General features: G+C 38.9%; 4 protein-coding genes across 8 annotated transcripts; 1 reads left to right on the plus strand and 3 right to left on the minus strand.

Annotated features, from left to right (window-relative positions):
* Positions 1-31509: 31509 nt before the first annotated feature.
* RNF168 (ring finger protein 168) lies at positions 31510-58920 on the minus strand. Its single transcript, XM_020986043.2, is given in 8 exon segments — positions 31510-34309; positions 34312-34999; positions 35706-35793; positions 38210-38331; positions 41567-41743; positions 49638-49714; positions 57671-58007; positions 58722-58920. Coding segments are annotated over 7 exon segments (1704 nt in total). The 5' UTR covers positions 57972-58007; positions 58722-58920; the 3' UTR covers positions 31510-34058.
* Positions 58921-61604: 2684 nt separating this feature from the next.
* SMCO1 (single-pass membrane protein with coiled-coil domains 1) lies at positions 61605-75290 on the minus strand. The gene is made up of 3 exons (XM_020986148.2): positions 75170-75290; positions 67442-67591; positions 61605-67101 (listed from the first exon to the last, which is right to left on the minus strand). The coding sequence occupies exons 1-3, from the start codon at positions 75223-75225 to the stop codon at positions 66708-66710; spliced, it is 600 nt and encodes a 199-aa protein (XP_020841807.1). The 5' UTR covers positions 75226-75290; the 3' UTR covers positions 61605-66707.
* A 16499-nt stretch (positions 75291-91789) lies between these two features.
* WDR53 (WD repeat domain 53) lies at positions 91790-112396 on the minus strand. 5 transcript variants are annotated; one of them, XM_078146757.1, is made up of 4 exons: positions 112163-112388; positions 100811-100865; positions 98562-99057; positions 91790-92901 (listed from the first exon to the last, which is right to left on the minus strand). In XM_078146757.1, exons 3-4 carry the CDS (start codon positions 99039-99041, stop codon positions 92281-92283), a joined length of 1101 nt encoding a protein of 366 aa, XP_078002883.1. In that variant the 5' UTR covers positions 99042-99057; positions 100811-100865; positions 112163-112388; the 3' UTR covers positions 91790-92280. The 5 variants fall into 5 exon arrangements, with proteins under 5 accessions (XP_078002883.1, XP_020841703.1, XP_020841705.1 ...); XM_020986044.2 differs by lacking the exon at positions 100811-100865 and having other exon boundaries at positions 112163-112387; XM_020986045.2 differs by lacking the exon at positions 100811-100865 and having other exon boundaries at positions 92681-92901; positions 98537-99057; positions 112163-112396.
* A 187-nt stretch (positions 112397-112583) lies between these two features.
* FBXO45 (F-box protein 45) lies at positions 112584-124312 on the plus strand. Its single transcript, XM_020986048.1, has 3 exons — positions 112584-112996; positions 118268-118624; positions 121716-124312. Exons 1-3 carry the CDS (start codon positions 112673-112675, stop codon positions 121899-121901), a joined length of 867 nt encoding a protein of 288 aa, XP_020841707.1. The 5' UTR covers positions 112584-112672; the 3' UTR covers positions 121902-124312.
* Positions 124313-133861: the final 9549 nt, after the last annotated feature.

Below are 133861 nucleotides of genomic sequence, written 5' to 3' on the forward strand. Positions count from 1 at the left end.
CTCTAATTTTAGTGGTGCACCCCAGTTCCATTTAACTGCTTACAGGCAGAGTAGCTTTTACGAAGGAATATTCATAACAAGAAAAAGTATTAAAACATTACTCCTCCCTTCCCCCTAATACATGTAGGATAATTCCCCTCCTACACCACCTCAGTCTTTCTCACTTAAATCCAGTTCCCTTGCAAGTCATGGCATCACATTTCTGATGTCATGGTCCTCTTCGAGAACGAAAGACAAATAACTACTCTGATGAGGAAAAGGAGATTGTGTTCATAGCTTACTTTAGTTCCTGTATAGCCCAGATAGGGCGGCTAGGGTAGTGCTGTAGATAGAGCTCTGGGCTTGGAATCAGGAAGACTCATCTTCCTCAGTTCAAATCTGTCCTCAGACACTTATGGCAAGTCACTTAATCTTGTTTACCTCAATTTCCTCATCTGGAAAATAAGCTGGAGAAGGAAATGGCAAACCACTTCACTATCTTTGGCAAGAAAACCCAAATAGGGTCATGAAGAGTCAGACACAACTGAACAACAACATAGCCCAGTCACACCAAATTCCAAGTCTGAAGTCCCCCTTGAGCTCAAGTCCCAGGCACTCTGGCTTGTTAGTCTGACAGCAACATCCAGCCTGGAATTCTACCTTCAAAATCACTGTGACTTGACTCTAGGTCTGGTGGGAATACCACTGCCTGCAACAGAAAAGGACAAATGAAACAGACCATACTAAAAGCCCATGTCCATTTTTCAGGACTACAGGACTTAAAAGTGTGGAAGGAAGGGGAAGTACTTCAGTTCATGATGCCCATACTGTGGATGAAGAAGATGAGACCTTTACCCTTCCTGGACATAGCTGGAAAGAGAGAAGACAGTCCTAGTGTCTTAGTGTCCTAGTTAGAAAGATGCCACCTGTGTGACCTCCAGCCACACAGAAAACGGAAAGGAGCTACTCCTACCCATGTGATAGGGAAATGCAGAATGTCTTTTCTCAGAAGCAGATCCTTGGTGTTTTCCATGTGGATGCCTCCATTTTGATGATCTGGGTATATACAAAGCAAAGCCCTATTTTAGAGTTAGGTATTAGGGCTTCAAACTCTGAAATTCCTTTATTTGATCATAATCTGTTGTCATTCCACCTCTCCTTTGCAGCTCCAAACCCTGTTCTTTGTCTTCACCAAGACCTCCTGCTATCTCAATTGTTTCCCAAGCCATCACCTCTGCACTGCCTATCATCTCTTCCCTTTCCCATCTTGACCCCTTGGTAAACCAGTTCAACTCTACACCATCCCCTTCTCTCAAGTCCCTTGCCCCTTCATCCTATCAAAGATCTTGCCTGGCCATTCTCCCAGCCTTGAATTACTCCCACTAGCCGCTGCCTTCACTCTTACTCATGTGTTACTGAATGAAGCTGAAGAAAATCATGAAACCATATCCCCTCCATCATTTCCCACCTGGATGATCTCCAGAAACTCATTATTCTGCAAAATGAAATTAGCTCTAGTCCTAATGTGTTCTTAGATCACTTTCCACCCCATTGCAGATCTTCATCATGTCCCTGGGTCATGTCACCTCCCCATCACTCTCAGCTTCTTTTTTATGTGTTGTCTTCCCCAATTAGATTGTGAGCTTTTTGAGGGCAGGGACTGCCTCATGCCTTTTCTCTGTATCTCCAATGCTTGGCACGTAGAAAGCACTTAATAAATGTTTATTGAGACTCTGACACTACAAGTTTATGTTACATAATTTCAACTAGTACCTCACTACAGCAAGGCAATCCTTTTACACCCCCTAATCAATTAATTAACTTTTCCAAATATTTTCATCACTCCTCAAGCCTCTTACATATCCCCCAACCTCTCAATTTTCCTCATATTTTACTGAAAAAATGGAAACTATTCATAGAGAGCTCCTCTTCTCTCCTGACCCTCATTTCACATTACCCAAATTTCATCTGCCATGATTCCTCCTTCATTCCTGTTTCACATGAAGAGGTGACCCTTCTTGTCAAGGCAAACCCCTCAACATGCACAAGTGATCCTGTTCCAGCCTATCTTCTCCAGCAGACTGCCTCTTCTGTTATCCCCACTGTCTCATTTATATTCAACCTTTGTCTAATGGCTCCTTCCCTGTGGCCTAAAAGCATGCCCATTTTTCCCCCATCCTCAAAACCCCCCAACTTGTTCCATCCATTCCCTCTAGCTATCGTCCTATATTTCTCCTCCCTTTTGTGGCTAAACTCCTTGAGAAAGCCATGTGCAATAAGTGCCTCCCCTTTCTTACTTCTCTCTTTCTTCTTAACTCTGTGCTGTCTTTCAACCTTTGAATTCTATTAAACCTACTCTCTCCAAAGTTACCAATGGGTTCTTAACTCACAGATCTAATGGCCTTTTCTCAATCCTTATCCTTCTTTACTTCTCTTCAGCCTTTAACAGTATCAAACACCCTCTACTCCTCAATATTGTCTTCTTCCTAGGTTTCCCTGACATCACTCTCTGCTAGTTCTCCCCCAACCTATCTGACTTCTCAGGCACCTTTGCTGAATCTACATCCACACATGCTAACTATGGGGCTCCCCCAAGGCTTTGTCCTGGACCCTATTCTTTTCTCCCTTTATACTATTTCACTTGGTGATCATCAGCTCCCATTGTTTCAGTTATCATCTCTATGCAGATAAATCTCAGATCTATTTGTCCATTCCTACCTAACCTCTTTGTTGAGACCTCCAGTCTCACATCTTCAGTGGCCTATTAGACATCTTGAACTGGATGTCTCATTGACATCTTAAACTCAAAATGTCCAAAATCGAACTCATTATCTTTACCCTCAAACCTTCCCCACTTTCTAAATTCCATATTACTGTGAGTCCCATCATTCTCCCAGTCACCAAGTTGATCTCCTTGACTCCTCCTCTCTCTCACCCAACCCTAATCAATTATCAAATCCTGTCATTTCTACTTTGTGCGTTCTATCATATGTGCACACTTTTTCATCTAATACTGCAACCTCTGTGTTGCAGGCCCTCATCACCTTAAGCCTAGACTGTTGCAATAATCTTCTGGTTGGACTCTCAGCCTCAAGTCTCTGCCCACTCCAGTCCATTCTCCACTCAGCTGTCAAATTGTTCTTCCTATAATACTGACTCCACCACACACCATAGACATCATTCTTCACTCCCAGTCTGCCACCTCTACCAAGAGGAGGCATACTTTATCTTTAGCGTTCTGAGGTCAAGAATAATCATTGTAAAACAAAGAATTTTGATGTATTTGTGGTTTTTTTCTTTCTAAGAATGTGATCATTGCCTATGTTCTCTTAGTTCTTATTGCACTCTCTATTAGGCAAACAAGACTTCCCAAATTTCTCTGAATTCCTTATATTCATTATTTCCTGTTGTGCAGTTGTTTCAGTTGTGTCTGACTCTTTGTGCCCCTATTTGGGGTTTTCTTTGCAGAGATATTGGAGTAATTTGCCATTTCCTTTTCCAGATAATTTTGCAGATGAGGAAACTAAGGCAAACAGAGTGAAGTGCCTTGCCCAAGGTTACATAGCTATCTGAGACCAGATTTGAACTCAGGAATATGAGTCTTCCTGACATCAAGCCTGGTATCCTATCTATTGTGCCACTTAGCTACCCACAGTTATTTTCTACTGTGCAATAATTTATTACACTCATATCATAATTCATTAAGTCTATATCTAATCCATGGGCAACTCACTTTGTTTCTGAGTGTTGGGTTTTTAAAAACATTTTGCTATTATAAAAAATTCTATTTTAAATATATTAGTATACGTGGGATCTTTTTTTTGTGTGTTTGACTTCCTTGAAGTATGTGCCTAACAGGAGTCAAAAGATATGAACAATTTAGATGCCTTTTTAGCCTAGTTTCAAATTGTCTTCCAGAATAGCGGGACCAAGTCAGTCCTACCAATCAATCAACAACTATTTATTAAGCACTAACCATATGCCAGGTACTGTGGTTGGCATTGGGGATACAAAGATAAAAATGAAACAATCTCTTCTCTCAAGGAACTTACACTGTTATCACCCATGTTGTATAAATATGTTGTTGTCCCTGCAACATTCATTCTTTCTCATAATTATCATTTTTCCAACTTTCTGGATATGAGGCAAAACATTAGAATTGTTTTGATTTGTGGTTTGTGTTCTTGGGTTTCTTTAACACTTGGCTCTGCATGCATGTATGTATGTATGTTTGTATATATGCAGGGCCACTAGGTGGTGCAATGGATAGAGCACTGGGCTTAGAGTCAAGAAGACTCATCTTCCTGAGTTCAAATCTGGCTTCAGACACTTCCTAGCTAAATGTGACCCTGGGCAAGTCACTTAACCCTGTTTGCCTCAGTTTTCTCATCTGTAAATTAGATGGAAAAGGCAATGGCAAACCATTTCAGTATCTTTGCCAAGAAAATCCCAAATGCGGTCACAAAGAGTCAGCCATGACTGAAACAACTGAACAGCAACAATAATATGTATGTATGTACACGAAGGATTAAATCTTCCTTCATCATCAACACATCTTAGCTATTGTCTTCTGTTACTTCTAGGTCTTCCTGGCCTACTCTGCTCCCCAGTGCCTTTTCCCTTACTCCACACTGATTAGGGTTCTTATAGGAATTGGAATATTTTTTCATGTGCTACTGATAGTTTGCATTTCTTCTTCTGTAAACTGTTTGATCATGTGCTTTGACCACTCATCCATTGGGGAATGTTTCTTGTTCTACAAAGATATGTAAATTCCCCATATATCATGGATATCAGACTATATTCAAAGATACTTGATACAATTATTTTTTTCTAATTAAATTTCTCTTTTTATTGTTTACATTGCTTTTGTTTATTAAATGTTTTAAAATTTTCATATAATCAATGTCTATTGGGCTATCCTTTATCCCTCATCTGATTACAAATTTTCCCTGGAATCATAGATCTAAAAAATTTAGGTTGTCTTAATAATGTGAATTTATTTTTGAAGGTCATTTACCTGTTTGAAACTTATTTTGGAACAAGATGTGAGATGTTTATCTAAACTTAAGTTCTGCTAAACTACTTTTCAGCATTCTCAGCATTTCTTGTCAACTGGAGAGCTATTGCCCAAGTTTGTTTGTATTGTTGGATGTATAAAATACTGGGCTACTAATGTTTCTATCTTCCAGGTCTCATTTAGCTAGTTTGTTCCCAATGCTTTTTCTCCTATATCACACTGATAGTATTTAAAATAGAATAGAGAAGAAGATTACAGTATTTTTCTCCCTTGGGGAGGTGACAGAGGCTTCAACTAAGATAGTGACAATATAAATAGAAAGAAAGGGGTGAAAGGATCATTGTCTCAGAATAAAGATGGTGCCATGAACAAAAGTATGGAAGCTAGGAGAAAGGGTAGTTTTTGAGAGGAGGTGAGGATTTTAATTCTGGTGAGGTTGAGTTTTTAGTTCTAAGGGCATCTAGGTAGAAATGTCCAAAAGGCAGTTGAAAATGTCGGATTTGGAGCTGAAGAGAGGGGTCAGTGTGTGGGATAGAGAATTGGGGGTCATCTGTACAGATGTGCTCATTAAAGCCAAAATAGCAGATGAATACACAGTAATAACATATTTGTATGGTGCTTTAAGGTGGACAAAACACTTTTCTTGCTACAGCACAGTGAGCTAGGTGTGCAAATATTATTTTCTCCTTTTTACAGTTGAAGAAATTAATCCTCTGAAAGGTTGACCCAAACAATTAATAAGTGACAGAGAACCAAGGTCTCTTGACTCTAGGTCCAATAGGCTTTCCACTACAACATATATAAATGCTTTTCATAGAAAATTTAAAGTATTAATGTGTGGTCATTATTACTTTTTGTATTCTGGCAGCAAACCTGGAGCAGCTGAGTGCCAGGTCCACATTAGGAGTGGAAATTCACAGCTCTACAAAGAATCCAGGAAATTAGGTTCCCAAAGTGAGTGATACTGTCCCCTGGGGGAGTACTGGAATGATCCAGGAGTGGGGGGGGTAGTAGTCTTGGGTGCAATTGTACGCATTAAATAAAAATAAAGGGGGTGAAAGCATAAGGAAAAAAGAGAAGAGAATTTTGAAAAACTGTTCATACATGCTTCATCTGTTGTATAACAGAGTTAAAAGTCATAGGGATTGCATTATTTTCCAAATAAACACACAAAATGTAAGTTATAACCCATCAGTGGTCAAGTCTGCCAAAAAGGTCTTAACAAGCAAGTGTTGGCAGGCAAGCATGTCATGCATTGTCAGGAATTCCAGCATGCATCAGCAGGAATATGTGCATCTGATGACTTGTTTACAATATGATACTATATGGTTATATGATGCAATATCACATCATCAAAATTTCAGTGCAGGAAAAATCCACAAATTTACAATAAATTATTACATTTAAGATGCATCATTTAAAAATTTTTTATGTTTTTTGAAATGACACAAATTTCTAAAAAAAAAAAATTAAACGGTTAAAGAAAGTAGATTTCGGGGGGGCCGAGAAATTTTTTTTTGAAAAGGGGGTGGTAGATCAGATCAGTTTGGGAATCTCTGAGCTATTATAACAACAACTAACATTTATGTAGCTTTAAGGTTTACAAAGCACTTTACAAATGTTAAATCATTTAATCCACAACTTCTTGAACACTCCACAATGAGGATAAAAAGAATTCTAGCAACTAAGATCTCTGTTACCCTTTGTCACATACACTGTCTAAGCTTGAGCCCACTTTCCCCCAGATTCAGTACGTACTTGTAGGAGAATTTGCTACAGACTTTTTGGGGAAAATGTTTTGTACCAATTTTTTTTACAACACCACCTGAATAAATATTCCTTTCTAAAAGCTACTTAATTACAGCTGATGAATAATTCTCAACTGAAATACATGGCAGAAATGGAAGCTTGAGCTAATGTAACTAGAAATTATATTTCTAAACCCCTTGGGGTTACCATAGAACCCTGAGGGAACCTAAGAAATGACTCTGAGTACTTGATTCGTCAGCCACAGAGATAAATGTCTCAGAGCATATGTTATATCTATAAAAACCTTTCCTTGAACTTTGCTCTTTGGGGAGAGGCACTGCAAATTCCAGCCTTGAATCTCTTTCTTTTGCAATATTGCACTAAATAATTTTCTTGGTACAAATTAAATATTATGGAATTATATCCTTAACAGTTTTCATATGGAAATTTATCTTTACCCATTTAAAAATCCTTTAGGTGGTTATAACTGCTATGAGTTATTGCCAGAAATATATAAATAGCTTTATTTATGTCAGTGATAATAATTTACATTTATATAATTCTTTACAATCTATAAAATACATTCTCATACATTATTTCATTTGATTCTCATTACAATCCTGTGAAGCAGATAGATTAGATATGATTATATTAATTTTACAAATGATGAAACTGAGGTTAAGTGACTTGTCAAAATTAAATTCAATTTAACAAATGTTAAGCACCTACCACGTGGAAACCAGTGCACGCTAGGTGCTAGGAATCCAGACAAATATAACCTCTAAGAGGTTACAAAGTAACCCATCTGGTAGATGGTGGAACTAAAACTCAAACCCAATGATACGTATTTCTTTTTTGTCAAGAAGTGTTATTTTGGCTTCCAAGTAAAACAAAAATCCTTCAGTTTAGTGTAGGAAAGTAGCCTATCAGAGTATCCCAAAAGTCTTGGTGCAGTCTGAAACTTTAATACCTTCTGAGACTATTGGGATGCTCTCTGTAGCAATCAGGAAAAACTCCATTTCTATTAATGCATTTTAATTGATTCTTTTTGTTTTTTATATCATATTTATTGGCAAATATAACCCTTTCTACTACCCAGTGAGCTTTCCCTTGTAAGAAGATTTTTTCAATAGTAAATTATTTTTTACAGTTACATGTAAAGACAAATGTTAACATTCACTTTAAAAATTTTTGAGTTCCAAATTTTCTCCCTCTCTCCCTCAGCTCCCCTTCCCTAAGACAGTAAGCAATTTGGTATAGATTATATACATGCAATCATGTAAAACATATTTGTATATTAGTTATGTTGTGAAAGAAGAAACAGACCAAAAGGAAAAAAAATACAAAATAATAAAGAAAGTGAAAATAACATGCTTCATTCTGCATTCAGATTCCATCAGTTCTGTCTCTGGACACGAATAGCATTTTTCCTCACGGGTTCTTTGGAATTGTCTTGGATCATTGTATTGCTGAGAAGAACTAAGTCATTCATAATTGACCATTGCACAGTGTTGCTGTTATTGTGTATAATGTTCTCCTGGTTTTAGTCACTTCACTTTGCATCAGTTCATGTAACTCTTTCCAGGTTTTTCTGAAATCAGCCTGCTCATCATCTCATACAGCACTATAGTATCCCATTTCATTTGTATTCCACAACTTGTTCAGCCATTCCCCCCCATTGATGGGCATCCCCTCAGTTTTCACCACCACAAAAGGAGCTGCTATGTAACAAGATTTTTAAATGAGAAAAAAATAAACAGTTCAATAATTTATCAACCACTTCTCACCATATGTTAAATATTCCATACCATAATCAATCACCCTATAGTGAACCAAGGGAGGTTTTTCTCCTTCTGCTTTGGATGTGTGCTTGGCCATCACAATCTCAGAGCATTCAGTTTAATTTTATTGTTCTTTCAGTTTACAGCATTATAGACATGCATATTATTTTCCTAGCTCTACTTACTTCATTCAACATTAGTTAATATTTTTCCTATGTTACTATAAATTCTTCTTTTGTCTATTCTTGTGGCGTGGGAATATTCCATTACGTTGATGTACCATAATTGTTTAGCTTTTCCCAATCAACAATGGGCACCTATTTTTCTTCTTTACCATTGCTATCACAAAAAGTACTGCAATTAATTTTTTAATTTTTATTTTCCATTCCAAATTCTCACCCTCTCTCCAACCCCTCCCACATTCATTGAGAAGGCAAGCAATATAATACTTATGTTATATATGAAGTTATGCAAAAAAATTTCCACACTGGCCATGTTAAAGCTTGTAGCCATGTTAAAAAGAAAAAGAAAGTGAAGAAAAAATTCCTTCAGTATGCACTCAGAATTCATCTATTCTCTCTCTGGAGGTTGATAGCATTTTTCACCATGAGTCCTTTAGAATTGTTATGGATCATTGAAATCATCAGACTAGTTAAGTCTTCCACAGTTGATTATCATTACAATACTACTGTTACTATGTACAATGTTCTTTTAATTCAGCTCACTTCCCTTTGCACCAGTTCATATAGGTCTTCCCAGGTTTTTCTAAAACCACTCCACTTGTCATTTCTTATAGCATAATTGTATTCCATCACAATCATATACCACAACTTGTTCACCCATTCCCCAATTGATGAGTGTCCTCTCAATTTCCAATTCTTTGCCATCACAAAAAGAGCTGCTATAAATATTTTTGTACAAATAGGTCCTTTTCCCCTTTTCTTTGGTCTCTTTAGAACTACTAGTGATATTCCTGAGTCAAAGGGTATGCACAGTTTTATAGTGTTTTGGGCATAGTTCTGATGAGGTCTAGAGATTAGGGGTCCTGGAATCCCAAAATCATGAAACACGGGTCCTGCCGAAAAGAATTCGACCCAAGCCTTCTTTCAACCAAAAACAAGGTTTATTGAAGATTTGCCATATTAGCCAGACTCTTAAGGAATCTGAGCATCTGTGGGCTATTGGCTAGATTGTGAAAATCTGAGCAGTGGCTAGATTATAAGAATCAGAGCCTCTTAATGGAGACAAGATGGATCTCATATACAGAAAGCTTATGGGAGGGATCTAGGAGTGGCCAAGTAGTTTGGGGTGATGGAAGGAGATCTGGATGGTAGTGGCCAGTAAACTGGGGTGAACAGAACTCCAGGGACTTGGACAATGGAGCCTAGCTAGGATTAAGTGTGGGAAATGGCCAGGGGCCATAGAGAGGTAAAACAATGGAGGGGAGATTGGGTGTAGCCACAATGAAAGGCCAGTTGATGGGATTATAGCCTCAGGTGAACGCCAGAGATTTGGCCTTGTGGGAAAGTCCAGGGTTTTTCCTTTCTGGGGTCTAGATCCCATCCTCATCAGTTTCAAAGTGTTCTCCAGAAAGGCTGAAACAGTTCACAGCTTCACTCAACAATGCATTAGTGTATTTATTTTTTTCACATCCCTTCCAACATTTACCATTTTCATTTTCTATCATCCTAACCAATCTGATAGGTATGAGGTAGTACCTCAAAGCTGTTTTAATTTGCATTTCTCTAATTCTTAGTGACTTAGAGCATTTTTTTGTATAACTGTTGATAACTTTTGTAAGAGATGGCCTAAAGTGCAGTTTCCTCAGGCCTAAACCCAGAGTTTCACCTTTCTCAAAAATCCACATTAGCACAGGCAGTTCCTGAAAAGAGAAGAATGAAGAGCAAAGTTGGGAATGAATCGAGTATGACCTGGGCATCTCATGAAACGGTGGTCCAGGGACTCACCAATTAGAAGGTTCTTTGTGAGTCCAGAGCAGTATCCCCTTTTAGGAAGGGGTTCCCTCAGCCACAAATAACAAATCTTTTGTTATCTTTGTCAATTTGCTGGGTATGAAGGAAAACTTCAGTTGTTTTTGTTTTGCATTTATCTTATTATTTCTTTAAGCTTAGGACAACTTTGCTGAGCTTCTGTTCTTTGCCTTTCACTGAATCAAGACTAGAACCTATGGAATCTAGTTCTGAATGTTCTGCTGACACATTTTACTAGCCTAGAGTCCTCTATTATCTCATGGCTCATCATGACGGGAAGGCACCAGTTTACTATATGGTAGGGGAGTACAAATGTTGGTCCCTTTCTTCATCTAGGTCCCCAGAGTCTTATGCCTTTAAGGGTTACAAATATCCAATGCAAAAGGCCATTTATTCTCTCATATTGCCCAGTTTTTCTATCTTCTGTATTTTTGTCATGTTTTGTCTTCTCCACTGTCAGGGACTGCTGCTTGCCACCCATCCCCCCAACTACTTGTTTCCTTTAATCATTGGCACCACTTCTGCTCACTCGCTTCCCTTTTTTTTTTTTTAACTTTTCCTCCTTTTTTATTTTTGCTCTCCTCTCTTTCAGGGCAATTTGGTGGTGAAGTGGATAGAATGCCAGTCCTGGAGGTTGCTGGGAGAAATATCAACAATTTCAGATATGCAGACTACACCACTCTGATGCCTGAAAGTGAAAAAGAATTAAGAAGCCTCTTAATGATGGTGAAAAAGGAAAGTGTAAAAACTGGCTTGAAGCTTAACATCAAAGAAACTAAGATCTTGGCAACTGATCCCATCACTTCCTGGCAAGTAGAGGGAGAAGAAATGGAAGCAGTGTCAGATTTTATATTCTTGGGCTCAAAGATTTTTGCAGATAGTGACTACAGCCATGAAATAAAAAGATGCTTGCTCCTTGGAAGGAAAGCTATGGCAAATCTGGATAGCATACTAAAAAGCAGAGACATCACCTTGCCAACAAAGTCTGTGCAGTCAAAACTATGGTTTTTCCAGTAGCAATGTATGGTTGTGAGAGTTGGGCTATAAGGAGAGCTGAGTGCCACAGAATTTAGGTTTTCAAATTGTGGTTCTGGAAAAGACTTTTGAGAGTCCCTTGGACAGCAAAGAAATCAAATTAGCCAATCCTTAAAGAAATTAATTCAGGTTATTCACTGGAAGGTCAAATACTAAAGCTGAAACTTAAATACCTTGGCCACATAATGAGGAGACAGGACTTGGAAAAGACTGATTTTGGGAAAGATAGAAGGCAAAAGGAAAAGGGGATGCCAGAGGATGAGATGGATAGATAGTATCATAGAAACAATGAATATGAACTTGGACAGACTTCAAGGGAGAGTGGGTCCTGGAGTGCTGATGCAAGGGTAATGAAGAGTTGGACACAACTGAACAACAGAACAACAAGCAACAAAAGCTTCTCCCGTATCTTCATACAAAACGGCAGACCTTGAGTTATAGATGTTACTACACAACTAGACTGTTACTTTCCTGTCATACAATAACTCAATCAATGATGTATGTTGAGTGTGTCATTGGTTATTTTACATTATTTGTTGTTGGGTACTTAGGGGCTGCATCTCTGGAGTGTCTTTCTGTTTCTGACTACATCCAGGGCCAGAAGACTGAGGGTTCTGGAAGCCTAGTTTCTAGATATCTAAGGTTTTAATGTATCATTATTTGTCTTTTAAAATTTTGTCTTGAGGTCCAACTAGACCATAATATCTTCAAGGGCAGAGTACTTATACCTTTGTATGGCAAGCAACTGTCAGTTTATTGATTATGTCAACATATATAATTATATTATATTGATTATAGCTACATATATAAATGAGCAGCTAGGTAGTGCAGTGGATAGAGCACTAGGCCTGGAGTCAGGAAGACCTGAGTTCAAATGTGACCTCAGACACTTACTAGCTATATAATCCTGGGCAAGTCACTTAATTCTGTTTGCCTCAGTTCCTCATCTGTAAACTGAGCGGGAGGAGGAAATGGCAAACCACTCCAGCATCTTTGCCAAGAAAACCCCAAATGGGGTCACGAAAAGTTGGACACTACTGAAGTGACTTAATAACAATAACAACAACAGTCTAGCACTCCCTCTGGTGCTCACTCCTCCAATTTGCACATGCCTACTTTTAGGTTAGGATCCCCAGAGAGTTGCTGAGTATTATACTCTCTTGAGGTTTTAGAGCTACCCTGAGGGGCTGGATTCTTTTTATAACTATCATTCACAAGCCCCTACTGCTGTGTTCCACATTAAGAGTTAGTCAGCTAGAAGTCATTATGTTTTAGAAAAGGAATTTACTGAGAAGGTATGTAGTAAGAACAGATGTTTTAAAACATTTCCTCAAATCTGGGCCATGCTCTCACCTTATATGCACAGGATACCTGGAGAGTTTAAATTCCCTTTAAACTTAAGTTTAAACTTAAAGTAGAATAATAGTGAGGCACATGTGCTAAGAATGCAAATGTGGCAAAGGATTACAGGTCTTTTGCTTCCTCCATGGAATCCTCATGAGCTTTCTCTTAGGTGTGGTCTCTGTCAGCCTCCAAGTCCTCATAGTTGGCCTTCTTCATTGGTGAAAGGAGTCATCCTTCTGGAAGTTGCCTCTACCCTTGAAATGCCTTTTTCCATCAAGCTGCAGATACTTCCACCACCTTCAGTCTCCACTATTCCAGTGGTCACTGCTACTGCATTCAACTCCAACCACCAATGTGATGTTTAATCAGACCTCTGGATCTCCCAAAGTCATAAAGTCTCCTAACATTTCTTTCTTGGAATATTCATTCACCTGAGATCAGGAATGAATAAACAGAGACAGGGCTGCATCCTCTCCCCAACTAGACCCTCAGTACTAGCTCAAAGTGGTCCTGCATCACTCAAAGACAGAAAGGAAACAATAAAGGGGCAGATCATCTTTTTGTATACCCACTCAGTTGCAGATCAGCAATCTCTAGCCCATCTGTTCTTCTGGTTCCACAGCAAATTAGAAGACTTTTTTCATTGCACAATGTTAGCCCCCTCATCTGTACATAGCTAGAAATAGACTACAGGTTTCCATTTGGTTGTTTAAACTTTGACTAGGAAGGAAATTTTTTTTTTTAAGGCAATTGGGGTTAAGTGACTTGCCCAGGGTCACACAACTAGTAAGTGTGTCAAGTGTTTGGTCTGAGGCCAGATGTGAACTCAGGTACTCCTGACTTCAGGGCCGGTGCTCTATCTACTGCGCCACCTAGCTGCCCCTAGGAAGGAAATTCTAATGATCGCTCCCTCCCCTAGGCCAGCCTATGCCATTACACAAGTTATCTTGATTACTTCTAGGATGTTTTTATTTTTTCTTAGACCCTGACAAATGATTGCTCTTTAGGAACTGTGGTCATGCTTTGTTAGAATTTGTCTCAGGGTAATGTCTTTGTTGTTTAGTCATTTCAGTAGTGTCTAACTTTTTGTGACCCCATTTTGGAGTTTTCTTGGCAAAGACGCTGGAGTGGTTTGCCCTTTACTTCTGCAGCTCATTTTACAGATGAGGATTAGGAAACTGAGACAAATAGGGTAAAGTGACTTGCCCAAGGTCACATAGCTAGCAAGTGTCTGAGGCCAGATTTGAACTCATGAATTCCTGATTCCAAGCCCAGCACTCTACCTAGCCACCTAGCTCTCCCCTTGGTGTAGTATCTAGGTACAAAAAAACCAGAACACTTGTATCCCTTCATAGTATTGGTATTTTAATTTCATATTGTTCACATAGACCTACAGACTCTCTCCTCTATTTTCAGACAAGTCAGAATTTTATTAGTGCTATCTTTAAACTTCCCTTTTTGCCCCCTTGCTCTTCTTTACTCCATGTCATCCATGAATTCCTCCAGATGCTCAACTCTAGAATTGTACCATAGTAATGAGCTCCCTAATAGGTCTATATTTCTATGAGTCTGTGTTAAGGGAGACGTAAGTGTAAGGAAAGGACAATCATAAATCACCATAGCAGGAGATAGTTTGGGTAAAGATGACATTGGTTTTTCTCTGAATAGCAAAGGGGGTGTCTAGGTAATAGTTTCAATGGAGGACTAAACTGTTGAGTCCTCCTTGGCTAGTCCATATTGACCTACTTCTCACTTTAAACAATGTATGTCTCTGAAAAGGAATGTGCATCAAATTTTTGTTATTCTAATAATTTCCCCTCAGAATTCAGAAATGTATCATTTTTGATTGATAGGCAATTAGCAGTATCTCCTAATATTTTCTCAAGGCTCCTCACCTGTAACTTAATGTTAGTGCAGTTCAGTACTCTTCATAAAATATAGTCTTTTGATAATGATACAATCATACCCAAGTTAAATTCATTTTCATACATTTGGTTGTTTCTCCATTAAGTTCTTCCCCTCCTCTACTTAATAGTATTTTATTTTTTTCCAATTACATGTAAAGATAGTTTTCAATATTTGAGTTCCAAATTTTTCTCTTCCCTTCTTCCCCTTTCCTCTCCTCAAGACAGCAAGCAATCTGATACAGGTTATACACGTACAATCATGTTAAACATATTTCCACGTTAGTCGTGTTGTGAAAGAAGAATCAGAATAAAAGGGAAAAACCACTAGAAAGAAAAAACAAAGAACAAAAAAAGTGAAAATACTATGCTTTGATCTGCGTTCAGACTCCATAGTTCTTTCTCTGGATGTGGATAATATTTTCTACCATGAGTCTTTTGGAATTGACTTGGATCATTTTATTGCTGAGAAGAGTTAATTCTATCAAAGTTGGTCATTGCACAATATTGCTGTTACTGTGTACAATGTTCTCCTAACTTCACTCAGCATCAGTTCATATAAGTCTTTCCAGGTTTTTCTGAAATCCACCTGTTCATCATTTCTTATAGCACAATAATATTCTACTACATTCATATTCCACAACGTGTTCAGCCATTCCCCAATGGATGGGTGTCTCCTCATTTTCTAATTCTTTGCCACCACAAAAAAGAACTGCTATAAATATTTTTGTCCATGTTGGTGTTTTTTCCATTTTTGTGATCTCTTTGGGATACAGACATAGTTGTGGGTCAAAGGGTGCATAGTTTTATAGCCCTTTCGGCATAGTTCCAAATTGCTTTTCAGAATAGTTGGATCAGCTCGCAACTCCACCAACAGTGCATTCGTGTCCCAATTTTCCCATGTCTTCTCCAACATTTATTGTTTTCCTTTTCTGTTATATTAGGCAGTCTGATAGGTATAAGGTGGTACCTCAGAGTTGTTTTAATTCACATTTCTCTAATGATTTAGAGCATTTTTTTATATGACTGTAGATGGCATTGATTTCTTCATCCGAAAACTGCCTGTTCATACCCTTTGACCATTTATCAGTTGGGAATCCATTAAGTTCTTAAAGTGAGTTACTTTCATGAATACAGCTATTGGGGCAGTGTGACACAGAAAGAACAGTGTCTTTTTCTAGCTTCAGAGAATCTAGGTTAAAATCCCATCTCTTATCTGTACTACTTGTATGACCTTGGCAAGTCACTGGATCTCCGTTTCCTCATCTCTAAAATCGGGGGTTAGACTAGATGGTGTCTGAGGTCCCTTTTAGCTCTTGGTCTATGATCCTAATTGTAAATAAATTATCTTCCTCCCCTTCTATTCTACACCACCATACATCATTTTAACACCTTTGTGTCCCGTAACTTGGGAAGCTTCACATTTGCTAATAAATGATCTGCTAATGAGGAAAGTTGAAAGAGTGGCTGGCAGCTGATACTATTACTTCCCTTAATTATCACGGAGGTACTAATTCATATAAATCCAGTACTGTGCTAGTTCCATGGAAAAGTAAAGTTCAATCATTCTAATTATTTAATTTAGACAGATGTTCAAAAGCTGTATTACAGGGATGGTAAACTCCATCCAGGCCACAAGGCAAAACCTATAAATCCAACTTGACCCTTTTGATGCTTCTTGCTCTCCTCTCTATATAATTTTAGTCTGTGTGTGTGTACATGTCTTCTAACTTAATCTGGCTGTTTGTCTCTTTCATCTTTCTTTCTGTCTTTTAAGTGGGTAAAGTTTTGGGGTTTTGTTTTTTTTTTTGGCTAGGCTATGGGGTTAAGTGACTTGCCTGAGGTCACACAGCTAGTGAGTGCTATGTGTCTGAGTTCACATTTGAACTCAGGTCCTCCTGATTCCAAGGCCAGAGCTCTACCCACTGTGCACCTAGCTGTCCCCAGGTAAAGTATTTTTTGAATAAGGATGGATATATGGATTTGAGAATCATCTGCATAGAGATAATCATTGAATTCATTGGAACAGATCAGATTACAAAGGGAGAGAAGGTATAGAGTGAGAAGGGAAAATGATTTGGTATATATCCATGCTTAGGAACTGGGTTATGGATGATGTTCTAACAAAGAAAATTGAGAACAAGTGGAAAGATAGTTAGGAGAAGAAGCCAGAGAAAGCAACATCGTAGAAACCAAGAGAGGTGAATTTATCCAAGAAGAGAGCATGATCAGCCATATCAAAACTTGCAAAAGGGTCAAAGGAAGAAAGGACTGAGAAAAGGTTATCTGATTTAGTAAAGAGATCTTTGGAAAAAACAAAGCTTAAAACAAATTGTGGTAAATTAATGTGATGGAATGTTATTATACTATAAGAAACGACAAATATAAAGAATTCAGAAAAAACTTGGGAAGAATTGTAGGAAATGATGCAGAATGAAATAAGCAGAAACAGTTTAATAATAATACTACTTTACATAGTACTTATTATGCTTTATGATTATTATCTCATTACAACAACCCTGGGAAGAAGGTAGTTTTATCCCCATGTTACAGATGAGGAAACTGAGGCATGCAGGAGTTAAGTGACTCACTCAGACTCACACAGCTAGTAAGTATCTGAGGCCAAATTTGAACTCAGGTTTTTCTGACTCTGGGCCTAGTACTCTAACCATAGTAGTCCCTAGGCCTGATGATTCTAATAATGTAAATGTAAGGAATAGAATTCCATCCCCACCTCAATTAAAAAGATGTTTAATGCCCTTATACCTTTATCAGAAGAGAATGGCTTTGAGTTACAGAATCAGTGAATCAATGGATATGATATGTAAACAAGATAGTCTACATTATGAGGTAAGAATTTCTTTGATTGGATCAAGAAGCGGGGGAAATCATGATTACTAAGCAAATAAGCAAAGTATTCCTCTGGGAGCTTTAGATAGCAGAGGAAGTTTCAGAAGTTGGCAGAGTCCAGAAGGGTCTAAATCTCCTTAATAAAAGGATTTCTTCTGTAAAACCTGGACTCAAGGCCTCACCCAAGGACCTACAAGGCTTCTAGGGCAGCAGGTTCCCCACCCCTGGTCTAACCTAACAGTGAAGATTTCAGTTCAGGAGTTGAGGATTCTGGTTTGAGCCAAACCTCAAAAAAACCTTTTTTCTTGAGAAAGAAGATAGTTTTTCTTCATAATTGACCATATTATTGAAGAAATTGTAGAGTAGCACATGGCATCCAACTGGTAGCAGATAATGACACCCAGAGGACAAAGACAGTTACAAAAAGCAGCTTCTTTTGATTTCATTTATTTATCTATTTTTAACATTTTTTTCTTCCAATTTTGAGTTCCAGATGAAGCAGCTTCAGGGAGTGTAGCCCCTCATGGTAGAGAGAATGCCAGCTATGGACTCTAGAAAGGCACTGATCTTTAGAGCCCAACAGAGAATTACACCAAGGGGAAACTTCATGAAGACTTCACAAAGGAAGAAAAGGACTTCTGGTCCTCTCATGCCTTCCTTTATAGAGGGCAAAATTTGAACTTTGGCTCATTCCATTCTGCATCTGCTGCTTTGCCTGGTTTTTAATCCATGGAACAAGATACCTCGCTCCAGGTACTCCCAAAATCCACCCTCCTTCCCTTTCCTGCTTCTCTTTGTAAGCCCTGTGTGGGACAGAACCCACTTACTCAAAATAAAAACAAAGGCTTAGGTACCTTGAAAGTAGAAAGGAGTTTATTGCTTTCTAATGAGAAAGGGTACTGCCCCTGGTCGCCATTGCCAGTCAGGAGAGTACGAGTTTATTTTTACTCTAACTCGAGCTCCTCCTCCCTAACCCCTTTCCCCTTATCCCCTTGGCTGGGCTTTCGGGGGCACAATCTATTCACAGAGACACAAGTTGGCCTAGAGACAAGAAAAGGCGGGAAGTTTTGCAAGGGCAAGCAGTACAGGTTGCGGGTAAGGCTATTCTTTTTGCTACTTGCTTAAAAACAGGGTCTGAGAGGGGAGGGTTTTGAAAACAACAATACAAGAACCATTAACAAGAACTAATGACCCTTTGAGGAGGCTTCACTTCTGAGAGATCATTTCTCACAGCCCCTTGAAGGCAAGGACTATATTTTTATTATATCCCCAGCACTTAGCATAGTGCCTGGCGCATAGTAGGTACTTAATAAATGTTGATTGGATTGGATTGGATAATGCCAGGATTTGTGAGGTACCCATTTGCCATACATGTTTATTTTATGTTTGCCTTACTACCTTTGAACTTGAAATTTGATCTCATCCTGCCTAGGAATCTCAAATGTGCAGGGTGAAAATGTGTCTCTAGTTTGGAGGGAATGTTTTATGCCAACTGTTCTTACTATTCCATCTGAATAAATACTTTTGCTAAAGGTTAATTGAGGCTACTGGCTGATAATCAATGGGAAGGACACCCATGGGGGTTTATGAACCACAGTACTGAAAATATGATCCCTTCAGGCTTACACATAAAATCCTAAAAGTCATCAACTGACCTTCTACAGGACCCAACTATTGAGTGGGAGTGAGAGTGGAGGAAGTAGTCTCAGAGAGGATTATACATAAGAAAAACAATGTTGCAAGACTTCAGAACCCTGATCAATATAGAAACCAATTGAGACTTAGAGAAGACTAATAGTGAAACATGCTTCTTGCCTCTTGGCAGACAGGTAATAAACACTAGATGTGTAAAGAGGCATACATTTTCAGATATGGTCAGTACGTTAATTGTTTTTTTGTTTGACCATACTTATTTGTTATGGGGGAGGAAGTTTCTGTGGGGAAGGGGAGAATCACTGGGAAGCAAGAGTGATTTGAAAAAAAAATACATTAATAAAACATTTAAAAATAGGGGAAAGAAAACAAAGCTGAACACCACCTAATTATAATTACCAATTTTGGTCCCTGAAAAAGTATGAGGAAAGGCACCTTCTTCCTTTTTTTTTTTTTTGGCTAGGCAATGCAATTAAGTGATTTGCCCAGGGTCACATGGCTAATAAGTGTTATATGTCTGAGACTGGATTTGAACTCAAGTCCTTTTGAATCCAGGGCTGGTGCACTATCCACTGCACCACCTAGCTGCTCCACACCTTCCTCCTTTTAATAGAGTCAGTGGTGGCTCTGGGTGAGGAACGCTGCATACGACTAGCTTTTTGGTCCTCTTCTTACAAGGAAAGTCTCACCAAGAGGCAAAGGGGTGATATAAAAACAAAAAGCCTCAAAAAATTAAAGGAAATCTTAGAAATAACTGAACAAGTTATGATATGTGAATGTTAAGGAGATGGTTTCAGAGAAACCTGAGAACACTTGTATGAACTAATAATGTAGAGTGAAGTAAGCAAAAGCAGGAGAAAAAAGTATACTATAACATTGTAAAAACATTTTTTTTCAAAGACTTTAAGAATTCTCTCTTTTTTTGGCAAGGCAATTGGGATTAAGTGACTTGCCCAGAGTCACACAGCTGATAAGTGTCAAGTGTCTGGTCTGAGATCCAGTTTGAACTCAGGTCCTCCTGACTCCAGGGGGTCAGTGCTCCATACGCTGCACCATCTAACTGCCCCAAGAATTCTTATGAATGCAATATTCAACCATGATTCCAGAAAAGCAATAATGAAGAATGCTACCCACCTCCCTGACAGAGAAGTGATGGCCTAATATGCAGAATTAGAAACATATCTTTGAACACAACCAGTATGGGAATTTGTTTTGTTTAACTTGTGAATGTTTGTTACAGAGTTTTGTTTTTCTTTTTCTAGTGAAGGGAGGGGGAAGGTGGGAAGGAAGAAAAAATGAATGCTTGATAAGTGAGGAAAATAAAATTTTATTTAAAAGTTATTGATAAAGCAGATTTAGCAAAACTAAGAGACTGAGAAGTGAAGGATGGTAAGAAAATAGGGGCAATGAGTATGGATGAATCTTTCTAGGAGTTTGGCAATGAAAAACAGAAGAGATTAAGACATCTCCAAAAGTCTCACGATGGAAAACGCTATTCACATCCAGAGAAAGAACTATGGAGTTTGAATGCAGATCGAAGCATACTATTTGCCCTTTTTTTCTTCTGTTTTGTTTCTCCTTTCTTATGCTTCCTCCTATTGGTTCTAATTCTTCTTTACAACATGACTAATGTGAGAATATGTTTAATAGGAATGTCTATGTACAGCCTATATGAGATTGTGGGCCATCTTGCAGGGGGAGGAGTGAGGAGAAAATTTAAAACTCAGAAGCTTATTGGAAGTAATTGTTGAAAACTAAAAATTAATTAATAATAATTAAAAAAACAGAAGAGATATAGAGTGAAACTTGAGGGGACGCTTGAGAGGAAATAGAGGTTTTTAATAATGAGGTCCAAGATGTTTGTAGGCATAAGGAAAGTAGCTGGGGGACAGGGAGAATTCAAAGATTTTGGGAGCACTAGGATAAAAGGAATAGTGTTAACCTATAAGACAATCTCAAGAAGGAGACAAAATCATTGTTGGTGGAGTTGTGAAATGATCCAACCATTTTGGAGAGCAATTTGGAACTATACCCAAAGGGCTATAAAAATGTGCATACCCTTTCACCCAGCAATAGCACTTCTAGGGCTATATCCCAGAGAAATCATACAAATGGGGAAAGGGCCCACATGTACAAAAATATTTATAGCAGCTTTTTTTGCGGTGGCAAAGAATTGGAAAGTGAGAGGATGCCCATCAATTGGGGAATGGCTGAGCAAGTTGTGGTATATGAATGTAATGGAATACTATTGTGCTATAAGAAATGATGAGCAGGAGGACTTCCAGAAAAACCTGGAAAGACTTGTATGGTCTGATGAAAAGTGAACAGAACAGAAAACAGAACCAGGAGAATGTTGTACACAGTAATAGCCACGTTGTGCTAATATTGATAGACTTAACCTTTCTCAGCAATGCAAGGATCTAAGACATCTCCAAAGGCCTCATGATGGAAAATGCTTTCCACAAAGAAGAAAGAACTATGGAGCTTGAATGCAGATCGAAGCATACTATTTGCTATTTTTTTTCTTCTGTTTTGTTTTGTTTCCTCTTTCCGGTGGTTCCTCTTATTGGTTCTAATTCTTACTTACAACATCACTAATTTGAAAATATGTTTAGTAGGAATGTATATGCATAGCCTATATCAGATTGCATGCCATCTTGGGGAGGAAAATGGGGAGGGAGGGGGAGATAAACTTAAAACTCAAAAGCTTATGGAAGTGACTGTTGATAATTCAAAATAAATTAATTTAAAAAAATAAAAATAAAATGGGAACAATAAAAAAAAAGCTTGATAAGTGAAGAACCAAAGCAGAGTCATCCTGGAAACATTAACAATTCAACTTAAAGGCAGCCAATATATAAAAGATAGAAACAATAAAGATATTTATATCAAAAAAAAAGGAGAAGAAGAAGGAGACAAAATCGAAGAGTCATTTAGAGAAATTAGCCTTGGGCAGGAGGACCACCTGTTCCTCAGTAACCACTGTAAAAAAGAGAACAGGTAAATGTAGGGAGGTTTTGAAGTTCAGCATAGGGGAGGTAATGGACCTCAACACAGATGGCCTTCATTTTCTCAATAAAGTAGGAGAAAATCTTGTCTGATGAGAGAAGGAGTTGGGACCTGGAGGAGAGAGGTTTGGAACAGTCATTTGGGGGAAATCATGAGTCAATAAGGGAAAACTAAACTAATCACTATGCAGCAGCAATTTATATCAGATAACATGAATTTGCATGGACCCACATTAGCATAATTGTATTATTTCCATCTGTATTAAGCAACTTGGGAGCAAAAGCAAAGAAGATACATAGTGGTGATGATCCAAGGCTAACTGTGGTCAGGGAGTGAACAGTATTAGGGCAAGGGGTAAGGGACTTGAGAGTGAAGGGCCATGCACAGCTGAACTGGTTAGCTCCAGGATAAAGATGGCAAGTGAGTAAAGTGAGAGTATGTGGGGATTAGAATTGTCTAACCGACAATAAAAGACACTGAGGTAGAGCTCTGAGACAGTGGCACTTTATTAAAGGGTCCATGTTCCCCTGTAATGAAGTGGACCTCAGATCTTCCTCATGATCTCAGATGCCCCATCTTTCCAGGGCTCTGGAATAGCTCTTTATAGGGCTAGATATCTAGGCATTCAAGAACGGCTATATCAAATACAGAATAATTCCATTGGTTGACACATGATGCATAGGCTAAAATAAGCAATACAATATATCAGAAGGGTCATGGGTTGGGCAAAACATGGGCCATCTCCACTGACTAAATGGTCATAAGAATGTCACCTGCTTGTGTTGGACAAGAGAGAATGGTCTGGAGGGACAAAAAATAAATTTGAAGAATTTCCATGTAATTGAGTCACCTCTACCACACTGGGCTTCGTCACCATGACAAGGGAAAACAAGGGTAGAGGGGCTCTAGTTAACTTCCTATGATTACATAAGTGATCTTACAATCTGCAGCTCACAGCTCTGGGACCAGTCATATAGAACGTATAATCACTACTCCTATGGAATCATATGAAATTGATCATTACTAATTGGAATAGAGTAGGGGTCCTCAATGGATCAACTTTTTCAGGTAGGAGTGTTGGAATCAATACACAAAGGGGTTATAGAATTTTTTCCCCTTTTTTGGGGGGAGGGGAAGCAATTATGGTTAAGTGACTTACCCAGGATCACAGTAAAGGGCTTTGAGATCATGTCATATGAGGACGGGTGAAAGAAACCGGGAATATTGATCTTAGAGGAGAGAAGACTCAGTGGGGATGTGAGAGATGTATGTTAAAGCATTTGAAGGGTCTATTACTTGGAACAAAGACTGATTCTTGTTCTGCTTGGCCACAGAAGACATGACCAAGAATAATGATGCTGTTGTGTGGAAGTTACAACGAGGCAGATTTAGCCTTGATGTCAGGAAAACTCCCTAGCCATTAGGTGTCCAAAAGTAGAATGTGCTGCCTTAAGAGGAGGTAGGTTGCCCCTCCTTGGAGGCCTTCAAGAAGAAACTACGTAGCCCAGGGTAGCTAAGTGGTGCAGTGGATAGAGCACTGGCCCTGGAGTCAGGAGGACCTGAGCTCAAATCCAGAAAAACAAATCAGAGAAAGTATATATAGGAGAATACATACCAGTCAATACAGAGTGAAGGAACTCTCCCATTGGGAGCAAGGTAACTCAGCTCAGCGAAGAGAGAGAGAGAGAGAGAGAGAGAGAGAGAGAGAGAGAGAGAGAGAGAGAGAATGTGTCCGGGATTTCACCCAAGGAGAAACTCCCCAAAGTCTCTAGTGTAGCAAGCTGGGAATAGAGACATGGTGGAGACTTCCATCTCTTCTCATGTCTTCCCAGGGTCTTTTTCTTCACCAACTTGAAGTGAGGTTGGCCTCTTCAATCTTCTCTCTTGAAGCTGGAAGCCAAGAGCACTTAAAGTAACTAGACACAGGAACAGTCTTGAAAGAGACTGACACTCCAAGAGTCCCAAAGAGGAGCAGCCCTCAGGAGACCTGAAGGGGGACTCCCACTTGAAGAGACCCCAAAGGAGGACTCAAAGGAAACTCTTGCTTGGAGTGACCTAAGAGGGATTGATGAAATCTGGGGCTCTCTCTCTCTTCTTGCCAAATCTGCCCCATCCTTCATGCAGAGTAAGGCCTTCATCTCCACCAGTGAGGAGTGAGAATCCCACACCAATAGGCTTGGGGACAGAGGTTACACTCCAATGTATCGGTATTGTTCATAGGCTGTGGCACCCAAAACTGAATAAAAGCCTCCAGAAAAAATCTGACAAGGGCAGAGTACAGCGGCATTATCCCCTTTCTCTTCCTCAATGCAGTACAACTCCTAATGGTTAGGGAGTTTCTCTGAAATCAAGGATAAATTTGCCTCTTTATAACTTCCCAACCATTGTCATTCCTGGTCCTGCTCTCTGGCCCTGCAGCTCAAACCCACACTAGCTTTTTTGGAGGTTACATCATACTAGTGCTGACTCACTAACATTGCAGTTCATGAAAATCTCCAGATCTTTTTCAGGACAACTGCTGTCTGCTTTCCTCATACTTTTCCTATCTTACATATGCAGTTGATTTTTTTTTTGTACCCAAGAACAAGACTTTATCTTTACCTTTATTGAATTTCATCCTACTAGACTCAACTCAATAGTCTCTAGCCCATCAAGGTGCTTTTGGATCCTGACTCTATCCCTCTCAGCTTCATATCATCTTCAAATTTGATGAGCATATCATCTATACCTTTATTCAAGTCATTGAAAAAAAATTAAATAGCAAAGGATAAAGCACAAATCCCTGGGAGCCTCCTTTCTCATTGGTATTGAGGGAGCCAAGATGGCAGAAGGGCAGGAAGAAATACAGAAACCTCTGTACCTCACTCCCCACTTCTCTAAATAGATCTATAAAAACCAGACAGAATTTTGATAGAGAAATCCAAGGAAAAAAATCACAATGAGTCTTTTTCCAGCCTAGCTCAGCATAGACAGACAGAGGTATCTGCCAGACAGGGTATGGCCAAGGGCACACCACATGAGGCATTTCAGTACAAGGAGAGTCTGTGTGATAGGGTAAGAAGAGGTCCAAGATCCAGCATAGAGGGGCCTAAACTTGTTGTAGGATAAGGAAAATGTGCCAACTGGCAGCTATGTTACTTACTACTCAGTTCTGGGTCACAGATCCAGGGTGGACTGAGGAAGGGACCTGAACCTCTAGAGCAGGGGTGGGGAACCTGATTTGTTCTGTGAAGTTTGGATTCAGTTAATGGGTCACACTTGCAGGCCTAGAGGGCCAACTGTGGCCTTGAGGCTGCAGGTTCCCCACCCCTGCTCTAGAGTTATGGCTGGTCATTGAATCAAGAAGTTCTTCTTTCAAAGCTGTTTTTCTGTACATGATTGTAGTCCACATAAGTTTTTCCATCCCTTTTATCATTTCTTCTAAGCACAATAATATTCTACTGTACTCATACCTCATAATTTGTTCAGCCATTCCTCAAATTACAGGAATACATTTATTTCCATCTCTGTTACAATATAAAGTGCTGCCATAAATATTTTTGTATATAAAGATTCTTCTCCTTTTTGATCTTTTTGAGGTATGACTAGAAGTGGTATTGCTAGATCGAGAGATAGGCAGAGCTTGGTGGTAATGTGGGTATTAGTCCAAATTGTTTTCCAGAGTGATTAGATCAATTCAAAGCTTAATCACTAGCATATTAGTGTGCCTGATAGCCATAGCCACACCCATTCCAGAAATTGTCATTTTCCTTTTTTGTCATCTTTGCTAATCTGACCGGTGTGAGGTTGAACTCAGAGTTGTTTTAATTCACATTTCTCTTACTATTAGTGATTTGGAGTCCTCTTTCATATGATTGTTGGTATCTTCCATTTCTTCTTTGAAAACTGCCTATTCATATCCTTTGAAACCCCTCTTTCCTATACCCCACTTTGCCCCCAAGTTGTTCTCTTTAGCAACTCACTTATGACACACTCACATTTCTTTTTCTGAGATGGAGTTGTTTAAACTCTTTTTGTTTTGTTAGTTTTGGTATTTTGTATTGTAGATATTCTTCAAAGTCCTTTGTTGTTGTTTTTAAAAATGTTTTTATTTGCTTTGTTAGATATTTCCCAATTACATTAACTTTTTTTTAAACATTCATTTAAAAAAATTTTGAGTTTCAAATTCTCTCCCTCTCTCCTGCTCCTCCTCCATCCGTTGAGAAAGTAAGCAATATATTGATTATACATGTGAAGTCATATCCCATATTAGCCATGTGGCAAAAGAAAACACACACAAAAAAAATCCCAAGAAAAGCAAAATGAAAAATGTATGCCTCAATCTGCACTCAGAGTTCATCAGTTCTCTTTCTGGAGGTAGATAGCACTTTTCATCATGGGTCCTTTGGAATTATCTTGGATTGTTGTCTTGATCAGAATAGCTAAATCCAATACCCTGGCATATATCACGTAACTTCTGATAATTATTTTTTGGCTAGTTTGGTTAGTAAGATAACATTTCCTGTTTTAAAGTAAGACCCTTTCTTTCATTATTTAATCATGTTGCTATATTTTGTTTGTATATCACCTTCATTTCCCAAAACACACCTCTTCTTCTTGCAGAAAGCCTTCCCTTATAATAATTAAAAAAGTATGAGGGAAAAAAATTAAGTTCATTCAAACTGATCAGCACATTAGTAAAGTCTGATATAATATGCAATGTTCCACATTAATAAATCAGCCCAGATAATCTTTGCAAAAAGGAGAAAAATGTACTTTTCAGTTCTTCTCTGCGTTTTAAGCTGGATAATTTTATTTACACAGCATTCAACTTTTGATGTGTGTATGTTTCCTTCTGCTTATGTTATCTCTGTATCAGTCTGCACAAGAATACCCATACTTTTCTGAATCCCTCATAATTAGTTTTTCTTATGATGCAGTAAGACAGTGGAAAAAGTATGAGCTCTGAAGGTAGGAGAACTGCTGGTTTGAACCTACATTTAAATCCCAGCTCTTCCATTTACTATCCTGTGATCTTCCTCAGGAAAGTCACAACCTCTTTGGCCTCAGTTTCTCATTTGTAAAATGAAAGGTATGGATTAGGTGACTTCAAAGGTGCTTTCCAACTCTAAATTCATGATTTTATGTACCACTTTTTATTTAGCTGTTCTCCAGTTAATAAGAATCTAGTTTGTTTCAGTTCTTTGCTATCACAAAAAAAAACTTCCTATTGATATTTCGGTATATATAGGACTGTTCAACTTTTGACTTCCTTTGGGTATATTCCCAGCAGTGGGATCTCTGAATCAAAGGATATGGACATTTTAGTTACTTACTTTTTAGCATGATTCCAAATCATTTTCCAAAATATTTGGGCCAGCATAGTAACACAACTCCTCTAATAACCTATCAGTGTATCTCTCTTTCTGAGGCTCCTTAGATAATTCCTGCTATCTGTTCTCTGTTGAGGATTCACCTTGTTTATTTTTTAAATTTTGGTACCTTGAACTTACTCTTTTTCTCAATCTGGTTGGATAATTGGTTTATAGACTTTGCTATCTTTTTTTTTTAACAGATCTTAATTTTATCAACTCCATAATCTTTTAATCTTCAAGTTTCTTTATTTCTCTAGTTTAAGATTTTTCTTTTGGGGGTGGAGCCAAGATGGCCAGGTAAGAGCAGGGACTTGCTTGGGCTCTCCCCCAAACCCCTCCAAATACCTGTAAAAATGACTCTAAATAAATTCTAGAGCAGCAGAACCCACAAAAAGACAGAGTGAAACAAATTTCCAGCCCAAGACAACCTGGATGGTCAATGGGAAAGGTCTGTTGTGCCAGGCTGAGAGAGGAGCTCAGTTCAGGATGGGCCAGGCAGGCAAAGACCAGGCCTCAACCATCCTGGAGCAGGCCTTAGGGGACTGAATCAGGGGCAGCTGTGATGTTCTCCAGACTTTTCAACCCACACAAGGTTTAGCAGCTTGTATATTAGGGACCAGAAGGCTTGAAATATGATATTCTGTGGTATGTTATTTTACTTTTCTTTCTTTTTTTAATTTAATTTTATTTTATTTAAAAAAATTTTTTTTCCATATGCTTTTGAGTTGAAAATTTTTTCTCCCTTCTCCCCCCCCCAAGACGGCGCACAATCTGACATAGGCTTTACATTTACATACCCATTAAACATTTTCACATTAGTGAAGTTGTAAGTAAAAATTAAAACCAATAGGAGGAACCATCAGAAAGATGAAACAAAATTCAACTTAAGGTAAAAATAAGTGAGAGCGATTCGACTTCCATAGTTCTTTCTTTGGATGTGGACAGCATTTTCCATCCCGAGGCCTCTGGAGATGTCTTAGATCCTCGTAATGCTGAGAAGGGTTCAGTTTAACATTCTTAGTCATTGCATAACGTGGCTGCTATTGTATACAAAGTCCTCTGGGTTCTGCTCACTATTTTACTTTTCTTCCTGCCATAGGTTAACTTTTCTAAATTTCAGGGATTTTAATTTGTATTATTTGACATGTCAAAGGAAGTCACTCATAAGAAACCTGTGACTCCACCATCTTCCCCAAGATGGTAGATTTCAGAAAGTCTTTTTTTTTGGTTTGTTTTTTTAGGCAATTGGTGTTAAGTGACTTGCCCAGGGTCACACAGCTAGTAAGTGTCAAGTGTTTGGTCTGAGGCTGGATTTGAACTCAGGTCCTCCTGACTTCAGGGCTGATGCTCTATCCACTGCACCACCTAGCTGCCCCCAGATTTCAGAAAGTCTTAAGGTGTGACCACCCCTGTGAGAACTTGAGGTAGTAGAGAGGGAGGTTATTAGAGATGGAGATTGATGTATGGGGACCTGAGCTAGAGTACATGAGGGAATATCAGCGTGAATGCCATAGTTGCCTGTTGGAAGTCAGCATGCAACCACAAGGATCTGGGCAGAGAGATAATGATAGTAAGGAGTGAATGTCAAAGGAGACTGATGGCAAGAGGGGGAGCATTCCACGTTACAGGAAGAAACAGAGTATGCCTATTCTTCCTGGGCCACCATATTAGGGAGGCTTAAATTTTTTTTTCCTAATTTTTTTTTCAGTGAACAAATTTTTATTCTCTCCACCCCAGAGGGCAGGGATTATCTTTCACCTCTTTTTATAGCACAGTGCCTGGAACATGGTGGGGGGAGGGTCTTAATGTTTATTGAATGTGTCTCAAATACAAGGGAATCCCTCCCCTAACATAACAAACATGCAGTCAAGTAAAACAAATTCCCACATTGGACAGGTTCAAAAAAGTCTCGTTTTCCATCTTGAGTACATGACTTGTCAGGCTGGCAATGGCTCATCAATAGTCATCTGGAACTATGGTTTAATCATTGCACTGATCAGAATTCTTGTCTTTCCAACGTTGTTATTGTATAAATTACTGTGATACTGTTCACTCGACTCTGCATCAGTTCATAACTGTCTCCCCAGGTTTCTCTGCAACTATCCCTTTCATTATTTATTGCAGTGCAATAGTATTCTATTTATACACTATATCAGCCATTCTCCAATTGATAGGCACCCCTTTGGTTTCCAGTTCTTTGCCACTACAAAAAGCTGCTGTTTTTGTACCTACAGGTCCTCTTCCTTTGATTTCTGTAGACAGTATCACTGGGTCAAAGGGTATGCATTTTAGTTACTTTTTGGGTAGGGTTCCAAAATGCTTTACAGACTGGTGGGACCAATTCACAGCTCCACCAAAAGTGCGTTAATGTAATTATCTTTCTAGTGTACTCCCATTTGTCATTTCCCTTTTCTGTAATCTTTACCACTCTATATGAGACGGAACTTTAATTTGCATTTTCATACTAGTGACTCGAAGCATTTTTTCAAACGGTGAAGCAGCTAGGTGGCCAGCGGATGGAGTAAGGAAGACTCATCTTTGTGAGTTCAAATCTGCCCTTAGATATTTACTAGCTATGTGATCCTGGGCCAGTCACTTAACTTTATTTGCCTGTTTTCTCATCTGTAAAATGAGTTGGAGAAGGAAACTGCAAACCATTGTAGCATCTTTGCCAAGAAAACCCCAAATGAGGTCACGACAAGTAGGATAAGAGAAAGAAGATTGAATAAATGATTGCTTGGACTTCTTCCTTTGAAAGCTGCCTATTCCTATATTGTGAAGGTTTAAAAGTAATCTGTTTTGGAGAGAGTAGAAATAGATAAGGTATCCTTCAAAGAAAACAAGGTTTCTGAAAGCACCAGAAGATGGCAAGCACACGTGAAGGTATCTAAATAAAAGGAGCTAGTTAACAATAAGTGTGTCATGGAAGCAGAAGGCAGAATACAGGGATATGGTAGTTTAGTTGAGAACCATTTCAACAGCTAACAGTGTTGATTTGTTTTGCTTAACTTTGTTGTTTACAGTTCAGGAGTAGCTGAAGAGGGGACATATCATAACATAAAAGAAAAGAAAGTGTTTTGAGTAGTGTCTCTAAGGTCCTATCTTGTCATAAGACTTCTCTACATCCTCCGAGAGCCCCCCCGCCCCCACCTCTGGATCGATGGTACTTGGTAGACATTTTCCCATTTTGTTCTATTTGACACGATATCAGTCTCCATAGCAATAATCAGTCAACTGAGGTCTCAGGATGTTTGCAAATTCTTCACATTTTTGTAACCTTTAGAAATTCTTCATTATTGAATGTCCTTGCAGGCTAGAGAATTTTCTCATGTAGCAATGCAGAGGACCAAAGAGGGTGTGAAAGTACCCCAGTGAATGTATATTGTTGGTATCTAGCTCACTATTTTACTGTCTGAATTCTGACAATACCTCAAAATGTTTTTTCCCTCAGTCTGGTTGCTAATAACCAACTAGAGGAGATTTAAGTAAGTCATCCACTTGCAACAAACAGGAAGATGATCAAAAGCCAGGCTCTGCCCACTTTACTATCTTGCCTTTAGGCAAATGATAGCCTTGCCTGGCCTGTTTCCCTCTCCTCCCAGTATTTTCAAAAAAGGAGTGGGGGGGGGGAGGATGGCAGGGATTTGAATATACGACCTTTAAGGTCACTTCTAAACTCACATAGTGTCATCAAATGAGAAAATGTATACAAAAGTGCTTTACAAATAGTAAAGTGCTACATAAACTACAGACACTTGTGGAAGAGTCAATCACAACTGAATGACTAAACAATACTTTGAACCCAACATTGTATATAAGAAATTGAAATCAATCTAGACATTTGAGTATAAAGTTGATCTTTAATGACTTATCCATTCCAGAGTGTTCATTTGGCAGTAGGGGTAGGGAACTTAGGAGATGAATTTGGTTATTTCTGAAATTTCATGTAACGTTACCAGAAAGCATGGAATAACACAGATACTCCTTGACTTAACACATACACTGCTCTGGACTCCTGAGACTCCTTTCTGGCACAATGAAAAATCTCCACATTTTCTAGAAAAACACTGGATTAAGAAACTGAAGGGAAGATCCTTGGGAAAGCAGTATTAAATGTATTTATTTTGTGAGCAGAATCTAAAGCAAGGTGGCCTACTTAAATGGCAACACCAATATTCCTAGTGAAATAGGTTTCTCTGACTCTTCCACAAGAAATTAGACACATCTGGAACACAAGATTCCATATAACAATAAAAACACTTTGGGGAAGGTTGACTCAATTAGCTACCTGTACACTGTATTCACATTATTTAGACTTTTCCTTATGACATATAGTTAATATATCACCTTCATTGGTCTAACAAGATGTTTCAACTGGAGATAAAGGAACTATATTTACTTTGGAGAAGAGAGCTAGGCTTTGTTGACATCCTACTGCATAGACAGAGGAACGGATGAAGGTTACTATGAATTAAGAGAAGAATGTAGAAATAAGGGAAAAGTATCAAACAGTATTTCAAGATTTTACCTGGGCCAGTTTTCTCCTAAGAAAAGGAGACCAAAACTTTCTTGCTATTCCATCTCTCTCCTGCATCCTAAGTACCACTGTACCAGGAGTTAAAAAATTATAAATAGACTTGTGGGCTAGTCAGAGAATCTAGTCACAATTTATAATACTGTTTTCATAGACAAATGTTTCAAGTTTTAAATAATCGATTTACAAAATTAATTCCAATACTATGTAATCAAAATGTAAACTACTTCCTAAACATGTCTGGAATATGCAAAAGGAGTAGTAGTCCAGTGTAGACTGATTTGATCATTATTTAATACTCGTGACTAAACCACTTTAACTACCTTAAGGCAAATAAAATAAATTTGTATCAGGGTTAATAGGCTTTAATTTGGCTGGCCTTAAAAAAAAATTTAATAATTTGATCTAGTTTTCCAATCAACACACATTCCATCAAGTACAAACGCCAACTGGACAAAAATTTCAATTATGAAATTTGTCAAGTTCCTCCAATAGCAACAAAAAAATCAACTTTAGGACATTCAACCGTCATTTTAAACTTTTGTTGTGTTAACAATAATAACTAGTATCAGAGAGACTAAGTGAAGCCACTTAAGACATGGTCTTAACAGGTAAAAAATAAGCATCATACTTTTCCCAACTTTTTAATCTTTCATGTAAAAATCCACAACATTCAATGAGCTCTGTAACAAGTAGGAAATGGACTAACTGGTTTTTCTTGGTCAAAGCTATCCTAACATTCAAGTCCCTGATTTTTTAACACAATAGATTCTAGGACATTATTGCCTAATCAGTAAAAAAAATAAAAAACAAGCAAAAAACAAAAAATCAAACACCCACCCCAAAAAACCCCAACAACCCACCTTTTCAGAATAGCAATTTAAACAGAAACGGGAGCTTCCAAAACCAAACTACCTGGTTTAAAAAAAGAATGTAAAAGTCACTTAATTTAAAAAATTGTCAAAAACCCAGGTGTTGAAATGACTCACAGGGAAAAACAATGACCAATGCAAAGCAAAGAATATCTTGTTGACCTGTCAACTACCAATCTGTCCGGGTTCCAATTGCTCAGCCTCACATTTCCCGCCCTGTCAAACTTTATCTTGCCTCACTTTCACTCCCAGACTTTTTTGCTTTAAAGTTGCAGCTACTTCCTTGTCAGAATCCCATTTTCGGTTTTCCAAAAATTAGCTTTTCTTTCCCTGGATAACATTGATTCTGATCAATTCTACAAAAAACAAATTTTACTACAGTATTTAAAACCTAATTAGGAGGATGAGTTATAATTTATATTATATAGTGATAAGAAACCATGACTTATTAAGTGCTTCTTTAAACATATTTAGGGAGGTAGCAAGGAGATAGGGAAGGTCAATACCTTCATCCTCCTTTCAATATCAAAGTCTATCTTCATTCTTTAAATGCCTGAGAACAGAAAAGTTTTTGCTTTATTTTTGTTGAGATAGAATTGAATAAACAAGGAGTATCAACCACAATGAGTAGATTTTTTTTTTTAAAGCTTCAGCATTTATGATGTTTGAAGATTTCATGGAGATGGTATGGTCTAAAACATCTTCCAGATAGTGGCATCCCCCATCTCAAAGTACTTTGGTTACTGCCAACACAGAAAACCAATTTCTTTGTTGACTGCTGGAAGTTCATCTGAAGAGAAGTTTTACAGCAGCACTTTCTCTTAACTTTTCTTGTAATCAGATTTCTGACAGAGAAACTACAAGTAATAGGTACATCTGCATAACAAACTGCACTAAAAGCATTTACCAATAGGAGTACTGTTGAAAATGCAAACATTACAATTGTTTCTTACTCCTTTATTCCTCACCCCTCCACACATTCATTATTTTGCAGCTTGTTGAAACATCTGAAAAATACTTTTCTGAGTATTACTAGGCCGTAGAGAACGTGCGTTTTTGGAAGAGTTGGATGTCTTTCCTCCCTTATTAGCTGATGTTTTCTTTTGGATCATAGGAGAAGGCTGCCAGTTTTCATCTTTTGAGCTTATTCGAGGTTTGGAAAGCTCTGTTTCAGGTTGCTTTTTGCAGTTCTTTTCCTTGGAATACTTTTTCCATCCATTTGGAGATTCGTCGCATGCAAGGAGACTTTAGTGCGCAAGAGATAAGCGTCTGGGGACCCCTTCTGCCGATTCAGTTTCATCTCTTTATCTACCTCTCTCTGAAGCTCTAAGGCCAACAGCCTGTCTTGCTCTTCTTGCTTGTGCCTCTCAAAGAGCAGGTGTTCCAAATCTATCAGCTTCTGTGCAATGTTATGGTCTGTCTCTTCTTGTTTTGAAGAAGTATCCATACAGAATTTCCTTCTCTTTGCAGAACTGCTTGAATCACTAACTATTCCAGAAAGAAATTCCTGATCTTTTCTTTTGGGTATTTCTTTATCAATCAGCAGACTCTTTTCTTCATTTTCTGTATCAACAATGGTGTTTCTGGTTATTTCTGCTGGATTAGATATGGCGTGTCCATTCTCTGGCTTGCCAGGAGATGTGGCTATAGCCTCAGCAGAACAGAGAAATCCGGTTTGTCCTTCATGATTTGTACAAAAATGTCCATGTGTAGCTTTGTTTGGATTACTCACCCGTGATTTAGTTTCTTTCTCAAGACATTCTTCTTCCAAGCTAAAGGCACTTAAAAGAGGCATAGGCGAATCTGTAATTGAACCCTTTGCAACTCTGCTCTGACTCTCAAGGCATGCTTGTGGAGATAATGTTGGCATATCCTCATCTTCTTCTTCTTGACATACAGGGCTCCCTACATTATTGCTAACACCCTGCAGGTGAAAAAAAAAGATAAAGTAACATTCAGCAAAACCAGCAAAAAGTCAGCTACTGCCAAATGCTAAGTGGGAAGTTATACTTGTCCCTCAGAAAAATGATTTTTAGTATTTCCATCTGAATGGGACACTACTACTTAATTTTTGTTGCTACTAAAAGTAATGTTGAAGATTCAGTTTTTGATCACCAGACTATTGCTTACATTCAACATACTTCATAGTGTCAGGACTTTTCCTTGGTTTTTTTTTTTTGCCCATATACTTGTCTATCTCTCCCTGCCCATTTCTGGAGCTTACAGGTTGAAGCAAACAGAGCTAAAACACTGAGACAACAGCTTACTTTAGTAAGAAACTTTTGGTTTCTAGCAGAACTTACTTCACAATCAATACCTGGGTGCTGCCACCCTGATTTTATTCTTTCTACCTTTTGGGACCCTGTGGGTTTCCTGGTTTGGTCTAACCTATTGCATTTATATATTCCTTGACTCCAGGGTGTTCACCTAGACCCTAAGAAGAAACCTTCTAATTTTATGCTTCCCAGGTCTATTTCAGATGTTCTCAATGATTAATTGACAAACTGGGGAAAAATGTGAACAGTTTTAAGAAAAACATTTATATATTTTCATTCATATGCTGCTCAAAATCTTTGAAAGAGCTAAACAATCAATAAACTGCTATAAGAATTTCTTTGTCACCAAAATACCTTAGATATAGAACACCTGTTATCTTCTGCTGCAAATTCAGGTTGAGGTGTTTGTACTGAGGCCAACTGGGACTTTGGTGACAAATACCTTTAAAAAGAAAATATATATTAAAGTTGAACTGTTTTGAGAAAAAGACACTTAATACTTCCTCCCCACCCCACCCCACCTCCTCCAAAGAGATCTAGGAAAACATACTAGGCCAAGTCTTGATAGGAAAATCCAAGAAAAAGTCACAGTGAGTAATATTTTTGTCCAAGGAAACACACAAAGAGGGCTGGCAGACAATGAGGACATGATTTAGGAGTTATTATTCTGAAGGTACAGAGTTTGGAATATTATATTCCAGAATGCAAAGAACATAGTTTTACAACTAAGATTAACTTAACCAGCAAAACTGAGTATAATTAAACAAGGGGATAAAGAATGGACCTTAAATGAAACAAAGGACTTGCAAGCATTCCTGATGAAAAGAATAGAGTTGCACAGAAATTTCAAAGTTCTAATACAAGAGTAAAGAGAAACATAATTAGATAATATTAGAAGAATGGAGAGAATGAAGGGGAATAAGTGTAGGGTCTGATGAGGGGAAAGCAAAGTTAAGTCTATACAAACAAGAAGTAGGGAGTGAGCAGCTGAAATGTGAACCTCATTCTCATCTGAACTAGTTAAAAAGAAGAACATTCAACCACATAGTTAGAGAAACATATTTCACTCAAAAGAGAAAAGAAGGGGAATTAGAGAGAGGACAGATTAAAGAAGCAATTAGGCCTAATCAAAATAAACTCTTAACTAAGAGTATACAAAAATATTTATAGTTCTTTTTGAGATAATGAAGAATGAGACTCTGAAGGGTGCCCATCAAACAGGGAATGACCAAATAGGTGGTGGTACATGAATATGATGGACCATTATTGTGCTGTAAGAAATGATGAAAAGGATGGATTCAAAGAAACTGGAAAGACTTATATGAACTGATGGAGAATGAAGTGTATAGAACTAGGAGAACAATTTATAGACTTCCAACAATAAAGTAAAAACAAACAGCTTGGAAGATGTAATTATCCTGATCAGTGTGATGACCAACAATGATTTCAGAGGACTAACGGTAAAGCATCCTACCCACCTTCTGATAGAGGTGTATATAAATATATGTATGTGTAGGTACAGATCTGCATCTACCTTATATACCTGTATCTACTTACACATCCATAGCTCTATATTTTTTTAAAAAATCTATCTTTATTTTCCTTTCAATATGGTCAATTTAGAAATTTGTTTTGCTTGACTATACACATTTGTAACAGAGGTTTTGTTTTTCTTTCAATTCTCAATAGGTGGGGGGGGTGGAGAAGAGGAATTTTTGCAAATTATATTAAGAAAAAAAAAAAGGTTAAACAGCTCACCATTAAAAGCCTGTGTACTCCAACCTCCCATAGTCATTCTTAAACTAGATAGTATTAACTTCCACAATCTTGTTATCATGACTGATACTTTTACTGGTTACTTCCTTTTTACTTTAGCCATGGGGTCTAAGGCCTGGATTCTATCTCCACTTTGACTTTCCCCTCAGTGTCATGTAGCTAGTGAGTATCTGAGGCTGGGTTTGAAAACAGGAAGGTGAATCTTCCTAATTCCAGGTTTGGCATTCTAGCCTCTGTACCACCTAGCTGTTCATGTGCATATGGGCTGCATGCTGGCTTAGAAAATCACAAATTAGGGGCAGCTAGGTGGCACAGTGGATACAGCACCGGCCCTGGACTCAGGAGGACCTGAGTTCAAATCCGACCTCAGACACATAACACTTACTAGCTGTGTGACCCTGGGCAAGTCACTTAACCCCACTGCCTAGCGCCCCCCCCCAAAAAGCACAAATTAGCATTATCTACCTTGCATTACAGGAGTTTTGCAGGCCACAAGTCTGAGCTTTAATTCAGAACATTAACTTTAATACAGGCTCCTGGCTAATAAAATCATCAGTCAAAAAGTGCCAATAGGAGGTACAGGATATCATAAAACAATTTTTAAAAAAAATTATATATATATATATATATATGTGCATGCACACACCATTTATAAAAATAAGGTGAAAAAAATATATATGAAAGAGGTTAAATGTTTTAAACACTAGAATCTTTTCATTATAAATCAACCCCAACCACCTGGAGAATTATAATAGAGTCCTTGCATCAAATTTTGTCTAGCACAGGTACTGAACAGGAGTTCTTAGTCTTTTTCGTATCATGGACTCTTCTGAAGTCTGCTGATGCCTATGGACCTCGTTGGTTGGTCCCTATGGACTCAGAATGTTTGTAAACATATTAAACAAAATACATGGGGTTACAAAGAAAACCAATTATACTGAAAAAGAGTAAACAAAATATTTTTAAAAGGCCACAGACCCCAGCTGAGGAAATTTTGGTAGAAGTAAAAAAGCACATCATACAACAACAGGAATATAGCAGTTCCTTAAATACTTATTAAAGTAACAGCCATAGTGACTTACTTTTGAATACTTCCAGCAACACTTAACTTGTTCTTAATCTTCTTTTGTGACTTGCTGGTAACTGGCGAAGACTGCTTAGCATTTGAAGGAGAGCCAAAGACACTTCTCTCATTTAGTTTGTTCTTGAACAAAAGAAAATATTCAGAAAACATCAGAGACTTTTATATTATATCTATATACAAAACTATTTTTACAATTAAGAACTTATGAGAAAATTATAATAGGAGCTGGGCTTCAGTTTACTCTCCATAGTAGATGGAGACCTGTCTTTGGACTAAGAAAGAGCTGAGGTCAAGTCCTGGCTCTCAGTGGCCCCAGTACGACTTATTTTAAGTTCCAAAGAAGGTATCCATCTGCATTGCCATACTCAGTTCCCAGAAGGCCCAGACATTAAATCACAGGTCTAATAAAAAACAATGTAAATACCATTTCAGAGAGACTACTTAAATTATAAAGATACACTTTTAATAACACTTTTAAACACCAGAAGTACCCACCTACTTTAAAATGACATACAAGTGACAATTTATAACTCATTAATTAAAATATCTTCTCTGTCTCAGGACTCTTCAGTGGGGTAACTGACCTCCAGGAGCTACTCAGACAGGTATTCAATAGCATGGGTTTAATTATTACAGGAACTTGAAATTATGTTTCTCTAAGTGCAATCCAAGAGATAATAGATCCAAAAGATGATTTACACATACAGTCACGTAAACAAAAGACATCACCCTGTACAGAGAACAACGCTTCTTTCTTTTACCAAAAGGTAAGTGGATGACTGCATAATGTCAGTCACAAGACCTATTATGTGGAGCTTTAACAGTTTTTTTTTTAAAGTATATTTTGAGCTCAAATTCTTAAAATCTAGCCACAGCTCAGATTTCCTTAAGAGTCTGCCTAATATGATGGATGTTCTAATAAACTTTGTCTTTGGCTGAAAGAAGGTTGGGTTGAATTCTTTTGGGAAGCACTGGTGTGTTGTGATTTTGGGGTCCCAGCACTCCTAAACCTCAACATTTTGGTGGCCTGTATGGGGAAAACTGCCTAACCCCAAGGTCTTCTCTAGCCAAGATTGGAAGGTTTGTAAGCCTCCCCCCACTTCTTTCTTGCCCTGCAGTGGGGGTCACTCTTCAAAGGCTTCAGAGGTGCTTTTTGGGCAGACAGTCACAAGGCTGTCTCGATCTTGGCCTGACATTCTCCCGTTCTCAGGCTCTTGGTCCACTGGTTTGGTTCGAGGCCATGTACCCGGGTACACCTTCCAGAGCACAGAGGACAAGGACGGACACCCTATCCAGAAGCATATGCCCAATTCTGTCAATTTTCTTGGTGCTAGAGAATTGGGAAAACTGCAGGTGCTTTTTGGTTCCCTGAGGCTTACTTATTCCCTTCCCTCTAAACCCCTGGATCCTCGCTCATGGAGGTTACAGGGAAAAGTTAGAACAGCTAAAAACATTTTAGCAGATTCTGGAGGCTTTGTGATCGAACATTAAGGAGTTTTGAAATGCCTTCTTACAGCCCTGGCTAGTCCCTTCTCTCACTCCCTTCCCTTCAGTCTAGAAGGTATCTGTTAATCCCTCCCATAGGAAAAAAGAGTTTCACCACCACCCTCCCCCACCTCTGAATTCACCCACTACGGTGTGGGCCCCACTAGCAACGGCCAAACTTTGACAACCGGTCATTCGCCTGCAATTGGTAGCAAACAACAGGTACCAGCCAATAACTCATTGTTCCCTGGTTGCAGCCCGTGCTTGGTTCCAGTCAACCTCCTCTTTGGGGACCCCCTCAAGGCAGGGACTGCTCTATGCCCCTTGTCGGCAGGAATCAGTTTCAGAAGCTAAGACCTTCTTGCCTTACAAAAGAATTTGGGTCCCATTTGTTTGAGGGGGGAATGATGGGGTTGAGATCTGGACCCCAGAAAGGAAAAACCCTGGACTTTACCACATGGCCAAACCTCTAGCTTTTGCCTAAGGCTACAATCCCATCAACTGGCCTTTCATTGTGGCTAAGCCCAATCTCCCCATTCTCCTAGTCTTGCCATCCATAGTCTTACCTCTCTATGCCCCCCCTCTTCCCACCCCTTAATCCTAGCTAGGCTCCATTCTCCTTTGACCAGGTGGTCCAGGTCCCTGGTGTTCTATTACCTCACAGTCCCCACAGACTACCTGGCCACTCCTAGATCCTTCCCATAGTCTTTCTATGCATAAGGTCCATCTTTTTCCCATTAAGGTGCTCAGATTCTTAAAATCTAGCCAAATGCGTAGATTCCTTAAGAGTCTGCCCAATATGATGAATGTTCTGATAAACTGTCTTTTGCTGGGGGAAAAAAAAGTATACTTTGAGGTTTGGGTCTTTATTAGCCATGTTAAGACAAAATTTATCAATAATAAAAAGAAAAGTAATCTATAAATTCCAACTTTTTAATTTTTATTTTTAAATGTGAGGCAATTGGGGTTAAGAGACTTGCCCAGAGTCAGGCATCTACTAGGTGTTATGCCCCCGAGGCTGGATTTGAGCTCAGGTCCTCCTGACTCCAGGGCCACTGCTCTATTTACCACACCACTTAGGTGCCCCTAAATTCCAACTCGTCATGCATTCAATGTAAATGTGATCTTTAAAGTTCAACTTAACTAAGTGCATTTCAGTCACAAGTTTTTCAGAACAAAGTAAGAAAAACACATCCACTAGCAACTTTGTTTATGTAATGGAGAACTATCTTCCCAAATAAAACAACAATAAGGCAACTACTTTAACCTAAGTGACGAGACCACTGAGGTTGGAGTAATAGCATCTGAAGAGACAGGAAAATAGGATAAAACATGTCCCAAATGGACTTTTCTTCACTTCTTCTAGACTGTGCTTGGTGACTACACTAAAAATATACTAAAACATGATTTCAGCTTACCGTGAATTGCATACTTTATAAAATCAAAGTTCTAAGGACACTGTGTGGTAAAAAAAGTAATGATTTAGGATTCAGAAGATCTGGAATCTCTAATCCTAATTCCAACTATAACACATTATGTAACCTTGGGCAAACTACTTAACCTCAATATTCTCAGCTGTAAAAATTGAAGAGTTTTGACTGGATATATATCTCACCTTCTTCACTGCTTCACTGAAGTCTAGATATCTTCTAGGTGTCAAATTTCTGGTTCATTTTACAAATTTTAATTTAAATTACATGGAATAAAAGATAAACATATTTTAACTATGAGGCAAATAAAAATCTGAATTTTGGAGTTGTTACAAATTTAAACTGCTTCCCTTTATCAAGCAGTATCAGGATAGAGCAGATGTGACTTAGAGCAGACTCCAAGTATTTTCCCATTTCCTCAATCCCCAAAGTGGACTTACAAGATTGTTACTGATTTCTCTGGCCAGTTCTTCATCTCTCTTCAGTTGTTCCTCCATTTCTCGTTGCCTCTCTTCTGCTTGCCTTTGCTCTTCTTCCTCTTCTGCTAACAATTTCTGAATGTATTCTTCACTTGCTTTGCTTTCTTCTTCCTCATAGGCCCTTCTTTCTGCCTCCACCTTAAAATTGTTCATTAAAAAAAAAAAATCAAGTTTGGAAACCAACACATTAAGACTCAACTTTAACGTATCACCCTGTGATCTTCTTCATAAGTAAATAAAGATCCAAAATTACATTTTCTGGATATACATACAGAATTGAAAATGAATAAATACTTTGGGAGAATTAGTAATAGAGGAAAGAAATGAGAAAGGAGGAGGAGAAAAGAATTACGTAGAAAAAAATTTAAATTATCTATTACTTCATATTTACCCTCACCATTTACAGAGATTCAACTCATCTTTTAGGACATTTTGTAACTGCTGATATTTCACTCTACACAACCCTTTACCTGACTGAATTTTCAAATGCTATGTGCTGGTAAGAGAATGCAAAATCTTAAAATAATGGGCTTATTGTTTTAAAAACAATGGTGTTAACTCGAAACAGATTCTTACAGGCCACATCCCGACTTAGGAAACCACAAATTAATATCTATGCCGTATCGTATTTTTGTTTTGTTAAACATTTCTCAATTACATTTTTTTTAAAGGCAATTCGGGTTAAATGACTTGCCCAGGGTCACACAAGTAGTTAATGTCAAGTAGTTGGTCTGAGGCCAGATTTGAACTCAGGTCCTCCTGACTTTAGGGCTGGTACTCTGTGCACTGTGCCACCTAGCTGCCCCTTCTCAATTACATTTTAACCTGGTTTTGTCTCACTGAGTTTTTCAGGCTGCTGACAAGACTTCGAAGAAATACTTTTATAAATCAATTTCTAATATGTGAGGTTATATTACAATTGAAATACAAATTTGGCATGCCAAACCAAAATGATTAAAACATTTCTATCTTGGTTCAATCCTATCAATAACATATGACATTTTGTCATACATCTGAAGTATGATCCTGGAGACACAGATTGCTTCTGCTATTCAAGAACCATCTAGCTAAAAACTATGGAAAACTCATTATCTAAAGGTTGGTCATTGAAGATGAAGGGGCACAATGGCCCATCCCACAGGTAGAGATATACGTGATTCTCCTGCTACCTGTATGACCTCTCAGTTTCCTTTGCTAGATTTTCAAGCAACACACACTGAGTGTTCCCTAAGGTTCTGTTCTGGGCCCACTTCTCTCCCACTTGGTGATCTCATCAGCTTCCCTACGCAGGATTCCCAGATCTATAGACCAGTCCTAACCTCTTGTAAGCTTTAGTGTCATTACTAACAGCCTTTTGGACACAAATTGGATGTCCAGTAGACATCACAAATTCTACGTATTCAAAAGAGAATTCACCATCTTTCCCCTAAAACCCACTCTTCTTCCAAACTTCTCTATTGCTGTTGAGGGCACCATCATCTTCTCAGTCATGTAGGCTCAGAACTTTGGTATCATCCCTGGCTCCTCACTCATCCCTCACATCAAATCTGTTGCCAAGTCTTGCTTTTACCACAACCCGGACCATTCTGATAATCTCCTGGTTGATATCCTTGCCTCAAGCTAAGTGGTCTAACAGAGAGAGAGAGCTGGGTCTGAGTTAGGAATATCTGAGTTCAAATATGGTCTCAGACCAAACACTTGACACTTACTAGCTGTGTGACCCTGGGCAAGTCACTTAGCCCCAACTGCCTAAAAACAAAAACCAAAAACAAAAAAAAGAGAGTAAGGGGTTGAAGATAAATCCAAGGAAGCAAATCTGGTAGAATGGTGAAGTCCTTGACAACAACAAAGTTTGGAAAAGGGGCAATTTTTGGGGGGTAAAGTGATTTTGAGGTGTCAGTGGATCATTGAGTTGAGCATGCACCAACAGGCATTTGATGAGGAAGATCAAGGGATCAGGACTAAGTGGGGCTGGTTTTAAAGATCTAGGCTGTTGCCCGCAACCAGATAGTACACCGAACAGAAAGGCGTGAAATAAGACATGAAGAAGTGGACCAGGCGAAGCAGAAAAAGTGACTCAGTTTATTTTTCTGAGGGTATAGGATATATAGAGAAAATCCATCCTAACTTCAAAAAGTCCTCCCCATGAGACACTCCAGAAACATCTGCTAAGGATGTGATAACATACATCTCCTCCTTATCAGAGTTCCTAGATAGAGTTGTAAATTCCAAGGCTTTTTCCTGGTGCCTGTATAGAGGAGTGAATATGTAAATCTAAGGTTCAAAGAGTGAGAAGGAATGTCTCAGGAACCTCCTAACAGGGAGAGATTGGAGAACCGTGCTTCTCAATTATTGAGCCCTTTGGGTGAAAGCCTGGGTCAAACTCTGTCCTGGATCTTAAACCCATATCAGACTCTCAAGATCGGCCCTCTACATGGGCAACATCTGCACAGAGATGAAAATTAAACTCATGGGAACTGTTGAGGCCATCAAAACTTTAAGTGTAACATATAAATATATATTAAGTATAACTTTAATTAACCTATTCAATGCCATCCTACCTACATTACCAAAAAAATTTTTTTTGTACTGAATTAGAAAAAATAACGAAATTCATTTGGAAGAACAAAAAGTCAAGAATATCAAAGGAACTAATGAAAAAATGTAAAGGAAGGAGGCTTAGCAGTACCATATCTTAAACCATATCACAAGGCAATAATTATTAATACTATCTGGTACTGGCTAAGAAAAAGAAAGGTAGATCAATAGAACAAAGTAGATATACAATTTACAGCAGCAGATAAATATAATAACCTTATATGTGACAACTATAGACTTAAGATTTTGGGATAAGAAGTCTTCATTTGGTAAAAAAAAATGTTGGGAAAAGCAGAAAGCAGTATGACAGAAACTGGGCACAGACTAATATCTTATACCGTTTACCAAGATAAGATCAAAATGGATAAATGACCTAGATATAGAGAACATGGGCCATATTACTTATCAGACTTGTGGAAAGGTGAACAATGAGCAAAGTTAGGCAAAAAATGGATAACTTCTATTACATTAAATTAAAAAGGATTTGTACAAATAAATGTAGCCCAGATCAGAAAGAAAGCAGAAAAATTTTATAGACAGCTTCTCAGAGAAAGCTGTCATATATCAAATATATAAAGGATTTTGTATAATCTTTCAGAATATGTCATTTCTGGGGCAGCTAGATGGCACAGTGAATAGAGCACCAGCCCTGGATTCAGGAAGACCTGGGTTCAAATTTGGCCTCAGACACTTGACACTTACTAGCTATGTGACCCATGGCAAGTCACTTCACTCCACTGCCTCTCCAAAAAAAAAAAAAGAAGAAGAAGAAGAATGTCATTCCCCAATTGATAAATGGTCAAAGGATATGAACAGGCAGTTTTCCAACGAAGAAATCAAAATAATTTATAGTCATGTGAAAAAATGCTCTAAATCATTATTGATTAGAGAAACAAATTAAAACAACCACGAGATATCATTTTTATACCTATCAGATTGGCTAAAATGATTGAAAGGGAAGGTGACAAAATGTTGGAGGGGACATGGAAAAATTAGGACACTAATTCACTGTTGGTGGAATTGTGAACTGAGCCAACCATTCTGGAGGGCAATCTGGAATTAAGGCCAAAGAGTTATTAAAGTGCCTACACCCTTTGACCCAGCAATACCACTACTCGGTTTACTTCCAAAGACGATTAGGTAAAAAGGAAAAAACCTATATGTTCTAAAATGTTTACAGCAGTTCTCTTCATGGTGGGAAAGAACTGGAAACTGTAGGGATGCCCATCAATTGGGGAATTGCTGAACAAGTTGTGGTATGTGATTATGATGGAGTACTACTGTGCTCTAAGAAATGATGAGCCCAATGATCTCAGAAAACATGGAAAAACTCAAATGAAATAATGAAAACTGAAATGAGCAGAAAAGAACACTGTACACAGCAACAGTAATATAAGAATGACTTTGAGTTAAACAAGTCATTTTGGCTATTATAAATAGCTAAATTAACTATAAAGGATATATGAATAATTTCGCATATATATATTTCCTATTTGCGTCTAATGGTAGCTATCTCTGGGGCAGTGGGGTGGGGGAGGGAAGAAAAAGGGGGAGAGGAAATTAACTTTGTTGCATATTTAAAAGGAATAGCAAATTGTACATAGTGGATTTGCGGTTTCATGTACAACCATCTTTTTATTGTATTATGTTAACGGAAATGTTTTATTCCATAAATTAAAAATATTTTAAGTACTATGATGTTTCCCATAATGTGCTGTTTCTATATTTCCACACCCCCTAGTATGTGTAAAAGGATAGGGCTTTGCTCCTTAGAATACTGAAACTGCAAGGATTATCACTTAATCCCACTGAAAAATACTAAGAAATTAATAATGACATGTTAAATTTAAATAATTTTTATACTGAGGTCCACTGGTTGGCCTTCCCTAAAGAACTGTGCTAACTGTACTGTTCAGAATTCATGTGACATTTAGGAAGCCAATGGGAACTGTGTCACATGGATTCTGTTGAGGCACTTCGGTGCATGGCACTAGGGAAGGCAATTGAAAAGACAATGCTTGATCCTCTCTAGGAGCCTGGAAAACTTTCTGGAATTGGGGATATGGACAAATGTGATTGGTTGCAGACGGGGAGGTGGGAAGCATCAGATTAAGAGGAAAGTTTCCATTCATTCTTGTAAACTCTCTTTCTCTAAGACTTCCAGGGAGAGGTAGGTGAGGGTCCTTGCCTACGTGCCCAGAGCAGGACCCTACCTCAGCAAAGAGAGACAGGGCTCAGGTCCACAGCAGTGGCAGCCCTGCAGCAACACTCAGCCAGCTCTGTTCAAGCAGCATGTGAGTAGGATGGAGGGTGGGGGGGGAGAGAGAGAGTGGAAGCGATCCATGATTGAGGTTTGGCAAAGTATGAGTAGTATAAAGTCAACGAGGCAAGGAATTTGAGAGTACAGTGTGTAACGCTGAACCAGTTATTTACATGGTTAAGCACAGGAAGTGAGGAAAGTGAAGTCAGAGGAAAATATGAAAGGGTAGAGGGAATGGTGAGGACAGGATGAAGAGGAAGAGAAGACTTACAGTCCAGCCTTAGAAGTCTGCTCACCAGCAATGAGAAAGGGGACAGAAAGCAAATGACAGGGGAAATCAGAAAAAGGCTAAAACACCAAAGTTATTAAAAGTAAAAGCCTCAAAGAATTGGAAATTAAAGGAATGCCCATCAACTGGGGAATGGCTGAACAAGTTGTGGTATGTGAATGTAACGGAGTACTGTTGTGCTATAAGAAATGATGAGCAGGCAGACTTCAGAAAAATCTGGAAAGACTTACATAAACTGATGCTGAGTGAAGTGAGCAGAACCAAGAGAATGTTGTACACAGTATAACAGCTATGTTGTGCAATGACTAATGTTGATAAACTTAACCCTTCCCAGCAATACAAGGATTTAAGACATCTCCAAAGGCCTCATGATGGAAAATGCCATCCACATCCAAAGAAAGAACTATGGAGTTAGAATGCAGATCAAAGCATGCTATTTGCTATTTTTTTCCCTTCTGCTTTGTTTTGTTTCCTCTTTCTTGTGGTTCTTCCCATTGGTTCTAATTCTTTCTTACATCATCACTAATGTGAAAATATGTTTAATAGGAATGTATATATATAGCTTATATCAGATAGCATGTTGTCTTGGGGAAGGAGGTGGGGAGGGAGAGGGAGAAAAATTTAAAATTCAAAAGCCTACTGAAGTGATTGCTGATAAATCAAAATGAATTAATAATAATTTAAAAAAGCCTCAATAAAAGCCAGACAAATCAATATAAAGGATCCTCAAAATGAGTAAAACCTCACAGGGAACACAAAGCTCTCTTAACAAATACTATAATATTAAATAATGTGAATTAGTCCCTGAGAAGACAGAATCCTGTAAATTCTCCACAAAGCATGCAATAATTAAAAACATCAGACTGGTATTAAAAGAGGGGGAAATAAATAAGCACGTATATAGTGTCTGCTATTTGTTGGGTGCTGTCCTAAATGCTTTTTACAAATGATGTTTCATTTGATCCTCATTACAACTCTGAGCAATTATGAAGGACTCATGATGAAAAATGCTTTCCACCTCCAGAGAGAACTGATGAACTGAGTACAAACTGAAGCATACCCCCCATTTTATTATAATTTTTTTTGGTTGCAACATGGCTAATATGGAAATGTTTTACATGATTTCACATGTATAATTGATATCATATTGCTTGAATGGCGGGGGGGGAAGAGAAAATTGGGAACTCAAAATTAAAAAAAAAAGAATGCTAAAAATAAACGACAGATAAAAAAATTTAAAGATAACAAATAAAAAAATAAAGGTGTGCGCTATTATTACCCCTATTTTACAGTTGAGAAAACTGATACAAATGGACTTTAAATTATTTGTCCAAGGTCACATAGCTATTAAGTGTCTAACTAGACTTATACCCGGGGTCTTTCTGAATCTAGGCCCAATGCTCCATCCATTTAGGTCACTAGCTGTCTCTAAATGAAAATTAAAGAGAAATAAAATCCATAAATGAATAATTAGGTCAGTAATGGGACCTTTCAACAAAATTTTTAAAGTGAGAAAAAAAACTGGTTTCATAATGGAGAATTTCTCTAAAGATAAAAGCCAATATGGTACACAAAGAAAAATTAAACGGAAGAAAATTTGGCAGAAGGGAAGCAAAAGCCCCAAAATATTAAAACAATACTTGAATCTTATTCAAGTCAGAGGGGATACGCAGAGATAATTTAACAATCACAGCTATCCTGTAAGAACATAATAGATTAAAAATACCCCCTAAAAGTATCCAGAACTTCTGAATACAGACCAAAACAAAAAACCAAAAAGCCAAACTAGGGGCAGCTAGATGGCTCAGTGGATACAGCACCAGCCCTGGAGTCAGGAGGACCTGAGTTCAAATCTGGCCTTACACCAAACACTTGACACTTACTAGCTGTGTGACTCTGGGTAAGTCACTTAACCCCAGTGCCTAGACAAAAAAAAAAATAATAAAGCCAAACTAGTAAGTAATAACTTTAAAACTTTATTCAACATAACATGGAAAACAGACTGAAATTTTAGCACAGATGTCTTCAATTGTCTCTAATCTTTCCAGAAAAGGTCCCCATCAACACTTCAATAGTATATATATAGGGACAGCTTGGCGGTACAATGGATAGAGTGCTGGGCCTGACGTCAGGAAGACTCATCTTCCTGAGTCCAAATCTGGCGTCAGACACTTCCTAGCTGTGTGACCCATGGCAAGTCACTTTACAATGTTTGCCTCAGTTTCCTCCTATGTAAAATGAGCTGGAGAAGGAACAAGTATTATTCTTTAAAGAAGAATCACATCTTGATGGGCCTGGAAAGATCTTCTATCTCCTGCTTAAATACACCCTACTCCATGGTTCTCTTAAGATAATGGGAAACTGAAAAATAACTTCCCTCAAAAAAAATGTCAAGGACCTCTTCACATCATTGTAAAAGGCCACTTATTACCAAAAGTCTAGTTCTGTATTGTTTCGGGCACATCAAAACCAATTATCTAGGATATATTTTTAAAACAAAGAAATTGCTTTATTTCGATAGCCAATATTTGTATGTCAGCACTACAGGTATGTTGTTGTTCAGTTCAGTCACATCTGACTCTTCATGATCCCATTTGGTGTTTTCTTGGCAAAGATACTGGAGTGGTTTGCTATTTCCTTCTCCAGCACATTGTACAGATGAGGTAACTGAGACAAACAGGGTTAAGGGACTTGCCCAAGGTCACACAGTTAGGAAGTGTCTGAGGCCACATTTGAACTCAGATGAGTCTTCCTGACTCCATGCCCCACACTCTTATCTATGGTGCCACCTAGCTGCCCTACAGAGTATATACAGAATGTTAAAAAGTATAAGCATACAACACAGACATTATTTAGATAGTAAAGGAATTAATATTTGCACCTACTTTGCTAATCTCTTCTTCGTATTCACGCCTCAGTTCCCCAGGCTTACTTAGCAGATGATGTGGCTTGTATACATCAACTGTTTCAGATTAAAAGACAAAACATATTTACTATAGAGAACACAAATTTTGGCTAATTAGTCTATTAGTATAAAACAAAAGAAGAAAATGAAATATACAACTGATTTCACACTTCAACATAATGATTTTACATGAAGGACAATGACAATGTATGTTTTCAGACAGGTGTCTCTCACAGGCAAAGGTAACAAATTCTTTGCAAGAGTTAAATATGACGATTAAATTATAAAATAGTCTGATTTCATGTTTTATAATCTTACTACTTTGACAGTACCTTCACTCAGGTGAGAAAGATAATTAAAAGAAACTTGCTTAAATTTTCTCCTCTACGTACCTTTCTCAAATGTTTCTTCTGTCCTTTTAAAAAATTGAACTAGCTTGGAAGTCATACAATTTGGGTCTCTCTCTCATCTGGCTATCTATTTTCTCTTCTTGTCCTCAAACTGATTAACTGCTCCCTCCACCCCCAGCTCCCCTTTTGAAAAATTCTCCATAGTTGGAAGAAAATTTCACAGCAGACACTGAGCTATGCCGGCATTTATTCCTGGCCCTGGAAGTACTTTTTCTTGCAGTACATTATCAATTTGTGGCACACACTCCTCACTTGGCAGTTTTTAGAGTTTTAGAATATTTAACTGAAACTGAACTCTTCAAGGGCACCAATCTATTAAATCAATTGCAAGGCTTTTTTCTCAATCCTTCACTTTCTTGACCTCTTTGCATCATTCAACATAGGTGACCCAGATATTCTTTCTTCTGAGTTTTCATGCTACTGCTCCCTCCTGGTTCCTCCTCCTACTCTTTTGCTGAATCAATCAATAAGCATTTATTAACTGCTTTCTTAAAAGTCTACTTCATGCCAGACACAGCGGGCATAAATACAAAGAATGAAATAATTCCTACTCTTGAAGAGCTTACATGCTACAAAGGGAGACAACTGCAGATATAAGCATGTATGGAACACAGAAGATAAATAACAAGTTAAAAATAAGGTAGTCAGAGGGAAAGAGGGCACCAAAAGTTGAGGGGGCATCAAACAGAAGAAGGCGGTGCTTCAGCCATGACACAAGGAGGAAGCACACACTCTCTAGACATGGAGAAGGACTACTGCAAAGGCACAGAAAGAGCAGACAGCATGTGTGAGGAAGAGAGAAAAGGGTAGCCTGACTGGACAGTGGAGCGCAGGTTAGGGAGTCTGGGAAAATAGCCTGAGGCCACGTTGTAAAGGACTTTAAAAGCTAAACCAAGTTTATATTTGATCCCAGAGGCAAGAGGGAGCTCCTGGAGTTGAGGAGGTTGAGGACTGACATGGTCAGATCTGCATCTGTGTGGAGGATGGGACCTCAAGGTAAAGCCTTGAGGCATCAAGTCCAAAATCAGACGACCCAATCTAGGTGATAAGAACCTGAACGACAGTGGTGGTTATGTGAGTATACTCACATGAGAAGGATGAGGAGTCTGAAAGGAGAAATGCTGAGGAAGGAAAAAAAACAAAGCAAGGTTTGGCAATGGGCTGGCCATATGGGATAAAGGAGAGTGAATAGGAAAGGATAATATTAAGGTTATAAACCTAAAATATTGGAAAAATAGAAGCACCCTTAACAGAAAAAGGAAATTTAGAAGAAAGAAGATAATGAGTTCCATTGGACGTGTTGAATTTGAGCAGTCCATAGGACATTCAGTTTCAAATGTCCAATGGGTAACTGGTATCGTAGGACTGTTGCTCAAAGGAGAGAAATGGAAATGTTGGTATGGGAGTTATCTACATAGAGATGACAATAAAACTCATAGGAACTGACAAGGTCACAAATTGTAGAGAAAAAAATAGGGCCCAGGACATAACCCTGGAGAACACACACAATTAGGGTGTGTGTGATGGATACTGAGAGAGCAAAAGAGATGGAGGAGGAACAGCTGGACAGGTTGGAGAACCAGAGGAGAACATTGTTTGGGAAACCCCAAAAGGAACAAGTATCCAGAAAACTGACAGGGGGGTGGTGGTGGTGGTGGGGTGTCAATTGGGTCAAAAGCAGCAGACAGGAGGTCTAGAAGGATGAGGGCTAAGAAAAAGGCCTTCAGTTATGCCAATCAAGAGACTGATGGTAACTGGAGACAGTGGTTTCCAGTGTTCAAATGTTTCAAAGTGATGTCGTCAGAAGGCAGAATTTCTTTTTCTTTTCTTCCTTTTTTTAAGTGAGGCAATTAGGTGACTTGCCAAGAGTCACACAGCTAGGAAGAGAAGGCAGAACTGATGAGGTCAGATTGCAATGGGCTGAGGAGTAGTTGGGAGGTAAGAAGCGGAGGCAATGAATATAAATAATGTTTCCTGGGTATTCAGCTGAGAAAAGGAGGAGAGACATAAGACAACTGTTTGAGAAGATGGTTGAATCTTGTGGTGAACCAGTACATAGAAGCATGCTAGATTTTAGGGAGAGAGATGGGGTGACTGAAGTGTTGGGGGCTGTGTGTGGATTCAAAGGGACATGCAAAGGGGCTATCTTTGGTAAACAGAAGGGTCACCTAATTATCAGAAACTGAGGGGAAAGGGAGAGAACAGGTGATGTCAAGAGGTTTTTAGACAAAAAGAAGGGAGAAAGAGCTCATGACAAAGTGCCACTATCCATATACTGCCCCCTATCTGGGGCACCACGGAGACTCTTCCTCCTCCATACCACCTCTTTTGGAGATCTTACCAGCTCCCACTTTCAACTATCAGCTCTACTACAGACCAGACAAGATAGCAGAATAACAGGGAGAAGTGCAGCAGAGTTCTCCCCCAAAAGATCTAGAAAAGGCACCAAACTGACTCCTGACTAGGAACCCAAGAGGGGAAAAAAAAAATCACAGCGAGTCATTTTTCCAACCTAGGTAAACAAAGAGAGGCAAAAGGATCTGCCAATAACAGGGATAATCATAGCCAGATGTAGCCGGACAGCCCTTTAATGTGGGGACTGAACCAAGATCTGCCCATGGCTGTACACCAAGGCAAAAAGAGATCCCACACTCAAGAGTCCTGACTTTGCGCAGGAAGCAGGAAAAGGTATCAAGTGGCAGCTTTGTTTCTCACTGTCCAGCTCTGGGGGACAGATCCAGGGTGGACTGAGCAAGGGATCTTCATCCAAGCCACAGGCTGTGTACTAAGCAAGCAGCAGCTTTGAGGTGCTGAACCTGGAATTGAGAATCTCAGTTTTGGCCCCAGGCCAGTCTGATGACAGAAGCAGAATAACTACAGCAGGAATCCCAGACCAAAGGAGAACTTACAGATCTGTAAGTCTGAACCTACAGAGCTTTCCACCTGGCTGATTTCAACTCAAACCAATGGAAGTTCACAGATGTGTTGCTTAGATCCAAACACAGCCAGGAACTTGGAGGGGTCAGACAGACCAGGGGTATAGTGATCAGACTTTGCCCTGGATCAGAAGACTTTGGGAACAATGAAAGCTTGCAGGTCCCCAGCCTGAGCTGTCCCTGAGATCTTGGAATAACACAGTACTCAATACCCTGAGAAAGCAGCATCATGACCCAAAAGAGCAAAAGCGCAGCCTAGATGTTACGCCCAGAAGTGTTCAGAGCCTGGCCCTAACATAAAATCAGAAGTTAGAAAGCAGGGCGAAAGAATGAGCAAACAAAAAAGGAATTCATCACACTGAGACAAACCTAGAAGAAAAGTATGATTCCAAAACATCTGTGAGCAAAGCCTCAAAGAAAAACATAGCTGGACTTATGTTCAACTAGAATTCCTGAGGAAAAAAATTACGAAGTTATGGGAAGAAAAGAATTGGAAAGAGAATCAACAGCTTGGCTCAAGAGGTACAAAATCTGACCTGAGTGGCAGACTCCCTGAAAATTAGAATGGACCAATATGACATGCGATAACAAAAAATAAAACAAGGTCAAAAAACTTAAAAAAAAAAGTGAGATATTTTAAACTGACCTGGAAAACAGATTGAGGAGAGATGGACTACCTGAAAGCCATAACCAGAAAAAGAGCCTAGGCATCATATTTCAGGAAGCAACAAAAGAAAACTACCCAAAGAACACAAAATAATTCTATATGAAATCAAGTTTCAAGTCACACTTATTGCTCTTTTAAAGTGCAGAAAAAAGAAAAAAAATCACACACATTACCGTCCTCCTTGTCTGTCCTTCCCCTTTTATTCTCCTCTGTGTGTTTAAAAAAAAAAACAAGGCTCTCTTCTTTTTCACATTACTAAATCCTTTTCTCCCCTCCTACCCCCTCAAGTTTTTTTAAAAAAAAGAAAGAAAAATCTAAAAACATATATTTCTCTTTCTGTACTTTGTCTTTATCTTTCTGGCAAGAAGTGAGTAATATGCTGATCAGAGCGCTCTGGAAATATGGCTGGTTGATTTGGTTAATTGATCAAAGTTCTTGGTAGCTGAGCTCAAAAGTCATTAATCTATACAGGGCTTTTTAACCTGGGGTCTGTGAACTTGTTTTTCAAAAATACTTTTATAACTGTATTTCACAATTATTAGTTTCTTTGTAATACTATATATTTCAATTTATGCCTTTAAAAATATTATTCAGAGAAAGGATCCATAGGCTTTAATTACAACATTACCAAAGTGGTATATATGATTTAAAAATTAAAAAGAACTCCTGCATTAGTAGGTTAGATGAAAATAACCAGGGATCTGAACAGTATACATGCAGACCATCTGATAAGGCCCAGTGGTCCTTTCTCACACCAAAAGGTAAAGAGTCAGTGACTCTCATCTCATCCCAGCAGTAGAAACAGTCAAATGTCCAGGGACCATCTTTGCTTGTGTATTTGTATTTACAAATACAAGGTCACTGAATGCATTCCATGGCCAGTCATCCTGACTCTTGTCTTGCCACTAAACTTTGATAACTCTGGAAGAGAAAGTGAGGCTGACGACTTCACGCAGCTTTTCCTTACTTGAATCCAATTCACAGGCAAGTCAAGACTGCTGTGTGATGTTGTTGGGCCTCTTCAAAAACGAAGCACACCAACAACTGCAATCAATGCCCTCCCGTTCATTTGTACACTGACCGATGTGAGGTCACAAACTTTATTCCTTCCCTTCTTAGATATTATGCCCTGGAAAATGCCAGAGATCCAACTACTAGGGTAATGATTTACTATGTGATGATAAATGCTGGGAAAACTGGAAAGCAGTCTAGCACAAACTGGGTTTAGATTATCTCCTATCACAAACTTCAGAGGACAACTGAACCAGATATAAAAGTTAAGAAAGCATGAGAGGAATTACCTTTCACAAATATGAATAGAGGAAGGGTGTGAGACAAAGGGATGGGATAGAGAGGATCACAGAAGATAAATGAACAATTTTGATTACGTAGAATTTTACAGTTTTGGCACAAACAGAATCAATGCAGTTAAAATTAGAAGAGAAATAGTTAAGGGGAAAAAAATCTTTGCAGCAGCTTTCACACAAATTTCTCTAACAGAGATACATAACAAGTTTACTGAAATACAGAAGATGAACCATTCTCCAGCAGGTGAATAGTCAAAGGATATTAAGAGTTAAGTCTCAAAAGAAAAAATCTAAACTATCAATCCAGCTCAATATTAAAGAAATGTAAATCAAAACATCTCTGAGATTCTACCTCATGCCTATAAGATGTACTAATGTACTATTGGTAGAACTATAAAATGGTGTGACCATGCCAGAAAGCAACTGGAATTATACCCAACAAGCCATGAAAACTGTGCATACCTTTTGATTCAGCAACACTATTACGCTTATATCAAAAAGAAATTAATGGAGGAAAAAGATCTACCTATACAAAAATATTTATAGCAGCTATTTTTGTCATAGGAAAAAAACAGGAACAACAACTTAAGAAATTCTGATCAATGTAAAGCCCCAACTTGAGAATATACCATTATAAATCGAGTTACTCATCTCCTGGACAGACAGGTGACAGACTCAGTGTGAGACATTTTGGATTTGGCCAGTTTATGAATTAGTTTTTCCCTGACTGCTTGTTTGCTTCAAGGGTTTTGATTCTCTTTTCACATTTTTTTTTGGGGGGGGGGGTTAGGGATAATGTTGCCCACTCAAAAAAAAAAAGTCACATAGATTTGAAACAGTACACTTACATATCTTAAAAAAAGCAAGATATAGTTATTGGGATTCATACTCATACAATCAACTTTTTCAGTTCCCTTTGTGTATATGGACATACTAATTTTCTTCCTCTTTGGTGTTAACCGCAGAATTTAAAATTGTTTTTAAATGCTAAGGATTTTCCCACTGATATTCTTCTTTCCAAGTCATATCTATTTTCCGTTGTACTGCACTTTTCAATCTATGAATAGTTCAACCTCCCCTTCTACTTTTTATTGTAAACCTCAAAACTTGCATACAGTAGGCACTTCATGTTTGCTGAATCGAATCAGAAGCTGAATGTGTAGAGCTGCAAGTCTTCAGAACAAGTCTTTTTTTTTTAAACTGGTTCTAACTCACAAGATAAGCCCTCCTTAATTTCATTAGTTACAATTTTCTCCCTTCTCAACTTCATAGTGTTTATATATCATTACCCCACAGCAAAATGTAATTTCCTTGAAAAGATCTTTCACATATTGTCTTTATCTTCATCTAGCACAACCTCATACCTAGAGCTACTTAAATGCTTGTTGGGTTAGTGAGTTATGAGAAGTTGCTATGAAAAGTGTAAAGTGCTATCCACGTAAGAAGTGCTATTGTTATATGTATGAATACTGGATAAGCCAAAATATAATCAAATACTGAATTGTGTGGCATACACCAGGGGTCCTCTCTAGCAGGCCTGCTAGCTAATGGTTTTTACATTTTAAAAACGGTATTTTAAATCAGTTCTTAGTTGGGAACTGTTTATCAATGTGATATACTTTGTTTTTATATCATAGTCTCCCCCCCCCTTTTTTTAGGCAATTGGGGTTAAGTGACTTGCCCAGGGTCACACAGCTAGTAAGTATCAAGTGTTTGGTCTGAGGCAGCATTTGAACTCAGGTCCTCCTGACTCTAAGGCCGGAGCTCTATTCACTGAGCCACCTAGCTGCCCTTTGGGAGCTGTTTAAAAACAAGTAGTGAGTGCTTCAGTTTACTGACGTTGGCATAGACAATACATGCAATAAAATAGCAATGTGGGCTGTAATCACAACAGAAGGTTTCCTGCAAGAGATTATCTCCTGAGGTGGATTGGAATAAACATTTATATAGTGCCTACTACATGCTAGTATTATGCTAAGCACTTTACTACCCAAGCCCGGTTCTTGTTGGACTGAAATGAAATGCAAGGAAAAGAAACTAAGGAGTTTCATGTTGGAAGGACAGAAAGAAAACGCTGGGTATGTCAGTACCAACTGTTAAGGACTTGGAATTCATTAGTCCACACTTCTTGAACACTGCCCACTTTCATTTTTTTGGAAGAGCTTGGGCTTTATCTGGGGCAGCTAGATGGAGTAGTGGATAGTGTTGGGCCTGAAGTCAGAAAGTCTCATATTCCAGAAGGGCAAACATGACCTAGACACTGAGGTGACCTTGGGCAAGTCACTTAACCCTGTTTGCCCAAGGTTCCTCATTTGTAAAAATGAGCTGGAGAAGGAAATGGCAAACCACTCCAGTATCTTTGCCAAGAAAATTCCAAATGAGATCATGAAGAGTCAGATATGCCTGAACAACAGAAAGAAGGTAATCTAGGAGAAGTACTAAAATGATTAAACAACAAAAAAAGGCTTATCTGACAGAGCTGGAAATATGGAGAGACAAAAATACAGCTAACGCTGAAAATGGGAGAGGGTAAAGGTAAGCCCAACAATGAGTTCCTACTATTTCTATAGCTATGCTATAAGGATATCTGTAAACATTTACTAAGGAGGATACCCGCAGTATTTTATCGTCTCCATTTTTTGACTTTAAAAGCTAATTGTTTTCCAAATAAAGAACTTACTCTCTTTACTCACCGTCATCATCCAAACTCTGTTCAGTAGTTCTATGTTTGCACTTTTCCGGATAATTTTTTTGGATTTTATTCCATAGTTCCACGTTGATAAGAGTATTTTCACGGGCATGTTGCCTGGCCCAGGAAGAGACCCTCCGACGACAGAAAGGACAGCACAGATTAGCCTTTTCCACAGTCAACTGGAAACACGAATTACAAAGCGTGTGGCTACAAGGCAGGGTTACCGGTTCTATTAGTATATCCGTGCATATTTGGCACAAGCAATCCGATAAAGAAAGCACAGCATCGGGAGCTGAAGCCATTTTACTGAATGAATGCCTTTAATCTAGCATCAAAACCTAAAAGAGAGAATATTTAAACACCTTAAACTAGAGACGTGGTGCTTAAGAAAATGCCTTTTGTTTTCCTTTCTCCAACAAGTATAGAATGTAAGGGAAAATAAATGCTTAATTTAAAAAAAATTGAATTCCAAATTCTCTACCTCTTTGAAGGCCCTCCCCTCGGCCACTGAGAAGGCAATCAATAAATAAACGCAATTTAATTGAAAAAAAATTTAAATTTGAAATAATGCGTTTAGTAATGGGAATTCTAGTTCCTGAACAGCACACAGAGATTCTGATTCCTGTTCCCTTTTCATAACCTTCCCTTAGGTTGGTTTGGCCCTCGGATGCACCCTACAAAGGTGCATTTCATTCATCATCTCTCTTTATCCTTCCAACCCGGCAGTGGCTCTTCATCCTCTGTTGGGAGGATGTTTGTATAGATTGGAGAAAATTGGGGTTATTAAATCCATTTTGCCATTGCTTTGGCCGTAGATTAAATGCCACTGACATAATCCGGCAATGAATGAAAAGCCCGTCGGGGGTGGCAGCCACAAGTAGGGACTTGTGAGCCAGAGGTGTGGGGGAGGGGACTGCGTCCGGATCAGAACCTATCCGGTTCTGGGAGACAGCACTAGGGAAGGGTGCAAAACGCTCCCTCCAAGCCCCCAGGACTCGGCGACCCCCGCCCCTGGCCCCTGGTTCGGATTCGAAGGCTGACCCTGCACTCACACAGCAGGCGGCCCGGGCAGGGCGGCTCCTGCTCCCTCCTCTGTCGCGCCGCGCGGCTTCGGCCGTCTTTCTTCCGCGGATGCTGCGGAGGCAGCTGCAGCTCCCCAACACCTGAGGTAGCGCTTGCGGCGACGCCTCGCTCAACGGCGGGCCTCCAGCCAGCGCCGCCGCCGCAAGCGCCGCCGCCGCCGAGGCCAGTCCCGCGCGCTCCTCCCACCCCCCCCCCACGCGCCTTTTCTCCTCCTCCTCCCCACCCCCGAATACGCCGCCGCAGTCTCAAGGGGTTAGACGTCACATCCGGCAGGCAGAGCCTCCTCCAACCTTCTGTCTGGAAGCGGCTTAGCGGGGTGGGGCTAAAGCTCCGGCTACGAGGATTCCGCAATCTTCGCGCTGCTGAACCCCCTTCTATTCCGGCCAGCCAATCGGCGGGCGCCTGAGACATTTCCCGCCTTTACGTCATTGTTACCCCCCCCCCGTCCCCGTTCGCTTCCCGGTCAATTTTATGATTACTCCTTCTTCCGCGTTAAACTAGGACCGGTTCTTCCTTAGAAAGTTTTAGTGAATGTTAAATGAAACTAAGGAATCCTTCCAGTTCAGCTCCCACCTGCCATCTCCTGAGGAGATTCCTCAAGTTGCTTATTAAAATATTCACGAAGTAAATATTTATTAAATGTTGTTACTAAGTGGGCAGCTAGGTGGTGCAGTGGATAGAGCACCATGCCTGGGGTCTGGAAGAGCTGAGTTCATAAGCTACCTCAGGCACTAACAGTTGTGTGACCCTGGGCAAGTCACTTAACCCTGTTTGCTTTGGTTTCCTCATCCGTAAAATGAGCTGGAGAAAGAAATGGCAAACCACTCCGGTATTTTTGCTAAGAAAACCCCAAATGAGGTTACAGAGTCAGACATGACTGAACAACAGAAAGTTGCTAATTATTTATGACAGTGTGCTGGAGCCAGTTCTTACTGAGCATATTAAATTTTCACTTAGGAAATGGATAAAAGCTGCACATTATGACTCTATTTATTGTTTTGTTGATGGTCTCCCAGGGCGAAAAACCTGCTCAGTCAAAGGGCCGCACTTGAGGACCTAGAAGGCCACTTGTGGCCTGAGACCCGAAGGTTCCGCACCCCTACTTAAAGCTTTCTTGGTAGATTTATTTTTGCCTGTTGTTTCCCCACTTTAGATTGTAAACTCCTTCAGGGTGGGACTGTGTTTTCCCTCTTTTTTGTATCCCCAGTGCTTAACTGGTGCTTGGAACAAAGTGCTTAGTTCAAGTTTCTTAAATTGAATGAACTTTGTCTCCCCATTTAAATAGTAAGCTCCTTGAGGGCATTGACTGTCTTTTGCCTGCACTTAACACTATACCTAGAGAAGGAGTATAGGCCCTTGGAAATCCTCCTTCCCAAACTTCCCTGGAGTTTTCTCCTTTTCCCACAAAGGTCAAGTCTCTGGTGTTCACCTGAGGCTCATTATCCCAGTAATTCTCTCAATTGGCCTTTCATTGTGGCTACGCCCAATCTCCCAATTCAGTTACCTTTCGTTATCTTATCATGTCCTGGCCACTTCCCACCCATGATAGACCCCATTCTACCTCCCAGTCACCCCAGACTACTGGCCACTCCCATCAAGATCCTCCCTAGTCCACTTCTCCCAGTCACCTCAGACTACTTGGCCACTCCTAGATCCCTCACATAGACTTTCGGTATATAAGATGCATCTTGGCCACCATTAAGGTACTCAGATTCCTTAAGAGTCTGGCCAATATGGCAGATTTTTAGAATCATGCCCACCCTCTAGGGGTGTTTTAATAAGCTTTGTCTTTGGCTTGGGTTGAATTCATTGGCGCAGACCCTCCTGTCGCTATTTTGGGGTCCCAGCACCCCTAAGCCTCAACACCTAGCACATAGTAAGTGCTTAATAAATGTTTATCGAAGGAATGATGGAGAAAAGGAAAAAATGCATATTAAACTGAAAAGTATATAATGTCTGCATTTTGGGAGACAGCCAGCTTGTTCAATTGATCAACACATCCCTCTTTATATGCATACATGCTGTTAAGGTCTTTTAGGGACTAGGGACTTTAAAAAATTGTTCAATCTATTCACCAATCTTAGCATTTAATGAGTGCTTAACCATTTTTAAAGTCACCACTTTTTTTTTTGGAGGCAATTGAGGTTAAGTGACTTGCCCAGTGTTACACAGCTATTAACCATTTTTTTAAAAGTGAAGTCATCGGTCATTCAGACTCTGACAGTGGCAACATTTAAAGATTAGGACAATATGTAGAAGCACTGGTGATAACATTTAAGTGTCCAGTAAAAGTGGCCGTGGGTACTGGGGAAATTAGGTAGCATAGTACTTAGGCATAATAGGCTGCCCTGGGTTTGGAGTCCAGAAGAGCTGAGTTCAAATCCTGCCTGAAATACTTAACTGTGTGGCTTTGGGCAGGGCTCTTAACCTCTTTAGGTGTCAGTTTCCCCATCTGTAAAATGGAGGTAATAATAGCACCTACCTTAGAAGGTTGTTGTGAGTACCAAATGAGATAACATAAATAAAGCTTTTGGCAGATCTCAAAGCGCTGTATAAATGCTAGTTACTGTTATTAAATTGTAAGTAGAAAAGGCTTGGGTCTGAGAGAATTTCCAAAGGGTCACAAATTCCTTCTATAACACCTGCAAGTCAAGTCAATGGAGCATTTATTAAGGAAGTATTAGACAGGCCTTAAACCTTTTGGTGACTTAGGGGGATGTCTAGCCAAAGATTGTGTGAAGACTTTCCCCAGTGGAGCACTGAGAGCAGGGTCAGATATGGAAGATGCAAAGGTCATCTACCGCATCCTGGGCTGGTCATCTTTTTTTTTTTAACATTTGATTTTTTTTTCTGTATATAATGTAATGTTTAGGCATGCTGCTTGGGAGGCTATTTCTAAAGAACTGTTGGCCATCATTCAGAGTATGCTTTTGATTTTAAATACTGGTCAGGAAAAAACAAATGACGTAAAAATAGGTGAAGAACTTTCTATTACAGAAATGAAAAATTGATTTACATCTAAAAGTTCAAGAGTTAATGTAGAAGTGACTCCTTCACCAGAGAGACAACTCGACGACACGTAGTCCATTGCTTCTGCTGTTGGAGAAGGCAGGTGGATTTTTATGCTGACATAAATATTATAAATTACAATGAATTAGCATCCATAATCACTATGTGAGAGATGTTGTCTCAGAAGTGAAGCCTCCCCAAAGGGTCAATAGTTCTTGTTAAATAGTTATTGTATTGTTGCCCTTCTGTACCAAAAGTAATAAGAGTGCTAATTTCTATATGTGATAATGTGGAAATGCAACTGATGTTATCTGAAGTTCATTGCTTGTGTTACAAAAGTTATTACTGCTTCTAAATTGTATTGTATTTCTAAAACTCTTAGATTGTAAAATTTGAGGGAAATTGTTAAATACCTAATGAGATATATTTGGTTATTGAGATTTAGTGGGTGTGAGGGGGCTTCAAATTGTAAGAAATGAGAGGGGGAATTGTGAGAGATGATCTCAGAAGTGAAGCCTCCTCAAAAGGTCAATAGTTCTTGTTAATAGTTCTTGACTGTTGCTTTCAAAACCCTCCCCACCTCAGACCCAGTTTTTAAGCACATAGCAGAAAGAACAGCCCTACCTGCAACCTGAACTGCTTGCCCTTGCAAAACTTCCCACTTTTCTTGTCTCCGGGTAAACTTGTGTGACTGCCTTTGTTCCAATGGGATAAGGGGAAGGAGGTTAGGGAGGAGGAGCTCGAGTCAGGGTATAAATAAGGCTTCCTTTCTGTAACCAGTTCATACTCTCCTGGCCGTGGCACTAGGCAACTTGAGGGGTGGTACTCTTTCTCATGAGAAAGCAAGGAACTCCTTTCTGCTTTCAAGGTATCTAAGTCTCTGTCCCACACAACTATATGTATACAAACCAGGTCTAAAAATAGACACTGGCTTAGAATTTAAGAGTGAAAACTTCACAAGTTACAGGAAAACAATTAACATGCTCAGGTGCCCAATTTTGATTTGTACGTTTAAAATGCTATGCCCCCCCCAAAAAAAACCCAAACTAATTCTGCTAATTCTGTTAGCAATATGTGCACTGACTCCTGTGGCTTGCTTAATACAAGTAGAGTATTATAAATATGCAGATTGTTCTGAAATGTTCATTTGTAATGCTTGGTTAACAAGGTACAATTTGGCGAATGAATGGGTTAAGAGGCAGGTGAACTACCAAATGGGCTGGTCATCTTGACTTTTGTCTTGCTACTGGACTTTGATGGGCAACCTGCTGTTGCTCTACCCAAAGGAATGCAAATTTTGATCACTGAAACCTCGAAAGTTATCTTGGAGTTTACAGGATATATTTCTTTCTTAAGGACCAAACCTTAAATCCAAATCACTCAGGTTTTCATTGATTGGCCAACAATAGGTGCTAGGCTAAGCCCCACTTGGTCATGGTTTGGGCTCAGAGTAAATTTAAATATCACTTGATTCTGTTTTGGCCTGAAACCCTGAGGGTCTTCCCCTTCCAGATTGTTTTTTTTTTTTTGACTAGGTAAAAGAGTCCATTCTCTGCCTCATTTCTTACCTAGTCTTAATTACTGATTGGGTGTTGCCTCAGTCAAACTGAGACCTGTTAAGAATCTAGCTTTAAAAGGCCAGTGTCTCCCACTGCATCCTGGGCCATTTCCAGTTGTCTTGATCTGTATCTTGCCACTAGTCCCAGATGACTCCAGGGGAGAAAGTGAGGCTGGTGACCTTGCACAGCTCTTCCTCACTTAAATCCAATTCACTTGCATGTCATGGCATTACTTCCCTGATGTCCTGGCTCTCTTTGAGAACAAAAGAAAAACAACAAAAGTATATAACCTATGTGATATATTGTTGTAATCTCCTTACTAATATTTTATTTAAAATTTTTGCATCAATATTCATTAGGGAAATTCATGTATAATTTTTTTTATTTCTGCTGTCTCAGGGTTTGATATCAAGACCATATTTTGTCATAGAAAGAATTTGTTAGGCGTCCTTTGTCTATTTTTTTAAGTAGTTTATGTAGTATTGGAATTAATTTTTCTTTAAATGTTTGATAGAATTATTTTTTAATTTCATCTTGTCCTCTTATTTTTTTTCCCTTTAGGAATCTACTCATGGTTCAATTTCTTTCTCTAAGATTGGGTTATTTAAGTATTTTCTATTCTGTTAATCTGGGCAATTTATATTTCTTGGTAAAAATTCATGCATTTCATTTAGATTATCATATAGCTGGGCAAAATAGCTCCTGATAATTGTTTTTATTTCTTCTTCATTGGCTATGAATTCTTTTACATTTTTGATAATGATAATTTTGTTTGTTAAAAATCAAATTAGAAAATAATTTTTCTATTTTATTTTACTTTTCCAGAAAGCCAGCTTCTAGTTTTATTTATTAGTTCAATGGTTGTTTTGTTTTGTTTTGACTTCCCTCTTTGTTAATCTATCCAAGATGTCTATTCTGGTGTTTAATTGGGTTTTTTAGTTTGTTGGCTTTCTAGCTTTTTAAGTTGCACACCCAGCTCATTGATGTGTCCTTTTTTAATTGATGTAAATGCTTAGAGATATATATTTTCCATTAAATGCTACTTTGACTGCATCGCACATATTTTGGTACTTTGTCTCATTGCTGTCATTACCTTTTACGTAATTATTGTCTCAGTGATTTGTTCTTTCTGAACTTGTTCTGTGCTTAGTACTCCTCTATGCCCTGTGCTTGACTAGTTCACAATCACTCTTCTCTGCTCTGGATCTGTGACCTGGAACTGAGTAATGGTCAACAGAGCTGCCAGATGACCCTTACTCCTGCACCTAGCACTAATTCAGCGATTTCCTGGCATCTTTTTCTATCCTAGTGCTTCCTGTCCTGGTGCCTTCTTTCCATCTCTGAATAGTGAAATGCTCCTTGCTGCAGCATACGCTCCTGGCCAGCCCCTATCCCAAGCTGGGTTGTGAGACCTCTCTGCTTGTCTCCCTGAGCTGACCTGGGCTGGAAAAGTGACTCATTGCTACTTTTTCTTGACTTTTCTGATCAGAATTCAGTCTAGCATGTTTTTAGGTTGTTATAGATGAGGTGTACTGGGTGAGCTAGTCAAAAGTGCTTCCTCTAACTCTACCATCTTGACTCTGACTCTCGAACAAAGGTGTTTTCACACTTAGTTTGGTCACCATATACAAGCTGAAACATTTCTTTGGTTTCAGACAGATTAGTACTTGAACTTGATTGTCTTCTATTACAAGACACTATTATGTCTTTAGTAAAATAGAAGTTAAGGGTTTCATAGTAATCCATTAGTTTCTCTTTGATCAAGTACAAGCAAGACTTATTTCATTTCAGTGACTCCAAAAGGATTTAAGACTGAAATATTATTTCTTAATATTTTTGAAACAGTGAAGGGGAAAGGGCTCAATATATTTCCATGATATTATAAAGACTAGACAAAGATTTAGAAAAGACAATCACTGTATTTCTGTGGAAAATTCTCTTATTCTGTCTTTCAATTTAGGCATGAGCATACTAACCACCTATATTTAAAAACTTTCAGGGAGTTCTATTACCTATGGAAGATGGTCCTAACTCCTTTGCCTGACATTCAGCACCTTCCATTTAATCTACCTTTTCTTTGATATTCTCAGACTGCTCTGTACTCTGTACTTGAACACGCAATGTGTATTTTTATCTTTTAGCTGTTTCTGTCCTCCAGAAAAATCTTTCCCCTTCCCCTACTAATCCAGATCCTACCCCATCCTTCAAGGCTTTTCTGTTGAAATCTTCCCTGACTACTTTAGCTCATGTTGATCTATTTCTCTTTCCTCCCTCAAATTCCTCTAGCCCTGTGCTATGTCATTTTGGCATTTAACCACATGTATTTGCTACCTATGACATCTTTTTGTTGTTATGTTATTATGGTCATAGGGTTAAATTGGAGAGCAAGGTAGGACTGGACAAGAAATAGCTGAAGTCTAAGGATACAGAGTCTGATAATGTACTTGGTAGTTTATTGGACACTGGGAGGGCTATTCTCTTATTCTCTCTCCAGCCCTGGCTTGGTAATAGTATCAATATTCTAAAGACTGATAACTGGCTATTTGGGGACTAGGGTGGAATAAGCGAAAGAAAGGAGAAAAAGATGATAAAGAATTATAGTTACTGGGTAATAAAGGAAAGTTGGAATGGAAGGAGGTGGGGACTATGAAAAAAAGTGGGCACTGTAGTAAATGAAGGGTATGTGAGCAAGGATATTTGGAAGGGGGCCAGAGGGGCTGGATGGCATGGTGTTTGTGTTCATCACAGGGAACTAGGGCATAAGAGATGACCTGTAGACTAAACTAAGTCACATGGGATAGTAAAATTTCATGGAAGGGGCAGCTGGGTAGTACAGTGGATAGAGCACCAGCCCTGAAGTCAGGAGGTCCTAAGTTCAAATCCGGCCTCAGACACATAACACTTACTAGCTGTGTGACCCTGGGCAAATCACTTAACCCCAATTGCCCCCCCAAAAAAATTCATGGAAGCATTTTTGGAAGTCTTCATTTCTATGTTATCCTGTGACTCTAACTCTCTACAAAAGGTGATAGAAACAGGATTTAACTGAAATATAGATTTCAAGAGCCAACAGTTACTTGATTATTTAATTCTTTATGTATTCATATCTGTATCCTTAACTATACTATAAGCTTTGAAGGCAAAGACTATGTGTTCTGTATACTTCTTTGTATTTCCCATAGCACCTAGCATGATGCTATTGATATTGTAGACACTCAATAAATACTAAATGATGACTGAATGAAGAGCCCCTTTTGCAATGCAAACAAATCCAGAGATTTAGGGAATTGCACATATGAACATAAATAATTACAACTTTTCATCACAAACATGAATTAGTTTTAGATGGGGAATGCCACCATTTTCGAGATTTCTTTTTGTTCTTTTTTATGCTTTAGCAGTTTTCTTATTCTCTATTATCTGAACTGCATGCAGCAAACTATTCTGCAAAATCTGGTTCTTCACAATATTGGTTATCATGGGGGTGGCATCATGGATGTACATCTGCCTCAGATTAGCTGAATAGTATTCTGCTTTGCTGCTATGTGCAATAAAGAAAGTACAGAAGGCTTTGACATCTTCTTCCTGAAGTCCTAATGCCTCTAAAACTGTGTCCCATACAACTCTAATACGTTTGTTATTGTTTTTTCGCTTAAGAACAGTTGCTAAAGTGGGAAGCCTTCTTTCCAGGTCTGGAAGTTTCTCCAGTACCTGAGAGTGTAGGTAATGAAGTGTTTCAATGATGTAGCTGTAGAATATATTTAACTCCAAAGAAGTGAACCTGTAAAAAAGTTGGAAAAAGTCTTTGAGAAAGAGCACTATTTTCTGTAAATATGTGAGATTAATTTCCATTAAGATAGGTCAATTTAAAATGACAAACCTGACAAGTTAATCACATGTTTTGTTTTGTTTGTTTTTTTCTGGAAAACGTACTTAAGAATCACCTATATTGTAATGAATTGTTACTTAGCCCTCATTGCATCTAGGAAAATATGATTCTTTCATGTTCCATCATTGCAAAAGCATTGGGAAATTCAGAATTAATGACCGTTAAAATTTTTTTTAAAATCCACCTCCTAAGCCACAAAGATATGCTTTTTTCCTCTTTTGCTTGATCTTACTTGATCTCCAGAACTGCTGTCCACATCTCATCTTGGACTGCCTGGCTTTCCAGAGTCTTTCTGTGAAATTCAAACTTTTGAGTCAGATTTTCCATGGCAGAGTCCAATTCTTCAAACTGTGTTTCCAAAGTCTGAAGTTTTTTCTCTACCCTAAAAAATGAAAAAAGCAAGTTTTTGTCAAGTGTGGTAGTGCACACCTATCTTCCCAACTACCAGGGAGGCTGAAGCTGGGTGATCTCTTGAGCTCCTAAATTCCTAGCTGCAGTAGGTTATGCCTACCTGGTTAGACATAAATATAGTAAGGAATGGGGGAAGTAGTCCAAGTTGCCTCCTTAAGGAGGAAGAAACCAGCCCTAGTAAGAAATGGAGCAGGTCAAATAAAGGCCCTGTGACAATCAGTACTGGGGTCAGTCATGAACTTCCAGCCTGGGCTAGGTAGGGAAACCCAGTAAAAAGAAAGAAAGGAAAGAAGGAAAGAAAAAAAAATTAAGCTTTACTTTAGATCAGTGGGCAAAGTTGCTTGCACTCCTACATTGAAATAGAACTTAATTGCTTCAACAATGACTTATTTTAAATTTCATCAGCAATTATTAGAAATCTTCAAAAACAGCTCTTCGGGGTAGTGGAATAAGCAGAAGCAGAACAACCCAGCTCTCTCACAATATTCCAGCAAGAATGAAAAAAGAACCAGACCAGACCAGACTAATGATCATGAAATCCGAATTGAAACTACAATAAGTACATTTTTGCCAGTCCATGTCTACACAAGGAGATAGTCAAAAGCTTTTTGACAATGGGGAAAGGGCCTAGCCAGAAGAAGCCTGGCATAAGAGTTTAGCTCACAGGAACACCAACTTGGAAACTAGGGACAAAATAGGAGAGCCTGCAGCTTTGTACAAGGGCAAAGAGACAACAGTCCAGATAAGGGTCTAGCCAAGGACAAGCTGTGTCACTCTGATCCCAAACTAAGGCCCAGGACCTTGCAGGCTTGGCCTGTTATTGGGTATGTCTTGGATCAAACCGTCTTGGCACACACTGTACTGCAAAGACCACCTTGGCATAGCATCCTGGCCAGAGCTGCTCCTGAGGTCTTTAAAGAATATGGTGCCCATTACCCAGACTCTAGCCAGCTTAGGAGCCCATTATTCCTCCCAGGAATGCACAGAGCCTGGCTCTGACAAACAGTCCCAATTGTCAAAGAAAAAAGTGTTAATAATATGCATTTTAGGCACAAGTCTGCCAGACACAATTTTTTTTTAATTCTCAATCTGAGCATTTCTAGCTTAGAGAGAGATGTGCCCAACCTGGCAAAGTTCTCCCATACTCAGACATCTCTCCTAAGATAATTTGAAATAATAATTATTGGAATCTTAAATCAGGAAAAGTTTATAACATGTTAAAATAGAGTTTGGAATTAAATATGCTTTCACACAATTCAGGGAATAAAGCTGGAAAGCAAGTAAAGAGAAGAAAACAATGATGATGATTATATTTTAAGCAGAAACCAGTTGTGCCCAAGACACAAATCCAGAAGACAATAATTCCATGTCATTGATAAGCAAAGCTTCAAAGAAAATCACAGATTTGTCACGGGTTCTATTAGAATTCCTTGAAAAAAATGAAGTAAGAGTTTAAAAATAATCATGTAAATGAAATGAGAGTTCTATAGGAAAGAATTGGAAGGAGAATAAACAAATTAGTTTATTAAGGTGCAAAACTTTACTCAAGTAAACAGATTCCTTGAAAATTCATTTGGATGAAATAGAGATCAATGCTCCATAAATATTACAACAAAACTGAAAGCCTGAAAAAATAGAAGAAAATGTCAGGTACCTCCTATCAAAAACAAATGACCTGGAGAATAAGTCAAGGAAAGATAATTTAAAAATCATCAGATTCCCTGAATGCCGTGACTATGAAAAGCACAGATAGTAAATTTTTTTTTAAATCAGGAATTAAAATGCCGACTTATTAAAACCAGAGGGTAAAGTGAAAATAGACAGAAGCCACTGGGCATCTCCTGAAAGAAACCTCAAAATGAAAATGTCAAGGAATGTCGCAGCCCAAATTCAGAGCTTCCAGGTCAAAGAAAAAAATATTCAAGTAGTCAGAATGAAAGAGTTCAATACCAAGGGCCCACAGACAGGGTCACAGAAGACCTGCTAGCTACATCTTTAAAATAAAAGAGAGCTTGGAATACAGAATTTCAAAAGGCAAAAAATAAAGACTTACAACCAAGAATAACTTACCCAGAAATCTTCAAATACAAATAGGTCTTCCCTATCTTGAAAAAACCTTCACTTAATGCTGATGGTTCATCTATTTATACCCCTATTTTCTCTAATTCCTTTTAATGCCAAATTTCTCTGTCCAATAAGAATTCTACTTCTTTTCTTATCTTTACCAATTATTGCGCTATCTTTAATAATCTGTATTTTTAAAAGTCACTATTGAAAGTCTCTTTCCTATTAGCTTCCATGATATTATGCTCTCCTGGCTGTCTTATCTTTTTGTCTCCCTCATCTCTCTCTCATTTACTGAGTCCTCTTCCTTCCTTCTAAATGTGCATGTTCTCCTAAGTTAGTGTCCAGTCCTTTCTATTTCTTTCTTTATACTACTTCTTTCTCTGAAATTGTGTCCATTTCCGTAGCATCAAATACCTCCTCTATGATGATCACTTCAAAATTTCCCAGAGTTGCAACTTCTTGAGCTCATGTGATTCAGAATCAAAGGATTTGAGAGTTAGAAGGAACCACAGAGGCAATTTATACAAAAGGGATTCCTAATATTACACACCTTCAGTGGTTGTCCATCCTCTGCTTAATGACTTCAAAGGAAGAGAGATCCACTACCTTTCATCACAAGCCATTCCACTTTTGGATAGTTCTAATTATTAGGAAGGATATTCTTATATCTAGCCTAAATTTTGGGGCCATTTTGGGGCCACCACAGAACAAGACCAATTGCTTTGTCACAAGACAGACTTTCAACTACCTGAAGACAGCTAAGATGTCTCCCCTGAGTATTTTTTTTTCTCTCCTAGTTAAACATGCCCAGTCTTTTCAGCTGATTTTCATGTCATGAATTCAAGATTCTTTACTACGCTGGTTGCCTTCCTTTGTATGTTCTTCAGTGTATTGAGGTTGTTCTTAATTTGTGGTGCCCAGAACTGAACATAAGACTGCAAAGTCTGACAAGGGGGGATTATCCCCTCCCTATCACTGGAAGCTTTGCCCCTCCCAATGCAGACCAACATTATGTTAGCTGCTGTATCACACAGCTGACTCACTGAGCTTGCAGTTCACCAAAATCTCCAAATTCTTTTAAGAACAACTGTTATCCAGCCATATTTCCCCTGTCACATTTATGGAGTTGATTTTTTTGTACCCAAATGCAAGACTTTACATTTATCGTTACTGAATTTCCTCTTACTAAATTCTGCTCAGTGGTCTAGAAGATCATCAGAATTATCCTTTTGGATCCTGTCATCCAGTCTATCAGTTAGCCCTCCCAGCTTTGTGTCATCTGCCAATTTGATAAGCATGCCAGCTGTGATTTAAAGAGCAGCTCCCTGGGTAACTCCCTAGACCTCTTATCACATTGACATTGAACCATTAGTAACTACTCTTTTAAGTCTGGTCATCTAACCAGTTCTGAATTCATCTCATTGTATTCTCATCTAATCCATTTTTTGCCAACTTTTGTACCAGAATAGCATGAGATACTTTATGGAAAGCTTTGCTAAGATTTAAGTATAACATATTTATAGCATTTCCCTCATCTACTAATTTAGTAATGCTGTGATGCCCAGAATTGAAGACAAGACTCCAGGTGAGGTCTCACAAGGGCAGAATACAGTGTCCAAAAAAAAATTATATTAATCTGATATAATTTGTTTCTGATGAAGCCATGACTGGCACTTTGTATTTAATGCTTCCCTTTCTAAATATTTGTCTACTCTTGCTTTAATGATTTTTCCCTGAATTTTCCTAGGAATTGAAGTCAGACTTTCTCTCTATTGTCGATTCTCACTGTCCTTCCCACCCCAAGCAGTGGTTCTATCCCTTTACTGAGTTTCTTCTTTTCCCCAATTCTGCTTAAAAAAACAAACAAAAAAACAAGCAAACAAAACCCCACCACCATTTTTGTTGTCCTTAGCTTTCTTTGCCTGTCTTAATTCATTCTAAGCTAAGCATGCCTATGTTATTCATACAGGCACATGCCATGCTTTGTCATCATTTTGTTACCTGCTCCCAATTTCCACCTTTTGTGCATGTATGTCTTTCTAAAATCTAAGTTGGTTTGTAAGTTCCTTGTGCAAATGAACACAATGCTCCATTAAACTTCAGAGGCAGGGATAGTTTCTTTCCTGTCTTTGTATCCTCAGAGTTTAGCACAGTTCCTGGAACATAGGAAGTTCTTAATAAATGTTTGTTGACTGACTGACTGACTCCAATCAAATGAATTTCTCTCCTCTTCACTGGCTAGCTGTTTTTGTATTTCTTCATGGCTCCTGCTACTCCCTTAGCCAAACTTTCCCTGTTGGGCTCATTTCCCCTCCTCTAAATCTAGACAAAACTTATCCATTTGTCAAGTTCCAACTCAAATCCTCCTTTCACTATTGAGCCTCCCCAAACACTCCATTTGGAAGTGATCTCTTTTCCTCTAAACTGCTGGAACAGGTATTGTCTATATCACTCATTGGTACTTTTCTTTTGCCAGTTTGTGTATTAGTCATTTTCCTCCCACAAGTTTATGTCTTATTCCCATAATGAGGTCATAAATCCCTTCTATCACCCTAAGCACCCATCACAGTGTCTCGCACACAGTACTCGTTCGATAAATTTGATGGAATGAAATCTGTAATGTATAATTTCCTTTCTAAAATCTTTTCTGATACTTCCAGCTAGAGGTGATCCTTCTTTATCTGTACTCTTGTGAAATTCTAATTTTTATTCAATTTATCAATGTGTATTTCTAGTCACCTCTAGTAGATTTTAAGTCTGTCAAGGGTATTTATTGACCGTGTCTTATTTATATTTGCATCCTCACCTCTTCTCACCTGTTTCCTACCTTTGGCAGGATGCGCAAACAACAACTACTCATTAATCAATGAATGAAAGACATGGGTGCTGTCATGGGTCCAGAGCTGGTTGGTATCTTAGAATTTGTATAGTCCAGCCCACTCCCTTTTCACATGAGAAAACTGAGGCCTAAGGCAGTAAAGCGACTTTCCCAGGCTCACCCAGATAATGTGGCAGAGCTGAGATTCCGACCAGATTCTTAGGCTCCAAATACAGCACTCTTCTGAACACACCATGCGCTTTCCTGACATAAATTTAAACCTTAATAGTACCATAGTCAAAACATTAAGGACAAACAAGAAACTGCTAGAATTAAAGGAAAACTGCTTAGCATTTGTATAGGACTTTAAGGTTTACAAAGCACTTTACAAACATGAACTCATTTTGTCCTCACAACATCCTTGGGAGGTGCTATCATCTCCATTTTAAGAGGAGGAAACTGAGGCAGAGTATATAAGTGACTTGCCTAGGGTCACACAGTAACTGTCTGAGACTGAATTGGAACTCAAGTCTTCCTGATTACAAATCCAGGATTCTATACATTGTGCTACCTAACTGTCTCTGCCTTAAAGACTCTGGTGTTCTTATTATTATCTGTGAAATAATGTAGATTTTTGTTCCATCAACCTTTCTTTGTCAGCAGAGAGATCAGCTGTACCAGAGTTTCAGTTTTGTTGTTCAGTTGTTTTCCAGTCATGTCTGACTCTTCGTTAAACCCATTCGGAGTTTTCTTGGCAAAGATACTAGAGTAGTTTGCCATTTCCTTCTCCAGCTCGTTTTACAGTTGAGGAAACTGAGGCAAACAGGGTTAAGTGACTTACCCAAGATCACACAGCTAGTGTCTGAGGCTAGATTTGAACTCAGGAAGATGAGTCTTCCTAACTCTACGCCCAGAGCTCCATCCACTGCACCACCTAGTTGCACCAGAGTTACAGCTGTCATTAAATCTTAAGAAGCAGTTGCAAGGGGCAGCTAGGTGGCGTAGTGGATAGAGCTCCAGTCTTAGAGACAGGAGGACCTGATTTCAAATCTGGCCTTAGACACTTGACACTTACTAGCTGTGTGACCCTGGGCAAGTCACTTAACCCCGATCATCTCACAAAAAAGCCAAAAAAAAAAAAAGCAGTTGCAGTAAGTGAAGTGAGCAGATCCAGGAGAACATTGTACACAGTAACAGCAATGTTATATGACAATCAATTGTGAAAAAAAAACATTTATCTACCTTGATCAAGACAATGACCCAAGACAATTCCAAAGGACTCATGATGAAAAGTACTATTGGGGCAGCTAGGTGGCACAGTGGATAGAGCACCAGCCCTGGAGTCAGGAGGACCAGAGTTCAAATCTGACCTCAGATACTTGACACTTACTAGCTGTGTAACCCTGGGCAAGTCATTTAACCCCATTGCCTCACCAAAAAAAAAAAGAAAAGAGAAAGAAAAATACTATCCACTTTCAGAGAAAGAACTCATGAACTCTGAGTGCAGATTGAAGCATACTTTTTTACTCTCTTTATTTTTATTATTTTGTTCGTGTTTTCTTTTGCAACGTGGAAATGTTTTGTATGACTTCATTTGTGTAATTGATATCAAATTGTTTCCTTTCTCAGGATGGGGATGAGGTGAGAGGGAAAGAGAGTTTGGAACTTGGAATTAAAAAAAAAGATTGTTAAAAAAATTTTCACATGTACTTGGGAAATATATTTGATGAAATAAGTAAAAAGAACTTTTTTTAAAAGCCAAAGATGGGGGCAGCTAGGTGGTGCAGTGGATAGAGCTCAGCCTTGGAGTCAGGAGGACCTGAGTTCAAATCCAACCTCATACACATGATATTACTAGCTGTGTGACCCTGAGCAAGTCACTTAACCCCGATTGCCTCATAAAAAAAAAAGTTAAAAAACCTAAAGATGTAGCTATTAGGATGAGCTCTGTAGACCTTAGCCAAGTTGGAAAGCTTAGCAGTAGCCACTGAGGCAGGCTAGAGAGCCCCTGCTAGATGGCTGCTTATAAGGATCTACTCCCCGTCAAGCCAATAGTATGAGTTGAGAAGAGTTTCTCAGAAAATAGGAGAGAATAGGATGGGAATCAGGATAGAAAGAATTTCCAGTGGAGCTAGAGATGTCTTCTCTAAACTATGGCTTCTTGGAAAAATTATTAAGATATTAGGAATTAATTTATTTTTTTATTATGGCAGTCATCAAGAAAAACAAATAAATTGAAATACAAAAAGATGTGTATACGAAATGCTAAGTTAAATAAATTGTGTGCATTACATTTGACAAGAGAGTAACAAAAGAAGGGGCGGGGAAAACAGGTGCAGCACAGAATGAGTTATTCATGATTATGTCTTGCCCTTCATAAAGAACTGGAATACACACACACACACACACACACACACACACACTCTTTGATGATAGCGTAAGTAGATTTTTTTTTCTCTTATGACCCTAGAAGATTTACACCTTCTAGTCTGCATGCCACCTTAACAAGAACAGGAATCTAATTAGCAGACCCAAAGCTCCCAGCACAGTTTCACTGACTGTACCTTTCTACCTTCACTCTCTACCTTCCCAGAAAAGCTGAGCCATGCTTCTTCCTCCCCACAACACACCCACCCCAACCCTACCCCACTAGTTCTTAGTGACCTTTTCATTGCTTGTTTCAGGGGTTGCAGGGATGTGGTCTCACTGGTCATCTTCATGGGAAAAAAAGATGATAGATATTAAGACACTAATATAGATTTGAATCCAGTCTTCCTCGCCAGGAATAGTGAGCAACAGCATTAATATAAGATATAAATTCACCCTGAGGTCACTCAGCACTGAAAGCTTTTAATAGCCAGGACACCTAAATATAGTTTCAAAGAACAGCATACGCAAACACAGATGCCTAGGAACACACCACAATATTTGCCTTGATTAGTGTAATCAGCTTTAATACGCTCATATATCATTCACAGTTGTGTATAGTTGTGGCAGTGTATGTGTCTGCAAATATGTATATGCACACATAATTATGTAGTGCACCACATTAAAAGGAGAGGAGAACCTGGGACAAATATGAATTACTCTGAAATTCTAACACCTTCATGAGCTGTATATTTACAAAGCATTAATTTTTAAGAGTAATCCCAGGCCCTTTGTAAGGTATATAATATGCATAAAGGTATGGCTCTCATCAAATCATCAATAAAGATTTATTTGTGCCTGTTGTGGCTGGGCAGTGGGCTGCATGTAGGTGACAAAGGTGAGTTAGTGCTTATCCTCACAGGGCTCTCGATATAGTTGAAAACACAGGATACACAGAGACTTTGATGGATCCTTGATTTCATCAGTTTGGGTACTACTTCCAAGACTTTTTTTTCCGCTCTTTTAGGCCATTTGTTATTTCATGCTTGTTATATTACTGGCCCGTTTTTTCCTAGTTGTTATCATCATTATCATGATCACTAGCATTTATATAACATTTTAAGGTTTGCAAAGCACTTTGACTCATTTGATCCTTACAATGATACTGTGAGACAGGAAGTAACATTATCCCCATTTTACAAATGTAGAAACTGAGGCACAGAGAGGTTAAGTGACTTGCCCAGACTGACACAGCTAGTAAGCATCCAGGGCAGGATTTTAATTTAGATCTTTTGACTCTAGGCCTACTTAAAGTCATATAATAGCTCTGTGGCCCAAGGCAAGTCACTTAACAGCCTTCTGCCTTAGTTTTCTCATTTGGACAAACAGCAATCTCTGTGAGTAGAGAACTTCCAGTTGGGCAACACAACTTTCTTTCTTTCTTCCTCTTTCTTTCTTTCTTTCTTTCTTTCTTTCTTTCTTTCTTTCTTTCTTTCTTTCTTTCTTTCTTTCTTTCTTTCTTTCTTTCTTTCTTTCTTTCTTTCTTTCTTTCTTTCTTTCTTCCTTCCTTCCTTCCTTCCTTCCTTCCTTCCTTCCTTCCTTCCTTCCTTCCTTCCTTCCTTCTTCCTTCCTTCCTTTCTCTTCTCTCTCTCTTTCTCTCTTCTGTTTCTTCTCTCTCTTCCTTCTCTTTGTTCTCTCTCCACATAGGGTGCCACACCCTTACCTGCCGATGCTCTGCCCAAAGGGAACATAAATTTTAATCTCTGAAACTTTTCTTTATGTTTTTTTTTCTCTTAAAGACCAGCCTTAACCCCAAATCACTCTGGTCCCAGACCAAGTCCTGCTTGGTCACTGTTTGGGCCCTGATTGGCTCAGAATGAATATAAATAACAATTGTTTCTGTTTTGGCCAGAAACCCTGAGGGTCTTCCATTCCCGAGATCTATTTTTTTAAGAGGCCATTCTATCCCTCATTTTTTATTAAGCCTTAATCATTGAATGGGCATTGCCTCAGTCAAACTGAGACATGTTAAAGACCTTAGCTTGAAAAGGCTGTGGTACCCCACTGCATCCTGGGCCATCTCTAGATGTCTGGATCTATATCAGGCCGCTGGACCCAGATGGCTCTGGAAGAGAAAGTGAGGCTGGTGACTTTGCACTGCCCTCCCTCACTTAAGTCCAATTCACTTGTATGTCATGGCATCACCTCTCTGATGTTATGGTCCTCTTCCAGAACAAAGGACAAAAAGCAGCAGCCTCAATTTTCTCATCTGTGAAATGAGGATTAGAATGGTACCTATCTCCCAGGATTATTGTGAGGACAAAATGAGATAATATATATCAAGTGCTTTTCAACCCTCAAAGTTTTATTTAAATGCTACCTCCTATTATGCTGACCTTAGATGCCTTTTATACCAATTGTAGCAAGTCATTGTTAATATGCTGCAACTTGATTATGTACACTTTCAGTCCTGCCATTATTCTTTGAGTTATTTGTAATTTTAATTCTTCTAAGACTGTGACATTCCCTAATTCTCAGCCACATAATATTATTGAAAGACTATTTGTTATTGTGGAAAAAATGGGCTTTTGACACAGAAAGCATTTGAGAATCATTGAAAACATCAAGAAATTTCTCAAATATAATTCAGCCTGATTTCCTCCTCCTCCTCAATTCTGGGTGCAGCTCATTCTTCATCTGCAGCTCTTTTCTTACTTTCCCCCCTTTTTTTTGTACTCTGTGTTCTAACCAGACTAGACTCTTGCCTTTTCCCTGATCTCATCCTGTACCACTCTGTCTCTATCATTTGTGAAGAGCATCCCTCGTGGCTAGAACACATTCTGTCCATACCCCAACCCATTGAAATGCTTAACATAAAACTAACGTATGTAAAATACTTTGAAAATCATATATCAGCTCTTATTATTCTCTTCCTTCAGGAGCCAACTTCTCCATGAAGCTTTCTCTGAGGCTCCCATAGTACTTAGTATTTCTCTTCCATTCCTATCATATTTGTATGTTGCATTTACTTATTTCTGTATGTGTCATATTCCCCATAGTAGACTGTTAGCACCCGGAGGGGCAGGGAATGTGTTGTTTTCCATCTTTGTAGCCTCAGCATCTAACATAACACCTGGCACAGAGTAGACACCTAAGACCCCATAGCTTAGCATATAGCATTGAGACCAAGCTTCCTCAGCTTGTTACTGGACCTGAATACAAGGGGATCCAGATTTTTATGCATTAAATTAAAACAATCAACAGATATAAACCAGGATACAAGATTAGGTCATCTTATTTCTTATTAGGAGAAAAGATTAGAAGCTCCCCAAGTTGGGAAACCATCAGAAAGATGAAACAAAACTCAACAGAAGGTAAAAATAAGTGAGAGCGATTTGACTTCCATAGTTCTTTCTTTGAATGTGGACAGCCTTTTCCATCCCAAGGCCTCTGGAGATGTCTTAGATCCATGTAATGCTGAGAAAGGTTCAGTTTAACATTGTTAGTCATTGCATAACGTGGCTGCTATTGTGTACAAAGTCCTCTTGATTCTGCTCATTTCACTCAGCATCAGACCATACAAGTCTTTCCAGGTTTTTCTGAAGTCAGCCTGTTCATCATTTCTTATAGCACAATAGTATTCCATTACATTCATGTACCACAACTTGCTCAGCCATTCCCCAATTGATGGGCATCCTCTCAATTTCCAATTCTTTGTCACCACAAAAAGAGCTGCTATGTATATTTTTGTACATGTGGGTCCTTTTCCCATTTGTTTGATCTCTTTGGGATATAGCCCTAGAAGTGCTATTGCTGGATCAAAGGGTATGCACATTTTTGTAGCCCTTTGGGCATAGTTCCAAATTGTTCTCCAAAATGGTTGGATCATTTCACAACTCCACCAACAATGTATTAGCGTTCCAATTTTCCCACATCCTCTCCAACATTTATCATTTTCCTGTTTTGTCATGTTGGCCAATCTGATAGGTGTGATGTGGTACCTCAGAGTTGTTTTGATTTGCATTTCTCTAATCAATAATGATTTAGAGCATTTTTTCATATGACTATAGATGGCTTTAATTTCTTCATCTGAGAACTGTCTGTTCATATCCTTTGACCATTTATCAATTGGGGAATGGCTTGTGTTCTTATAAATTTGTCTTAATTTTCTATATATTTTAGAAATGAGGCCTTTATCAGAAAGACTGGTTGTAAAAATTCTTTCCCAATTTTCTACCTTCCTTCTAATCTTAGTTGCATTGGCTTTGTTTGTGCAAAACTTTTCAATTTAATGTAATCAAAATGATCCATTTTGCTTTTCATAATGTTCTCTATCTCCTGTTTGGTCATGAATTCTTCTGTTCTCCATAGATCTGATAGGTAAATATTCCTTGTTCTCCCAGTTTACTTATGGTATCAGCCTTTATATCTAACTCATGAACCCATTTGGACTTTATTTTGGTATATGGTATGAGATTTGAGTCTATGCCTAGTTTCTGCCATACTCTTTTCCAGTTTTCCCAGCAGTTTTTTTCAAAGAGTGGGTTCTTATCCCAGAAGCTGGGGTCTTTGGGTTTATCAAATAATAGATTACTATAGTCATTGACTACTGTGTCTTGCATATTTAACCTATTCCACTGATCCACCTCCCTATTTCTTAGCCAGTACCAAGCAGTTTTGATGATTGCTGCTTTATAATACAATTTAAGATCTGGAATTGCTAGGCCACCTTCCCCTGCATTTCTTTTCATTAGTTCCTTTGATATTCTGGACGTTTTGTTTTTCCAAATGAATCTTATTATTTTTTCTAACTCTATAAAATAATTTTTTGGTAGCTTGATTGGTATGGCACTGAATAAGTAAATTAGCTTAGGTAGGATTGTCATTTTTATTATATTAGCTCGGCCTACCCATGAGCAACTGATGTTTTTCCAATTATTTAGATCTGATTTTATTTGTGTGAAAAGTGTTTTGTAATTGTGTTCATAGAGTTCCTGGGTTTGTTTCGGGAGGTAGACTCCTAAATATTTTATAATGTCTACAGTAAGTTTAAATGGGATTTCTCTTTCTATCTCTTGCTGTTGGGCTTTGTTAGTAATATATAGAAATGCTGATGATTTATGTGGGTTTATTTTATAGCCTGCAACTTTGCTAAAGTTGTTTATTATTTCAAGTAGTTTTTTACTTGATTCTCTAGGATTCTCTAAGTATATCATCATGTCACCTGCAAAGAGTGGGAATCACTCATACTTTTCAAGGTTCAGTTAAAGAGCCATATGAGCCCTTGTCTAAATTCCCCATTTGTTAGTGACCCCTCTGCCAAACTGTTTTATATTTTCTTATTTGTTTTCATGTTGTACTCCTCTAGTAAGTATAAGGGCTTTTAGGACAGGGATTGTTTTAGTCTTCATTTTTGTAGGGCCACAGTGCCTGGCACATAAGCATTTAATAAATGCTTGTTGGATAAAATTGAATTAAAATTATCTACTGTGGGTTGTTAATCTAATCTTTTTTGTATAATAGAATTTTGCTAAGGAGGATGATCTTCAAGTGCTTATCAGATTCCTGTGGAGCGACTGAGTGAATATGACAGGCGTAATTTAAAATAGTGGAAGAAACAAGGGTTTGAGCTTCCAAGCATATCAGTTTAATGAGCAATGCATGCCAATTGCATAACAAATCGGGACTAGGCCTCCTCAGCTTGTCACTGGACCCTAAATACAGGGAGAGACAGATTTTTATGCATTAAAAGAAAACAGGATATAACAGGACATATTAACAGGATATAAAACAGGATACAAGATTAGGTCATCTGATTTCTAATTAGAGAAGAAATTAGGGGCTTTCTACATTGAGAGGGGGAGAAGAAAAAAGTGTAATTCCCCGAATCAGAAAAAGAGGTGTCCCACTCCCCAACCCCCACCCCCAATGCCTGCATTCAATCAAAGAAACAAGGAAACAGTAACTGATTGACCAGTATGGGGCCAGTTTTCAGATAAGACATGTGGGTTACATGAAATATATAAAACTGTGAGAAAACTTGTATCAGTCTTTGGATCTGATTGGGTTTCTGGTCAGCATAACCTAGGTCCTTAGTTAAGGGTCTCTAAGCAAACAGATAAAGGTGGTTCAGCTTCCCAGCCACAGAAGGCTAGGTTCAAACAATGCAATAAGTTTTCTCATAATTCCCACAATTGAATAAAGTTTCCTCACAAGACAGAAATTGGAGTGAACCCATAATTGAATAAAAAGGGAACTGAGCTAGATCCAAAATTGAGTCTCAAGATGGAGTCAGTGTGGGACACCCAATTCCAACAATTCTCTCAAGTGAGAGGTTTCAAGAAAATGCTCTATAAATTTTAATGCAGTACATAAATGTGAGTCATTGATATAATCCAGTATTAACTAGTACACTGTAATTTTCCAGTAGGTGTGCTCCCCACCATCAGTAGGAAACCCTTCTTTTGCCTGGACCTTAACATAGGACATCTTCCACAATACTAGAAAACAACTTTGGTGGCTGTGTATTTCCCCATACATATATTAGGACTAATCAATATAGTTTTACCTCTTTTCTTACTCAGGTCTATAGTCATCCAGCCAGTACACAAAAGCTCTCTCAGGTGAAAAAAATTTTTTTTTTCTAACCTTACTTGCACCCTTCTCAACAGGAAGTAAACCAGGTTGTTTTGATTTTGAGGCTGGGGTGCATAAATTCATTTTACTTCCTTAGCCATGCAGCTAGAGCTACTTCTATGCAAATTACTTTTAAACTTTAATAAGCCTCAAAGAAGCACTCAGCAGCATCCTCTGACTTACTTTCCTGCCACTAAGTACAGGTCCATGAACCTCTTAGGCAAAGTAACATTGTAAGTTAGTGGAAGGTATGGTAAGTATTACAGGAGTACAAAGGAGAGTCCTTCACCTGGGGCTGAGGTGACTGATGTCTTACAGAAGAAGTGTGATTTGATTTAGGCCTTGCAGGTAGAGTAGGATTTTAGAAGCATAATTGAAAAGGACCCACATGTATAAAAATATTTATAGCAGTCCTTTTTGTGGTTGCAAAGAATTGGAAATTGAGGGGATGCCCATCAATTGGGGAATGGCTGAACAAGTCGTGGTATATGAATGTAATAGAATACTATTTTGCTATAAGAAATGATGAGCAAGTGGACTTCAGAAAACCTGGAAAGACTTGTATGAACTGATTCTGACTGAAGTGAGCAGAACCAAGAGAATGTTGTACACAGCAACAGCCACATTGTGCAATGACTAACATTGATAGACTTGGCCCATCTCAGCAATGCAAAGATCTAAAACATCTCCAAAAGTCTCAAGATGGAAAATGCTATCTGCCTCCAAAGAAAGAAGTATGGAGTTTGAATGCAGATCGAAGCATACTATTTGCTTTTTTTTCTTCTGTTTGGTTTCCTCTTTCTTGTGGTTCTAATTGGTTCTTTTGGTTCTGTTCCTTCCTTACAACATGACTAATGTGAAAATATGTTTAATAGTAACGTATATATATGGTCTATATCAGATTGTGAGCCATTTTGGGGAGGGAAACAGGAAGGGAGGGGGAGAAAAATTTAAAACTCAAAAGCTTATGGAAGTGACTGTTGATAAATCAAAATAAATTAATAAAAAAGAAGCATAATTTAGAAAAGGAAGGAAGCTTATCAAGACCATCTTTTCTAACTTCCTCATTTTGACATTCCTCTAAGAAGTGAAATGACTTGCCCAAGGACACATAGGGACTTGACAGAGGACTTAGAGACTCTGAGGCTGAAGACAGTATTCTAAACAGAGGGAATAAATTGTGCATCATCTATTTAGGGAGTAATAAGCTGACATTTGACTATAGCTGAGAGCCCACGTAGGGAAACAGAAGGAAATTTATTTGGATAAGTAGGGACCAGATTTTAGAGAGGTAAAATCCTAGGTTAAAGCGTTTGGACTGCCTCACACAGTAATATCTTATTGCATTCATGTATTACAAACCTTGAATTTATTTAGCCAGTCTCCAATTGATGGGCATTTACTTTGTTTCCATTTCCTTGCTACTACAAAAATTAGTTTGTATTTAATTTAAAATGAGAAGACCCTTACTAAAGAATGGCTGCAGCTCCCCTAATACACCAGTCTACAAATATATAAAGTAGCTGACTCCCTTCGTTATCTGATTCCATTCTGGATGTTAGGGATGCAAACTGCTTTCTTTTGGGGGAGAAGAGAGGCGTAGTGGTGGTTGTCCAAAATAGAATTAGAGTACAGAAACATAAGAAATGGATCCTCAAGTGGAGAGAGAAAAGAAAGATGTGGGCCAGAGGCATACTCTTCTGAGAAAAAAGAAAATTTCTAAGGATGCTCAGATTCTGCTCAACCTAAACAGGGTAAGGAACCTATGGGAAAAATGTCGCCCTCTAGTGATGAGAAAATCAGTGATTCCATGGATCAAAAGGATCCTCTTTTTTCTGTACAGCAAAAGATGTGTTCTGGTTGAGGCAGGAGAGGAGCTTGCACCAGTCAAGGAGAGGTCGCTAACAGGGTGGCAGGGATGCCTTCCTTCTCAACATATTTTGTTCACCATTGTGTACAGTAACAACAAAATTGTAACCATGATCAAATGTGAAAGACTTAGATACTCTGATCAATACAATAATCCAAATCCAAAGGCCCCATGATGAAAAATGCTGTCCACCTCCAAAGAGAGAACCGATGAACTGAGTACAGATTGAAGCATACTTTTAAAAAATTTTCTTTATGTTTTTCACTTTGTTTTTCTCTTTTGCAACATGGCTAATATTGAAATGTTTTGTATGACTTCACATGTATAATTGATGTATTGCTTGCCTTCTTAATGAGTAGGGGAAGGGCAGAAGGGAGGGAGAAAATTTAGAACTCAAAATTTTAAAAAATGATTGTTAAAAATAAATTAAACCCCCACCCCCACCCCATACTTTGTTCACTGAAAACTATCTGTAGTGAGGTGAATGAGGTGGCAGTTGTTGGTGCTGGAATTAACTGTGTCAGCCTTAAATAACTGGTTACTTGCAATCCTCTAGTTGGAAGCCAATCTTCTAATCATGTAGAGCAAGATGGTTAGCTCTGGGAGAATGGATGACCTAAAAATTCAGTATATTGATGTGGGAGAGTCTGAATATTTAAACACAGATTCTTTCAGCTGCTTTGTGTTTGCCATGCTCCCCAGCAGCTGTGCCGAGGCACACGGTGATGGGGGTAGGGTGGGGAGATGCTTTGGCTGGTATCAGCTTGTAGCAGCCAGCAGGGAGGGGAAGAACAACAAAGGTTTGATTGAGCAAAGGGTAGCTGTGACTTGAGCTGCTAGTATGGTGGGGGATTTTGGGGGCTTTTTATTTTTGTTTTTGGCTGGGGAATGGGGAAGAATGCCAGTTGTGATATGTGATAAACTAGTTCACAAATATTTGTGTCTCTGTTAGCATGTTCCTAGACTCCACTAGGCATATCTTGAAGAAGGGAAGTAGGGTTAAAGATACCTATCAGATATTGCTTTCCTTGAGCCTGAAGGCACTAAAATCATCATAGAACAAATCTCTTTCCCTAAGTAAACCTGCCCAGGCAAAGGTCAGGTAGTTTGGTAACGTGACACAGACCTACAAGTCAGGCATAGGGAAACAAAAAGTTTAAAGCAACCCCTTTCCTCCCTCTCTTCTCCCCACATCCAGGTACAGGAGATAGAGCATTAGGCCTAGAGTCAAGAAGACTTAATTTTCAATCTGGCCTTGACACTTACTAGCTGTGTGACCTTGAGCAAGTCATTTAACCTCTGCCTCAGTTTCCTCAAATGTAAAATGGCAGTCCTATTGAATAACATTTCCCTCCCACAGTTGCAGTATCAAAAGATATTTGTAAAGCATTTGGTATAATGCTTGGCATATAATAGATAGTTAATAAATGCTTGTTTCCTTCCATCCTCCTTCATACCTTCTTGGAAAGGATAGCACACCAACAGGAGATACAGAGAAGGAAAAACACCAGAGGAACTCAAAGCACCTTCACTGCCTTACTGCAATGGCCTAATTTTAAAGATAAGGAAACTGAGGCCCAGGGAAATGATGTGGTTTACCCAGAGACCCTCTGATCTCTGACTTTACATCTGGTGGTATTGCCACTACTGGGGAAGGGCACCATATTGTCTTTTCAGGGCACCTTCCCCTGTTTCTCTTTCCTTTCAATGTCCTTGAGGTTAATTTCAACAAGATACAAAAACTTTCACAATGTATAATTTGCTCTGAATTCCTCTATTTATTGCTACTTGCTTTTTGTTCTGGGCTGTCTGGCTCAAAGGGGCAGCACAGGCTGAATGAGGCATCTAGCTTAAGGCTGCTGAACTCAGGAATACCCAGACTTTAACCGTGCATGCTGTATACATTGCATATAACCTCAATGTTTTTGACTTGTCATTTTGGGGACGCTAAATCCTTTTCAAATCTTTTTTACTGCCTTGTGATCAGACTCTTAAATACCTAAACCTAAAGTACCAACCTTACTTGAACTCCTCTGGGCATTCGTTTACTTCTGATTTTTTCCTTTTTTCTTTTGAGCTGTGGCTCTGTAGATGGTCAGTTTCTTAATTTTAAGTCGGGTACTGGTGACAAATTTCCTGCAATCGTTTTCATACTCTGAAGCTGATTCTGACAATTTAAAGCAGGGCCACGTAGACAATTTCTTCCATATGCTCCTATGAGCAAGAAGAATTTGTCTGTCCTATCTGTATCAGTTTAGATGTGAAGGATCTAATGATGGGTGGCAACCTCTTTTCTGGTTATACATTTTTCATTTCCTCCAATTATCCTGATGATAGGAGTTTAATTTCTTGTGATGGGATAATATCCTTAGAAGTGAGGAGCTAGGTGGTAAAGTGTATAGAGCTTCGGCCTTGGAGTCAAGAGGACCTGAGTTCAAATCTGGACTCAGACACTTGATACTTACTGTGTGACCTTGGGCAAGTCACTTAATCCCTATTGCCTCACCAAAAAGCAAAAAAAAAAAAAGAGAAGTGAGAGACCTCCTATATGCAGTGAAAATTTAAAAAGTAAAGCTCTGAGGGTAGGAATCATGTCTTATATAGTCTCTAGTGCTAGGTGTATGTATCATGTCCCACTCAGCTGTGGAGCCTGTTGGTACTCAGATTCAGTGAGATCATAATTATGCAAATATAACATTCAGTATTCTCTCCAAACAGACCAGAGAACCATGAACTAAATAGTAAGGATTTAATTTAGACCAAATAGCAAAGTAAACAAGGGAAAATCAAATAGTAGAGTCATTCTTAATCCCCACATACTTGAAACGGTACAATTTCTCACAGACTCCCAATATTGGTGAGGAAGGGAATGCTCCCTGGAAAATTCATACTCTTAGATGAAGATAGGTTGCACTGTGGTTGAAATACCTCTCATGGCTCAGTCCCTGGCAGCCAACCAGCCCTGGACATGTCAGAGCCAAGATATTATTCATTTTTCTATTAATACCCCAAACTTAAGAGAACTTGAGGCTTACTGATATGTGTGTGTCATCCTACTATGTCTTAGCCTTTTCATAGGCTACAGTGAACTTATTCTCAAATGCCTTTCATAGAAAAATTGCAATTCAGTGGTCACCTGGAACGCACATTTTCAAATCTTCATTGTTGCTTCTGTGAGGTTTTCTATGGGTTGAAATGGAAAGGATCCATAAGAAACTGATGATGAGGTCACACTCTTTTGGGGAGTCTGAGGATACTTCTATCCCTAACCCTGTTTCCCAAAGCTGGTTTCCTTGGAATTTAGCCTTTCACACCAATTTTGCATTTCTCTCTCAGCTATATACCCAGACCACATTTGTGACAGGATAGCTCAGCTTTCTGTCTGAACTCTGTTATTGCTTTTTAGGCATGAGGCTGATGTTGCCTTTGTTCACAAGCTCAATGCTTCCTAGGAGGGTTGGCTCTGCCCTTTGGGGCATCTCATAGCAGAGGTCCCTGCATTGGAGTCTCAGTGAGCCAGAGGAAAAGTCTCTTGGCTTTAGAGGCCCCATACTTGGGAAGTCATTAAGGAACTTTATGAAGCTGCTTTCTATTGTTTCATCATGCTTTTACTACTCCTAATTTATTCTCTGTGTCAGTTGAACGGTATCTTTTGATGGGGTTTGAGATACATAACAACAGATAAAGTAAAAGAAGAAGAGATCAAGGTCAGAGCTTGGTGAAGAAAGAAGAGTGGGAAAAAACAGCCTTATTTGTAGATTACTTGTATTGATTAGAGTCTTCCTTTTATGTGGAACAAATGTACCATACTAAACTGGCTCAAGTAGCAGTTAGGTGGCTCAGTGGTCAGAGTGCCAGGTTGTCATTGTCATCATCGTCTGTCCATTGTTCTGAAAAAGGACCATGACATCAGGGAGGTGATGCCGTTACATGCAAGTGGATTGGTTTTAAGTGAGGGAGGGCTCTGTAAAGTCACTAGCCAGTGACCAGTCATCTGGGTCTAGTGGCGAGATAAAGATCAGAATAACTGGAGATAGACCTCTAGAGTGCCAGGCCCAGAGTCAGGAAGACCTGAGTTCAAATCCGGCCTCGGATACTTCCTAGCTATGTTACTCTAGGCAGTCTCTCAACCCTGTCTGCCTCAGTTTCCTATGGATAAAATGAGCTGGAGAAGGAAATGGCAAACAACTCCAGTGTCTTTGTCAAGAAAACACCAAATGGGGTGTTGGAGAGTTGGACAGGACTGAAATGACTGCGCAACAATAAACTGGCTCATATTCTCAGGTTAACTATGCATATCTTGTTCTTGACTCAATTACAGTTGCATGAACAAAAGGAACAGTTCCTCTTTGCTCTTATTAAAGGCTTATCTACTGATATGTGGCAAAAGGGTTTTTTGATTTGTATTTCTTGATGTTGATAGTGCAAACTCATTTCCAACCAAGCCGGGGGAGGTTTTCCTGAATGATAAGCCTTCACTGATAGTTGTGCTGTGTGCTGCATATTCAGAAGGAGAGGTGAGTACTGATTGGCTGAGAGATCTCAGCGGATGCTGGGCATGCCTGCAGAGGGGGCTGACACTTTGGAAGAGGAATTTTGAGAGAAGCAGCCAAGAAAAGCAAGCAAAGACTTCTGAGTGATGGACAAGAAATATCCCTGGAACTACAGAAATGTGGAAAGCTGACTCTCCAACATGTCTTTTGAATTCTAGTACTTTGCAGCCCCTAAAGACTTACGTATGGAGTTTTTCCCACTCCCCACCAAGACAGTTTTCTCCTCAGTTGAGCTGTGTTTTTATCTTGCTCTCCAGCTTACCTACCCTAATCTGTGTGAATCCCATGATTTCAGTTTACTGTTTACTTTGATAAAGTGGTTTTTTTTACCTATTTGTGATAGTCTTTTGTGCAACCAGCATTTGAGGCATGGCAAACTAATTACTGTCCTCTCCTTGAGACTCATCATGATAAGAGACATTTGTCCATGGTCTCAAAGTGTTATAATCTCAGACGGCAAATATCTGATGTGTAATATACTTCTAGTCCAATGCCTCTTGAAGATAGAAGAGCATTATACTTTTCCTTCTCTCTACATCTGGGCCCTGCAGTCTTTTCTGTCAGATTCCAGACTACAGGCCATTCACCTACAGTTGGTAGAAAACATTGGGTACCAGCCAATGTCCCCTGGATGCAGCCTGCACTTGATTCCAGTCAACTTCCTTTTTGGGACCCCCTCAAGGAAAGGACAGCTCTATGCCCTTTGCCAGCAGGAAGTAGTTTCAGAAGCCAAGACCTTTGCCCTTATCCCAAAAAAATTTGGGTTCTATTTGTTTGGTGGGAGGGGGATGATGGTGATGGGATCTGAACCCCTAAAAGGAAAAGACCATGTCTTTGGGATCTGGACCCAACAAAAAGAAAATCCCTTGGCTTTTCCCAAATCTCTAGCATTTACTTGAGGCTGTAATCTATTCACAGAAACTGGCCTTTCATTGTGGCTGTGCGGCTATCTCCCAGTTCTATTCCGTTACCTCCTGACTGACCCTGGCCACTTCCCACCCTTAATCCTACCTAGACTCCATTCTCTGTTCGCCATGTGGTCCAGATCCCGGGTGTTCTGTTCACTCCAGCTTACTGGCCACTCCCTTCCAGCTCCTCTTTAGACATCCCCTCCAGTCACTCCAGACTACTTGGCCACTCCTGGAATCCTCCCAAAGTCTTTCTCTATATGAGATTCATCTTGTCTCCATTGTTAGAAATAGGCTTAACACCAAAAATTTAGTCATCAAGAAAATTTATTACAAAGAAAGTCCAGAGAATTTAGATGTTTCTGTCCAGAAGCAGGTTCCACCCCTCTTCAGGAGGGGTGGGCCCTGAGTGCAAGGGAAAGTGTGCTTTTATGCAGTTGAATTCAGCGAGAAACCTCCCAGGCCTGGATTGGTCCATCCCTTCCCAGGTCATACCTTTCCTTACATGTTTCCCCTTGATATGCTCAAGTATGTTCCCCCTCCCTTGGTCATACGTCCCATGACTCCTTAATGAGGCTCTAATTTTATGTGGGGTGTGTCAGATAATAGTAATGAAGTTTGTTAAGCAGGCACACTAACATTTTTCAGGTGTCCTCAGGTTGACCCTAACTGGTCTGAGCTGGCTTGACCCTTATCTTGATTTTGGGGTCTTTATGGAACCATCAGCTTACTTTTTATTGGCTAAGCCCAAGCCCACCTACAGTGTACAACTTCCTGGAGCTGTTGTTCTTTAAAATCTCTGCATTATTCTACCTTTGGAAACATAAGCCCTTCTAACTCTAACACCATTAAGGTGCTCAGATTCTTAAGATCTGGCCCCCTTGCATTAACGACACAAATGCTTAGATTCCTTAAGAGTCCGGTCAATATGGCAGATGTTCTAATAAACTGTCTTTGGCTGGGGAAAAAAAAAAAAGAAGAGCAAAGGAGCAAATACTCAGCCAGGGCCCTCCTCTTCCTCCCCACAAAGGGGAAATGGCCCTCTCCCCTTGGACATAGGTGGGATAGATCCCAGATCAGATACTTATCCATGTCCTATGGGAGCCAGACGTATCTTTTTATTACACAGCCCAACCATATATCTCCTAGAATACTTGATATTAAACTACTCTTGCATACCTCATACACATTTTTTTGATCATTATGAATAATACAAAATATATTTTTGTTCAGTTGTGTCCAATTCTTTGTGACCCCATTTGGGGTTTGCTTTGGCAGATACTGGAGTAGTTTGCATAGCCTTCTCCAGCTCATTTTACAGATGAGGAAACTAAGGCAAACAGGGTTAAGGGTCAGACAGCCAGTAAGCAAATTGGAACTCGGGTCTTCCTGACTCTAGGCCCAGTGCTCTACCCACTCTGTCACCTAGCTGCCAGGATTACCTTTAGGCATCATTTTTGATATTTATTAAGTATCCTGAACAAGACAAAGTCATAACACTCAGGAAGATGGGCTCTTATCCACTGTGCCACCCGGCTGCCCTTTAAAAATATATTACCCTGTTCTATTTGATATTGTTTTATATAGTATCTTTGTTAAGGAGCCTGTTCTATAATTTTCTCTTTTATTGTCCGCCTTTACCTGTTTTAAAAATTAACACTTTATTTGCCTCATCAAAGGTATTGGGTAATGTCTTTATTCATCTAGGTAACATTGGGGTTATTTCTTCCTAGGAAGTTTAAAGAATTCTGCTGTGAATCTTTCGGGCCAGGTGTTTTTCTGTGGGTTCATTTTTTAATGAGTTGTCATGTTTCTTCCTCTGGAAAATTACACAACACAAAGGCAAGTTTCATCTTCCAGCTCAACACCTCCTGACATTCTGGGAATAAAAAGTAAAACTAATATGTAATAACCATTTTGGGTGGAAGACTTCATCGCACTGAAGGGCAGAGGTGGATTAAACCAGTGCTACCAAACAGCATTCTGTGACAAAGTTTTACCAGTCCACAAATACTTTGTTACCCAAGGTGCCTAGTTATTATACCCTATAAACTTGAAATATTTACCTGTTGATCCTTGCATTCTACTCTTCCCTAACCCTAGCCTTTTTCTTTTTTTCAGTTCCTTTCTCTGAATAGCTATCCTCAGGCTGCGGTGGTCAAACTACTTACCCATAGCAATAAAGAATTTCAGTATTTTATTGGTCTGTAGTATTATTTGAGTTGGGAAATTGGATGACCTCAAGGTCATGTTTTCTAACAGTGCTTACAATTTACTGGAATTCTTCAACATTTATACTCACATAGGAAGTGGACATTCTAGCAGCAGATCACAAAGCAGTATTATGACTTTGTCCTATTCAGCACCTAGTAAATCCAGGGTACTTAATAACTACTAAAAATGATGCCTAAAGCTAATCCTGGCAGCTAGCTGGTAGAGTCAATAAGAGCACCGGGGCCTGGAGTCAGGAAGACTCATCTTCCTGGGTTCAAATTTGGCCTCACACACTTACCAGTTTCTGACCCTGGACAAGTCATTTAACTTTATTTGCCTCAGTTCTCTCACCTGTAAAATGAACTGGAGAAGGAAATGGCAAACTACTCTAGTATCTTTGCCAAGAAAACCCCAAAAGGGGTCACAAAGGGTAGGGCATGACTGAACAACAACAAAGCTAATCATGTCATTTATTTGAGACAGAGACCTATAGGGTGTTTGGTTTTTTTTTTTTTTGGCTGTTAATGAACAGTCTCTATGTTGTCTAAGTCATATGACCTTGTAAGTAACTTCAAATGGGTAACATAAAAACTGTGGGACCCAATCCTAGTTATATCATTAACTTGCTTCCATGAACTCATACGGGGCACACACTCCTTTTCCTTAAATTTTCCTACAATCTTGATAGTGGAGTGTATGTCTCCAGTTATTTAAATGAAGAGTAAGGGATTTTGCATTCTTTAATCAATTAAGTGTTTATTAAAGTACCTCCATCCTAGGCATTATGCTTGGTTAATAAATAAAAAGCATTAAGGGATGCATGTGTCAAGCACTGACTCTGCCCTTAAGGAGCTTACATTCTAATAGGGGAATAGAACACATAAAAGAGAGTGGGGGTCAGGAGGGGGTAAATTTGGTCTGGAAATACACAGGGATGGGGAGTGGAGGGCACTGACATATCCCTTCAGGTATGTAGTGCTTATTTGATTATTGTTCCCAGAAATGGGTGGGGGCAGGGCAGGCACCTCAGGAAAATGGCAGCCGAGTGTGTTGGGTCCGGGCTGGCCTAGATATGGAGAGTCTTCATCAATCAGGAGTGCAAAGCCCCAGGTGAGGAACTTTCAGGTCAGTTGGGGTCAGAAGCAGAGGGTGGAGTGAAATGTTTCAAAATATTGAAGAACCAATGATGACAAATTCTTCTACCCGAAATGGATTTCTTTATTTAATCTAGAATCCGCTTAGGGGATACACAGATATGGAATTGCTCTGATCAGCAACAAGTATCTTTCCAGACCCTTTCATCTTGCTATATGAGAGCCAGTTCACTTTTTCCCCATGTTCAAGAGTCAGCTTTGGTAAGAAGTCAGTACATGTTGGTGGTTCATTCGTTTCTAAAATATTCTCCTTTTCTTTTGGTTTGGGATAGGTTGGTGTTTTAGGCTTTTTCCTATAGGTGAATTTTACAGGATTCCTCTGTTTTCTCTCCACTTTGCTGCTCACATCCCATAACTTTACCTTCCCATCATTTCCTCCACTGAGCATCAAATAGGAATCTGGAAGGAAGTGCACCTGTGAAACCCCCAGTGTGTGGCCCTTAAATCCTAGTTCCTGTTCACAGGTGACCCCCAACACTCTAAAAATTCGGATTTTACCATCTTCAGCACCACAACTAAAAATACGCCCACAAGATGCCACAGAGAGAGAGTGAGCTAGGGCAGGATTAGAGAGCTGACTGGATGCCTGTTCTGGTTCTCCTATCTTGACTGTTCCTTCTTCCTGTTCCTCTTCCTGTTCCTGTAAGTTTACCATCCAGAGTGGCCGAGCTTTCTGTAGGTTCCACAGCATTACCTTCAAATAAAAGTCAAAAGTCATGTATAGTAACAATTCACAAGGGGCTTTCCTCCCAACAACCCTAGGAGGTATGCAGTACAACTATTATCCTAATTTTGTGGGTGAGGAAATTAGCTCTAAGAAGTTCAATGACTGGTCTGTGAGGACAGACTTCCTGCCTTCATTATGTTAGGCTGCTGCCTGTCATTCTTCCTCACACAATAGACAGTTCTAGACATTTTGCTCAGCAATCAAACTCAGTAATTTAGTGTACTTAAATCAACATGCACATCTAACTAGAATTTGAGGATGCTAGCAGATCCCATGGAGATAAGAGAGAGGAGAGAGGGAGGGAGGGAGAGAAAGAAAAACACATACAGACAACAGAGCTCTGGGAGTGGCAGCACCCCCAGACTACTAGTCCTCACAGCCTATGGAAGCCACTCCTGTGGAGCAATGCTAGCCATCCCTACCAACTACCATTCAACTGCCACTCTCAGGACAGGCAAACCAGCCAAAGCTGAAGCAGCAAGACACCCTGAGGGATAGGAAGCAGTATGTACCAAGCAAGTCAAATCACTACCACCACCATCACCACCATGACCTGCATCTCCTCTTAGACCTGCAGGGAGGGTCGAGTACTCTGAAACCAAGAGCCCTGGGAACAGCAATGCTTCCAACCCAGTGCCCTCAGCCATTATCCTGGTAAGATGAAGTCTGGCAACTGCTCCTGTAGGTGCCTTAGCTACCGGAGACCCAGAAAAGAAAGTTCTTGCCATCAAAGTCCTTGGCACTGTCAAATGATTCCACATCAGAAATGGATATGACTTTATCAATGTAAATGACATTAAAAAAGAAGCATTACCATCTGCTCTGTTGCTGTCCCCAAGGACCAGGAGGCCTTTCCATTTGACTTCCAGCCTGAACCCTCCCCATGTGTCGTCTCTCCTAGTCATTAGAATGCGAGCTCCTTGAGAGCAGGGCCTGTCTTTCATTTATTTTTTGTGTCCCCAGTTCTTAGGGGCTTTGCACATAGTAATGCTTCATTCATTTGATCTAAGGATTAAAAAACCTGACCACTACTACGTAAGCCAGCGTGATGGCCCTCTGATGAGAACACTGGGATATTTAATGGATCCAATAGCTTATCAGCATGCATGCTTCCAGCATTAGTGTAGACTACCCTGTCCACAACTTTTTGTAAATCTTCCACAAATGATCCACACAATACACACGGGGCTTTCCTCTTTTAATAAGAATTTAGTTAAAACCCTTGTGGCAAATTATGTATAATGTTCCAAGGAGAGCATCTGAATGATTTCCAATTACTGCTCCCGGTAATGTTTTAGCCTCCCAAAGAATATTCTCAGGCAGCATTTCTTCAAAATTATTGTAATGGCATCACAGAAAGGTCTCTTAATCTTACCTTGGCACCTTTGCTATGGTCAGCTTCCATACTCTGTATGTATCTTGTATAAGCCCATTTATGTACACGTTGTTTACTCCTTTAGGATGTAAGATCCTTTAGGGCAGAGACTGTTTATTTTTTCATTACTTAGCATAGAGCCTGGCATATAATAAGTGCTTAATAAATACTTGATTGATCTCCAGGTAAAATCTGGCATTGTGTTCCTTACTAACATGGACACTAGGTTATGCTGGGAATAGACAATTATTCAAATAATCATGGTCTTGGACAATCTTGTTGTAGTTTGTTTTTTCTAGCCTAGTCTTTTACAGGCTGTTTATTTCCTAGTCACCTAACCTTCTCCCTTTGTTTTTCCCTCAGTCTGACAATTTCTACACTTGGACCAATCTGGGCTGGATAGATCTAGTTTCCTACTTGGTTGGCAATTTCTTGACTGTGACCTCAGTAGAAGAAAACACCTGAGCAGGACCCTTTTCCTCAATAAAAACCCTTGAGGGGCTCTGATCTGGGAGTTGTCATGACTCAGAGCTGATTCGATCAGCCATGACACCCAACCTGACCTAGAAGCTTCCCAAAATCATGGACTGAGAGTTTTAGGACACTGTCAATTCCTTCTTACTGCTATAGTCTGAAGACCAATGCGCCTGGGACTTCCTGATGCTATCTCTGGTTGGGTCTCCCTGCTTTTTCCCAAGCTGACTTTATAAATGTTAAACTAAAATCTAGAAAATCGATTTAAGCCCATTTAAAAATAAAGTTACTAAGCTTCTGGCAAGAATTTTGCATTTGAATAATTTATTTTCTCTCCTCTGTCTAAAAGTGAAAACATATCAAGATTTTTTTCCCCTCCTCAAACAGGGTGAAGTACTGTTAAAATTTGATTCTAAAAATTTAATATTTTCTGTGAATTACACTGGACACCTAGACATACATGCCTTTGCTTTCTGAGTCAAAAGTGAACCACTGGATAAATCGGTTTGATGTTATTAGCAATGTGATTTTATAATTCAAAAGGTCTTTCACCACATCAAGGCCATTTTCATAAACATTCTCAAAAGAGTCATGACATCTAGTAGCTACCAAATGTGTCTCCTAAACTTCTGTTTCTGCTTGCAAGGCATTATTCTGAAAACTCACTTAGGTGGAGACTCCTACATTTTATAAATAGCAGGCAATCATAAAGCAAAAACACATTGAGATCAAAGAAATATCAAGGAATCTAAAATAAGAGATTAAACACCGAAACTAAACAAGGTTAAAGTAATTAAGAAGTAAAAGGAAATTCTGAAACTAAACTGCTGAAAAGCATTTGGATATGACCAAGATCTTTTCAATACTACCCAGGTTCCTACATTATTTTTTATATTTGCTTCCCCAATGTCCAGACTACTTCTTCCCCTTATCAGACACTTTGTACTCACAAAGCATTTTCAACTGCTTAATCAAATTCATGCTTCTCTCAAATCACTCAAATGTGTTCTCAGGTGTCTCAGATACCTTCAACAATAGTTGGCTTGAAACCCAAGTTGTTACCAATTATTCTGGATTCTCAAACCATTCCTGCCTTACCTGAACACTCCTTTCTTTCTCTGCCACATTCTTTAACAGCCCCCAAATGTTGAAAAGCTGGCACCTTCAAATTCCTGAGCAAACCACACGGCCATATTTGTCAGTATCTGAAACTGGGACATGGGACTTTTTTTGGGAGGGGGACTGAAAACAGGGAGACAGAGCACAAAAAAAGAGCATCTTTGGTAAAGGTGAAAACAATTTATGGAGTTTTAGAGCTGGGGCAGGTAGATACAAAGGGAAGTAGAAATGACAAACGAGCAGACTGGGTACTTAAGAAAGGTAGATTTCTGAATAAGACCTTTGGCAGATCAGGCAGGTTAGTACCTTTCCCAAGTAGGCTGCTAAGTTGTTAACACCTCTTGTGATGTGAAGTTTGCCTAGAGTAGGGAAGGAACATAAGATATGTTCTCCATCCCACCTCCCTACCCCCCCAAAAAAAAATCTACTTCCCCTACATATTTTATCATTCAGAGATTCATTTCAGTTAACCATGTCCCCTTTTAAAGTATAAACACTTTCTGCAAAGGATAAGCCTCTCTGATACCAGCTCTACCATAAGAATCACTGAGTAAAAAATTCTCTCTCACCCATGTCTGCTCTATGAGGTTATCTTTTCTTTTTTTCCAGACATATCCTCTTTTATAATAAGGGTTTATACAAGTAAGAGAGAAGAAAAACATTCAAAATTTCAGTTATAGAGCTATTTGGTATTTCCAAACTTTCAAGGACTTTAATAAATCTCACTTTGGTCTTAAAATCTCCCTGCCCTTTTCAGTGAATTCTTAGTACATCTCTCGGGCAATGCAAATCAAAAGCTATGTATAGTTATACCTTGTTATAATTTCTTTTTGATAAGAGACAAAGATGTATAAATTTGCAAAAATACTGTTGGTGCCATTAGTTAAAGACTCTCAGGAAAGAAAAATGCAGAAATCTATCTGGTAAGAATTTCCTGCCACTTATCATTTTTATCTAACTTTCAGAAATCTTTCCTGAAGACAAGGCATTTTGTTAATTTAGTCTGCTTGGGAATTACGTGATTTCTATATCTCACCGTACAAGACATACTTTTTTGCCCAATTGTCTGGCCTTTCAGACACTGACTTGGTCAACTCATGGCTTGAATGAAAACTTCAGGAGAGTATCTTTTGGCAGTTCAACCATATAAATTCCTAAATAGAGAGATACTAAACATATCTTTTAGCTGCATGGCCTATATTCTAGCTATTATCAGCTCTATACTATGTCTAGTGGCAGAGCACTAAGCAACTGGAGAAAGCTCAGTAGGTACAGCAGAGGTAAAGAGTTTAAGGTTACAATGGTGCCAACGTGATAAAACGTGTACAGGGTTTCGCAAATTTTAAAAGCACTTTATTATTGTTAGGAGTTATTAGTTATCATCTATCTAAAATGAGGACGGATAGTCCAGAATGGCTGGGAGAAACTAGTAGAGAGAGGTTAAAAAGAATTGCCAGTACCCAAGCTTTACTGTGGTATCTGCTTATGTAAATACCTAGCTTTGGTAGTATAGGAAGTCCTTCTGCATGAGCATATAGGCATTTTTTTCACCAATAGCAATGGACAAAGTATGACATTCATAAAGGTCTTGAATAAAACTCAAAGGGTTTAAAGGTAATCACAGGGATAAGAGACCACCATAAAAACCACCAGAATCAGAGTTGAAGGGACTTAATTCACAGAATTAAGAGTCAGAAGGAACCTTAGAGGTCATCTAGTCTAGTGGTGTCAAACTCAAATAGAAAAGAATTCCTGCAGGCTGAATATTGACTTAGAAGACCACAAATTAATACTGTCTATATTGTATTGAATTTTTATTTAAGTTGTTAAGTGTTTCCCAATTACATTTTAACCTAGTTAGGCACGGGCCTCGAGTTTTGACACCTCTGATCTAGTCCAATCTCCCACCCTGTCTGAAAGTCTCTTCTAGGGAATCCCTGATAAACTGGGTAGTCAAGCCTTTAAAACATCTCCAGGGGTGGGCATCACACAACTGTCCATTACATAGCTAGAGCAGTCAAGGTTCTTTCTTTACTGAATTAAAATCTACCTCCTTGTGACTTTCATCTATTGTTGCTACTACAGGAGCATCAGGAAATAGGTACATCCTTTTGTGTGACAGTTTTTCAAATATTTGAAGATAATCATCATATCTCCCTTAGTCACCTCTTCTCCAGGTTCATCATCTCCAATTTTTTGCATGAGATTATTTTTTAACTCTCAATATTCTGGTTATCCTTCTCTAGTTGTACTTTAGTTTTTCAGTGTAATTCTTAAAAAGTGGTGCCCAGGACCAAACACGATACTCTAGCTGTACACTAACAGATTACAGTGGAATTATCACTTTTCATAATTCTATAGTGAAACATGGGGCTAGAAATAAGTGATTCAGCCCACTTCTAGCTCCTGGTTCCTTGGGTTATAAGGTAATTCTGTTTTCAGTCCTCTTTCCCACTGGCACAAAGTCAAATAATTAAATCCTTACATCTGAGGGACGATTCTTTACCAGTGTAATGACAAAGAGGGAAAGTCCACAGTTCATAAATAGGTAAGGAAAGTTGAAGTAGGGTAGAACAGAAAGATCTTTAGCTCAAATCAATAATTTGACATGGTAATAACTTGTTTAGCAATTACCCATGTACTGATTTGCAAAAATCACCTGCATGTCTAGTCCACATGAAAATAGGCTCTGAGGTCTGTGAGGCCGAAAAGCAACAGAAGAACAGATGTTTGAATGTTTCCTCAGGGATCGGCTAACTCGTTTGTTGACCAAGTCTAAGATTTTGATTGTTCCAGAGTCATCTGCAGAAGCTAGGAGGTTTTCTGTTTCATTCAATGAAAGACAATTGATTTCCTCTTCATTCACATGGAAATCCTCAGTTGAACCTGTGAAGGATCTGACATCCAGAATGCTAATAATTTCACCATGTGATACATACAGTTTGTTAGGACAGGTAGGAGAAAATCTGACACAGGTAACATCATTAAACCCTTGGAATTCTATCTGTCCTACTTGATTCCCTTCTGGGCTCCAAATGATGATGTCACCTTCCTCTCCTCCTGAAGCCACCAGCCCTTCTTTATTTGCATCCAAGCAGAGAACAGAAGAATAATGTCCACCAGTCCATTTGACTGCCATGATAGTTCAGAAGAGTCTATGAAGTAAAAAAATAGAAATCTAACATTTTCTTTTAAGAACTTAATTGTAGTAGACAAATACAACATTGTAGTATCTAATTCAAATGTTAAAAAAGGCAGAAAATAGTTTAAAAAGCCAAACTTAAAATGCAACAAATATAATCAGATGAAATTTGAGACAGAAGCATCTGAATAAGTTGAAGAAAAACCAATTCATTTATACTTCTTTACTTTTGTACTGTGCTTTATGCTTTTCAAAATGTTTTTACATAGATTACCTCATCTGTTATATGGCTAAACAGCACTGGATTGGAAGTCAGAGAGTTACAAATCTGGCTCTGCCACTTATTACCTATGTACTTTTGGGCTCTCTATGCCTCAGTTTCTTCAGGTTCCTTCCAACTCTAAAAGCAATGATATTAAGTGACAGAGCCAGGATTAGAATACAGGTCTCCTTTTTACTTTACCATGTTACTTTGCCTAAATGATATTGTTTAATGTTCTGCAGAGCTCCCAAAAGTTCAAATTTTTTTTTTTTTGCTTTTTGGTGAGGCATTCAAGTTAAGTGACTTGCCCAGGGTCACACAGCTAGTAAGTGTCAAGTGTCTGAGGCTGGAGCTCTATCCATTGTGCCACCTATTTGCCCCAAGTGTAACTTTTTAGGGTGTGTTGGTTGCCTAGACTTGATCTTATAAGTAAGCAAGTCAATTAGGATCAGGGCCCAAGTGACCCCCCTCTAGTGTAGCTTGGATAGGGTAATATTACACTGCCAAAGTTATTCTTGCTTTAAGGTAAACACATATGAATTTAATCTAGTGTCAGAACTGAATACCTAACGTTGTTTTGTAAACTTAATAAAAAGATCTAGCAGCTGACCAAAGTTTCTTTTTTGGTCTCAGATTTTGGTATGTGAAAACAAAAGATGAACTAAAATTTATGAACCTGGAAGCAATCAGAACAGGATGATTTTAGAATCATAAGATGTTAGATCTGGAAGGGCCCTAATCAGAGCAGTACAATGGGAAGATTTACTCAGTTGGTGGAATAAAGAATAAATTGGAAAGAGGAAAATCAGGGAGTTTATTACAAAACTCTAGTTGAGAAGAGATGAGGGCCTGATTAACAGTTGTTATAATAGAAGCTGAAAGGAGGGTACAGCCGTGAAATACATTGTAGAGGTAGAAATAACAGGACTTATCAACTAACTGAATGTGTGAGAATGCTGCATGTTAAATTATCAAAGCAAGCTTAAAGTAACAACCCCAGTTCTTTTCTAGATAATCGAATGAAGCAATTTTTACAAAGCCAACAAAGTTAAAAAAAAAAGAGCAGCAAAACAGCAAATTACTATTGGAGGAGACACTGACTAACTAGCGATTGAAGCAAATAAAATCAAAGAGAACCCAGGAAATAAAATGACTTAGAGGGAAAAAACAAAGAATTCCAGTGCTTTGATTTTTTGTGCCAAATATTCAAAGAGAGGCATAGCTAAGAAATCTTCTGCCAAGAACCATAGAAACTGCCCAAATAAATACTTTCAGTAGTTAATCGAAGTTCTTTTTCAGATCTTTTCCTTAGTATAGACTATACCACCATAAGATTAAGTCAATTTTTTTTCTAGGTATAATTTTGCAAGCATCACCAAAAAATTCATTCAAGTTATACTTCTGTCTACACTCAGAAATGAGAAGTTGCATGGCATCATGGCTAGAATAACAAATGGACTTGGAGTCAAGAGACCTTGTTTCATTTTCTACCTCAGACACTTACTAGCTATGTGATCATAGGCAAGTCACCGAACATCTCAGAGCCTCAGTTTCTTCATCTGTAAAAAGGGGATAATATAACAAAGAGTTGTGGGGAACACACTTGCAAATCTTAAGTACTTTATAAAAGTGAGTTGTTATTGCTATAAATCTCGAAGACCATTAAAAACAGCAGCCACTTTCACCCTGCTCTGATAATTTTTGTTGTTGTTCAGTGTTTAGGTTGTCTGACTCCTTGTGACCCCATTTGGGGTTTTCTTGGCAAAGATATTGGAGTGGTTTGCCATTTCCTCCTCCAGCTTATTTTACAGATGAAGGAACTGAGGCAGACAGGGTTAAGTGACTTACCCAGGGTCACAGTGATAGTGTCTGAAGTCAGATTTGAACTCAGGAAGACTTCCACTGTTCGACCTAGCTGCCCACTTTGATAATTTAGCCTTTATACTTCAGTGGTCTGCTTGCACTTATTCATGTACGTTGACTAGGTTGCCTGTGCAGATCCTATACCCCCAATTAGATTTTAAATTCATCTAGAGTATGGATAGATCTTTTATCAGTGTTTCACAAACAATGTACTTAAGAAATGTTTGCTAAATATAATTCCAGTTCTTTTGCATCTCCCTCATAGTGGGCTTGAGTAATGCTGACCGGATGACAAAGAATGTTAGTAATTTATTTTATAAGTGAGGAAATGGATAACCAGAGGTTATAGGATTTGCTTAAGGTCACAAAGGCATGATGCAGAGAAGAGAGTGCTGTATCTAGACTCAGAGCATATGGGTCCAAATCCTGGCTTTTCTACATGTTCCCTGAATGACCTTGAGCAAGGCCTTTTTTCATAAGTTTCCTCATTTATCAAATGAGTAAGTAGGTCTAAATCCCTTCCAAGGTCCTTTCCAGCTCCATGTCTATGGAGAGTGTTGTACTTGAGGAGTTAGGAATATCTGGCTTTAAATTCTGTTTGACACCTAATAGTTGTGACCCTCAGACGGATACCTCTGAGCCTCAGTTTCATCTATAAAACGAATACAACAGGATTGGTATGAGGATCAAACCAGGTAACATATATAAAGGGTTTACAAACATTAAACCGATATCAATGTGAACTATTATTATACTATTAAACAGGATTTGGTCCTAGGTCTTCTGATGCCAAATCCAGCACACTTTCTGTAGAGGGCCGATCTTAAGAGTCTGATATGGGTTTAAAATCCAGGACAGAGTTTGACCTCTGCCCAGGCTTTTACCCAAAGGGCTCAATAATTAAGAAGCACGGCTCTCCAATCTCTCCCTGTTAGGAGGTTCCTGAGACATTCCTTCTCACTCTTTGAACCTTAAATTTACATATTCACTCCTCTATACAGGCGCCAGGAAAAAGCCTTAGAATTTACAACTCTATCTAGGAACTCTGATAAGGAGGAAATGTATGTTATCACATCCTTAGCAGATGTTTTGGGAGTGTCTCACGGGGAGAACTCTTTGAAGTTAGGATGGATTTTCTCTATATATCCTATACCCTCAGAAAAATAAACTGAGTCACTTCTTCTGCTTCGCCTGGTCCACTTCTTCATGTCTTATTTCACGCCTTTCTGTTCGGTGTACTATCTGGTTGTGGGCAACAAATAGCGCGTCGAACAGTGACAAAGAGTCTGAGAAACGGGGTTCCCTTAGACGCTCCGGCGGAAAAAAAACCCTTGCTGGCTACTACGCCAGGAAACAAGGTCCTTAAGTGGCTGGACGCTGTGGTACTAAGGTAAAGGGAACGAGGGTCATTACAGATTTCTCCTTAGAAATTCTAGGGCTAAGAGGGGGAAAAAATCACCAGGCTTACGTGGGAGATTATAAATTACAAGAAATTGATTAGAAACAGGCTGGGTACTTAGAGCATAAGAAATAGTGTCGCTTTGGAAAGGCCCACATACATACTTTCAGTCTTAAGAGGTGACCTTAAGATCAAAAGTATGGGTCAAGTACAAAGTGGAAAAAGAGATAATTACCTAAGATTACTAAAGAAAATAGTGAAAGAAAGAGGCTTAGTTATTCCAAACAGTCAGCTACAGGAATTTTTAGAAAGTATAGAAAAATGCTGCCCATGGTTTCCACAAGAAGGAACAACTGCTTTAGAGAAATGGGAGATTGTAGGCAAGCAACTAATAGTAGCAGAGAAAGTGATTCGGGCAGATAAGGGGCAGGAACAGATGAGGAAGAAGAAATGCATAAGGCCTTTGGGGAACAGTTGAGCACAGCTGAAGAGGACCTGTAAGATGTGCATTCTGTTAAACAACAGAGAGATGTGCATTTCCCTGAGCAACAGAAAGATGTGTATTTACCTTCAGTTAAACAACAGCCTGGCAGAAAATTTAAATGCAAGGGCTTGTTAGAAAAGGTGATACAAAGGGCAGAAAGCAGAGAGGAAGAAGTGCCCATGGACTTAAAATTAGCTAGGCAAATAAGTTTAAGCATGTAGGAGAGAGGAGTATGTACAGCAAGCTTAAGGGAGGTATGATTTATTTGCACAGTGTGATTAGAGGTTTTGAAAGTAAAAAGGCTTTGAAACTTTTTGAGAATTGTTAGGAAAAAATTCTCTTTCTTTTTCGCATTCTAAAGCCCTGGCCAAAGCTTTGGGTGTAAAACTGAAAGATTATCAAAGATAAGTTGTTGGAAAATATTCTCTTCCTTTCTCTCCATTCCAACCCTGGCCAAGTTGGGGTGCGAGAGACATAATGAGAATAGTTCTTTATGTATTTGGAACACAATCAAAAGATAATTTAGCTCATTCAAATTAGTAATATGCTTGTTTCAAATTTTAAAAATCTAGTATTGTTACAAATTGGTAAACTTTTGTATTGTTTTGTGTTATATCAAACAATTTTCAATAATCTAGATGTTATTAAAATGTGAATTAAAAAAGACTGAAAGACAGTGGGAATGCTGTAAAAGCCAGCTAAATTATTTTATCAAGTCCGGTTAATCTTGCTTTGTAATGTTTTATAACTGTCAATTAGAAAGTCAGGTATTTCCATCTTTACCTGTAATTAAAGAACAGCTGATTGTTAAAATAATTTGACTATCACTTATGAAAATTACCAGATTGTTAATTAAGTTATTTGAAGTTACTGTTTTAATGTTAAAACCTAGAATTTTTAATTACTTATGAGTGAAAAGGAGGGGCACAAGGCAATTCCCTCTACTCTGTAAATTTGCCAGGGCTCCTGGAAACCATCTGTTGTGGGCAAGGTCATCTGCCCTGAAGAGAGAGAGAGAGAGAGAGAGAGAGAGAGAGAGAGAGAGAGAGGAGAGAGAGAGAGAGAGAGAGAGAGAACTTGTTAGGATCATGTAGTTCCTAAACAATTAATTTAGCTTGCTGAGAAGCTGCAACTATATGAAATGATTTCTAATAATTGGCTTTTTTACCAAAAAAATTTGAGAAAGAAAGATGTTAAGTGAAATCTCTTATGTATGTGACTCATGGTAAATCTTTGTTACTTATTACAACTCCACTGGAGTAAAATTAACTATGTTTGGCTTTAAGCCATGATTAGTGAAACTTACTGCTTAAGGTAAAAGACTCTTAGGACTATAACTAATTTTGTTTTGAGTTTAATTTGGGTATAGTCATCTCTATTAAATTAGTATTTGAATTCCTTTAAGGAATGCTTTCCACCATGTACAAAAATTTTGTTCATAACACTCTTAAACCTGTTGGGCAAAAATATTCCCAGACAAAAATAACTTATTATATGGATGATAAACTTAGCGAACTTTCCTTATTAATGTGTGAGCTTTAACAAGCTCTTCAGTCTCAAAGATTTATAATTACTCCTGATAAGGCACAAAAGAAACCACTCTTTGCTTATTTTAGACATATTGTTTCACAGTCTACAATTAGACCCCCAAAATATTACAAAATAGGCAAGATTCTTTAAAAACTCTTAAAGATATTAATTAACTTTAGCCCGCCTAGTAGATCACCACTAATCAATTATTTTAAGATGAATTTGAACTAAGTAGAATAATAGATAGCTGAAACTTAATTAATTCCCTTTAATTTGTGGGGGCAAGTTATTTTACATCTAAGGTGAGCTGTTATTTAGTTTGGGTGAAACAGTGGCTTTTGACAAAAAGGAAGCTTTTTACAGTAAAGCAATTAGTTGAGCAAGACTTTTAAAAGGACATACAGAATTCTTTACAAATCCTTGGAATTCACCTGTTTTTGTTATTAAAATGAAGTCAGCGAAATAGAGGATGCTTCATGACCTCTGAGCTATTAATGAAGTCTCCCTTCACCCATTATGAATTCTGTTTCCTAGCCTTTGATAGTTATGGATTCAAAAAACTTCTTTTTTTACTATTCCACTGTAAGAAGCTGACAAATGTTTTGACTTTACAATACCCAGTGTTAATGCAGAACAACCTGCAACCAGGTTTCAATAGAAAGTCCTTCCTCAAGGCATGAAAAACAGCCCTACAATGTGTCAAAATTTTGTTAATAAAGCTATACAACCAATTAGGAAAAAATTTCTCAATGCAAAAATAATACACTATATAGTGACATACTTTGTAGCTGTTCCACTGAACACTCACACATTTATTTCCTCAGCCTCAATTAGCTTTACAAGAATATGGGCTTATTATAGCCCAAGAAGAAGTTTAAGAAAAATCTCCATTTTCCTACCTAGGTCATATTGTCACCGAAACAACAGTGAAGCACTTAATGAATTTTCAAAAACTTTTAGAGGATACTAATTAGTTTTGACCATCATTCCAAATTACTACAGAACAACTGGCTAATTTCTTTTTTACATTTAGAGGAGATCCTAATCTAAATTCCCCTAGGACATTAACTCCTGAAGCAAAAAAGGAGCTTTATTTAGTCAAACAGAAAAATTCCTGAAGCTCAACTCACCCATATTTTTTTAAATGAAGAGGTACCAGGTGCTATTCTTAGTACTCCAGTGTCCCCTACAATTTTTAACTTACAGGAAATTTACTTTCTGTTATTAATTAACCTTATAATAAAAGGCAAATAGACACTCTTGTTTCCTCTTAAAGAATTGGCAAATTGCTATTACTATTTTTTCTGGTCGTATTGATATTGATAATTACTTACCATTTCTTAAGATATTAACCTTTTTTTACTAATTATTCATAGGTATTTCAAAAAGATTGTTAGATTTAACCCCATTCCTTCAGCACCCATGACATTCATTGATGGGTTAAGTACAGGTATAGCAGGATATTATGAGCCTATTAATGTTGTTTCTGATAACAAGTAATCTGTTTATGTCTCTCAGAATATAGAGACTGCAAGTTAAAATATATTACTAATACACAATTATATACTGAAAGCAATGCCATTATTGATTCTTAACTACAATGCTGCCACTTAACTTTTATTAAGCTTTTATTGAGCCTTTTATTAACTATATTCTGCCAATACAACAACCTTAACTGTAGAGAAGAAAACATTTTGTGACTATTTTTGAATAAACTCCTACAGTATTAGAAACATAGTATAAAGAATAATGATTATTTTTTAATTAACAGCCTGTTTCAAATGTATCAAGAGGCTTTTCTCCCAAACATATTTGACAATTGGATGTAACCTATATGCCTTCTTTTGAAAAGCTTTCTTATACTCATATTATAATGGATACTTTCTTCTTTCATTTTTGCCACTTTACAAACAAGTGGTACAATTAAATATGTGATCAATCATATTTTACAAGCCTTCACAGTTATGAGTGTACTTAAACGAATCAAAACAGATAATGCTCCTGGGGAGCTTCCATTAGCAAAACATTTTCTTCCTTTTATGCTTTTTATAACATTTCTCTGATTACAAACATTTTATATAATTAAAAACAAAGATATTAAAATTATTCCCTTTCGAAAACAAGGGGGGAATCTGGGCTACTACCCCTCATTGATAATTGGTTATTAATTTTTATAATTGGCTATTAATTTTCTAAATATTAACAAAGATGAGTATGCTCCAGCCTAAAAACATCCAGAGGCCCTGATCCATTACTAACAAGGGGATGAGGGTGTGCTTATAATTTTTCAGAAAACTTTGATAAACCTGTCCTGATACCGGAAAAAGATGTCAGAGCGTGTATAACAACTCACAGCTTAAATACAGAGTATGAGAATTCGGGGAAAGTGCAGAAGGAGCCAATCTACAGTGACAAGTCGCCTTCCCACATGGGGTCCAGTGAAAGTTCCCTCTCATCGAGTGATAAAAGACTCTTCAACTTGTATTTCCAGTAATAAGAGCTTTACTTTCTGTTCAAGTGTGTAATGTACAGACTGCTCAGCACTGGACTTATTTTTCCTTTTCCACCCTGGATGCAACCTCTTTACATATATGGACAAATTGGGACTATACATACACTAATAACACCTGTATATTCAGAAGACAAGAAGATCCCTATCTCCAGGATAAAGTCAAGATTACAACTGCCCTCAGATCTCTAGCATCCAGGACACCTACATGTTTTTCAAAATTTAGCAACAATATTGAATCCTGTTTTTTCCTTGTTACATCAGTTTTTAATACCAGTTTGTCTTATGGATATGTAACTTTTATTCAATCTAATACTACTTTTGAATAGTATGTTACTTGTGTCAATTGTACTCTCAAACAATGTATTGATAATAATGACTATGTTGTATTTTTGGTAGAACAATCATCATTTGCTATTTTCCCTACCAACGTTTTACACAAATAGTTTCAGAATTCTGGTGAACATGTTCTTCAAATTACTCCTTCCTCCTTAAGTCAATCAAAACAATTTATTTGTCTCATTATTGGTTTAATCATTGTTGCTTCTTTTATTGCATCTACTACTGTTTCATCTATTTGTGCTACAATCTGAAATCTAAATTGCATAATTTGTATATGACTTAGCAAAAAATATATTTAGTACTTAATGCACAAGAAGCTATTGATACATTGTATAAAGTCAATTTATTAGAACAATCAGTATTGTATTTAGCAGATAAGTTAGAACCCTTGAAAACAAGGTAGCTATTGCAATGTGATTATAGATATTCATATATTTACATTATCCTGCTACCCTATGATGCTTCAGATCCTAATATCTCATGAGATGACACAAGTGCCTGCCTATTGGGGACCTGGCACAATTCCAAATACCACTCAGGTGATTGCAGGTAAGTCACTCCCTGGGGATTAACCCAAAAAATCTGGCTGTAGAGACCTTAGAGAAATTAAGTGCGATCAATATATTTAAGAATTTACCTGCCTTGTTACTTCATGCATTTTCTTGGGCAGTGTTATTAACCCCTGTATTGTTACCTTAATTAAATCAAGGATCACAGTGTTGGGAACAGATGTTTACCCTCAAGCTGCTTGCTAATTCGAAAAGGGAGGAGCTTATAGAGGGCCAATCTTAAGAGTCTGATGTGGGTTTAAAATCCAGGACAGAGTTTGACCTCTGCCCAGGCTTTTACCCAAAGGGCTCAATAATTAAGAAGCAGGGCTCTCCAATCTCTCCCTGTCAGGAGGTTCCTGACACATTTTCTTCTCACTCTTTGAACCTTAGATTTACATATTCACTCCTCTATACAGGCACCAGGAAAAAGCCTTAGAATTTACAACTCTATCTAGGAACTCTGATGAGGAGGAAATGTATGTTATCACATCCTTAGCAGATGTTTTGGGAGTGTCTCACGGGGAGAACTCTTTGAAGTTAGGATGGATTTTCTCTATATATCCTGTACCCTCAGAAAAATAAACTGAGTCACTTTTTCTGCTTCGCCTGGTCCACTTCTTCATGTCTTATTTCACGCCTTTCTGTTCGGTGTACTATCTGGTTTCAGGCAACAACTTTCTATTATACTGTGTTGCCTAAAATCAAGTCTTTTCTGAAAAGGATCAACTTAAGTTTTGAAGCTGTAGTTTTTAATGATCCATTTAATTTTTTTTTAAAATTTGTAGGTAATTGGGGTTAAGTGACTTGCCCAGGGTCACACAGCTAGTAAGTGTCAAGTGTTTGGTCTGAGGACAGATCTGAACTCATGTCCTCCTGACTGCAGGGCCAGTGCTCTATCCACTGTGCCACCTAGTTGCCCCTTTAATGATCCATTTCAGAAAGTTAATAAGTTGACATTTTAGTTTTAACAAAATATCTTAACCAAAACCAAATGAACTTCTTGTAAATACTTCCTGATACGAACAAATAATAGTAATTTGGTGCCCTAATTATAAGGATATTTAGTGACAGCCTTCCTTAAACTTTCAGTTCTAGAAGAAAAACAGGTTTTACAGCTAATTCTGTGAATCACAGGGATGAGGTTAACTGCCCACTCACGATAGTCAGAAAAATAAATAGGGGACCTACAATTGGGTGTGTCAAGCTAGCAGCAAATTCATTGCCAAGGCAAGAAAGGCTTGTATTTCCACACTCATTATGGGTGTGATGGGGTGATGGGACCTAGACCCTGAATATTCCCATACATTTCATCAATCCAGTCCCTGGATTTTCAATAATCCTTTTAACAGCCCTTTCCCTGTGGCACTCCACAACTTAACTCCTTTCACTGTCAGCAATTGGCCCACCCCAGGCTATTTACCACTCCTAATCCCATCCAGATCTTCTCACAGTCTCTTCTGGTATATAAATATCAGTCTTATCTCTACCAAACAGCAGATTCACTAGGAACTCTGGCTCCCTAGTCAATAGGATAGTAGATTTACTAGGAATCTGCCAGCTGTGCTGGTGTTACAATAAAACTCACTACTTCGACTGAAAGAAGACTTGAGTGGTTGAATTCTTTTGAGGCAGACCCCCCTATACATACCCTTATGTCTCGGGGTTCCCCACACCCCAAACTGCAACATATGCATCTAAATTTATTGGGTCAATCAGTATTTACTGGACAGAGGATTGTCCTGGACCAATAATTTACCTCTGGATCCCTGAAATTTGTTTTCAGTAGAATCAAGAGGAATTATTTATTAGAATTTGCCAAACTCCACCAATGTTAATAAACTAGCCAGAATTGGGGGAGAAATAGTGGGAAGGGAAAAGCTTACCAGAGTGTCTTGTACACAAGAACTCAATAAATGTTTGCTTAATTAATGTTTTTCTGTCTGAATTAAATCAGATCTTGACAATATTTCAGAAATGAGGTGCCACCATGACGATTCCTGTTCTTGTCTCATAGTGGGAAAGGATTGCTGAGAATGGGGCAACCTTCCACTCAATTCCTCACACTTTCAGTGGTGAAATTCTCTTGTAAAGTGGGAAAAAGTTGTCTCTGGCATCACTTCCCTTCTTAGAACCCCTTGGGAGAAAACACTTCCCTCAGTACTTCCCTCCTGTATCAAGATTTAACAAGTCAATGTTGGAAAAAAAATTCAAACGACTCCTCATACGGTTAAAAATATTAAAAATCTAGCCAATAGCTTACTAATGTTCAGACTCCTTAAGAGTCTGCCCAATATGACTGATGTTCTAATAAACCTTGTCTTTGGCTCAAAGAAGGCATGGGTCAAATTCCTTCAGGCAGGATCTGGTGTTGTGATTTTGGGGTCCTGGCACCCCTAAATCACACTCTGATCAATAAAAGGATTCAAGACTATTCCAAAGTACTCATAATGAAAAATTGCTATCCACCCCAAGTGAACTTTGAGTGCAAACTGTAGTATAATTTTCTTGCTTCCCCACCCCCTTTTTTTTCTGATATGGCTAATACAGAAACAAATTTTGCATGATTTTAAATGTATAACTGAAATCATTTTGCTTGCCTTCTCAGTGGATGGGGAAGGAATGGGACAGAGGGAAAGAATTTGGAACTCAAATTTAAAAAAGAATGTTAAAGATAAATAATAAATTACCAAAAAAAAAAAAAGAAATAGCTTACCCTTAACACCTGACATCCAGTCACACAGGCAATGGGAGTTTTGAATGGTGTTGGAGAAGAAATAATTTTATTATGGATTCTGGGCACTTCTCTGTAAGATAATTTTGTTCTCAGTGTCCTAATGGGGACCTTTAGGTTCCTGGGTTCATTTGAGCCCTTAGGGAATTCTGCTAAAAAAGGGAGGTAATACCAAACACCAATATTCACCACTTTAAGGTTTACCACAGAAAAGAATCTATCCTAGAAGTGGTCAATTCTTGCATTAAATTAACATTAGAATACCTTCCTTAGTATAGGTACTCAATCACTGGAGTAATTGTAGGAAGAAAAGAGGAAATTCTCCATGTGGCACTCAAACACTGGTCAATCCTTTGCTAGTAGTGCTCCTTAATTTAGTCTTATCTAGAGAAAGGATGAAAAAGGAACCAGCCTATAGGACCCAAAATGATCACAACGGCTTTATCAGGAAAAATAATGAGAAATAGGGTTATTTAATGGGGGGGGAAGGGAAGAGAAAGAAGAACTAAACAGAATAATATTCAAAGACTGTATATTAAATTCTACTTCAGCAAAGAAGCTGCAGGTCCCAGTCCCCCAGGATTAGAGATAATATTATTATAATTATAGTATCCTACATAGGTTAAGTAGATACTATATACAAATACATACAATAGATACTATATGCAAACATAGTATCTATTACAATCTATACAGGATACCATAGTTATATATATTAAAAACGCATCAGGAATTTCTAGACTTTTTTACTTATAAGGGTTATAAGGTATTTAACTGGCTTATTAAAAGGAGTTTTCGTACCATAAAAATTCTTTAATAAGGGGCAGCTAAGTGGTGCAGTGGATTTAGCACGGGCCCTGAAGTCCGGAGGACCTGAGTTCAAATCCAGCCTCGGACCAAACCCTTGACACTTACTAGCTGTGTGACCTTGGGCAAGTCACTTAACCCCAATTGCCAAAAAAAAAAAATTCTTTAATAACTAAGGTGACCTAAAGAAAGGGTAATAAGACTAGTTCCCCCCTCCAAATCCTTTGCGGCCCAAGACAAATCATCTAAATGTCATTCTTAGCATGTGTCTATGTCGTTGTTTATACTGCAAAAAACTTTAAAAAGCCCTACAAAAAGTGTTCCTTCAAAGCCCAAGAAATGAGTCTCGAGTAGCACAGGGAAACTAACTAATTTCTAAGATATTTCCCGCACCAAGTACGATCCCACTGAATCATCTGGTCAAACAACGAGTGCCTTGCACGGGCCCGGCCTTCACCTAGGGGCAGAGAAGAGGCCGGTCCGTGGGCGGCGGGGCCCAGGCCCAAGCGGCTCCGGGGACCACGGCAGGTAGCCCGGGACTTAGAAGCAATAATCCCCGACGACAAAAGCAGCAGCCTGTAGAGACGGCGAAGCCAGAAGCCCCTAAAAGCGCGGAGCCCCGAGCAGCCCAAGCCGTTACCTGTCCGAACACCTGTCCTTCCCGGCGCCTGCTGATGATCTCATGGCCCAGCGCTCAATCCTCGTCCGACTCACCAAGGATGGCCTCCTCGCTGTCCGTTGTCTAAGGAACAGTCACATCCGGGTCCAAAAACTGCCTATCAAAGGACCGACGTCCTCGCCTCGTGCCCTCAACCGGCATGGCGGAGCCGCAGGCGCTGCGCTGGGCGGCCGTGCGGCCGGTTTCTGCGCTTGCGCCTAGCCGTGAGGAGCCGGAGAGAAGGCGCTGGGAAAGGGAAGGAAGGGGAGTGACGTGACCGCTGAAGCGACCGCGCGGACGCAGCGGCCCTTGCCCACAGTGGGGCGGGGCCGGCGGACGCCCCAGTGCGGGCGGGGGTGGGGGCGGGGGTTCTGCGCGGCGGTTGGTGGGGCCAGAGAGGGAGCCGCTCCTGCCTCCGAGCCGGATTCGGCCTCTGGGGCAGAGACGGCGGGAGGCGGTCGTGGCGGCCTCCGGGCTGCTTGGGGAGCGGCGATGGCGGCTCCGGCGGCGCCCCCAGCGGCTGTGGCGGCGGCGGCCCCGGGCGGCAGCGGAGGCGGTGCCGGCGGCAGCGGCGGCGGAGTCGGCTCGGGGTCGCCGGGGGTCGGGGGCCGGCTGCCGAGCCGGGTACTGGAGCTCGTGTTCTCGTACTTGGAGCTGGCCGAGCTGCGGAGCTGCGCGCTCGTGTGCAAGCATTGGTACCGCTGCCTGCACGGCGACGAGAATAGCGAGGTGTGGCGGAGCCTCTGCGCCCGCAGCCTGGCCGAGGAGGCGCTGCGCACCGACATCCTCTGCAACCTGCCCAGCTACAAGGCCAAGGTGAGCGGCGGCGGCGGCGGCGGCCCTCCGGCCTCCCCAGCCCCAGCCCAGCCCGCACCCGGGATTGCATTCTAGGAGACGCTCCGGCCCCGTCGCTCTTTCCCTTGTCCGAAAGAGCGTCAGCTGCTCTGCAGCTCCGTACCCTCTCTCGCCCCTTCTCTTGTTCTTTCATTGGAGCATTTGCACTCGCGCCCCCCCCATCTCTTGTCCTTCCATTGGGGCAATTGCACTCGCTCGCCCCATCTCTTGTTCTTCCATTGGGGCATTTGCACTCGCGCCCCCTCCCCCCATTTCTTGTTCTTCTATGAGGCATTTGCACTCTTGGCCCCCTCTTACCCCCATCTCTTGTCCTTCCACTGGGGCGGTTGCACTCGTTCCCCCCCCCCCCCATATCTCTTGTTCTTCCATTGGGACATTTGCACTCGCTCCTCCCCCTTACCCTCATCTCTTATTCTCCCACTCGGGCACCTGCAATCACTCCCCGAACTTTCCCAAAGCTCGGTTTCCCAGTCTGCTTTTATTGTCCTGCCCTAGAAACTTGTTATGCGTTAGGCTCCCGATTGCAGATGTGCCCAAGCATCCTCCAAACTTTCAAAGAGTAGGAACCATGTTAACCTCACCCGGAGGCACTTTTTCTGCCCTCTAATGCTCTTTTCTTTGGAGCCTCACATTGATAGTTGTATCTGTTCAGTTCTCTTTTTTTCCTTATACTTGCTTCGAATCCTCTGTTTGATCAAGGATCTTGCCTGTGCCTCTTAGTCATAGAGGGAAATAACAATTCTCAAGTGATGGTTGTGTGTGGTGAGGCCACCTAGGAGATACTCCCAGTCCAATGTAAACAGTTGGGAGGAGCTAGGAATGGGTTCAGTTGGAGCAAAGAATAGATGCCCGGGGTTGCACCAAAAGACGTGTATGAGAAAGGATAAGGGCTAGGGCTTCGTTTCGTAAGTGTCAAAGTCATGTTTGTGGGACCTAGATACAAAATTAAAATATCTTTCTGTGCAGGAGCTATAAAACATCTTCTGAGTCACAACTTCCCTTTAATAAATTGGGAAACAATTCAGTGAAACTACACTATCTGGCCTTTTTATTTAAGATTCAATTCAATACAGATTTCAGTTTTATAAATTAGGAAACAATTCAGTGAAGCTACACTGTCTAGTCTCTTTACCTAAGATCTAAATGATACCCCAAATCCGCATCATCATTATTTGCTATTTTTCCCAGTGACTCAAAAATAGTTTCTATGTACTTTAAATGTGACTTGTTATGAGTTTATGTTGGCTTTACCTTAGGTGTTATGGACTTTTTATCAGTAAAAAATTAAAGTGTTTGTTGGCATGTCACTGAAAAGTTCTTGAATTCAGGAAAAATGTTTCTAAGTAGTCCTTTAACATTTAGCTAACATTTTATATAGTACCTACTGTGTGTTAGGCACTGTGCCAAGAACTTTCTAGGTATAATTTTGCAAGCATCACCAAAAAATTCATTCAAGTTATCCCATTTGATCCTTACACAATCCTGGGAGGTAGGTGCTATTGTTATCCCCATTTTACATTTGAGGAAACTGAGGCAATCAAATTAAGTGACTTGTCCAGGGTCACACAGCTAGTAAGGATTTGAACTTAATTCTTCCTGACTCCAGGCCAGGTGCTCAATTCACTGTGCTACCTAGTTGCCCCAAAAAGAGCATTAAGTGAATATGTAGGATGGAGACAAATTATAGGGGACATTGACAGCTAGGCAAAGAAGTTTAAATTTGATACAGGAAGAATAGGCAGCTCTTGAGAGTTTTTGAGTGGGGAAGTGATATGAAGAAAGTAGTGGCAAAGATAGTTTAGTTTGGCAGGAATTGGGAAGAACCAGGAATCAGGGAAACCAGCTGTAAGAGTCTGTTGTGGTGACTTGGCATGTAGTGATGAGGTGGTATCTTCATTACTGAAGATGGAAGGGATAGCATGGATATAAGAGAAAGATAACTTAATGTGGTGGAAAGAGCACTGAGTTTTAGTCTTGGCTCTACCTATAACTAATTCTATGACCCTAGGCATGTCACCTTATTTTTTGGGGCCTTCTCTCTCTCTCCTTTTTTTTTTTCCAAATGACAAGTGGGTTATATGAGTTTTTTGTCCAAGGTCCATTCCTCATCCCACTTTTAGTTTGTTTGGGTTTTGTTGTTGTTGTTGATATTGGCAAACTACTCCAGTATCTTTCCCAGGAAAACCCCAAATGGGGTCACAAAGAGTCAGGCATGATTGAACAACAACATAAGGACTTGGTTCTTGGATATGGAGCATGAAGTAGAAAGACTTAAAGATGATACTAAGATTTTGAACCTAGATATTAGGTATAAAAAGATGGAGCCATTGACTGTGAGAGAGAGAATTTGGCAGGGGGAGCAGTTTTGGGGGGAAGAAAATGAATTTGGGCAGGGGGTATTGAATTTGAGGTGAAAAGACATCAAATTAAAGTAGATAAAAGAGGGTAGAGAGTAAAAAAAAAAGCAAAGGATTGAGGACCAAGACTTAGGGATTTCTCATAAATAGGGAGTTCACAGCAAATAGAAGAGGAACCAGAGAAGAAATGAATGAGTTAGGAGAATGATGATATAGAATGAATGATAAGCAATGTCAAATGCAGCAAAGACCAACAAGCATTTGTTAATGTAAAAATTAAGGTCCTTGGATTTGATAAGAAGGAAATTATTAATGATCTTGAAGAGAAGTTTCAGTATGGGAAAGCTTTCAATAAATTATAATTTTGGAAATGGGAAAGAGTATTTAAAGATTATCTTCCTACTGGTGATCTTTGAAGTCATTTAGAGAAGGAATGAAAATATTTTGGATATTTCCTCCCATAACTTTAACCTTTTTTGTTCTGATATACTAGTTAGAAACCTAGAACCATAGATTTTAAACTTAGAGGCCATGTTAGTCTGATCTCTTCCATTTTATTAGATGAGGAATTTGGGCTGAATGAGGTTAAATGACTTCCCTAAGATCACACAGGCATGAGAACTGGATTCCTAACCTGGACTTTCCACTAGAGCATGCAGTGTCATGGTTGAGCATTTTTGTTAATGAAAGCTTGCTTATGAAATTTGAATTATGGAGCAGATAAGTTTTTATAGGAAAACTTCACTGATACAGACTCTGGGAAAAATTGCTTCCTAAAACAGATACGGATTACTTAATCTATATTGCATATAGTAAAACAGAAAAGCAGTAAGATAGTGGCAGGCAGATGGCATACTCTTTCAGGTGAAAAATGATGGTTAAAAATGATGGTTAACCATATCAGTAGGTGCCACCCACAGGCCTATTCATTTTAATATTTTGGCATCCTGTTCTAAATGTAGATTGACTTGGTACATTTTTTAAAAAAACACAGAAACCAAAAAGTAGAATTTATTAAAGGAAGATAAGTGGTTACAGCTTACGCAAAGTGGCTATTTTTTAAATTATCTTTACTTTTGAGGTCAAATGGTAAGTTCAGCTGACCTGGCATATCATTAGCAGTCTCCGTTTGAGCTTTACTTCATAAGTTCTAATGATTGCATTTAGATGCTATCTATCTGGAGGATGGATTACTTTGTAAGATATCTGTGATTAAGGCTCATTGTGTGAGTAATATCAGTCAAGGAGGTGGAAGACCCAGGGCAGTGCTGCTGAGTTTGTGGTTATTAAAATTTTTTCATAAATTTTAGAGCTACTAGAAGGTCTGTTTTGTCTGAAACTATTATAACTCTTGTCAGCAGCACTATGGCCAAGAGGAAGATAACATTTGTCTCTTGAAGTTTTAAGAAGACTTGATAGTGGAAACAAGTCATGTATGAAGGATTAGAAGCCAGTTGACTAGGTTGGAGTTGAGGATCTATGCAGTAGTAATAGAAAATGACATGGAATGGTAGAAGGCGTTGAATATTAGTTAGCCTAAAGAAAGCTTTGATAAAGTAGGCAGTACTGAGCTCTAGGGTGTGACATGATGAAAATGAACCAAGAAGAATGACAAAGAAAGAACCTGGTATAGGCTCACAATTTGGAGGTAGATGGTATATTTTAACAGATGACATAAAGTATAACTACTCAACGTATAATTTGTTTCCATTTTCTTCAAAGAGATTGATATTTGAGTAGAAAAGACAGAATAAGCATTCATAAGGGGCAGTTAAAGCCCCAAATAAGTAAGGCAGTAGTTTGAGAAAGAACTGTATTCTTTAAATCAATTCATCTTTAGGCTCACCTTCTGGAAGTATCTAAAAAACTTGCATAGGTAGTTGTAAAACCATTGTTAATAATATTTGAGGTCAGGGAAGAGGGACTAGAGTTGGGCAAATGTATCTATTTTCAAGAAGGCGAAAAATGATTCTGAAACCAGAGATTGATAAGTTTGATGTGCCTATTGATATGACTAATTTATAAGTCCAGTGACTTTTGAGCTTTTTTGTCTTTGAAAAGAGTGATGATCGATAGGAACCAGCATGGTTTCACTAAAAACAAGTCGAGCTAAATTGAACTTTGTTTTCTTCTATTTGAAAGGCGCATTGGGGAGTGCTATAGACATTGGATATCTTGATTTCAGCAAGGCATTTGATAGCTTTTCTTGGTCTTTTTCTTATGTAAAAGATGGAAAAATGTTATAGTATAGATAAGTAATAATATAGATGTGTGGACAGCTAATTAATCAACACACCTTAAGTATGGTTGTCAATGTGGAGTGAGGTCTTTAATGGCATACCATAGGACTCTGTCCTGTACCCATTATATTGAACATTTTTGTCAGTGATAGGAAAAGGAATGTTTACTAAATTTGTAGCTATGATAAAACTGGGAGGCATAGGTAGCATGTTGATGACAAAATTGGAATTTTAAAAATATTTAAACAGGTGGAGGTTAATGAGATGATATTAAAAAAAGGTAATATAAAAGCTTATACTTATATTCCAAACATTATTCACAGAACTATAGGATGAGAAGACCTAGTTTAAAAAAATTTTATAGGACTTTTAGTTGTGTCAGTATAAGCCAACAGTGTCACTTGCTCACTGCTTGGAAATTTTGCTTAAATAATGCTGAAAATATTATGGCTGAATTTTAAAGATACAGCTTAATGTTTTTTGTTGCCCATCTAGAAACTTTAGCTTTTTTTTTATTCCCGTTTTTAATTTAAGATATGTAGGCATATATAGAACTTGAGGTTCAAGTGATTTTTAATATATAAGGGATGTTAATTTTCTATTTTTTTTTTTTACTTCTGTCTCACCATTTCTAGGTACGTGCCTTCCAACATGCTTTTAGTACCAATGACTGTTCCAGGAACGTCTACATTAAGAAGAATGGATTTACTTTACATCGGAATCCCATCGCCCAGAGCACTGATGGTGCAAGGACCAAGATTGGTTTCAGTGAGGGCCGTCATGCTTGGGAAGTCTGGTGGGAAGGTCCTCTGGGCACTGTGGCTGTGATTGGAATTGCCACAAAACGGGCCCCAATGCAGTGTCAGGGTTATGTGGCATTGCTGGGCAGTGACGACCAGAGCTGGGGCTGGAACCTAGTGGACAATAACCTACTACATAACGGGGAAGTCAATGGCAGTTTTCCACAGTGCAATAATGCACCAAAATATCAGGTGAGAAACTGGGCCTTGCCTGCTATTTGGCACACCCTGGAATCACACAAGAAAAGTTGTGGATGACAAAAGCTGTGGGCCTAGCATTTCCTTAAGGTGATCATATCTCCTTTTTACTTCATTACTGAATCCTAATATTCCCTAAGGATTTGTTGCAGGTTAGCAACTTAATTCACATAGGATTATAGATCTGCAGCTTTAAGTGATTTTAGGGGTCATCACATCTAGTTCCCTCATTTAACAAACAAAGAATCAGTCCCAAAGAGATGAGATAACTTAGCTAACGTTACGAAGTTAGTCTATAAAGAACTGGCATTTAAGCCCAAATTCTTTGCTTACAAATTTAGTGCTCTTTCCATGACATCTCTCTGCCTTCCTTGGAGAATGTAGGGAGAGAGCTTTGGGATGATTTCTACCAGTGGAGAAAATTTCTGAACTCCTTCAGAGATGGCTTCTGGAAAAGGAGTCATCTCTCTGTCCTCCTTGGTAGCATGGAGCTGCTATCTGGTAATATGTATATAACCTTTAATCATCCTATCTTGTCTTTGGTCTTTATCTTTTCCAACACATTTCCAAATTGTTCTCTTTTCCTTATCAAATATATCATTGCTACTGCTTGATATTCTTCTCTGGGCTCACCCTCTATTTTGAGGAAGGGTCCAGGTAAACTGCAAGCTTTGCAATATTTTTATTGTAGCCTTATGCCCTAAACTGATGATCCTCAGATTATGTGACTCTGGACTCACATTTGCCTTTTCTATTAACAGAAATAGGTGCTTGTATACAGATACATCCCCTGTGGAGTCTAGGATAGGTGGGAAAAGTCAACGCAACATCCTTGTTGGATTACTGACTTGATAAACAACATTAGTATTTCTTTGGTTATTCTTTGTCTTTTTTTTTCATTAATTTTTGAAGTGAGAAAATACTTGGGTATATTGTACTTCTGGAATAATTTAAGCAAGCATTGCTGCTGCTTTATACCAAATAGATGTTTAAGTACTTTCTATAGTTGTAGCCAGCTTTGCCCTTTCATAGTAACAAAAGCTGTAAATTCAATGGTGTTTGAAGTAGAGATAATTTTTAAAATCTCTTAATTTTTAGTTTTCAGTTTTTGCCAAATTATCATGTATTCCAGTAGTTGCTTCCTGGAAAAATATGCCTTCAAATAGAGGGTATGTGGGCTGTGGTAGCTTAACTAGGCACATCATTCAACTGTGCCTTGGTCAGTACATTAATTTATAACAAAAGTAAATGATATGGAAACTCTTCATCTTGAATAAAAAAATTAAATTCACTTCAACAAACATTGAGTACTTTACTGGGAATACAAAGACAAAAAAAAGGTTCCTTCTCAAGGAACTTATGTTCTTTTTTTTTTTTGGTGGGGGGGAAGGAGAGGGAACCACATATAAAGATAAGGAAAATCAAAGTAGTTTGAGTAAAGACAGAACACTAATGTAATGATTATGAGGACTCAAGAAAGCCTTCCTATGAGAAATGACACCATTGCTAAGACTTAATAAGGATTCTAAGAATCAGAGATAAGGAGGAAGTGCGTTATAGGCATAAGAGATAGATAGTCTATGAAGTCATGGGGACAGGGAATGGAATGCAAAGTTCAAGGAGCAGCTGGTGGTACTGTTTGGAATTATAGAGAGCATGAAGGAGAATAATATAAAATAATTATGGATAAGTAGGGAGGCTACTAGAATAGTCAGGGTGGGAGGTGATAAGGGCCTGAATTAAAGTAGTGGTTTTGGAAATGGAAAGAAGACAGATGCAAGAGATTTTGTGGAGGTAGAATTGACAAGATGGAGCAGCTGATTGGATGGTAAGACAGTGAAGGAAGAGTCAGGGATAACATTTAGGTTACAAACATGGCTGATCAGGAGGTTAGTGGTACCCTTAACAGAAATAAGGAAGTATTGAGAAAGACCAGATTTAGGAGAAGAAAGGTGTTTTGTTTTGGATGTGTTGTATTTGAGTTTCTGGTGAAACACTCAGATCAAGTTATTCAGCAAGCAGTTGGTAATTTGGGACTCGATTTCAGGAAGAGATGAAGTCAAGATATGTAGATTGGGATTCTTCTGTGTAAAAAATATAATTGAACTCATGGGAGCTGATGAGATCACTAAGGAAGAGGATAGAGTATAGAGAGGAGAAAAAAGGGCCAGGACAGAGCCTTAGGGGACACCCATGCTTAATGGATGGGAAATGGACAATGCCAAAGGAGAATGGAAGCTAGGCTGTACAAAAGCTTGAAAAGTAAGAGAGAGAGGTGAGAAAATGGAGGCGAGTATACACAGACTTGTTTAGCTCTGAAGGGGAGAAGACATATGGGACAATAGCTTGAAGGAATTTCAGCATCAAATGAAAGAGAGTTTTTGTAGTGGGGAAGAAGCCAGTAGGTAAAGAGTGATAAAAGGTGAAAGAGAGAGGGAATGATTGAAGGAATGGGGATTAAGTTCACAAGTAGGGGGTTTGGCCTTGGCTAGGGGGTGAGCTGCCTCTCCATCAGAACAAATGTGCAGTGTATAAAATGTTAGACTTGGAGTCAGGAACACCTGGGTTCAGATTCCACCTCTGACTGTCTGTCTGGCCATGGATGAATCAATTTCTCAGTTTCCCTCATTTATAAAGTGGGGGCAATGTAATACTTGTACCTACCATACCAACTTGTGGAGCTCCAAGGAAGTAAAGTTCTTTGCAGATTTTAAATGTTGTTTAAGTGTCAATTATTATTATTAGTCATAACAGGAATTGATTCTGTGTGTTTATTATACATATATGTTGTATATCCATTACACATACGTACGCATTTAAAAAAATTTTATGCACACACTTTCTTAATTTTTAATATACATTTATATGTGTGCTTGGGCAAACACACACACACACATACACACACACACCCCTAATTAGGTACAAAATGCTCCTTAGCTTAATATAAGAAACTTCTAATTCCATAGATTATTCACATATTCATATCCTTAGTTTTGTTGTTAACTTCTTAGATTCTGTTTCATAGTCTTCTAGCTAGCCCTTTGTGGCTTTTCTTCTAATTTTTCTTTTTTCTTTTTGTTTGCAGATAGGAGAAAGGATTCGAGTCATCCTAGACATGGAAGATAAGACTTTAGCTTTTGAACGCGGCTATGAGTTCCTAGGGGTTGCTTTTAGAGGACTGCCAAAGGTCTGCTTATACCCAGCAGTGTCTGCTGTGTATGGCAACACGGAGGTGACTTTGGTTTATCTGGGGAAACCATTGGACGGATGACGGTGGCTTTGTTGGGATCCAGGAATGGAGGAGAAATCTGCTTGTGGAGAGTGGAATCATGAGATGACAATGCCATGCATGCTTGTCCAAGAAACATGCTGGGAAACACATGGAATTGTAAACTGGAGAAGCAACTCTACAGCAGGGATTGTCTTTATGTTTCCTCTTTCAACCAGCCCAGAAAAATCCTCAGGGTTGCAGTTGGTTGAATGGGCAGTTGATATGTGCATGTTGCAACAGATTTCATCTCAAAGCTAGCAATGTGTGATCTCAGATTTTAAGGTGAGATTTCCGAGATACTGTGACAGGGATAAGATGAGGAGATAACTTTGAGATTTGTAAGTAGTGTATTTGTGAAGAGAGACTGATCCCATTTTACAACTGCCTGTTCTCCACTCCCTCACATTCCCAATTCCCCAATCCCTTTTCAGCCAGCTTGGCTATTGGAGAATGAAGCTGGTTGGGTTTTATTTAATATTTTTAATATACTGAGAAGCATGGTCTGCCTGGACTGCACTTCTCTAACAGAGAGAAAATTGTGCAGCTATTTTAAAAGTTGTATATACAGTACATGTAAAAAAACTGTAAAAAAACAAAAAGGACAAAGAGTTGCTTTGTTCTGGTTTAATTTCTTAAAAGAAAAACCACTACATGGTACAAATTAGAACAACTTTTGGGACAACTATATAGCTAATATACTTAAAAAAAGGAGTTTACAGAGAGGTGCTGTGTTGGTTCATTTTGTATTATATTTGACTTATGGTTTCCATAGCTATTGCATTCTGTTTTCATAGTCCAAAATGATGATGACAACACCCCAGACCTTTTAGCTGAAAATTTCCCTTCTGTTCAAGAGTGAAGGAAGGTAAATCTATTTTTAGTTACCCATTAGTATCAAAAAGGACTATCTAAAAATATCCTTAATATGCATTCATGTGATGTCTGATCCTATGTCTTGGCCATCCAAGAAAAAAAGTGTCTCATCTTCGGACACACACAATTATATTTGCCCTTGAAAATATGAAATCAAGACCCGTGTTGGTATAATAAGTTGGCCTTAGGAAAATGATTATTGGATTATTTTTCCCTTTTGCTTTATACTTTTAATGCAGTAGAGACTGTTGGATATCTTTTCAACAGTTCTGCCATGTTTGTAGCATGCAAGCAGCTAAGCCACTGATGGGTTACCAAAATAATACTTATTCTCTTGGTTGATAGGAATTCTTATCAGTTCTGATCTTAGCATAGAGGCTAAGAGTGTTCCTATCCTCATTGAAAATAGTTGGCCACCCAGGACTTGTCAAAATATTCCCTGAAAGCTTCAGGTTGGTAGTATTCTGAAGGCTTGTGTAAGTTATTCCAAGGTTTACCTCTGCCTAAATTTATGAATTCTTGGAGAAGTAGCTTCTTATCTGATGTCTCCTTGGAATTGATAATGTTCAACATATGAACTGAGATTGAGAGTGGAGTGATTGGAGTAAAAGCAATTATATCATCTTTCTGTGTTAAAACATGAATTGTGTGATTTCAAACCTGTCTTTATGTTTTAAGAGCTTGCTTTAAGGGAGAAATGGAATCTTTGTGCCTCTTAGGCTGTTGCCATGTGTATGTTTGTTTTTAGATCTAATAAAATCAGGGTATATGGTACAGCAGGCAGCTGGCTGGGATTCTTGGGTGTCTTCTGGAGAATTATGTTTGTAATATTAGATAATCATCTGAAAGAGTGGGAGAAATCAGCCCTAGAACAAGGATACGTTACATGTTGCCATTTGAAAGACTTTAAAGTATATTATCTTTGGAATATTGCTTGAAAGGGGATACCTGTTGAGGATCCTCTTTTGTTGCATATGTATCTGTGGAAGAAATCTTAAAACACCATATTAAAATTGAATACAGTGGGGTTGTGAGTTCGAGTGTGTTAGATAGCTGCTATAGCAATATAAAAAAAACTTTATAATTTACGTAAAGGAGAGAGAACTGGCCTCATTTGAATTGATTCCAGTTTGAAGAATAGAAATTCCCCTATTACTTGCCACTTTCTCATTAAAAATACAGCCAATTCCAAGAACTTTTCCTGTGTATTTTATTTGTAAAATTTGATACATCTATTTAATGTTTTGTTAGCTCCTAAGTTTTATAGGTGCTATTAGGACAATAGAGACACATAGTTGGTGCACAGCGAACTTACAATCACTAATTGTCAAAATATCTCATAGTAGATTTTATCTTTCTTGCAGGAGTTTTAAATATCCCAGTATCCCATTTGCAATTTCTGTGAAGTAAAGTTGGGGTAATAGGGGGAGGGTAGCCAGGAAAAGTAAAGAGCCTTCACTTATAACTTGATATAATTTATTGGAGACCAATACTAGCTGTATAAAATATTAAAATAAACTGTTACAATGTTCAAGGAATTGGCATCTTATTCTTTTCCATCACTGCCAAGATAGTATTCATATTATAATAGATTATCTTTATGTAAGGTTTTAAGTATTACTGGGCATTTTACATAACTTCTCATTCCAGTCTCACAATTATGCCAGTATTATGCTTGTTTCACAGCTGTGGAAAGATGTAGTTATTGAAGGTTGAGTGAAAATCGTCTAAAGTGTTCCTATTCTGCCCCAAGTTTTGCTATCTATAAAATGGAGAGACTTTTGCCTCTTGCTGACTGCCAGACACGAATGAAAGTCAGATCTAAAGCAGTTGGAGCTCTGTGGTGAAAAGGCAATTGAGAAGCAAGTTGGGATTAGTTATATTTAAAATGAGATTGTTTAAAAGTCAAAGGAAGCATCTAATTCTTTGTACATAATGGGAAATTAGAAAAGTTCCTTCATTATGGAAAATGACATTTTCATTATTTTTTATTCATTAATATCCTGTCTAACCTTAGAAACATCACCAACTATCTGGTAGTTAGGGAAGAACAAGGTGGTTTGAGGTTATGAAGTCCTCAGTGGTAATTAAAAGTTCTTAGATGTCTGAGTAAAAGGTTTCTGGGTAAAAGTTACTTTAAAAAAAGTTCGCTTGTCTGATGTACCCCTAATTCCATTTTGGACAGAGTGAGTTTGAGGTAGTATCAAACTGACTGCTGCAAATGGGCTGATTTAGATGAGATTGTTAAGGGAGAAAGTATAGAGAGGTCTGAGGAGAAAGCTTTAGGGGACAACTATGCATGGGGGCAGGAGGAGGAGCATGAATCAGTGGAAGGAGTTGTCAGGTAAGTAAAGGGAGAATCAGGAGAGAAATGCCATGGAAGCCAAACTAAGAAAAAATACCATGAAGGAAGAGGGTGGGCTCTGTCATTAAATGCTATTTTTAGAAAGGGCAAAGCTTTGGGAATCAAGAGGGTTTAGAAACCCTGGAGAAAGTAAGTTCAGTAGCTTGATGGGGACAAAAGCCACATTACAGGAGGGCAGTGAGGAAACTAGAGGCAGTGAACCTAGACTAATCTTGCTAGAAGTTTAGCAGTCAATGGTAAGAGACGAAAGTTTGATGTAAGTGGAGTTAAAGGAAGAGGTTAGGGGACTAGGGAAGCCCAAGCATGTTGTAGGCAAAGGGGAAGGGAGCCAGTAGATAAGGAGAGTTGAGGATGAATAAGAGAGGGTAATGATTTATGGATCAAGCACCCAGAGGAGGTGGGAGGGAATGGGTGAGAATGTTTTGAGGTTTGGAGTAGAGTAAAAAGACACGACTTATTGTTATTTTATACTTATATTTATTATTTATTTAAATCAATGGTGGGCTTCTGTCTTGGAGGACAAGATCTTGATGTTGAGAGCAGAAAAGGAGTGTGGGTTTTTGTTGACAGATGATCATTCCATCCTTTGGAATGGAGTGGGGAGAAAAAGACATTCATTCTCCAGAGCCTCATCCTCCTGCCTCCGACACCACCTTCGGAACAGCTGTTTGGTAGCCCAGTTCATGACCAGGAGTTGAGGAAAATGAGGAACAGTTTCTCCCCCAAAATCACTTAGTCATTAGCCCATGCTACTGCAGCAGTCTGGTGGGGAATTAGTTTGATGCTGCTGATGTATTTAAGCAGAATCACAAAGATTTTTCACTGCATTTGGTTTTGGTCTTCTGAATTTATCTTATTTAGCAGGAACGGGCACCACGGATCGTTTTACCAGTCTGTTGTCCTAATTTCCTTTTGAATCCTCCTTGAACAGTTTGTTTTTAATTAAATCTGTTCATTAAAATAGTATTGGGAGCAATGTGTTCTTTAGACTTCAGGACTTTTTCTACAAAAAGTATCAAGTTCTTTTAAATTTAAGATTTGACTGTGAATCAGATTTTGTGCGTGGGGCATTAATAATGAAACTCCCATAGGAGGAGAGACAGTAAGGAAATGACCATTGGCCACTGTGTTAATTAAGCTTAATCTTTGTTCCTTTTTAAGCAGAAGACCATAATCTATTCTGCAAGGAAAGAAATTATTCTGAATCCAGTTTAATGTTACTGTTTGACCTGACAAGTCACGTTACTAGGTCCTTGGCAAAATGAAGTAATATGAATGGTTCAAATTCAAAACTGCTTGATGAATTTAAGGTATTATTGCAATAGTAATAAAACTATTTCCTTTGAAAACAGCTTCCTAAAATAGTGTATGAAATTGGCAAGTTCGAAGACATCAAATTCATGTAATGGGGTGAGATCTAACACATCCTGGCTATTGATATAGTTAACTCTTGTGCAATAGTTTGAGCTGAAGCTTTAACTATAGATACCCATTAATCTCTTCTGAGGGTTGCCGTAGGGGAATAAAGGAATAAGCATTCATAGAGCACCTTCTGTGTGCCAGGCACTGTGCTGAGTGCTTTACAAATACCTCATTTAGTCCTCAACAACCCTGAAAAGTAGGCATTATTATGATCTTCATTTTACAGCTGTATAGACATTCTGAGGGAAATGACTATTTTGCTTTGTGTCTTTATATCCCCTGTGCTTAGTTAATAGTTTGGCCAGTACCATGTAACTTTTTTTCCTCCCCCCCCAATAAAAAACCCCATTCAAGAGAGCTACCGTTAACCACAAATATGTAAATGTATATTTTCTTTTTCTGGATTCAAACAGCATCTTCCTTCATAGGATTTTTGTGATTAATTTGCGTCAGGAATTTGGTCAGAATGACTTGGTTGCTCAACATTGTTCTTAAAACGATACTGCTGTTATGGTACAGAATGCTTTCTTGGTTCTGCTCATTTCGCTTCTCATTGTTTTGTGGACATCTCTCCATGCTTTTCTAAAATCATTGAGCTCATCATTTCTTATAGCAGTGTAATAACATTCCATCATGGACATATACCACATATACCAATTGACAAGCATCCTCACAATTTCCAGTTATTTGCCACTGTGAAGAGAGCTGCTATAAATATCTTAGAACATATGGGTTCTTTCTCTTTTTCCCTAATCATCTTGGGAAACAGATCTAATAGTGAAATTGCAGGGTCAGAGGGTATAGGCAAAGGGTATTAGGTTAATAGCTGTCTGGGCATATTTCTAAATATACCTCCAAAATGGTTGGATCAGCTCACAGATCCAACAACAATGAGTTAAGGTCCCAATTTTCCCCCATCCCCTCCAACAATTGTAGCTTTCCCCTTCTATCATTTTAGCTAATCTGATAGGTGTAAAAATGTTATCTCGAGGTTATTTTAATTTGCATTTCTCTAATCAATAGTGATTTAGAGAATTTTTTTATATGACTATAAATTATTTCTTCTTTGGAAAACTGCCTGTTCATATCCTTTGACCATTTTATCAATTGGGGAGTGATGTGCACAGAATAATTATTATTATGACAAACATCTGGATTTAGAGTCAGGGAACCTAAATGTACATCTCAGCCTGCCACTACCATTTCCTTATCTGTAAATTGAAAGGTTTAGACCAGATAATCTCTATAAAGTTCCTTTTCAGCTCAGCAATCAGCCTGTAATCTCATGATTTGATTACAACACAAATTTCTCAACCCCAATTAATGACTAGGTAAGTAAGGAATTTTTCTTTTTTTCCCCACTTACTAGTATTTAATTTTTTTCCATTAAATGTAATGATAATTTTCAACATTCATTTTCATAAGATTTTGAATTCCAGATTTTCCTCTCTCATTTCTCCCCTCCCCAAGATGGCAAGCAATCTGCTGTAGGTTATACATACACAATTGTATTAATCATATTTCTACATTAGCCATGTTGTGAAAGAAGAATCAGAATAAAAAGGAAAAACCACAAGAAAGAAAAACGAAAAAAAGTGAAACATTATGCTTCAATCTGCATTCAGACTCCATAGTTCTTTCTTTGCTATTGGTACTATTCCTTGCCTAAATTTCAGCCTATACCCCTTACCGTAACCCCTCCTGGAGAGAGGATGGTCAGACGCTGAAAGATACTGGGAACCACCTGTTCTCAGGGGGAAAAAAAGGCTGCTAGCAATATTTTTTCTTTTGTTTTTATCTTCAGTTAACAAAAATTCACCATCCCATCCCATCTTTTCTTTATTCCTCTCCAACTCCTCTTGTTGAAATAAAAATCTGTCGTAACAAATAGAAAAATCAGGTTTTGAAGGTATCAGTATGAGCACACTCTTCTAAACATAGGTCTTTGATTTTTGCTGTCTCCTGAACCAAAACAACTTTTTGGGCCAACTTATGCTATCATACTTATCAGAGAAGTGGCTTGATTAAGGGTCACTTCTCTTCTTCCCCTCATCCCCCACACCCTCCATTTTTCTCAAAAACTACCTTAGTTAAAGGGATTCATATTTGCCGTTGACCCTGAGCCACAAGGTGGGGGCAATAGAAGACCTGCTCCACAGGGAACACACATCCAGCGTGGAATCTTCAGGTCACCCGAAATACTAGGGTATCAGCAGTCCAGTGGAGAGCTCAGTGCTTGTTCTCCGTATGAGGTGTCTTCTGGGTGTGCCTCATTCTATCTTGGGATGGGACTGGGGTTGAGCATAAGTTTAACCACCTTTGGAGCATCAATACAGCTGACCCAGATTTCCAGCCAACTGGCTGCCTACACCCTTGGATCCTCCCCTGGTTGGAATGACCAGTTCTGGAAGTTGGTACCACCTCCCTGAGCTGACTCCCTCCTTAATCATCATAGGTACTTGGAGGGTGTCAGTCCCAAACTATTTCCTTATGCTATGGCAGGCAGATTCCACAGTCTTGCATTTCTCCCCCCTTCCCCCCCTCCCCTTCCAGTAATTGAGTCTGCTGAAGCAAAAATCCTGACCTCTCTTCTCCCTCCATTCATCCCTGTCTAACTTGGCCCATTTGATGGTCCATAATCTCCTTTGCTGTCCTATTCTATTATGTCCTCTGGTCCTATGGATTAATAGATTTTCTGTCATGCTACATCTCTTTACATACCAATGAAAATCTTACCCCTCCAAAAGTGAAACTTGATACTTTTTACTTCTCGCTGACACTTCAGGTTTTTGCCACTATTATGCCTCTGAGGTTCATTTCATCAACTATCATGTAGGCCAGTTCCTAATTTTACTCATTACTGGTTTCCCTAGTTTTATTCATATACAAGCCATTCTCCCTCCTTTCAGAAGGACCTATGCTTTTCCTCTTTGCAGTTACACTTAATGACTTAGATACACATTAATGACCCTTTGGCCACAAGCCTCCTAGTTCTACTTTTGACCTCCACCTTTCCACTTTATCTGTCCCTGAGAGGATGGTTAGACCATTTATCTCACCATCATCTGCAATCAGGGGCACACATACAGGATATGCCAAGTGTGCCCAGGCACACACTAATGTCTCAAAAATTTAGATATTTTATGTCATGTTTAAAGTTTGTATTTAAAGTCAGGTTTAGTTGTTAATTAAAAATGGTTAGTTAAATAACATCCTTTATGACTGAGTAGTCAAGTGGTTACTTTAAAAGACCCCAAATTCCCTGGGTGCACATGCCTTTGCCTATAACTGTTGCCTCTGTGGTCCAGCACTGTGAAGTTCTTTCTGATCACAACCTTCTACCCTTTCATCTTTTGATCTGGTTTACTCCTAAACTTATTCTCACCATGATCTCTAATCCCGCTGTGCTTTCCTAGTCTTTCAGTTCACTACTGCTCTGACCTCAATTTTGTCTTTTTTATTTTTAGTATCTTGATCTTGTGGCTGATCATTTCAGTTATATGTAATCCATAGACTTGCCTGAGCAATGATAATTTTAACATTCTATATTGGACTAGGAGAGATGAGATGACAGGCTTTCCTGGAGCCTCCTCCAGGGAAGAGGTGTCTGGACAGGACACAAAAAAGGGGTGTGTGTGTGTGTGTGTGTGTGTGTGTGTTGCTGGGGAGCAGGAAGGATGGGCTTGAGGAATTAATAGATGTTCAGATTGTCCTGGGGCTCCACTCTTGTCTTTATCTTATGGGAGTAGCTGGCTAGTTTCTCCATCCAAGAATCAACACTAGAGGCAACTAGGTGGCTCAGAGGATGGAGCACCGGCCCTAGAGTCAGGAGGACCTGAGTTTAAATCTGGCCTCAGACACTTGACACTAGCTTTGTGACCCTAGGCAAGTAACTTCACCCCAATTGCCTTAAAAAAAAAAGAATCAGTTAGCATTTGGACCGACTTCCTTCTGGCTCAAATATGCAAACTAAGGCTTGCTCTTCTAAAGTGGGAACACCCAGGACCTTCCTCAACAAGCACCTTATTGTCCTTTGTATTTGCTTTTCTCTGCCTCCCTGTCAAACCAGCATTTTCCATAAATTGCTCATTTCCATATTACTGTCACAGCTTCTGAAATTGTTGATGAGTTCCCTTTCTAAACTCAACAACAATTTTCATTGGTATAGAGAGAGGGGAAGAGAAGCTGATATAACAAATGAGGTTTTTCCACATGTGTCACTAGTCCACAGTCTGGGAGGATGAGGTAGGGAATTCCCCCTTTGTAGCTGAAGTGTGCGTTCTTGTGTATGCTTGTCTGGAAGGTTAACTCCATAGCTAGTGTGAAAAACATATTTAATAGCGACTAGCTGGAAACTATACTTTTTTGAACCTTGCTCCTAGAAGAATTCAATGCTTAGACTTTTCCAAATGCCTTTTTATTGAGGACCTTAAAATGATTTCTAGTCTCTCATTTTGGTATAATGAGAAGAGCTTTGGGTTGGCATTCGGTTCTGGGTTCCTGTTCTGACTGTCACTAAATCACTCTGTGACTTGAGCAAGTCGTGTTCCCTCAATGAAAATTAATTTTCTCGTTTGTAAAGCAAGGGAATGTTCTTGGTCATCTCTAAAGTCACTTCCAATTCTAAAATTATATAAATCCTTGATTAAATCTTCACAACATTCCCAAAAAGGGTTTTCTGTTTTGCATTCAGGGAAACAAGCACTGAGACAAAAAGGGACTTCTTATAAACATGTGGCAAGTCAGTATAAAGAGCCAGTAGGTACTATAGATGACGACTACTACTACTACTACTACTACTACTACTACTACTACTACTACTACTACTACTTCTTCTCCTCCTCCTTCTTATTCTTCTTCCTCTTCCTCTTCCTCCTCTTCTTCCTCTTTTTCCATCTTTGTTGTCTTTGTCTTCATCTTCTTTTTCTTCTTCTCTGCCTCCTAACAAATATGATAACAAAAAATTGCCAACTCCAGCTAGCCACTTTCAGTCTTGTTGATGCTTCTGGGATGATGTGCATAGAACCGGGTTATGATAGGAAGTGAAATAATGTTCTTATTCTAGCTCAGAAAGTAGACTGAATTCAAGGAGTGGCAGCAGAGGCTGAAGAAAAGCAGCGTAAAAGGCAGACTTAAAATCTAAGGGCTTCTCTGGATGCGGTTCTGAAGCACGAATGGAAGAGCTGAGATTTCTGATAGAGGAAAAGACAATAGTGTAGCCTCAGTGAGACGGGCAGTAGAGGGTCAGTAGACGGCAGCAGTGGAGTCCTGAATAGCTCAGCAGTGATTCAACAGGTGGCAGCAGGATCCAGAGAATCACGATGATATTGGTGTCTGTGAGGAAGTAAGTGGCATCGCTGGAGGCAGAAAAGGATTCCAGCAGGGGATGCCTCCCTAGGAGTATGCTAGTTATGCATAGTGTTTTTTTGTGACCCCTTGATCACACATGTTGCCTTAGCCACATACGTTCCCTCTGTATGTGTGTACTCAATGCAGGGTTCCCCCAATGTTCTTTCCTTTCACATGTTCCCTGAATACATGTATTCTCTGTATAGGTTCACTCTCCTACCATTGGTGCTAAAATCTGTAGGAGAGTATATCCCGAGCACAAAGGTGGGTCATTTTCTTGTTATTTGTTTTGCTATATTGTTTAATTAAATGCCTTTTGCTTTGAAATAGCGTGTCCTCTGGGTGAAAGAACCATCAGGGAGGACTTGTGAATTATGGTTTTGAATAGATGCTATCCCAAAGTGTGTCTTGAATGTGAAGTAGAATTCAGGGGATCTATGACTGAAGAGGGCCAAGGTTACACAGAAATAGTTGTTTGAAACATAAGGAAACCTGCTCTTTTTAGGACCATTTCAGTGATTTGTGCATTTCTGGTCTTTGGTGACACAGGCAATACAGATAGGGCTTCAAACCAAATCTGAGATATTAAGTAACTGGTGTCCTTATTTCAGGACCTCTGAGTTCAAATAGTTGTCATAATTGTCATACTGTAGAATCATATGTTTTTATTCTCTCTGCAAAGTGAAAAATGAAAGATGAACATAATTATTCCAATTAGGTCAGTCAAGCAAATAAATATTTTTTTCTTTTTAAAAAAATTCTATTAATTTATTTTGATTTATCAACAATCACTTCCATATGCTTTTGAATTGAAAATTTTTCTCCCCCTTCCTCCCCCCACAACCTCCCCAAGACAGTGCACAATCTGATATAGGCTATACATATACATTCCTATTAAACATATTTTCGCATTAGTGAAGTTGTAAGTAAAAATTAAAATCAATAGGAGGAACGATCATCAGAAAGATGAAACAAAACTCAACAGAAGGTAAAAATAAGTGGTAGTGATTCGACTTCCATAGTTCTTTCTTTGGATGTGGACAGCATTTTCTATCCTGAGGCCTCTGGAGATGTCTTAGATCCTTGTAATGCTGAAAAGGGTTCAGTTTAACAATATTAGTCATTGCATAATGTGGCTGTTATTGTGTACAAAGTCCTCTTGGTTCTGCTCACTTCACTCAGCATCAGACCATATAAGTCTTTCCAGGTTTTTCTGAAGTCAGCCTGTTCATCATTTCTTGTAGCACAATAGTATTCCATTATATTCATATACCACAACTTGCTCAGCCATTCCCCAATTGATGGGCATCCTTTCAATTTCCAATTCTTTGCCATCACAAAAAGAGCCAAGCAAATAAATATTAAGCATCTACTATGTGCCAGGCACTGTGCTAAGTACCAAGGATACATTTAATAAAAAGAAAGTACCTGCCCCCAAGGAGCTTACAATTGAATTGGGAGGTGGTGGTGGTGGTAGTGGTGGTGGTGGTAGTGGTGGTGGTGGTGGTGGTGGACACAAAAGAAGGCAGGAACGTGGCAGGAGGAGGAAAAGAGCACCCAGCCACGGGGTATCTTATTCTGTGGTGTTGAAACTAGGCAGAGCAGCGGATGCAGAGTGGAGTGAGGTGAGTCCAATTTCTGCCCTCTATAAAAGAAGGCATTAGAAGGAGTTTGGTACTCCATCCTCCAGCCCTTCAGTCAGAAGGAGCCTGAGGTAGGTATTTTCAATCAAGGCTTGAGTTAGCAGCATGGTGGTGAAGATTAGAAATGATGAGCAGAGCAGGCTCAGATACTTCCTAGCTGCGTGACCCTGGGCAAGTCACTTAATCCTGTTTGCCTTAGTTGCTCATCTGTAAAATGAGCTGGAGAAGGAAATGGCAAACCAGTCCAGCATCTCTGCCAAGAAAACCCCAAAAGGGGCTGAAATGATCAAACAACAACCACCTTCCCT

The sequence above is a fragment of the Phascolarctos cinereus genome, unplaced genomic scaffold (genome assembly GCF_003287225.1).
Source record: "Phascolarctos cinereus isolate Bilbo 61053 unplaced genomic scaffold, phaCin_HiC Scaffold_726;HRSCAF=1367, whole genome shotgun sequence".
NCBI classification, from domain to species: domain Eukaryota; kingdom Metazoa; phylum Chordata; class Mammalia; order Diprotodontia; family Phascolarctidae; genus Phascolarctos; species Phascolarctos cinereus.

Coding starts and splice junctions, on each gene's coding strand:
- SMCO1 (XM_020986148.2), bottom strand. CDS start 75,225: ATGAAGATGACCAGTGAGACCACATCCCTGCAACCCCTGAAACAAGCA. Junction 67,592..75,169: donor CTGAAACAAGCAATGAAAAG/GTCACTAAGAAC, acceptor TTCATTTTTTAG/GGTAGAGAAAAAACTTCAGA. Junction 67,102..67,441: donor ACAGCAGTTCTGGAGATCAA/GTAAGATCAAGC, acceptor ACTTTTTTACAG/GTTCACTTCTTTGGAGTTAA.
- WDR53 (XM_078146757.1), bottom strand. CDS start 99,041: ATGGCAGTCAAATGGACTGGTGGACATTATTCTTCTGTTCTCTGCTTG. Junction 92,902..98,561: donor CATGTGGACTAGACATGCAG/GTGATTTTTGCA, acceptor TTTTATTTGAAG/GTAATGCTGTGGAACCTACA.
- FBXO45 (XM_020986048.1), top strand. CDS start 112,673: ATGGCGGCTCCGGCGGCGCCCCCAGCGGCTGTGGCGGCGGCGGCCCCG. Junction 112,997..118,267: donor TGCCCAGCTACAAGGCCAAG/GTGAGCGGCGGC, acceptor CACCATTTCTAG/GTACGTGCCTTCCAACATGC. Junction 118,625..121,715: donor ATAATGCACCAAAATATCAG/GTGAGAAACTGG, acceptor TTTTGTTTGCAG/ATAGGAGAAAGGATTCGAGT.